General features: G+C 50.2%; 5 protein-coding genes and 1 pseudogene across 11 annotated transcripts; 5 read left to right on the top strand and 1 right to left on the bottom strand.

Moving 5' to 3' along the window:
* Nucleotides 1–31,056: 31,056 nt before the first annotated feature.
* On the top strand, nt 31,057–73,859 carry LOC311622192 (transcription and mRNA export factor ENY2-like; annotated as a pseudogene). Its single transcript, XR_014797053.1, has 2 exons — nt 31,057–31,074; nt 71,263–73,859. The product of XR_014797053.1 is annotated as a transcription and mRNA export factor ENY2-like (transcript).
* ZNF689 (zinc finger protein 689) lies at nt 31,852–35,704 on the top strand (the record flags this gene model as incomplete). Its single annotated transcript, XM_084883038.1, has 3 exons — nt 31,852–32,403; nt 32,610–32,723; nt 34,521–35,704. Exons 1-3 carry the CDS (start codon nt 32,199–32,201, stop codon nt 35,702–35,704), a joined length of 1,503 nt encoding a protein of 500 aa, XP_084739164.1. The 5' UTR covers nt 31,852–32,198.
* On the top strand, nt 49,063–52,404 carry ZNF688 (zinc finger protein 688). 3 transcript variants are annotated; one of them, XM_084883078.1, is made up of 3 exons: nt 49,063–49,620; nt 49,822–49,932; nt 50,614–52,404. In XM_084883078.1, the coding sequence occupies exons 1-3, from the start codon at nt 49,170–49,172 to the stop codon at nt 51,126–51,128; spliced, it is 1,077 nt and encodes a 358-aa protein (XP_084739204.1). In that variant the 5' UTR covers nt 49,063–49,169; the 3' UTR covers nt 51,129–52,404. The 3 variants fall into 3 exon arrangements, with proteins under 3 accessions (XP_084739204.1, XP_084739206.1, XP_084739205.1); XM_084883079.1 differs by having other exon boundaries at nt 49,070–49,563; XM_084883080.1 differs by lacking the exon at nt 49,822–49,932 and having other exon boundaries at nt 49,063–49,563.
* ZNF764 (zinc finger protein 764) lies at nt 63,884–68,346 on the top strand. 2 transcript variants are annotated; one of them, XM_084883055.1, is made up of 3 exons: nt 63,884–65,966; nt 66,118–66,231; nt 66,923–68,346. In XM_084883055.1, the coding sequence occupies exons 1-3, from the start codon at nt 65,771–65,773 to the stop codon at nt 67,837–67,839; spliced, it is 1,227 nt and encodes a 408-aa protein (XP_084739181.1). In that variant the 5' UTR covers nt 63,884–65,770; the 3' UTR covers nt 67,840–68,346. The 2 variants fall into 2 exon arrangements, with proteins under 2 accessions (XP_084739181.1, XP_084739182.1); XM_084883056.1 differs by having other exon boundaries at nt 64,043–65,966; nt 66,926–68,346.
* Nucleotides 73,860–75,654: 1,795 nt separating the features above from the next.
* Nucleotides 75,655–78,933, top strand: ZNF768 (zinc finger protein 768). Its single transcript, XM_084883037.1, has 2 exons — nt 75,655–76,632; nt 76,924–78,933. The coding sequence occupies exons 1-2, from the start codon at nt 76,548–76,550 to the stop codon at nt 78,417–78,419; spliced, it is 1,581 nt and encodes a 526-aa protein (XP_084739163.1). The 5' UTR covers nt 75,655–76,547; the 3' UTR covers nt 78,420–78,933.
* Nucleotides 78,934–85,661: 6,728 nt separating this feature from the next.
* ITGAL (integrin subunit alpha L) lies at nt 85,662–118,222 on the bottom strand. Of its 3 annotated transcripts, XR_014794852.1 has the most exons (32): nt 117,858–118,222; nt 116,724–116,826; nt 116,098–116,192; nt 115,921–115,988; nt 113,857–113,974; nt 113,610–113,740; nt 112,321–112,466; nt 108,663–108,795; nt 108,351–108,501; nt 106,189–106,262; nt 105,960–106,092; nt 103,529–103,680; nt 103,138–103,275; nt 102,514–102,711; nt 102,233–102,363; nt 100,422–100,582; nt 100,159–100,310; nt 98,350–98,439; nt 97,173–97,226; nt 97,011–97,084; nt 96,609–96,750; nt 94,385–94,498; nt 94,172–94,251; nt 93,993–94,079; nt 92,538–92,613; nt 91,690–91,803; nt 91,418–91,474; nt 91,236–91,337; nt 90,797–90,892; nt 90,041–90,151; nt 86,867–88,498; nt 85,662–86,067 (listed from the first exon to the last, which is right to left on the bottom strand). XR_014794852.1 is itself a non-coding variant. In XM_084881838.1 (31 exons), exons 1-31 carry the CDS (start codon nt 117,907–117,909, stop codon nt 88,325–88,327), a joined length of 3,507 nt encoding a protein of 1,168 aa, XP_084737964.1. In that variant the 5' UTR covers nt 117,910–118,222; the 3' UTR covers nt 86,195–88,324. The 3 variants fall into 3 exon arrangements, 2 of the variants coding, with proteins under 2 accessions (XP_084737964.1, XP_084737965.1); XM_084881838.1 differs by lacking the exon at nt 85,662–86,067 and having other exon boundaries at nt 86,195–88,498; XM_084881839.1 differs by lacking the exon at nt 85,662–86,067 and having other exon boundaries at nt 86,195–88,498; nt 91,236–91,334.
* Nucleotides 118,223–125,199: the final 6,977 nt, after the last annotated feature.

Raw genomic sequence — 125,199 nt, 5'->3', positions numbered from 1 at the left:
CTATCTCTCTCTCTTCCTCTCTGTATAAAATCAATAAAATATATATATTTTTTTTTTAAAAAAAAAAGGGAAATGAAAAGATTATTCAGGCTCAGGGAAGGTCAGCTAACATTGAGGGGAAAAAGTACTATAGTGAGGAAAAGTGGGGGCTTGATTCCATAAAGATTTGTTAAATGAATAAATAAGCAAATGAGTGAATGGATGCTGCAGGAACTAAGAAACTATATTGGCTTTTAAAATTTACTTTTTAGCCGAAACCAGTTTGGCTCAGAGGATAGAGCATCGGCCTGTGGACTGAAAGGTCCCAGGTTCGATTCCGGTCAAGGGCATGTACCTTGGTTGTGGGCACATCTCCAGTAGAAGGTGTGTAAGAGGCAGCTGATCAATGTTTCTCTCTCATCCATGTTTCTAACTATCTATTCCTCTCCCTTCCTCTCTGTAAAAAATCAATAAAATATTTTTTTAATTTACTTTTTATTAAGTAATAAAGCTACATGGTTTACATTTTAAAAACAATTTTTTATTCAGTCCTGGTCCTGTATAGGAAATCATATTAGATTAATAGCTGTCCTCTAGAGTTTCTTTGTGCATAGAAAAGCAAATATCTGTTTTCCTCGCTGGCTTGTGTATGCAAGGGAGGTATACTATACTGCATACAGGGCTCTGCTCTTCACCTACTGTATCTAGGAACTTGTTCCTTAGCAATGTATAGAGCACTTCTGCATTGTTTACAGCTGCCTGGGTTTTCCGTTGTGTGGCTCTACTACAAGTTCCTGTCATTACTCTCCTATCGATGGGGATTTAAGTTGTTTTCTATCCTTCAGAATTATAAATAACTAGGAGCCCAATGCACGAATTCGTGCACCTTAAAAGGAACTGTGGGCTGCAAGGCTGCAGTGGGCACAGGGGCAGATCTCAGCCCATTCTCTGCTCCCTCTGCCTCCTGCTGTGGCCCTGGTCCCCTCTCTCCTGGCAGTCCTGCTCCTGCTGCTGCCACTGCTGCAGCTCCCACATGCTGACAGCGTCACCCTGCTTGCACCTGCTGACAGTGTGGGGTGATTGGGGCCGGCACCATTAGGGCCAGTGCCATCCGTGGGTGCAAGTGGCAGCTGCTGCACTGATCGCCCCTCAGGAGCGCGGGGGGGGGGGGGGTTGGAGAAGTCCTCAGGGGCGATCAGAGCTGGCAGCTGCCGCTTGTACCCATGGACGGCATTGAGCAATCAGGGCAATGAGTGCGAGTAGTGGCAGCACCCACAGCAGGTGCAAGGGCCGGGCAGGACCATGGTGTGCGAGAGCAAAGAATTTTCAGTAACCACCAGAGGCTCACCCCATGACAGCGACCAGTGCCCCCACCTTAGTCTGGCACCCTGCTCACCTCCACCATCCTGCTGTAATCGATGCCCTCCATGTTCCGCTCTCTGCTGCCTGCTGCCAACACCTGCCATGGTCCCCATGCACTCTCTGGTGGTCATCACACATCATAGTGACCGGTTGTTTGGTTATTCCTGTTCTGCCATTCAGTCTATTTGCATATTAGCTTTTTATCATAAAGGATGCCTCAATGGTAACCTATATATCCATGTCACTTAGCCCATGTGTTTTATAGTGACCTAGAGGCCCAGTGAGCAAAATTCATGCATGAGCGGGTGGTGTATGTGTCCCTCAGCCCAGCCTGCACCTTCTCTAATCTGGGATCCCTCTCATAATCCAGAACTGCTGGCTCCAAACCGCTCACCTGCCTGATCACTCCCTAACCACTCCCCTGTCAGCCTGATCGATGCCTAACTGCTACCATGCCAGCCCAATTGCCCTTCCCTGCTGGCCTGGTCACCCCCAACTGCCCTCCCCTGCAGGCCTGGCCCAACTGCCCTCCCCTGCAGGCCTGGTTCCATCCTCCCCCAACTGCCTTCCCCTGCAAGCCTGGTCTCTACCAGCAGAGCCTCCCCTACTGGCCTGGTTGCCCACAGCTGCCCTTCCCTGCTGGCCATCTTATATCCACATGTGGGTGGCCATCTTTGACCACATGGGGGCAGCCATCTTGTGTGTTGAGTGATGGTCAATTTGCATATTACCCTTTTATTAGATAGGATGTTTTTGAGGAAAGACAAGGCAAAATTAAAATGATCCTTTGTGAAGATTTAGCAACTCCTGTGCAATATGGATTTGGGAGCAGGTATATATGATGGGGAGGAGTTGGTGAGGACCACAACACTGAGCTGACCACCAAGGAACTTCATGACCTCCGGAGGGAGCAGCAACAGACAGCAGCTGAGGAGCTCTCCTCAGAGGAGGGTGAGGAAAGGGAGGATATTCCTTCTTCACTAATCAAGGGAATGCTAGGGAAATGGGGAGAAATGTGGTTTTATTGAGAAATATCACCCTGACAAAGAAGTAGCAAACCTTAACTATAAACTTCTTTAATAACAATGCAGTTTTTATTTTATTTTATTTTATTTTATTTTATTTTATTTTATATATTTTATTGATTTTCTACAGAGAGGAAGAGAGAGGGATAGAGAGTTAGAAACATTATGAGAATCATTGATCAGCTGCCTCTTGCACACCCCCTACTGGGGATGTGCCCGCAACCAAGGTACATGCCCTTGACCGGAATCGAACCTGGGACCTTTCAGTCTGCAGGCTGACGCTCTATCCACTGAGCCAAACCGGTTTCGGCACAATGCAGTTTTTCACTTCAGAAAGGTGTCAAAATGCAGGCAAAAGCAAGCATCATTAGATAGGTGTTTAGTGAGATAGGCCCAGTGAGCCTGAAGCAAGTGGACCAAAAAGACAAAAGAGAAAGAACCCCAGAAGAATGTTTGTTTTGTTTGAATGTCTGACATGTTTGTTTTTTGACTTATTATTCCTTTAATTGAAAAAAAGGCTTTCAATTAGGGTTGACATTCAATATTATATTACTTTCAGGTGTACAACATAATGATTAGACATTTATATAACTTGAAAAGTGATTCCCTATGTTAACCCCTTTCACTTCCCGTGTGGTTCAGGGTTCTGGTTCAGGGGTTGATTCTGAAGGGCCGCACACAAATGAAAAGAAACTAGAAAAATATTTAATATGGGGGGCCAGGCAGGAACCCACCTCTAGTGGGAAGACTATGCCAGGCTCCAGCCTTATTATCCCTTTTATTGATACTATGGGATACACCCATTACCCTTAAGCAGGTTTGGGAGACACCCATAGCCCTTAGGCAGGTAATAAGGGGATTATCATATCAGTGAGGATTTACATGATTATTTGATGGGGAAGATGCCTCAGTTACTATTGTCTCAATTACATAGGAAGTGGTTGGCTCTGATCTTTCAGAGCTTCAAGGTTGACCAGACTTTTACATCTTTCTATTAGTGAGTCAATGGTCATTTTCTGGCATCTCCCCCATTTCTTTCAAAAAATCTTGCATCTGTAGACCCAAAATAAACATATAAGAGCAAAAAATGTTTGAGTCCCAATTTTAATGTCCAACAGTTCTGAGTCCAGTTTCAATGCCAAACAGTTCCTTATGTGTACACGTCAGCAATGATATTTCAGTTCTGGATGGTGGAGAAATGGTGGTAATGCAGGTCCAACCCTCTCTGGTTTGGTCCTGGCTCACCTGCAGTGAGGCACGGCTGCTGACTGCTAGCATGGCAAGGCATCGTCAGCGTCTTCCATCTCTGGACTGTTTCTCCTCTTGTCTTCATGGCTGGAGCATTCCTGTCAATTTCTTTCTGTTGTAGCAATCCACACAGTCTTGGAGTTTTGTGAAAATACACAAAGCTTTTTTCAGTGAATTTTCCACACCTTTTCTCGGTGTACTTTTTCCTTCCTTCGCTTTTAGGCGAAAAATACCTTCTCCTCCAGATGTCCCGCGGTCAGGCGCCAGATATGGGAACCCTTTTACGTCCCACGTGGTTCAGAGTTCGGGTTCTGGAGAAGGGCCACACACAAATGAAAAGAGACTAGAAAAATATTTAACTTGGCGAAATGGGGGGCCAGGCAAGAGCCCACCTATAGTGGGAGGATTGCCTCCTGTTTTGTTTTGTTTTTTAAATATATTTTTATTGATTTCAGAGAGAGAGAGGGAGGGAGAGAGAGAGAGAGAGAGAAGCATTAATAATGAGAGAATCATTGATCGACTGCACTGCATACCCCTTACTAGGGACTGAGCCCACAATACGGGCATGTGCCTGTCCAGGAATCCTGGTTCATAGGTCAGCACTCAACCACTGAGCCATACCAGCCGGGCTGTCTGATGTGTTTATAGAAGGGGACTCCCCTTCCAAATGATAGCATCCCTCCATCTCTCCTCTCCATATTCAGCCATCAATAGCTCTCAACATTAAAGTTCAGTTCTGGAGTTTACATACATTTTCATTTGTTTTAAAGCATTTTTTAAATTACTTTTTTTCATTTTTTATTAAGGTATTATCAATATATGTGTTCATATCTTACCATTGCTCTCCCCCACTACATTTTCATTTTTTACTGTTCATATATCATTTTGGTTAAATGTTCACACTTCATGTCCTTTTTGTTTTTAAAGTGTTTTATTTATAAAAAGTACATTAGATATGTACTGTTTATACAAAACGTTAAAATGGAATCATTTGTGTGGAATGGATTAATTCAACTTACATTATTTCTAATGGAGAAAAATGAATCAGTTTTTTAATAAATCTCTTCTTGAGCAGCCTTTCAGAATGCATTAAATTTGAAAACTAAGGTTTCACTGTATGATTATTAGAAATTGTTCATTCTTCCCCTTTGGAATGTAAGCTCCTTGAGAAAAGGATCTTTGCCTGTTTTGTTTTGTGTTTTTAGCTGACTTACCCTAAGCTACTAATACATGGGAGACTGTTGGGACTGGCAGGGAAAAGCCAGGAAAAGGAAGGACTCAGATAACAGACATTAGGTCTGATAAGCCGGTAACAGGAGTGAAGTGTAGCTAACAGTCATTTAAAATATATAGGAAAAAAACAAACAAGCTGCAGTTCAGCAACCATGTGAAAATATTACCCTGTTTCCCCGAAAATAAGACAGTGTCTTATATTAATTTTTGCTCCCAAAGATGCTCTAGATCTTATTTTCAGGGGATGTCTTATTTTTCCATGAAGAAGAATATGGTACACATTTATTGTTAAATGAAAATAAAGGTAGTTGTCAACACAAACCAGACAAACTGTGAATCCTACAGTATCAAGAATTTACTCGTTTATTCAATGACAATCATGTCATCATCTTCTGGAACATTATTATAACAATCCAATTCCTGAATTTCCTGGTGAATTTTTAAAAAAAAATATTTTATTGATTTTGTACAGAGAGGAAGGGAGAGAGATAGTTAGAAACATCGATGAGAGAGTCATGGATCAGCTGCCTCTTGCACATCCCCTACTGGGGACATGCCCACAGCCAAGGTACGTGCCCTTGACCGGAATCGAACCCGGGACCTTTCAGTTTCCAAGCCGACGCTCTATCCTTTGAGCCAAACCGGTTTCGGCTTCCTGGTGAATTTCTTTTTTTTTTTTTTTTTTTTTTTTTTTTTTTTAATAAATTTTTATTGTTCATATTATTACAAGTGTTCCTTTCCCCCCCCCCTTCCCACCCCACCCTCTGCCCTTTCCCCACTCCCCATTGTCCTCATCCATAGGTGCACAGTTTATATGTTCAGTCTCTTCCCACATTCCCCTCTCCCCTTTTCCCCAAGAATCATCAGTTCACTCCCCTTCCATACCTCTGATTCTACAATATTATATTCAACAGTTAATATTGTTCATCAGATTTGTTTTTTTAATTTCCTTGGTTTTTAGATTCACTTGTTGATAGTTACGTATTTGTTGTTCATAATTTTTATCTTTATTTACTTTCTCTTCTGAAAGAACCCCCTTCAGCAATTCATATAATTCTGGTTTGGTGGTGATGAACTCCTTTAGCTTTTTTTTATTAGTGAAGCTCTTTATCTGGCCTTCGATTCTGAGTGATAGCTTTGCTGGGTAGATTATTTTTGGCTGTAGGTTCTTGCTATTCATCACCTTGAATATTTCTTGCCATTCCTGTCTGGCCTGCATGGTTTCTGTTGAGAAATCAGCTGACAATCGTATAGGTGCTCCTTTATAGGTAACCACCTGCTTAGCTCTTGCTGCTTTTAATATTCTCTCTTTGTCCTTTGCTCTTGGAATCTTAATTATGATTTGTCTTGGTGTGGTCCTCTTTGGATTCCTCTTATTTGGAGTTCTGTGTGCTTCCTGGACTTGTAAGTCCAATTCTTTCCCCAGGTGGGGGAAGTTTTCTGTCACTATTTCTTTCAGTATGTTTTCGATATCTTGCTCTCTCTCATCTTCTGGGACCCCCATGATTCTGATGTTGGATCGTTTGAAGTTGTCCCAGAGGTTTCTTTTTTTTTTTTTTTTTTTTTTTTAATAAGTTTTTATTTTTCCTATTATTACAAATGTTCCTTCCCCCCTCCCCCACCATTGCTCTCCTCCACCAGGTTCCCACCCCACCCTCTGCCCTTTCCCCTCTCCCCATTGTCCTCATCCATAGGTGCACAGTTTATGTTCAGTCTCTTCCCACGCCCCCCTCTCCCCTTTTCCCCAAGAATCGTCAGTTCACTCCCCTTCCATACCTCTGATTCTATTATATTCAACAGTTCATCAGATTTTTTTAATTTCCTTGGTTTTTAGATTCACTTGTTGATAATTACATATTTGTTGTTCATAATTTTTATCTTTGTTTACTTTCTCTTCTGAAAGAACCCCCTTCAGCAATTCATATAATTCTGGTTTGGTGGTGATGAACTCCTTTAGCTTTTTTTTATTAGTGAAGCTCTTTATCTGGCCTTCGATTCTGAGTGATAGCTTCGCTGGGTAGCTTATTTTTGGCTGTAGGTTCTTGCTATTCATCACCTTGAATATTTCTTGCCATTCCCTTCTGGCCTGCATGGTTTCTGTTGAGAAGTCAGCTGACAATCGTATAGGTGCTCCTTTATAAGTTACTACCTTCTTTGCTCTTGCTTCTTTTAATATTCTCTCTTTATCTTTTGCTCTTGGAATTTTAATAATGATGTGTCTCGGTGTGGTCCTCTTTGGATTCCTTTTGTTTGGAGTTCTGTGCACTTCCTGGACTTGTAAGTCAAATTCTTTCACCAGGTGGGGGAAGTTTTCTGTCACTATTTCTTTCAGTATGTTTTCGATATCTTGCTCTCTCTCATCTTCTGGAACCCCCATAATTCTGATGTTGGTTCGCTTGAAGTTGTCCCAGAGGTTTCTTACATTATCTTCAATTTTCTGGATTCTCTTGCCTTCTAGCTTCTGTGGAGGAGTGTCTTCTGGCTCTTTATGTTCCAAATCTTTGACTTGATTCTTGCGATCTTCCCTTCTGTTTTTAGGACTCTGTAGAATATTTTTTATTTCAGACAATGTATTCTTTATTTCTTGTTGTTCCCTTATCATTTCTTGATGGTCTCTTTTCATATCCTCATAGGCCTTATCCATCTTTTCTAGGAAATTCTTGAAAAACCTTATAAGCGTAGATTTGAACTCTATATCCAGACGCTTTTTGTCCTCCATTTCTTTCGTTTGTGATCTATTTTGTTGTCGCATTTCGCAGTTACAGATGGGACGGGGTTTCAGGGTGGAGCCTGCAGCTTTGGCTTCCGTCAGCCCCGCCCTATGCGGGTCCTTCAGTGCTCGCTGCCGGCGCCTCTGAGAGAAAGATGCCCTCGATTTTCGCCTGCTGCCAAACAGTCTATGCTCTCCCCCAATGAGCCCGGTATTGGGGTTCAGTTCAGTTGGAAGTAGAGTTGGAGGTGGCGTTCACAGCAGTCTGGAGCCCCAGTCTCCTTCCCGTCAGGGCAATCCTGCGGCACAGCCGACCGTCCCTTCTCTGGGGGCAGTGTGCGCGCCTCCGGGACCTCCTTTCTCCGCTACCCCGGGGTTCCGACTTACAGCCCAGCTCCCTATGGCTGAGCCTGAGTCCCCGGGGTCTGGCCTAGAACTGGGGTTCAGAGCAGTCGGGGGCCCAGCACAGTCGGAGTTTTCTCTCCTTCCCGCTTGGGAACGCCCGCCAGGCACTCGGCCTCCCTCCTCTCCGGCTCCGTCCTCTCCGCGCGCGCCGCGTGTCTCCGTACCTTAGGCTTTTACAGCTCCTCCGTGCTTCCTTCTGGTTTTCTCCTTGCTTCTTGTTGTAGGATTTCCAGTCAGTCGACTTTCCTGTAGTTCTGGGTAATGTCCATTTTATATTTTAGTTGTATTTTATTAAAATTGTTGTGTGCGGCTGCGGCTAGTTGCCTACCCGAGCAGCCATCTTGGATTCTCCCCGAAGTTGTCCCAGAGGTTTCTTACATTATCTTCAATTTTCTGGATTCTCTTGCCTTCTCGCTTCTGCAGAGGAGTGTCTTCTGGCTCTTTATGTTCCAAATCTTTGACTTGATTCTTGTGATCTTCTATTCTGTTTTTAGGACTCTGTAGAATATTTTTTATTTCAGACAATGTATTCTTTATTTCTTGTTGATCCCTTAGCATTTCTTGTTGCTCCCTTTTCATATCCTCATAGGTCTCATTTATTTTATCGGCCTTTTCTAGGAGTCTCTTGAAAAACCCTATAAGTGTGGTTTTGAACTCTATATCCAGTCGCTTTTTGTCCTCCATTTCTTTCGTTTGTGATCTATTTGGTTTAGGCATTTTCGCAGGCAGCTTTTCTGATGGGGCGGAGTTTGAGGGTGGAGCCTACAGCCTTGGCTTCCGTCAGCCCCGCCCTATGCGACTCCTGAGACTCAGGGTCCTTCAGTACTTGTTGCAAGCGCCTCTGAGAGAAAGGTGCCCTCGATTTTCGCCTGCTACCAAACAGTGTAAGCTCTCCCGCAATGGGCCCGAAACTGGGGTTCAGTTCAGTTGGAAGTGGAGTTGGAGGTGGCGTTCAGAGCAGTCTGGAGCCTGTCTCCTTCCCACCAGGGCAGTCCTACGGCACAGCCGGCCGGCCCTTCTCTGCGCGCTGTGTGCGCCTCCGGGACCTCCTTTCGCTGCTTCCCCGAGTACCGCCTTACAGCCCAGCTCCCTCTGGATGAGCCTGGGTCCCCAGGGTCTGGCCTAGAACGGGGGTTCAGAGCAGTTGGGGGCCCAGCACAGTCCGAGTGTTTATCTCCTTCCCGCTAGGGAACGCCAGCCAGGCACTCGGCCTCCCTCCTCTCCGGCTCTGTCCTCTCCGCGTGCGCCGCGTGTCTCCGTACCTTGGGCTTTTACAGCTCCTCCATGCTTCCTTCTGGTTTTCTCCTTGCTTCTCGTTGTAGAATTTCCAGTCAGTTGACTTTCCTGTAGTTCTGGGTAATGTCCATTTTATATTTTAGTTGTATTTTATTGAAATTGTTGCGTGCGGCTGCGGCTAGGTGTCTACCCGAGCAGCCATCTTGGATTCTCTCCTTCCTGGTGAATTTCTTGTGACTCCATTTCTTTCAGAATCAGTGGACCAAATCTGTCATGTTTAGCCTAGAGGGGCCTTATTTTTGGGGGATGCCTTATATTTCACTCAAGAAAACCTGTAAGTAGGTCTTATTTTCAGAGGATGTCTTATTTTCAGGGAAACACAGTAGCAGCCAGTTAGATGTGTAGGTCAGGAGGAGGATTTCAGTACTGTTGATATTTTGAACCAGACAGTTCTTTGTTGTGAGGAGTTGCCTTGTGTGTTGTAGGGTGTTTATTAGAAGTATCCCCAGCCTATACCCCCATGATGTCGATAGCACACACACATCCCCACCCTGTCCCCCTTCCCTGCCTGCTCCCTTGTGTCAACCAAAGAATGTCTCTAGACATTGCCAGTTGGGAATACTGGCCTAAGGGATATAATGACAATTGAAACCAAGGGAAAGAAGTTGAATGCCTGAACTTTTGGGAAATGCACTTTAAAAAACGAGGGATGTAATAAAAAAGGCAAAAACCAAAATCAACAAAACAAAGATTCAGAAGCCATCGGAAGAAAGTAGCAGTGTATGATGAGGTTAGCAGGACGTGGAGAGAATTGTTTTAGTGGAATGTAGGGACAGAAGCCTGGTTGCAGTGTTTTTGTGTGAGCAAGGGCACAAAGATGCATTCTAGTGGGACAGGTGATGAAAAAGCAGATGCAGTCAAGTAGCCAGTGACAGAAAAGCAACGAAGCACAGATAGAACAACCAAGTCAAGGCAGTGAGAAGGTATCAAAGCAGGAGAGATTGTAGGAGAAATGAGGGAGCAATTGTATAATACATTCCACTGCATTCTCCAGTCCTAGAGTCTTGGAAAAGACAAAGTATCAATTATCCTCCCATCTTGAGAAGGAAGTTAGTTGAATGAAAGGAGCAGAGATTGATTGATTTGTTTGTTTGTTTATATTGATTTTTAGAGAGAGAGGAAGGGGGAGAGAGACTTACCTACCTGGCCAAGGCAGAGTGCAAATGAAGTGGGAGAAAACCATGAAATAGGATCTAGGACCCAACTCTTGGTTTCCCCAGACTAATTTCAAGAGTGGCTTACTGGGTTGAGATGTATAAGAATTTTCTCAGATTGTGTCATTCCTTTAGAACACAGTAGGCTACAGAAGGTTCTGGAAAGGACCTTCCTATGCATTTCTACTACTTACCCTGAGATAAAACCCCTGTTTACTCTCAAGTGGATGAACTAAAGCAAAATCCTATTCTTTTTATTTATTGACTTTTTTTTTTTTCTGAGAGAGAGAGAGAGAGGAGTGGGGGAGAGAGAGATTTGTTGATCCACTTATGTATTCACTGGTTCATTCTTGTATGTGTCCTGACCAGAGATCAAACTTACAACATTGGTGTATTGGGATGATGCTCTCCAATTGATCTACCCGCCCAGGGCCAAAACCCTTTGTTTACCTCTAGATCCTCCTCTTCTAACTCTTAAAATCATATAACTCCCTTGCTCAAGAACACCTACAATCTCCCTGCTGCCTACAGTATGAAGACCAAAATGCTAAGGGAAACATGTATCAATGCCTACCATATGCTAAGTGTATTTGTTTCTTAGGCTGCCATAACAAAGCACACAAACTGGGTCACTTAAGACAGCAGAAATGTAAATCAAGGTGTCGGCTGAGCCATGTTCCCTCTGAGACCCTCAATAGAATCCTTCCTTGCCTCTTCCTAGTTTTTGGTGGTAGCCAACAGTCCCCGGCATTCCTTGGCTACATCATTCTCTTCCTTTGTAGTTATTGGTGTTCTACTTGTGTCTGTCTGTGTGTCTGCTTTTCTTTCAAACTAAGACACTGGTCGGATTAGATTAGCGGCTGCCCTAATTGAGTGTGATATCACCTTAACTCGATTAATCTATGAAGACTTATTTCCAAATGAGGTCGCATTCAGAAAGTACTAGGGGCTAGGATTTGAACATGTATTTATGGGGATACAAGTTAACCCCTAACAGTGCCATTTAAGTATCACGACAACTTTGCACGGAAGGAACTATAATTAAACTGAGGCTCAGAAATGTTACTGATTTACTAATGCTAATTAATATCAGAGTTGGATTGTCAGATATCATGTTCATTTTGTATAGCATGACCTTCCCCAAACAGACGTTTGTGAAAATTCTTCCTCACATACTCATTAGAGCCAAACATCTAATTATTATGGTGATATATATTCGGTGCTTTCCCTTCTGATAGGACATCATTGTGTCTCCATTTGACCAGTTTGTACCATCCCAGCTCAAGTGGAATCTCCTCCTAAAGCCTCCCTCAGTCTCTTCTCCTAAATCTAGGGCATTTCCCACTGTCCTTTGTGCCCTGCAATTATGTGTTTCTTTCTTTCTTTCTTTTTTTTAATATATTTTATTGATTTTTTTATAGAGGACGGGAGAGGGATAGAGAGCTAGAAATGTCGATGAGAGAGAAACATCGACCAGCTGCCACTTGCACACCACCTACTGGGGATGTGCCCACAACCAATGTACCTGCCCTTGCCCGGAATCGAAACTGGGACCTTTCAGTCCGCAGACCGATGCTCTATCCACTGAGCCAAACCAGTTTCGGCTATGTGTGTTTCTTTCTAATGCAGATCACCTCAAAGGACTGGATACTACGTGGGGAAATTTTGTGATATGTGGAGTGTCCCAAATTTTTAGTGAGGTTACAAAGAACTTTCACACATTTTAAAAATTTTATTGAGCCCCAGCCGGTTTGGTTCAGTGGATAGGGCGTCGGCCTGCAGGTTTGATTCTGGTCAAGGGCATGTAACTTGGTTGCGGGCACATCCCCAGTAGGAGGTGTGCAGGGGGCAGCTGATTGATGTTTCTCTCTCATCAAAGTTTCTGACTCTCCAATTATGTAAAACACCACTTCAACAATGAATCCATCGTTCTTGCTTCATCAGCTTGAACTACTGCATCAAAACATTTCTAGTTCTTTTAATAAAAGCAATGTTTTCATACTACAGCTTGGGGAAAATAAGAAAACAAGGCAAGCAAGCAACATTTTGCTATAGCCAAGAAGAAAGCAGAAATTCTCTCAGAAATCTATTTTCTTCTTTTGTATAAGCAATAGTGTTCAAATTCTTTGACATACTAATTTTCATAGCTTTTAAGATAATTGTCAATTTTATCCATATTTCCATAGAATTTTATTATACTTTTTTGAAAACAATCTTTAATAAATGGTTTCATATGTAAAAAAAAAAAAAAAAAAAAAAAAAAAAGTTTCTGACTCTCTATCCATCTCCCTCTCTGTAAAAAATCAATAAAATATATTTAAATAAATAAATAAATAAAAGTTTTATTGAGATAGAGCTCACATAGGGCATAATTCACCTATCTGAAAAGTACAATTCAAAGGCTTTTTGTATATTAGCACCACTGCAATCTAATTTTAGAACATTGTCATCACATCCATAATAAATCCCACATCCATCAGCAGTTCACTCCCATGGGGCCCTTTCCCTGGCCCTACTTCTACAGATTTGTTTATTCTGGACATTCCATACAAACTTCCACACCTTTTTATTTGACTTCCCAAGGATTAGTCTTTGTAGGTGTTTTTCACAATGCTCTTGGGGGATCAGCACCCCTATTTTACAGGAGAAAATTGATTGTTATCAAGGATCTGTACCTGTCAAACTGGAGCACAGAGCCCTGCAGGCTCCCCCGAACCATCTGCCTAATTAGGCTTTTCCTCGAGGCGCCTGGTCACTTGCCCCAAGAGAATCACTTAGGGTTTGGTTGCAGGTTGCACCCACGCAGGTTCCATTCAAACCTTCTCGCCCATTGAGGCCCAATCACTGCGCCTAGCTTAGGCGATTGGCTGGAAATGTCCTGTCCACCAGTGCAATTGTGGGGACCAGCACCCAGCTCTCGAAGAGAGGGTCTGGGTGGGTGCCAGGAGAAGAGCTCTATTGTGCCTGGGTTAGTAAGGCACATGCGACATAATTCACCACTGCCCAAGGCCGACATGGGCCTTTTATCAAGTTGGAAGAGGGCCTAGCTATTACCGTTTTGTTTTGTTTAGCTGCTATCATATTTTTTTTAAATGAAAAAACAGAACCCTAAAACAATGGTATGTTTTACATGTGTTTAGCAAGTTGATACTTTTTAAAAATATATATATTTTATTGATTTTTTACAGAGAGAGAAAGGGAGAGAGATAGAGTTAGAAACATCGATCAGCTGCCTCCTGTACAACCCCCACTAGGATGTGCCCGCAACCAAGGTACATGCCCTTGATTGGAATCAAATCCAGGACTCTTTAGTCCACAGGCCAACGCTCTATCCACTGAGCCAAACCGGATTAGGCACAAGCTGATACTTTTAACACAAAAGGCATTGCAATATAATTGTGTTATTCACAAAATAATTATAAAAGTAATACATAAAGCCAAGGTGAGGTGAGGTCTGGTAATGGTCGCTGGGTCCAGACTAAGTGTTTAGGGATTGATGCCAGGCAGATTTGGATTCTGATTCTGACTCTATCCCTTCCATGTGGCATGGACTTGGCCATTTCTCTGAGCCTTGGTTTCCTTAACATAAAATGGTTCTACTAACACCTTGTTGAGTTGCGCCCTGCCCCCCTTTCCAGACTCCTACATCTCTGACTCATTGCTTCTTCCCCAGAATATGAAAGCACCTTTGTTTCTTGGATAAAACAGAAACTTGAGGTGTGTGATTCTCTGGAATTGGGGATCCCACGCAGAAGGCAGGGCCCAGAAGAGCCTGTTGAGAGCGGCAGCTTGTGTCTGCCTGAAGTCAGACTATTTTGAAAGGCCTCGAGGGCCCATCGCTTACAAGACCTCTCTCTGAAGGAACTAGCTAGTGCAATTTCAGTGTCTTTTCTAAGTCAGTTCCATTCTCTCAGCTACCAGGCTACTTCCAGGTTCGGGGAGTATAATACCACAGGTTTCTAAAAATAACCCTTGGCCATTCTTTCTCTTGTGAATGCTATGGAGAGAGAGTGTCATTTGAGGGATAGAGAAGGAAAGTAAATTTTGTTCAACACATACTGAACATCATTACTTCTACAGAGGACTTTTAATCACGTTATCTCATTTAATCTTCACAAAATCCCTAAGAGGAAGAAATTATTTTCCCCATTTAACGTAAGAAATTTAAAGCAGAGAGATTGAGTCCCTTGCTAATGAGGATCAAAGGATCAAAGTGCTTTGCAAATGGGAATTCTCAACAAAACATGAACTCTTTGGAAAGAGGCCCAAGGATGACTTAGTGTGGGGCTCAGGATACATATCCTTTGGTTAAAGTGGGAGAATGCAAGGTCGGTTGACATTCACAATCATTTCAAGGTGAAGATCAGAATGTTAATGCGCCATTCATTAAAAAGAACTTAAGCCCAATCCATTTGGCTCAGTGGATAGAGCGTCGGCCTGCGGACTGAAAGATCCCAGGTTCGATTCCAGTCAAGGGCATGTACCTTGGTTGCGGGCACATTCCCAGCAGAGGGTGTTGCAGGAGGCAGGTGATGGATATTTCTTTTTTTTATTTATTTATTTATTTATTTATTTATTTATTTCTTTTTTACATATTTTCTTGATTTTTTTTTATTGCCCCCCTCCCTCCCTCCCACACATCCCCTCCCTCCCCATAGTTTTATGTCCATTGGTTGTACTTATATGCATTTATACAAGTCCTTCGGTTGATCTATTATCTCCCCCTGATATCCCTACCCTCCCCACTGTAATTTGACAGTCTGCCTGTTGCTTTACTTTCTCTATATCTGTCTCTTGGTTCATCAGTTTATAAAGATCTTTATCATCCACCGATGTGTGAGGTCATGTGGTGTTTCTCTTTCGTTGATTGGCTTATTTCACTCAGCATGATGTTCTCCAATTCCATCCAGGTTGCTGCAAATGATGAGAATTCCTTCTTCTTTATGGCAGCATAGTATTCCATTGTGTAGATGTACCACAGTTTTTTGATCCAATCATCTGCTGACGGGCACCTAGGCTGTTTCCAAATTCTGGCTATTGTAGATTGTGCTGCTATGAACATAGGGGTGCATATATCCTTTCTGATTGGTGTTTCTAGTTTCTTGGGATATATTCCTAGAAGTGGGATTACTGGGTCAAATGGGAGTTCCATTTTCAGTTTTTTGAGGAAACTCCACACTGTTCTCCACAGTGGTTGCACCAGTCTGCATTCCCACCAGCAGTGCACGAGGGTTCCTTTTTCTCCGCAACCTCGCCAACACTTGTCGTTTGTTGATTTGTTGATGTTGGCCATTCTGACAGGTGTGAGATGGTACCGCATTGTTGTTTTGATTTGCACCTCTCGGATAATTAGTGACTTTGAGCATGTTTTCATGTGCCTTTTGGCCTTCCTTCTGTCTTCTTTTGAAAATATTCTGTTTAGGTCCATTGCCCATTTTTTAATTGGATCATTCATCTTCCTTTTATTTAGTTGTATAAGCTGTCTGTAAATGTTGGAGATTAAACCTTTATCAGTGGTAATATTTGCAAATATGATCTCCCACACCGTGGGCTTTCTTGTTGTTTTATTGATGGTTTCTTTTGCTGTAAAAAAGCTTTTTATTTTGAAGTAGTCCCATTTGTTTATTTTCTCTTTAGCTTCCATTGCCCTAGGGGCAGTATCAGTGAAGAAGTTATTTTGGCATACGTCTGAGATTTTGCTACCTGTGGATGCTTCTAGTATTTTTATGGTTTCCCGTCTGATGTTTAAGTCCTGTATCCATTTTGAGTTTATCCTTGTGAATGGTGTAAGTTGGTGATCTAGTTTCATTCTTTTGCATGTGTCTGTCCAATTTTCCCAACACCATTTATTGAAGAGACTGTCTTGACTCCATTGTATATTCGTGCCTCCTTTGTCAAATATTAATTGAGCATAGTGATTTGGGTTGATATCTGGGTTCTCAATTCTATTCCATTGATCTATTTGTCTGTTCTTGTGCCAGTACCAGGCTGTTTTGAGAACAGTGGCTTTGTAGTATAGTTTGAAGTCTGGTATTGAGATCCCTCCTACTTTACTCTTCTTTCTCAGAATTGCTGTGGCTATTCGGGGTCTTTTATTGTTCCAAATGAACTTTTGGAGAGTTCTTTCTAGGTCAGTGAAATATGTCGTTGGTATTTTAATGGGGAGTGCATTGAACCTATAGATTGCTTTAGGAAGTATGGACATTTTGATGATGTTGATTCTACCAATCCATGAACATGGTATGTTCTTCCATCTCCTTACATCTTCCTCTATCTCTTTTTTCAGTGTCGTGTAGTTTTCCGCAAATAGGTCCTTTATTTCTTTAGTTAAATTTATTCCTAGGTATCTTAATTTTTTTGGTGCGATGGTGAATGGAATTGCTTTTTTAGCCTCTGTTTCTGTAGTTTCACTGTTGGTGTATAGAAATGCCATGGATTTCTTGGCATTAATTTTATATCCTGCTACGTTGCCAAATTCATTTATTAAGTCAATTAGTTTTTTAATGGAGTCTTTTGGGTTTTTTATGTACAATATCATGTCATCTGCAAATAAGGATAACTTTACTTCTTCTTTTCCAATTTGGATGCCTTTTATTTCCTCCTCTTGTCTAATTGCAATGGCTAGTACTTCCAGAACTATGTCAAACAGGAGTGGCGAGAGTGGGCATCCCTGTCTTGTTCCTGTTCTTAGAGGGAATGGTTTTAGTTTTTGCCCATTGAGTATAATGTTGGCTGTGGGTTTATCATATATAGCTTTTATTATGTTGAGGTATGATCCTTGTACTCCCACCTTTTTAAGAGTTTTTAACAGGAAAGGGTGTTGGATTTTGTCAAATGCTTTTTCTGCGTCAATTGATATGACTATATGATTTTTATCTTTCAATTTGTTTATGTGATGTATCACGTTTATTGATTTGCGGATATTGTACCATCCTTGCATTCCTGGAATAAATCCTACTTGGTCATGGTGTATGATCTTTGTGATGTTCTTCTGGAGTCGATTTGCTAGAATTTTGTTGAGGATTTTGGCATCTATGTTCATGAGGGATATTGGCCTGTAATTCTCTTTCATTGAGTTGTCTTTATCTGGTTTTGGTATTAGGGTGATGTTGGCTTCATAGAAGGAGTTCGGAAGTGTTCCTTCCTCTTGGATTTTTTGGAATAGTCTGAGGAGGATAGGTTTTAGTTCTTCCTTGAATGTTTGGTAAAACTCTCCTGTGAAGCCATCTGGCCCTGGGCTTTTGTTTGCTGGAAGCTTTTTGATGACGGTTTCAATTTCTTCCCACGTCACTGGTCTATTGAGATTTTTAGATTCTTCCTGATTGAGTTTTGGCAGTTTGTATTTTTCTAGGAATATGTCCATTTCCTCCAGGTTGTTTAGTTTGTTGGAATAGAGTTGTTCGTAGTATTTTGTAACAATCTGTTGTATTTCGGTGGGGTCTGTTGTTATTTCACCTCTTTCATTTCTGATTTTGTTTATTTGGGTCCTCTCTCTTTGTTTCTTGGTTAGCCTGGCTAGAGGTCCATCAATCTTGTTTATCCTTTCGAAGAACCAGCTCTTGGTTTTGTTGATCTTATGTATTGTTTCTTTGGTCTCTATGTCATTTATCTGTGCTCTGATTTTTGTTATTTCCTTCCTTCTGCTTACACTGGGCTTTTCTTGTTGCTCTTTTTCTAACTCTTTGAGTTGTAGAGTTAGTTCATCTGTTACCATTTTTTCTAGTTTTTTGCAATAGGCTTGTAAGGATATGAACTTCCCTCTCAAAACTGCTTTTGCTGTGTCCCATAGATTTTGGATTGTTGTGTTTTCATTGTCATTTGTTGCCAGGATGTTTTTAATTTCTTCCTTGATTTCTCTGGTAACCCAGTCCTTGTTTAATAGCATGTTGTTTAGTCTCCATGTATTTGATTTCTTTGGATTATTTTTATTGTAATTAATTTCCAGTTTTATGCCACTATGGTCTGAGAAGATGCTTGATATGATTTCTATCTTCTTGAATTTGAAGAGACTTTGCCTATGTCCCAAAATGTGGTCTATCTTTGAGAATGTCCCATGTGCACTTGAGAAGAATGTATATTCTGTGGCTTTGGGGTGGAATGTTCTAAAGATGTCAATTAATTCCATCTGGTCTAGTGAGTCGTTTAGGATTGATATTTCTTTGCTGCTTTTTTGTTTAGATGATTTGTCGAAGGGTGACAGTGGGGTATTAAAATCTCCTACTATGATTGTATTGCTATTAATCTCTCCCTTAATGTCCTCCAGCAGTTTTTTTATGTATTTGGGTGCTCCTGTATTGGGTGCATATATATTTACCAGGGTTATTTCTTCTTGTTGGATTGTACCCTTTAGTATTATGAAGTGGCCTTCATTATCTCTTGTTATGTCCTTCACTCTGAGATCTAATTTGTCAGATATAAGTATTGCTACCCCAGCTTTTCTTTCCTTTCCATTTGCCTGGAAAACTTTTTTCCATCCCTTCACCCTCAGTCTGTGTGCATCTTTTTTTCTGAGGTGGGTTTCTTGTAGGCAACAGATGTAAGGGTCTTGTTTTCTTATCCAATCTGACACCCTATGTCTTTTGATTGGAGCATTTAATCCATTTACATTTAAGGTTATTATTGATAGGTACTCATTTGATGGCATTTTTATTCTATACCCATGTTCCTTCTTCAATTCCTATTTCTTTATTTTTACAGTAGACCCTTTAGCATTTCTTGCATTGCTGGTTTGGTGGAGATAAATTCCTTCAGTCTTTTTTTGTCTGTGAAGCTCCTGATTTCCCCTTCAATTTTGATTGATAGTCTTGCTGGGTACAGTATTCTTGGATTCAAACCCTTCCTTTGCATGACTTTGTATATTTCATCCCATTCCCTTCTGGCCTGATATGTTTCTGTTGAGAAATCAGTTGCTAGTCTGATGGGGGTTCCTTTGTAAGTAACTTTCTGTCTCTCTCTGGCTGCTTTTAAGATTCTTACTTTGTCGTTGTTGTTTGCCACTTTAATTATAATGTGCCTTGGCGTCTGTCTTCTGGGATTCATTTTGCTTGGGACTCTGCGAGCATCTTGGATTTGTGTGGGTTTTTTCTTCTCTATCTCAGGAAAGTTTTCTGTCATTATTTCTTGAAATACTTTTTCCACGTCTACCTCAGTTTCCTTTCCTTCTGGAACCCCTATTATTCGAATATTATTTTGTTTTGTAATGTCCCAAAGCTCCCGTAGGCTCTCCTCCTGCTTTTTAATCTTTTTTTCTAGAAGCTGCTCTAATTGGGTATTTTTTTCCATCTTGTCTTCTAGCTCACTGATGCGGTCTTCCGCTTCATCTAGTCTACTCTTGATGCTTTCTATTGAGTTCTTCATGGTAGCGATGTCATTTTTCATTTCTTCTTGGTTCTTCCTCAATTCCTGATGGTTCTTCCTCATTTCTTCTTGGTTATTGTCAAATTTCTCTTCCATTCTTTTTAGCCAACCAATAATCATTATTCTGAACTCTTGCTCTGGTAGGCTGCTTGCCTCTGGCTCGTTTACTTCCTTTTCTGGTGATGCCTGCTTTTCTTTCATTTGTGGGGTGTTTCTTTGTCTTCCCATGGTATCTGTTTTCAGGATGTCTGGTTATGTGGTGTTCTTTCTCTTGCGTTAATTTATAGGTGCAAAATACAACACTACCAGGTACAACACGAGAGGCACTTAACAGGAATGTATTTACAATATTAATAACCTCTAATAAAGGTAACCCCTAGCAATAGGCAAATTAGGGTATAGGAGAGAAGGAAGGAAGGAAGGTAAAAATAAAATAAAGAAAAATTAAAAAAAAAAAAGTCAAAGAAGAAATAAAGTAATGACAAAATGAAGTTAGAAAACAGGGATAAAAAGAAGAGAGAGTAAGAGAGAGAGAGAGAAAGAGAGAGAGAGAGAGAGAGAGAGAGAGAGAGAGAGAGAGAGAGGAGAAGCAAACTAAAAAAATGGGAAACAAACTATATATATGTGGAGAAAATTGCCATAGATCAACCACTGAGCCCAGCCAATGCCGGTAACAATACTTGGAGATTAATACAAACTACAATACAATATCCACTATTATTAAGTAAGGTTATGATATACAGAAGTCAAAGAAACAAACAAAAACAGAGGATTTAAAAAAAAATACAAAGCAACAATAACAACACTGGAATAAGCATAACAATTTCACTGAAAAGCACAAATATTCACAATAATCAACCTTCACTCAAACAATGAGAAAAGGATAGAAAGTAGAACCGTTTTTTTTTGTGTTTTTTTTTTTTTTTTTTTTTTTTACTAGTTAATATAGTGCAGAGAGTGATATTTATACACTTGTATCAGGGGTTGGAACTTAGGTCTATGAGTATAGTGAGAGCTTTAGCAGGGGGTATACAGAAAGAATAGAGGAAAAACTAAAGCCGGAAAGGGATAGGATAAACTGGAGACTAAAAGGTTAAAGTTTAGTAAGAGAGTGATGGGGTAAAGGTCGAATTGAGATAGGGTTGAATGATGCTATAGTAGAGATTAAAATAGAATGAAGGTTACTCCCAATGTAAAATAAAGACGAAGTAAAATGGTACTGGGGAGGAAAAGAAAAAGAAAAAAAAAATTGCAAAATAGCAGTAGTAATAGTGAAGATAGAGATTGAAAAATGTAATAATTGAAAAGGTAAAATCAAGTAAGGAAAAAAGAAAAAAAATCGTTTCTGAAGTAAAAGATGTAAAAAATGAAAATTAAATAAAAAATGTAAAAAATGAAAATAAAATAAAGAATAGTATAATTAGCATAAAATTGTCCAGTAGAGTTCAATCACTTCCTCTGTTATTGTATTTGGTATGCCTGGTTCTTGGATCAGAGAGTCTTGCAGTTCCCAGCTTTCCACTGCACCTCAGTTTTGTAAGGTAGTCCTTAATTTTAGGTAGGCTATATCTTAGTTATTTGTGTCCATTTATTTTTGATTAATTAAAAGAAAAAGAAAAAGAAAAAAGAAAAAAAAAAAAAAAAGAAAAAAAAAAAAAGGCAGTTTGTAGTTCAGCCCTTAGGTGTCAGTGTTACTGGTTTGACCTCCCAGACTTTGGTTGCTCTGGCCTTCTTTCTCTCTGGGGGCGGGCCCTCGCAGCTCTCCTGGGCTACAATATAGGCGGGGCCGCGGCCGCACTGGGGGCGGGGCCTCGCGGCGCTCCGGGGCCACTGCGCTCTGGGCCGCACTGGGGGCGGGGCCTCGCGGCGCTTGGGGCCGCTCTGGGGGCGGGGCCTCGTGGGAGCAATGGGGCTATCGCAGCCTGAACTCTCAGCCTAGCCACGCAAACTCTGACCTTTCTGTGGGTGGTTGAAGAGCTTCCTTGAATCCACGCGCTTGCTCCGATCGGGGCGCCACAGGTGCTCGATGGACTCCTCGGCTGTGGGTTTTCCAGGCCTCAGAGAAGCTGCTCCCTTCCTGGTAGGGTGGCGCCGCCTTTGCGCCGAGCCCGGAGCTCCGGGAGAAGTCGGGAGTGCTGGCCGCTTGGTCAGGAAAAATTGTCCAGCGGACACTTCCTTACCTTCCTAGAGTGATCCGCTGCCCCTTAGCTGCTAATCAACATTCCCTGAGCGACTCAGATGTTGCTTCTATCTGTTTTGGGACCGGGGTCAGAACAAGTCCATCTGTTCGGTCGCCATCTTCAAGCTCCGCCCCAGGTGATGGATATTTCTAACTCTCTATCCCCTCTCCCTTTATCTCTGTTAAAAAAAAAAAAATCAATAAAATATTTTTTTAAAAAGAGCTTCAAGCTGGGCTGCTGTGGCTCAATGGTGTAGTATCGACCTATGAACCAGGAGGTCACGGTTCAGTTCCCTGTCAGGGCACATGCTCGGGTTGTGGGCTCAATCCCCAGTGGGGAGGTTTGCAGGAGGCTGCCCATCAGTGATTCTCTCTCATCATTGATGTTTCTATCTTCTCTCCCTCTCCTTTACTCACTCTATGAAATCAATAAAAACATTTTTTATTTTTTATTTTTTATTTTTTAAAAATATATTTTATTGATTTTTACAGAGAGGAAGGGAGGAAGACAGAGAGCTAGAAACGTCGATGAGAGAGAAACATCAACCAGCTGCCTCTTGCACATCCCCTACCGGGGATGTGCCCGCCACCAACGTACATGCCCTTGACCGGAATCGAACCTGGGACCTTTCAGTCCGCAGACCGAAGCTCTACCACTGAGCCAAATCGATTTCGGCTAAAAACATTTTTTAAAAAGAGCTTCAAATATAAGTGGGCTCTTTTTTTTTTTTTTTTTTTTTAAATATTTTATTGATTTTGTACAGAGAGGAAGGGAGAGAGATAGAGAGTTAGAAACATGGATGAGAGAGAGTCATCGATCAGCTGCCTCTTGCACACCCCCCACCGGGGATATGCCCGCAACCAAGGCACATGCCCTTGACCGGAATCGAACCTGGGACCTTTCAGTCCGCAGACCGAAGCTCTACCACTGAGCCAAATCGATTTCGGCTAAAAACATTTTTTAAAAAGAGCTTCAAATATAAGTGGGCTCTTCTTTTTTTTCTTAGCTTTTTAGGTACACTCTTCTGAATACTTATGTGTTACTGATCTTGGACCTTTATAAACTTGAAATATAAAGATTGTCAGAGTAGCTTCTCTACAGGTTGAAGATATTATGGTCCTGATTTCCCCCTCTCCCCCCAGTTGATTCTAGGGAATTCCTAGAGGGTTCCTGTCATTTGCAAGGAGTAGGAGGAGAGGACTTTCACAGTGAGGAACAATGCCCCTGACCGAGGCGTTCTCTCAGACTCCACGCACTAGAGGTGCTCTTGGTGATGGGTCAGTGTTCCCAGGATGCCATCGGACTATGAGCCAGCTGTGGGGACTTGAGGGCCTCTCTTACTCAACTATCCAGGGGAGCTCTGACTCATGCCTTTGAATTTTCCCACTGCCCTCATCCTCATCCTCTAAGAACCGTGAAAAGCCTCATGAACTAAAACTGCTTACAGCCCAAGTCCTCAGATTCTCCCTCTTCTAGCAGAAAACAAGGAGAAGAGATGCAGAAGGAAGGGACCAAAAGTCAAGAAACATTGGGATATAGAGATACCAGTGCCATGGCAGGTGCCTCACCCTGAGACAAAGAAGCAAGGCCTGGCATCCACTGCAATTCCAGTTCCTTTTCTAGGTCTATTCCATTCTCTCAGCTACCAGGCCACTTCCAGGCTTGAGTCTCAGTGTTTAGATCCTGAAGTTAAGCATTACCCAGATACCTCCCATAAGTCTAGATTAGTCAGCGTGGGAGAGTGAGGGGCCCTGGCACCAGCACCAGGGATATGGAAGAGGAAGATACTTGGTTCACCAAGGGACAGGATCAGAAGAAGGTGGGGTTGAAAACCATATCCCAATCTTCAAGACTTCTCCAAGAATAAAAATTATATACTTATGGTGTTTTATCACTGCTTCAACATAGTAGAACATGCTAGGAAACATCTGTTGGAGGAGGTCATCAAGAGAACATGACTATGAGCCCAACCTGGGCAATTGGGAGGCTCCTCCCCCTCCCCTGTCCTTGAAATGTGTGTTCTGCCCACTGGTCCCAAATGGGAGCCATTTTCAAGGATGAAGACTTGAGAGAGCAACATGTTGTTGAGACCATCTGGACACATACATGACTGAAGCCTATGAAGGCCTCTATATAAGCTTTTTTTAAAAAATATATTTTATTGATTTCTTACAGAAAGGAAAGGAGAGAGATAGAGAGCTAGAAACGTCGATGAGAGAGAAACATCGACCAGCTGCCTCTTGCACACCCCCTACCGGGGATGTGCCCGCAACCAACATACATGCCCTTGGCCAGAATCGAACCTGGGACCTTTCAGTCCACAGGCTGACGCTCTACCGCTGAGCCAAACCGGTTTCAGCTATATAAGCTTTTTTTAAAATATATATTTTATTGATTTTTTCACAGAGAGGAAGAGAGAGGGATAGAGAGTTAGAAACATCGATGAGAGAGAATCATCGACCAGCTGCCTCTTGCACACCCCCTACTGGGGATGTGCTCGCAACCAAGGTACATGCCCTGACCGGAATCGAACCCGGGACTTTTCAGTCCGCAGGCCGACGCTCTATCCACTGAGCCAAACCGGTGCCGGCAATATATAAGCTTTTAAGACTCTGGTGGGAGGGGAGGAGATCTGCTTGTGGCTCCCCAAGACAAGACTTATATGTAAGTTCCCTGGTTTGTTAAACCTGCCACCTACTAGTCTAGAGTAGCTGCCTCTTTCTTTGGTCTCTCCTTGCCCTTGGTATATGGGAACCAGTTTCAGATTCCCCAGGTTTCAAACCAACAGCACCCCTCTTGTTGGCTAAGTTCCATCTCCTCAGACACTAACCCTTGAATTAACAACCATGGGCCCCACAGTTTATAGTTAACTCTTTTAAACTTCAATGACATACATGCCTGAAAGGTAGATAATATGACCTCAATTTTACAAACGAAGAAACCTACAGTGGTAAGGTGAAGAACCATGCTTCCATTATACTGGTACCAAGAGGTAGAGTGTCCCCTGACTTCAAGGCTGAGCTCACAGGTCCTGTACCTCATATCTGTAAAGGAAGATAATTATGAAATGAGGGTCTCTTCCTTGGGGGTTAGGGTTGGACACAGGGGCAAGGGTCAAGCAAATAAAAAATTTTCATTACTCCCTTATTTTGAACAGTAATTGTGCCGAGGAGAAGCTGTGTAGTATGATGGTTAGGATAATTTAAGCTTCAAAGTCAGATACATTGGATTCCATTGCCTGCTCAATGAAGCTGTTACTGCAAGAGTTTCTTTTTGGACTGAGCTTGAGCGCCCCCATTTGGAAAGTGAGACGATCAGCCTCATGGGTCTGGCTCAAGCATTAAAATTAAATTAACGGTAACGTATTTGGAGCGTTTTGCACAATTTCCAGCACATTGTGTGGGTTTTTCTTGTCACTACAGTTATTAGATGAGTGGGAGCAACAAAGAATAAGATTCTGACTGCGTACTCAGCCCTTAAAAGGAGGGAGAAAAGGGAACAGGGCGCTTCTGTGAATCGGGAAGTCCTGGTGGTGGCCAGGGACTTTTATCCAGGAGTGTTCGTGAGCTCCTCCAAGGCGGGGCGGCTCAGAAGGGGAATTCTGGTGATTAATTAGGTCAGTAGAAAGGGCACTGGGCTTGAAACCAGAGAGGCTGGGGATCAGTCAGCCAGTCTCAATTTTCTTATTCTTAAATAGGGACCACTCTGCCTACCCTCATGTGGAGCGTTGCTCAAGGTTAGAGGATTCTATTATGTAAAAATGCCATAAATGTGCTCAGCTTCCCAGAAATGCCTTCTCTAAGGACAGGAGCCAGTTCATTTGTGTCCAGAACGCGCTTTGGGGGGCCGTGTGGGTCATCGGACCGGGAGCCGAGGTAGAACCACGCCAAGGCCGACTCAGTACCCGGTAAACCCCTCCTAACGGCTCTCAGAACCCGGCCCCCTGTCAAGCGTTCCCTAGCAACAGCGTCCCAAGAGGCCAATCAGCGCAGACGTAGTTGTTTCAGCAACGAGAGTGACCAATCACGGGGCGCTGTCAGAGGCACGTCCTCTAGCCAATGGCCCCGAGCACCAAAGGAGCAGTTAAGAACTGTAACTGCCTGAGCCGAGCTTCGGAGCGGACGCTCCTTTGATAAGATCCGCGGGAGGGGACGAGTGACCGGGGCGTGAAGGCAGGTCGCCGCCCTATTCTGTGAGGGCGTTTTCCGGTTGTTCCACTCCGTGTCAGTGACCCACGACACGACGCCGTGATTCCCGGGCTCTGGCCGCAGCGGGCCCCACGCGGAGCCAGCACCGGGCCGGCTCAGACCCCGGGCCCGCGGAGCAGTGTCTCCTCGGCCCGGAAGAGACAGTGCCGGGTTGTAACGTCGAGGACCTGGGGCCTGAAAGCGGCCAGAGGGTTGCCCCCGCCCCCGCTCCCCCCGAGCCCAGAGCTTGGCCCCGAGCGGAGGAGAAAGGGCTGTGAAGCTCGGGCCTGGGCGAGTGGAGAAGCCCGAGGCGCAGAAGGCCGTGTACCGGGACGGGATGCGAGAGACCCACGGCCACCTGGGGGCGCTCGGCGAAGCCCTGAGGGGCTCGCGCGGCCCATTTTCGCTCACTCATTTATCCATTCATTCGTAACCTACTCAAACCGATTCTTGGGCGAGAGCTGCAGACGCGAAGATTACCCACAGGACGCAAAATGCCCAGAGGGGGTTAGGGAAAGGAGGAGCTAAGATGGCAGGTATCAGGCCGAGGCTGGGGAAGGCCTGTGTTTTATGTGGGAATAATTTACCATGACCATCTTTCCATGTCTACGACTACAGTGCAGTGACTTGAACAGCTTTATTGCGATGTCATTCACAAACTATTTCCTTCACCCATTGAAAGAGTACAATTCAGCCGAAACCAGTTTGGCTCAGTGGATAGAGCGTCAGCCTGCGGACTGAGAGGTCGCGGGCTCCATTCCGATTCCCGCAAGGGCATGTACCTTGGTTGCGGGCATATCCTCAGCAGGGGGTGTGCAAGAGGCAGCTGATCGATGACTCTCTCATCGATGTTTCTAACAATTTCTCTCCCTCTCTGTAAAAAATCAATAAAAATAGATTTTAAAAAAAGAGTACAATTTAATGCTTAGTATATTCAGTTATGAAAAACCATGCCACAATCCATTTTAGCACATCTCAGAAAGAAACCCCTTAGCCATCACTCCCTCATTCTCCCTTCAGCCCCTGGCAACCACTAACCTACTTTCTGTCTCCACAGATTTACCTATTTGGGACATTTCATATAAATGGAATAAAAAGATATGCACTTTTAAAAACCTGGCTGCTTTCACTTAACATAATGTTTTTGTGTGTATTTTTTAAAAATACATTTTTATTTCAGAGTGGAAGGGAGAGGGAGAGAGAAAAACATCAATGATGAAGAGAATCATTGATCTCCTCCAGCACACCCCACACTGGGGATCCAGCCCAAAACCCAGGCATATTCCCCAACCGGAATCAATCCTTACCTCCTGGTTCATAGGTCAATGCTCAACCACTAGTAGCCATGCTGGCAAGGCATCCCTCAGTCATTTTTTCAATAAAGTCACTATCTTTAGGACAGAGTAAAACTCAATGTAAGGATTACTGCAGGTTTGTCTGTTTTGTTTTGTTTTTCTGCCAAGTTATCCTCAGAATGTGTTACTGCTTTTGTTATTCCACTCTTCACTCCCTGTAGGCTTTGGAGAATTGTTTTGCTCATAGTAGATGCTTTAAAATATTAATGGGTTGGACATTTTAATGATGTTAATTCTTTCAATCCATAAACACGGTATATGCTTCCATTTGTATCTTCTTTTTTTTTTTTTTTTTAATAAATTTTTATTGTTCATATTATTACAAGTGTTCCTTTCCCCCCCCTTCCCACCCCACCCTCTGCCCTTTCCCCACTCCCCATTGTCCTCATCCATAGGTGCACAGTTTATGTTCAGTCTCTTCCCACATTCCCCTCTCCCCTTTTCCCCAAGAATCATCAGTTCACTCCCCTTCCATACCTCTGATTCTATTATATTCAACAGTTAATATTGTTCATCAGATTTTTTTTTTAATTTCCTTGGTTTTTAGATTCACTTGTTGATAGTTACGTATTTGTTGTTCATAATTTTTATCCTTATTTACTTTCTCTTCTGAAAGAACCCCCTTCAGCAATTCATATAATTCTGGTTTGGTGGTGATGAACTCCTTTAGCTTTTTTTTATTAGTGAAGCTCTTTATCTGACCTTCGATTCTGAGTGATAGCTTTGCTGGGTAGAGTATTTTTGGCTGTAGGTTCTTGCTATTCATCACCTTGAATATTTCTTGCCATTCCCGTCTGGCCTGCATGGTTTCTGTTGAGAAATCAGCTGACAATCGTATAGGTGCTCCTTTATAGGTAACCATCTGCTTAGCTCTTGCTGCTTTTAATATTCTCTCTTTGTCCTTTGCTCTTGGAATCTTAATTATGATTTGTCTTGGTGTGGTCCTCTTTGGATTCCTCTTATTTGGAGTTCTGTGTGCTTCCTGGACTTGTAAGTCCAATTCTTTCACCAGGTGGGGGAAGTTTTCTGTCACTATTTCTTTCAGTATGTTTTCGATATCTTGCTCTCTCTCATCTTCTGGGACCCCCATGATTCTGATGTTGGATCGTTTGAAGTTGTCCCAGAGGTTTCTTACATTATCTTTAATTTTCTGGATTCTCTTGCCTTCTAGCTTCTGCAGAGGAGTGTCTTCTGGCTCTTTATGTTCCAAATCTTTGACTTGATTCTTGCGATCTTCTATTCTGTTTTTAGGACTCTGTAGAATATTTTTTATTTCAGACAATGTATTCTTTATTTCTTGTTGATCCCTTAGCATTTCTTGTTGATCCCTTTTCATATCCTCATAGGTCTCATTTATTTTATCGGCCTTTTCTAGGAGTCTCTTGAAAAACCTTATAAGTGTGGTTTTGAACTCTATATCCAGTCGCTTTTTGTCCTCCATTTCTTTCCTTTGTGATCTATTTGGTTTAGGCATTTTCGCAGGCAGCTTTTCTGATGGGGCAGAGTTTCAGGGTGGCGCCTACAGCCTTGGCTTTCGTCAGCCCCGCCCTATGCGACTCCTGAGACTCAGGGTCCTTCAGTACTTGTTGCAAGCGCCTCTGAGAGAAAGGTGCCCTCGATTTTCGCCTGCTACCAGACAGTGTAAGCTCTCCCGCAATGGGCCCGAAACTGGGGTTCAGTTCAGTTGGAAGTGGAGTTGGAGGTGGCGTTCAGAGCAGTCTGGAGCCTGTCTCCTTCCCGCCAGGGCAGTCCTACGGCACAGCCGGCCGGCCCTTCTCTGCGCGCTGTGTGCGCGCCTCTGGGACCTCCTTTCGCTGCTTCCCCGAGTACCGCCTTACAGCCCAGCTCCCTCTGGATGAGCCTGGGTCCCCAGGGTCTGGCCTAGAACGGGGGTTCAGAGCAGTTGGGGGCCCAGCACAGTCAGAGTGTTTATCTCCTTCCCGCTAGGGAACGCCAGCCAGGCACTCGGCCTCCCTCCTCTCCGGCTCCGTCCTCTCCGTGCGCCGCGTGTCTCCGTACCTTGGGCTTTTACAGCTCCTCCGCGCTTCCTTCTGGTTTTCTCCTTGCTTCTCGTTGTAGAATTTCCAGTCAGTTGACTTTCCTGTAGTTCTGGGTAATGTCCATTTTATATTTTAGTTGTATTTTATTGAAATTGTTGCGTGCGGCTGCGGCTAGGTGCCTACCCGAGCAGCCATCTTGGATTCTCTTCCATTTGTATCTTCTATTTCTTTTTTCAATGTCCTATAGTTTACCAAGTACAGGTCTTTTACTTGGTTGTTTATTCATAGATATCTTTATTTTTGTTGCAATGGTAAGTGGATTTTTTACAAAATAATTATTTTAAAAATATATATTTTATTGATTTTTTACAGAGAGAAAGAGAGAGGGATAGAGAGTTAGAAACCATGAGAGACATGGATCAGCTGCCTCCTGCACATCCCCCACAGGGGATGTGCCCGCAACCAACGTACATGCCCTTGACCGGAATCAAACCCGGGACCTTTCAGTCTGCAGGCCGATGCTCTATCCACTGAGCCAAACCAGTTTCGGCAAAATATTTATTGTTGAAAGTATTACAGAAAAGATATATATACCCCTATATTCATAGCAGTATTGTTTACAATAGCTAAGATCTGGTAACAGTCTGAAATGCCCATCAGATGAGTGAATAAAAAAGCTCTGGCATAGTTACACAGCGGAATACTATGCAGCTGTAAAAAAAAGAAGGATCTCTTACTCTTTGAGATAACATGGAGGGACCTGGAGAATATTATGCTAAGTGAAGTAAGCCAGGCAGAGAAAGAAAATATTACATGATCTCACTTATATGTGGAATCTAATGAACAAAATAAACTGGCAAATCTAGAAACATGGTGGCATGGAACAGGGTGAATAACCTCAGAGGGAAGAGGGGAAGAGATCAACCAAAGAACTTATATGAATACCAGTGACTGGTGCACGGATTCTTGCACGTTGAAAGAAAACTAATTAGGTGGCCAGCGGCAGGGGGCGGGGAGGGGGGACCCCTAGACGAGATGGGCTGGACACACCCTGGAGCCAACCTCCCTTGGTCCCTTCCTGGCCAGCTGCACCTGGGGTGGTGCTGTGGCTCGAAGGGCATCTGAGGAGTGAGCGGGGTCCCTCCAGAAGGTGAGGCCCCTCGGCCTGGCCTGCAGGGGTCGGGCCATATCAGCTCTCCGACATCCCCCAAGGGGTCCTGGAGTGTGAGAGGGCACTCTGCAAAGTTGCTGTTGTACAGAGTGTGGAACACAGACGCGAGGGTGCAGTAAACCAGCTTCGGGCTGACAGTGCCCCAGCAACAATATATCCCACAGCCAAAGGTGGAATCATGTGCCCCACGAGGAATCAGGCTCCCTCCTCTCTGGTTTTGGGGTACATCATGGTAGGACCGCAGCTGCCAAATCACTGCAGCTCATCAACTCCTGCGTTGAGCGTCTGCCCCCTGGTGGTCAGTGTGCATCATAGCTGCCGGTCAGATGGACACTTAGCATAACAGCCTTTTTTTTTTCTTTCATAACAGCTTTTTAAATATATTTTATTGATTTTTTTACAGAGAGGAAGGGTAAGGGATAACGAGTTAGAAACATTGATGAGAGAGAATCATCTATCAGCTGCCTCCTGCACACACTCCCTACTGGGTATGTGCCCACAACCAAGGTACATGCCCTTGACCAGAATCAAACCTGGGACCTTCAGTCCGCAGGCCGACGCTCTGTCCACTGAACCAAACCGGTTAGGGCTCAGGTGGATTCTTGAGTTACCAAGCAAATTAAGGTTGTGGGAGGGGAGAGTGCCTAGTTCAGCAGCATGAATGAAGACCCCCATCTGCTCCCCCACTCCCCGCCCTCACCCCTGTTTAAATCTTCCCTCTATTTTGCTCGCAGTGTCTTTCCTCATTTGTGGAACTGGAATGGTAACCATCACCTCACACAGTGGTGGCAAGGAATAAATAAGACAAAATGTGTAACATGTTGGGTATGTTGCCAGCACATTCGAAACTCTTAACAGTAATTCCCTTCCCAAAGGGGCAACAAGGAAGTTCCCATTATCCAAAGAGAAGGATCCTCTTGGAAAGACACGAAAAGGAACCCAGGGGCTCCCCCGCTCACATCCGCCCCTCTCTCGGGTAGCAGCGCTCGGACTGTCGGTGGCTAATCCCAGGCCGCTCCGAGGCTTTCCCGCCTCCAAGCTCAGTCACCGGCACCCGGGCCGGTTCCTGCCCTTAGACTTCCGTTGGCTTCGTTCAAACAGGCCGCTTCCGTCAGCATCCAATCAGAACGCTCGGTCTTCGGCCGCCGTCCAATGAGCGCGTGGGATAGGAGGAAAAGGGCGTGAAGCCCAATCGCAGCGCCATTACACTTGAGGGCAGAGAGGGTAGGAAGCCGTCATGGCGCTCTGGTCAATAAAATCGATAGCTGGAAGCTGCCTGTGTTCCAGGCAAAGGCGGTGCAGTAGCAGCGCCGCCATTTTCGCCGAAGGCATCTTCCGGTGCCTGTCCCCCAAGTTCGGGCAGGAGTTTCCTGAATAACGACGAGAGGTTTCCGTTAGCCCGCAGGCGGCTGATTCCGATTTCCTCCTGGCGGCCCCGGGACGCTCCGTCCCGGCACCCCGAGGGCTCCCAAGTCCCGGGGTCCGCTAGGGGCCGAGGTCGGGGCGGGAGGTCCTGGCGCCGGCTTCGCTGGCCCAATGGCACCGCCTTCCGCTCCGCTCTCTGCTCGGGGACCCGGAGAGGCCGGGCCCGGCCGGAGAAGGGGAAGGAAGCCCAGGGCGGTGAAGTTCGCGGACGTGGCCGTGTACTTCTCCCCGGAGGAGTGGGGGAGCCTGCGGCCCGCGCAGAGGGCCCTGTACCGGGACGTGATGCGGGAGACCTACGGCCACCTGGGCGCGCTCGGTGAGCCGGACCCAATCCGCTTCCGCGGGGCCGAGGGATGGAGGAGCTTGGCTGGGGCGGGGGTGGGAGGAGGGGCGGGAGGAGGCAGAGTGTCCAGGTCCTGGACTGCGACCAGGATGTGTCGGTGGAGGAGAACGGGGTCTTGGCAGGAGCATATTTACCCAGTTATTTATGAGCTGGACCTCTAACTGGTTCTCCTTCCCCAGGGTGCGCAGGTCCTAAACCAGCCCTCATCTCCTGGTTGGAACGAAATACCGAAGATTGGGAACCAGCTGCCCTGGACCCACAGGAGTGCCCCAGGGGATTAATGGTCCAAAGAAGTGAGTGAAAAATGCCCGCGGAGGGCCCGCAGCTTGTGGTGACTCCGTCCAGAGCTGCGGTGGCTGTGACCCAGCTTGCAGTTCACAGTCTCAGGGTACCATTGATGATGGTGTTGGTTTGGTCCCCACACAGATTCACATATCAGCTTGAAGACCAACTACAGTGGAACCTCGGTTCTCGAACTTAATTCATTTCGTAAGGCTGTTCGAAAAAACCGAATCATATTTTTCCATTAGAAATAATGTAAATTGAATTAATTCATTCCAGACTCCCAAATGATTCTGTTTTAGCCTTTCTTATCTATAGTACATGTGTAATATACTGTTTATACAAATTTATAGATACTTCAAAAGCAAAAGATATGAAATTTAAATTTAATAAGAAGGAAAGGAAATGTACAGTAAAATATGAAGATTTAATAATAATAAGCAGCAACAAAAGCAAAAACAAAACAAAACACGAAAATATTCACAGCACAACATCCTGAGATGTTAACAGTGGTAAACTGATTCCTACTTTCACAGTCATGACCATACAGTTATCAGCTTGAAAGGGTTGTCAGGTTGAGAAGCAAGGTGTTCATGATAGGAAACTTCCAGAACTGAGGTTTGACTGTGTGTAGTCCTCTATTGTGTGAATACAGAAGCTACTACCCTTTGCCTCCTTCCCAGGATCCCTGCCCCTCGTTGGAAAGAGAACCTGTACCTCTCTGAATTCTGTTTTGGCTGAAGGGGTTTCATGGAGAACAGCTGCCTGGGATGCAGGGGCCTCTCTGTCCTCTGGCAGAACCCTGACCAGTGTAAGGCATACAGCACTCTCCTCAGGATCAAGCAAGGCTCTGATTAATGCCATTCAGGTAGAATGGCCCCAGATCCACCCAAAGGGGCAGATGGAACTGTCTGAGCTGGAGTTTCTGTATCAGATTCTCTAAGACCAGGGTTATCTTTCTAAGATTGTCAAATGGCCATCAGTTATACTAATCACTTGGGGGACCCTATCCCAGAACTATTTACCTTTATAGACGTCTACGAATGTGTATGTTTTAATAGTGCCAATTGATTTGATGTATGTTTAGGTTTGAGAGCCATTGGGTACAATAGAGTTATGGTCCTCACAGCAGTGGTTCTCAGACCAATATGGGCATCGCTCCTGATCATGTTACAAATCAGACTGGCTAAATAAAAAACTGGGAGTAGGGCCCTGTAGTCTGTTGCAGTAGCCCTCCAAATGATTCTGATCACAATACAATTTTTTTAAAAATATATTTTATTGATTTTATACAGAGAGGAAGGGAGAGAGATAGAGAGTTAGAAACATCGATGAAAGTCATCGATCAGCTGCCTCTTGCACACCCCCTACTGGGGATATGCCCGCAACCAAGATACATGCCCCTGACCGGAATCGAACCCGGGACCCTTCAGTCCCCAAGCCGACACTCTGTCCATTGAGCCAAACCGGTCCCGGCTGATCACAATACAATTTGAGAACTATTGAGCTAGTCCCTGCTAGCTCATACCTTGTTTCCACTTCCTACCTTATACTTACCTCTTCAAAACTGTTCATTTTTAAAATCAATTTAATCTCCAAGAAACCTTCCCCAATTTCTCCCAGCTGGGTTAGGGGCTCCTGTAACTCCCTCCATACTTTATTAGTAGTATGTCACACTCAGTTGTCTGTGTCACTAACACTCCTTGAAGACAGGGGCCAAGTTATTTGTCTTATAACCTGTAAACACTATAATAGGCAAGAGCAGTAGCCCCCTATTTGTTGAGTTAATTTCTCCCGTGTCCCTGTAGAAACCAGAACCAGAAAGAAGAACGGAGAGAAGGAAGTATTCCCACCCAAGGAGGCGCCCCGGAAGGGGAAGAGAGGACGGAAGCCCAGCAAGCCCCGACTGATTCCCAGACAGACATCCGGGGGTCCCATCTGCCCTGACTGTGGTTGTACCTTCCCTGATCACCCGGCTCTGAAAAGCCACAAGTGTGCCCAGAATCTAAAAAAGCCTTACCCTTGCCCAGACTGCGGGCGCCGCTTTTCCTATCCATCTCTGTTGGTCAGTCACCGGCGGGCGCATTCTGGCGAATGCCCCTACGTTTGTGACCAGTGCGGCAAACGTTTCTCCCAGCGGAAGAACCTCTCCCAGCACCAGGTGATCCACACAGGCGAGAAGCCCTACCACTGCCCGGACTGTGGCCGCTGCTTCCGTAGGAGCCGGTCCCTGGCCAATCACCGGACCACTCATACAGGGGAGAAACCCCACCAGTGCCCTAGCTGCTCGCGACGCTTTGCCTACCCCTCCCTGCTCGCCATCCACCAGCGCACACATACAGGAGAGAAGCCCTACACCTGTCCGGAGTGCAACCGCCGCTTCCGCCAGCGCACGGCTCTGGTCATCCACCAGCGCATCCACACCGGCGAGAAGCCCTACCCGTGTCCAGACTGTGAGCGGCGCTTCTCTTCGTCCTCTCGCCTGGTGAGCCACCGGCGAGTGCACTCTGGGGAGCGCCCCTATGCCTGTGAGCACTGTGAGGCCCGCTTCTCCCAGCGGAGCACGCTGCTCCAGCACCAGCTCTTGCACACAGGAGAGAAGCCGTACCCCTGCCCAGACTGTGGCCGTGCCTTCCGTCGAAGCGGCTCCCTAGCCATACATCGCAGCACGCACACCGAGGAGAAGCTGCACGCCTGCGATGACTGTGGCCGCCGTTTTGCCTACCCCTCGCTGCTGGCCAGTCACAGGCGCGTCCACTCAGGAGAGCGGCCCTATGCTTGTGACCTGTGCTCTAAGCGCTTTGCCCAGTGGAGCCACCTGGCCCAGCACCAGCTCCTGCACACCGGGGAGAAGCCCTTCCCCTGCCTTCAGTGTGGCCGCTGCTTTCGCCAGAGGTGGTCTCTGGCCGTGCACAAGTGTAGCCCCCAAGTCCAAAACGGTAGCCCTAGACCTGCTGTAGAGGGAACCAGTCAAAAGGGCAGTGCCCTTTAGAATGGGAAGGACTGTCTTAAGTTCATTTCATTTCATGGAGAGGCCAGAGAAGGGAAGGAGAAGCCCTAGGTCATACGGGGCAGATTCAGAATGAAAACCCAGGTCTCCTGCCACAGACCTGAACCTGAGTATATTCTACCACCCTGGCTGCCTTACTCTCTAGAACAGATGGTCCCATTAAGAGAGGTAACATCATTTGGTTCAAGTCTAACCAGCTCTCCAATCCTAAAAGAATTTGTGTGTGTGACCATCAGGGTAAAATTTCTCCCCTTACACTTTAGGGGCTGTCTGCTTTCTAATTTGCATGTAGGGTCCCCCTTGCATGCAGCCAGGAGGATCCTATTTAGAGGTGGCAGGATATTCCCCTGCTCTGCCTCTTCGTCCAGACCAGGTGGAGCCCCCTTTTACAACACTCCTGCCAAGTGGTGTTCTACTCTTGCTTTATTTTTTTTTTTTTTTTTTTTTTTTTTTTTTTTTTTTAATATATTTTATTGATTTTGTACAGAGAGGAAGGGAGAGAGATAGAGAGTTAGAAACATCGATGAGAGAGAGTCATCGATCAGCTGCCTCTTGCACACCCCCTACTGGGGATATGCCCACAACCAAGGTACATGCCCTTGACCGGAATCGAACCCGGGACCCTTCAGTCCCCAAGCCGACGCTCTATCCATTGAGCCAAACCAGTCTTGGCCTACTCTTGCTTTAAACCTCCCTTGACAGGGAGTTCACTACCTCACCAGGCAGGTCATTTCTTTGCGGGATAGCCGTGATCTTTAGAAGGTGGCTAAGTGCCGTACTCCTTCCCTGAATGCCTTGCCCAGAATATGTTTTTTTTATTTTATTTTATTGCTTTTTTATAGAGAGGAAGGGAGAAGGACAGAGAGCTAGAACATCAATGAGAAAGAAATATCTATCAGATTTCTCTTGCACGCCTTCTACTGGGGATGTGCCTGCAACCAAGGTACATGCCCTTGGCCGGAATTGAACCTGGGACCTTTCAGTCTGAAGACCGACGCTCTATCCACTGAGCCAAACTAGTCAGGGCCAGAATATGTTTAATATTTCCTCTATGTGGCAGCCTTTCAGGTTAACAGCATTTGGTCAATCATTCCTGAAAGACAGGGTTTCAGTTCCCACACGTGATCTCCAAACATGATCTTCAATGTTCCTTTTAAAGGTCTTACAAAAATAAGGCAGCACCACAGTGTATACTGTTTGTTTGTTTGTTTGTTTTGTTTTGTTTTTTTAAAAAAATATTTTATTTTATTTTATTGATATTTTACAGAGAGGAAGGGACAGAGATAGAGAGCTAGAAATGTCGATGAGAGAGAAACATCGACCAGCTGCCTCTTGCACACCCGCTACCGGGGATGTGCCCACAAGCAACGTACATGCCCTTGACGGGAATCGAACCTGGGACCTTTCAGTCCGCAGACCGACGCTCTACCGCTGAGCCAAACCGGTTTCGGCCACAGTGTATACTGTATACCTCCTTAGCCTGGACTTGTTTTAACAGCTCTAGATTGCATTGGACTTGGGAAGAGTGGCAGCCTGCACCGAGGTTTATTGGGCTGGAGACACCCCAAAACCTGAGGTTCTTTTTTAAACCGCATGCTGTGAAGCTAAGGCTCCTGCACACTGGAAAAGTGGTTCCAGTTGGATCTGGGACGTAAGTTCAGTGAGCGTTGGGTCAAGACAGATCTTAAGGAAAAGCAGGGGAGGCATATGGGCCAGCAGCAAGAAGTGAAAGCTGGACTGGCTTGTACTTGATCTGGAGGGTCCGGATTGGCTCCTTGCAGCCAGTGGTCAGAAAAGCCTACATCTCACTTCAGCACATCCTCCCATGAGTCCTCAGCCAGCATGCTTTCCATAAAATGAGGTGAGGCCCTTCAGGGAGGGTGGAAAGTTAGGTGATGGCAAACAAAGCAGAGTTTGTAGTCATCAGGTTGTGTTCATGCTGCCCCTCACTTAGCCCCAGAGGTAGCAGTGTGTCTCAGTCTTTGAGGAGCCCCAGGGCACCCACCGAGGAGGTAGGTGCTCAGTAAAGCGGTACTGAGGTGAATGAACAGGCCTATCACTTGGCTGGGTTGCTGCACCAAATTGGAATTTCCAAACCTGACTGGTCTCATTATAACAGCTAGACAGGGCATCCTGCCGCTTTAGTTCTGACCTCGGCCCCAGAGCCCGGAGCAGCTGGGGAACACAGCTTTTGTCATTGCTCCGTTCTGGTGTTCAGCAAGTTTCATTGTAACTGTCTCCTTGGATGATGAGCTACTCCAAGGTAGGGGTCGGACCAGATTGGATCTCATTAAAATGTCTGTTGAATGGATTATGTTCCTTGTGGAATTACTGTTTATAAAATACTAGAGGCCCAATGCAGGAGATTCATGCACTGGGGGGGCAGGGGGTACATCAGCCCAGGCTGCATCCTCTCGCAGTCCAGGACCCCTTGGGGTATGTCCACCTACTGGCTTAGGCCCGATGCCCCCAGGGATCAGGCCTAAACCTGCAGTCAGACATCTCTCGCAGTCCAGGGCTTTCACAGTCCAGGACCCCTCACTCCTTACCACCCAGCTACAGTGGAGGCAGGAGAGGCTCCTGCCACCACGGCTGTGCTCACCAGTCATGAGCCCAGCTTCTGGCTGAGTGGTGCTCCCCCTGTGTGAGTGCACTGACCACCAAGGGACAGCTCCTGTGCTGAGCATCTGCTCGCGCCCCCCCACCCCCCGGTGGTCAGTGCACATCATAGCGACCAGTTCCACCAGCCATTCCTACATTTGGTAGATTTACATATTAGGGTTTTATTATATAAAATATAAGTCTAATTCCTTAACCAAGTAGAAATTTTTACAGTTCTGATGGAGACGTGCCCTACCCACCCTAGCAAAGACCTATTAGATGACTGCCTGCTCCCTATCCCCCCGTTTTATTTATTTATTTGTTTGTTTGTTTGTTTATTGTATAGCCCCCTGTTTTAGAACTGGCTCCCCTATTTTTAAAAATATATATTTTATTGATTTTTTACAGAGAGGAAGGGAGAGGGATAGAGAGAAACATCAATGAGAGAGAATCATCGATCAGCTGCCTCTTGCACACCCCCTACTGGGGATGTGCCCACAACCAAGGTACATGCCCTTGACCAGAATCGAACCTGGGACCTTCAGTCCGCAGGCTGACGCTCTATCTACTGAGCCAAACCGGTTTCGGCTCTTTCCCCTATTTTTATCACTAGGCCGACCTAAATATTTCTTTACCTAGGAATTTCTGACTTTCTTTGGACCTGACTGTAACATTAAAACTTGGGAGCCATTGGTGGCCAAGTTCCAATATGTGGTCTACAGAGGGCAGAGATGAGAGACAACTTCCTGGGTTTCCTAAAGCACTTCAGTCCCAGGTCCATTTGATGACCAGCTGTATCCTTCCAGTAATTTCCCCCTTCTGCTTCAGGTAGTTCAAGTTTCTTTTACTTGCAACCAAAAGAATTAACTAATATACAGCCCCCCTATGGGTTAATCTCCCACCTGCCTTTATGCTTTTATATGAGCTATGAAGAAAAACTGGTCTCTTCTGATCTCCAGCCTCTGTTAAACCTTCAGTATCACTTAAGTCTTCCATCTATCTTGAGCCAGTGAATACCTTCTTCACCAAGAAAACACAAGGTGTTAAAAAGGAACTCCTTCGGCATTCCACTCCCCACCTGGACTCCAAATTTACCAGTGAGACCACTCTACTCACTTGTTTACATCTCACCTCAAGAAAGCCCCATGCCCTGGCCAGTGTGGCTCAGTTAGTTGAGTGTAGTCCTATGCACCAATAGGTCACTGGTTTGATTCCCAGTCAGGGCACATGCCAGGGTTGTGGGCTCAATCCCCAGTAGGGGGCATGCAGGAGGCAGCCAATTTGATGTTTCTCTGTCTCCCTCTCTAAAATAAAAAACATAAAAAAAAAAAAAAGTATCTCATATGCAATGCTCATCAATATAGCTGTGCCTGGATTTCATCAACTGCCCTCAGGGACTTTGCTCCATCTAGTCATTCTCTCCTCTTAGTTTTAAGTCCCTCTCTTTTCTGTAACACATACATCCAAGCCTACAAACATGCTAAAATTTATCTTTAAAAACAATAAAGAACTTGCCCTCTGGCCTCTGGCCCCATCTATTTTCAGCTACATTTCTTGATCACTAGTCTGCATTAACTGGATCCATTTTATTTATTCTCTAGCCTACTGCATATAGTATTACAGTCACTTTGTTGTACATTTATGATGTTCCATGTCCTGTGTGAGACACTTGATGTTCATTCCCATCTAATTTTTATAAGAACTGCGTAAAGTAGGTGTTAGGAGATGCTCCTCCATGGGTGTCTCATGCTGCTACATATCTTGCTGATTATGCCCAAAATGCCAGGTCCTACCCTCAAACTCACACCATGAGCCAATTCCAGACCTAAAGCCCCACTGAATGAGGGAGGCTGGGTCCTGTTGATGAAGGACCATGTTAACATTGGCAAAAACAAGCAGTAGGTCTTCCTAGCCTTCTCCAAATGTACTTGCAGTCATTCACCAGGGTGGCTGAGCCCTGGAGAACTGGACATTGGATCTAAATTGCATAAACCCTGCACACAAAAAAAAAAAAAGAAAAGAAAAAAAAAAAGCAATCCTGGCCAGTTTGGCTCAGTGGGTAGAACATCAGCCTGCGGACTCAGGTTCGATTCCGGTCAGGGGCATGTAGCTTGGTTGCCGGTACATACCAAGTAGGGAGTATGCAGGAGGCACCTGATTGATGTTTCTCTCCGATGTTTCTAACTCTCCCTCTTCCTTCCTCTCTGCAAAAAATCAATACAATATATGTTTTTTTAAATAAAAATAAAAAAGCTGCTTATCTTTAGGACTGGCATTTGGCTCACTGTGGAGATAAATTCTGAGCCCTCCGAATATTTTGTCCAGTTAGTGTTTTTGAATGCCGGAGGCCTTGAGCCATGCTGTACCAGTCTGACCAGATAAGTCTGTCCTAGCAATGTGATTAATGGGGAATGCCTGTTTGCTCTGGGACTGGAGTGTGAGTAGCTGAGATCAGTGGTGTAGGCACTCCCTGTCTGTGTGACTGACTCCCAATAACAATCCTGGACAGCAAGGCTCAGGTGAGCTTCTCTGGGTGGCAGAAAATTGTATATATTATCACAAATCGTTTCTGGGAGAATTAAATGCATTTCTGACCAACGCCACTGGAGAGAACACCTGGAGGTTTGGGCCTCCTTTCTCTGGACTCTGCACATGCGCCTTTTCCCTTTGCTGGTTTTAATCTGTATCCTTTTGCTGCAATCAACCAGAATCTTAAGTATAACAAAAACAAACAAAAAGACAAGGCTCAGGCCACTCTTTACCAGGCTATTTCTCAGGATTGTGTTCCCAGCAAGCAACCTTGAGGGAGAGGTAATGTGTCATCTAGTCAAAGAGTACTTACTTACCACTCACAGATTCCCGAGCTCATTGCTCCTCCCCACAATGCAGCTCACTGTGTACCTGGCATCCATATGGGCCCCTCCGTGTTGCCTCTGTGGAACTTAGGAGGCAAAAAGAACTTATGCATACATGATGCCTTGGCTGCTTGTTGAGCCTTGTATAAGATCTTTTGTCTCTCACATAGGAGGCTCTTGTCTTCTGCCGGCATCCATGAAATAGTTACAGATTAACTTGCTAACTTCTAAGTAGGGTAACCTAAACTGCACACCTGCTGGTTCGTATTGTTTGCCTATAGTAGAGGAGGAGACTGAGGCTCAGTATATAATAATTACTATATTATGATATTGTAATAAATAATTTGCCCAGGATCAGTTATCTAGTAAATGTAAGGGCTAGGATTCCAAGCCAGGTCTCACTCCAAAGCCAGCTGCTGGACAACTTACTACTCCCCTAAACTGTCCCTTAAGATGGCTGGCAAGTTAGTTAATAAATCAATACTTTAGTTTTTATCTTGATTCACTCAGTTTTCCTCTTTAACCTCTCTTGAAACTTAGCTTTCATGCCCCATAGCCTTCTCCTCTTCCTGGCGCCTCTGGGGCCTCCTTCTTGTGTGTATCTGTGGGAATTTCTTCCCAGCGTTTCTTGAGAAATGTATGTTTCCCCAAACCCCAAGAAACTGGAAAACACCCCCAAACAATTAGTGTGATACACCACCTAAACAAAATGAAGGATAAAAATCACATGATCATATAAATAGATGCAAAAAAACCTTTTTACAAAATCTAGCACTCCCTTAGGATAACTCTCAGCAAAGTGGGAACAGACCTCAACATAATAAAGGCCATAGACGACAAACCCACAGCTAACATCATACTTAATGTGAAAAAACTAGTCATTTCCCCTAAGATCAGAAACAAGACAGGAATGTCCACTTTCACCACTCGTATTCAACATAGTACTGGAAGTCCTAATCACAGCAATCAGACAAGAAGGAATAAAGGTAATCAAATTGGAAAGGAAGAAGTAAAACTTATTATTTGCAGATGACATAATTCCACCCAAACACACACACACACACACACACACACACACACACAAAAAAAAAAAAAAAAACAAAACCCCAGAACTGATAAATTCAGTAAAGTATAGGATATAAAATAAATATCCAGAAATTGGTTGCATTTTTTTAAAATGTTTTTATTTGTAGAGAGAGGGGAAGTAAGAGGGATAAAGAGAGAGAAGCAACATCAATGAGGGAGCCATGGCACCTCCATGTGGGGATGAGGGGACAAGAAGAGATAAGCCAAAGGACTTACATACTTACAGGGTAACGAAGGCCTGGGGACAGTATGTGCTGGGAGAGGGAAGTAAAGGAGGGGGAAATGGGAGATATCTGTACTATTATACTATCAACAATGAAAACTATATATTTTAAAAAAACACACATCAATGAGAGAGACACAATTAGTAGGATTCATCCAGTGTAAGCCTGGCCTTCACCAGCAAGCATGTGAACTAGCTGATATAAGACAGAGAAACCAGGTTCATCAATTTGAATTACCACATTAAATTTGTCAGCAAATCTGTGGATCCTCAGTTACTTTGGAAAAAATCCCTGACTAAGCCTCCCAATTCAGCTTTAGTCCAGGGAACATAAGAAATTAGAGGCTTTTGCTCTAGCTGGTTTGGCTCAGTGGATGGAACGCCGGCCCGGTCAAGGGCATGTACCTTGGTTGCGGGCACATCCCTGGTGGGGGTGTGCAGGAGGCAGCTGGTCAATGTTTCTCTCTCATCAGCATTTCTGGCTCTCTATCTGTCTCCCTTCCTCCCCTCCGTGAAATATCAATAAAATATATTTTTTTTAAAAGTCAATAAAAATATTTTTAAAAAATATATTTTATTGATTTTTTTTACAGAGAGGAAGGGAGAGTAATAGAGAGCCAGAAACATCGATGAAAGAGAAACATCGACCAGCTGCCTCCTGCACACCCCCCACCGGGGATGTGCCTGCAACCAAGGTACATGCCCTTGACCAGAATCAAACTTGGGACCCTTCAGACCGCAGGCCGACGCTCTATCCACTGAGCCAAACCGGTTTCGGTAATAAAAAATATTTTTAAAATATTAAAAAAATAAAAGGCTAATATGCAAATTGATAGAACAGCAGAATGACCAGTCACTATGATGCATACTGACCACCAGGAGGCAGACACTCAGTGCAGAAACCAGGCTCATGGCTGGCAAGCACAGCAATGGCAGTGCTAAGGACCGCTGGGGGAGCAGGCTTACGCTGGCAGGCAGGCAGCCTGCCTCTGGAGGAGTCCTGGACTGCAGGAGGGCACAGGCCAGGCTGAGGGACCACCCCTCCAGTGCACGAATGTTGTGCACCAGGCCTCTAGTGTCATAATAAATGTCTGTTCCCAGAAGGTGTTTCTGTGAAGGCTAGACGGCAAGCAGTCCACATGTAGACTTCATAATGATGGCCTTCAGTGGCACCTGGGGAGGCCACTTAATGTCCTTTTTGGAAGAGGATTATAAACAGGTTCTGGATTGTAAGCTCTATGAAGGCTGGGACCATCACCACCCTCAATGCCTGCGTCAGAGTAGGGGCTTACTATTTTGTCTCCTCCTTTTATCTCCAGTTTTCAGGGCTTTCCTGTGTTAACCTCCAGACAGAATCTGCTTTTACTCTGGGCTCGGTTTCAGGGCCTGCTGAGACCCTCTCTTTGAGCCTTACTCCCACGGGGTCTTATACTCAGCTATTCACACTGCCTCCAGGGCAGGTCATTTCAAGTTTTATCCTTTTCCCTGACTTGGGATGTGGGGATGGGACTGAGGAAAGAAGGGCTGAAGAATCCAAAACACAGAGATGGAGCATGGGAGTGCCCCTCAAGGAGAGGCTGCCAGCCAGCACACAGCCTGGCCTTCGTCACAGAGCTGCCTGCCCACAGCTCTGCTGGAACTCAGGTGGAGCTCCACTGAGCCGTGGCTCCAGGACACACCAACCCACAGACCACCCTACTCTGGCCTAGACTCTGGCTACAACTTCAGCCATCCCTCCCTCCAGAAGTGGTCTAGTTTGGGGAACGGTCCTTCCTCTGTGACCTGTTTCTCCCAGTACAGGGACCTGTTCTGGCTTAGTTCATCCACACAGGTGAAAAGCCCATCTACTGCCCATTGCGGGCGATGCTGCTGCCAGAGGGCTTCCCTGGCCATTCACTCTGGGGAGAAGCCCTCCCAACGCCCAGACTGCAAGAGTCACTTCGCTGACCCCTAGGTCCTGGCCATCCACCAGCACAAGCACACAAGCAAGAAGCCCTACAGCCGTCCTAAATGCAGCTTCCATTTTGCCTACAGCACATGTGTCAAACACAAGGCCCGCGGGCCAAATCCAGCCCGCCAGGCCTTGCAATGTGGCCCGCACCACGCTGTCATCACTGCACTCGCTGTCAGTTTATGACATTGTCAGTTTATGACTGTTCAGTAAACCATTCGGCCCGCAATTTAGGCTGGATTTTAGATTTTGGCCCCTTCTCTGATTGAGTTCGACACCCCTAGCCTACAGGTACCTCTCTGCTGGCTCCCACAGGTGCACACACAGGCGAGAAGCCCTACCCCTGCCCTCACTGTGGCCTCTGCTTTACCCACTCTCCTCCTCCGTCATCAGCACGTCCGCTCTAACAGCCAGCCGAGTGTGGGGAAGGCTTCAAGCGCAAGTACGGCCTGGAAGACCATCAGTGGGTCAGTCCCTCTGACAAGAGCCCAAGTGGCAGCAGCCGGTAGTGGGTCTCAGAGCCAATCCTGTTTTGGGAGGCCAGGATCCCCAGTTAATTTCTGGTACTTTCCAGATCTACTTCAAGAGGGTTAGGTGATAGAGCTCACGAGATGATGAGTTTTCTCTGGAAAGGAAGAGGCAAGGCTATGTTTGCAGGGTAAGGAGAGGAAGCGGGCAGGTAGGGGAACAAAGCTCTGTGTGAGGAAAAGAGCAGAGGGGAGGGGCCAGGGAAGGCCCTTTGGAAGAGGAGGCTGCACTCTGAATGACCGCCAGAGGACTGAACCCGTGTTCTGAGGTTCCGGCTCCCACTTCCAAGTCCCAGTTGGGGTTACTTCGCTGCAAACCCTTCACCTGGCTTTTCTTTCTGGATTGTTCTCTCCCTTAGAGCATTTCGGTCTGCATCTCCCCTGTTCCTCAGAGATGGGGTTCTTTAGATGTGAAAACCTATTAAAGGAGCTGGTACCCACTCTAGAGATGCACTGGAAAAAGGGCACACTATGGGCCTGTCCCCTCCGGGGGAAGCTTATTCAAGGATTCTGCCTTTTAGTCAGGGCAAGGGAAGTACCAGGCAGGCAGATCCATGCAGTACAAGCCGTTGCTGGCACTCCGGTCTCACAGATCTAGAGGTGGCCACAGAGAAAAAGGCTTCAGGTGGGGCACTCTCCTGCCCCAAGCTCACTCTGCACACAGTGTGCAAAAGTATTAAGCATAATGAATATAAATATAAATTTCCCCCAAAATATTTATGAATTAGTGATTGCAGTATTTTTTCTTCTTCACATATCAGCATGTTTCCTGGATTTTACATCTTCTCAATGTATTCTTGGGCCACAGCATCTGGAAATATATAATGCTAGGGACTTTAAAAAAATAATTACTTGAGCCCTAGCTGGTTTGGCTCAATGGATAGAGTGTCAGTCATCCTGTGGACTGAAGGGTCCTGGGTTCGATTCCAGTCCAGGGAGCATGTCTGGGTTGCAGGCTCAGTCTCCAGTAGAGGGCGTGCAGGAGGCAGCCAATCAATGATTCTCATCATTGATGTTTCTCTCCCTCTCCCTTCCTCTCTGAAGTCAATAAAAATATATTTAAAAAAATAAAAAAGGAATGAAGTATTGATTCATGCCACAAGATGGCTGAACCTTGAAAACACTATGTTAAGTGAAGGAAGCCAGACACAATAGGACAAATATTGTATGAGGTACCAGAACAGGCAAATTCAGTCAGAAAAATGAGAAATTACCAGGGACTTGGCGAGCGGGGAATGGAAAGTGACTGCTTAATGGGTTCTGGGTTTCCTTTGTTGGTGAAGAAACATTTTGAAAATTGATAGTAGTGACAGTTGCACAATATTGTGAATACAATTAATGCCACTGAATTGTGAACATAGAAATGGTTAAAATGGGCCCTGGATGGAGTGCCCTCCCGTACACCAAAGTGTTTGCAGGGCCCTAGCTGGTTTGGCTTAGTGAATAGAGCCACCGCCTACGGACTGAAGGGTCCGGGATTCATTCTGGTCAAGGGCACATGCCTGGGGAGGCAGCCAATCAATGATTCCCTCTCATCATTGATGTTTCTATCTCTCTCTCTCTCCCTTCCTCTCTGAAGTCAATAAAAAATATAATTTTTAAAAAAAGTTTGCAGAAAAAAAAAAGTTTGCAGGTTCAATTCCCCGTTGGGGCACCTATGGGGCAAACACAAATGTTCAGAGCAGTACTAGATAAGAGGTGGAAACCCTAATGTCTACCTCCGTCAACAGATGGGCAGTAGGATTTAGCCATACAATGGCTTATTACTCAGCCATAAAATGGAATGAACTACCGACACATGCTAAATAAAGACAGAAGCCAGAAGGAAAGGCCACACATAGTGCATAGCTCCACTGATATGGAATACCCAGGAAAAGCAGATCTATAGGGACAGGAAGCAGATTAGTGATTGCTGTGGGCTGCGGGAGGGGAGAATGGGAGTGGCTGTTCAAAGGGTAGGTAGGTGGTTTCCATGAGGGTGATGCAGTAATGACTGGTTTACATCGTAAATGTACTAAATGCCACTGAATTGTAGTTTTAAATGGCATAGTGGTTTATGTGACGTGTATTTTACCACAATAAAAATTTGTGCAGAAGGAAACAGTCAGGGGTCACGTCAATGTCCTATATCTTGTTGGGGGTGACTGATGGTTAATATGGTTGTGTACGTTTGTCAAAACTTGGCCAATTTTACACTGAAGATCTATCTGTGCATTTTACTGTGTGTACAATGAAGTTAAAATTAATAAAAAGCTTAAAGTAAAAAAGTAAAAAAAAAAAAAAAAGCTTAAAGTATGGGTCGGCAGCTAAGTAATTGCGGATTTTTTAAAGAAAATCAAAGACAATTTTTTCATGGAACTAAATAACTTTATTCTGTAATGTATTGCCCATTTTGATCAATGACCTTTTGCCATCTTTCAGGCAGCATCATAATCCCACGTTCAAAAAACTTCTGGTTTTTATTAGCAAAAAACTGAATCAGGTACGATTTGACATCATCATCATTATTGAAATTTTTACCATTCAAGGAGTTTTGTAAAGATCGAAACAAAAAGTAATCAGATGGTGCAAGGTCAGGACTATATGGTGGATGTGGCAAAACATCCCAACCAAGCTCCATTAATTTTTGCCGAGTGACCAAAGATGTGTGTGGCCTTGCATTGTCATGATGGAATACAACACCTTTTCGATTTGTCAATTCGGGCCGCTCTTCTTCAACTGCATTGTTTAATTTCGTTAGTTGTTCAATGTAGACATCAGAATTGATCGTTCGGTTGGGTGGTAAGAGTTCAAAGTAGACAATTCCTTTGTAATCCCACCAAACTGATAACAAAACCTTCTTTTGATGAATATCAGCTTTTGATGTTGTTTGAGTTGGTTCACCTGGCCTGCTCCACGATCTTTTCTGCTTGATATTGTTGTAAACAACCCATTTTTCATTGCCAGTTATCAGTCGTTTTAAAAATGGATCATTTTCATTACGTTTCTTTAGCAAATCACAGCTGCTAATGCGTTGCGTTAACTGTGATTCTTTCAGTTCGTGAGGAACCCATGTATCGAGTTTTTGAACATAGCCAAGTTGTTTTAAGTGATTTTCAATGCATGTATGTGATACATGAAGCTTCTCTGCAATCTCACGTGTTGTACTGTGACAGTCCGAATTGATTATTGCTTTGATTAGGGCGTCATCAACTTCAACTGGACGACCAGAGCGTCTTTCATCTTGGAGTGAAAAATCACCAGAACGAAATTTGGCAAACCAATTTTGACACTGCCGTTCTTTTAAGGCTTCGTCACCATAAACAGCACATAACTTTTTATGAGCTTGCAATGCGTTTTTCCCTTTGCGGAAATAAAAAAGCAAAATATGACGAAAATGTTCCTTTTGATTTTCCATTTTTCAACGAACGCCAAACAAAAACTACAAAACAGATCAAAAAACTTTTTTTACTGATTAACAGCTGAATAGCCAACTATCAAATACAAAATGTGTTTTACATTTGTACTACGTCTGCAAACCTAAAAATTCAACTGAAGCCATATATGTGTGAAACCCGCAATTACTTAGTTGCCGACCCAATAGTTGCCTTTTGGAGACGAGAGGGAAAGGGTACAGGGAACTGATTTTTTTCATTGCAAAAGCTTTTTAAAAACCATATGCATTAGTTTATTTGGAGAAAAAGAAAATATAACAATTTCTCCATTCCAATTCGAACCTCAGCAAACATTCCTTCGCTCGCAGCTCAGTCGGGGCGGAGGGAGAGCGCACGGAGTGGGGCCCCGCAGCCCCGGACCCAGCTCCTTCCTACCCGGTGGCCCCGCGTCCAGCCGGGGCGGGAGCGGCTTCCCGCGGGGCTGGCACCGGCCCCGCCGCCGGGAGAAGAGCGTCGGGCTCAGCATCCCGGACTCCACAAACGCCCGTCCCAACCGGCTCCAGAGCCGGGGCGCGGGGCGCGGGGCGCGGGGCGCGGGGCGCGGGGCGCGGGGCGCGGGGCGCGGGGCGCGGGGCGCGGGGCGCGGGGCGCGGGGCGCGGGGCGCGGGGCGCGGGGCGCCGCCTCCTGCGCGCAGGCCAATCCCCGCCCGGTCCGTCCATCTTTCTTGAAGGCAAGAAGGCTCCCCCACGACTCCCCTCCGCCCGCCTCCCCCCTAGAGCGGCCATTTTGTTTGAGGGCAAGCGGCCGGCGGCCGGGAGGCGGCGGCGCCATGTTGGCTGCGCTCCGGGGAGCGGCCGCGGCCGGAGCCAGGATGTGGCCCTGTGTGGGGACGGCGCCTTCCGGGTCACCCGGGTGCCTGTGGCCACGCGGCCGCGAAGTGAATAAACACCGAGGGGCCGGGGGGCCCCTGCCCGAGCCCCCGAGTCCCCCGCAGCCCGTCCCCGCGCCCCCGCTCCCCCCGGGCCCGGGAGAGCCCATGGCGCCGCCCCCGGCCCCGCGGACCGCGGGGGCCGCCCGGCCCGGCCGCCAGGAGCCGGGCTCCGTGAGCTTCGCGGACGTGGCCGTGTACTTCTCCCCGGAGGAGTGGCGGAGCCTGCGGCCCGCGCAGAGGGCCCTGTACCGGGACGTGATGCGGGAGACCTACGGCCACCTGGGCGCGCTCGGTGAGCCGGGTCGGAGCCCCCTTCGCCGGGGTTCCTGGAGGATAGAGGGGCTCGGAGGTCTGTGAGCCCTGACCGCGCACCGTCCCCCAACACCCGCCCCCATGCCCCCATGCCCAGGCCGCCGTGCCCCCCGCGACCGCTCCCCGCGGGGGAGCCGGAGGCTGGGCCACGTGGGGCTGGTCCTGAGGGCGCGCCCTCGCCGGGCGGGGCTGCCGTCCTCCCCGCAGCCTCTCAGCTGCCCGTGACCTTCTCTCCCAGGCTTCCCCGGCCCCAAACCAGACCTCATCTCTTGGATGGAGCGGGGCAGTGAGGCTTGGAGCCCGGCCGCCCAGGACCCCGAGGGGGCAAGCGTGGGAGGAGCCCTGCGAGGTGAGGGGCCCCCAGGTCTCCCCACCTGCACTGCTGTCACCTTCAGACCCTCCTCCCCTCCCAGCACCCCTGCGGGAACAAGGAGGCACGTGTGGGTAACAGGGAAGGAGGCAGACCAGGCACAAAGTTTTCACAACTCGAGAGTCATCGTTAGAGACCAGAGTAGGGAACTCAGGAGCCCAAATCCAACACTCAGGTTTCCAGGTCCTGGTGGTAGAAATGCCAGCCAGGCCCCCTTTTTAGGAACTAAAATCCCCTAAGAATAGGTGTGACTTCAGATCCGCCTTTCACGTTCCTCCAGCAAAGCGAAGTGGTACCTGAGGACCTGCCCTTCCCAGCACACAGCCTGGCCCCCCTCCCACCCCCGCAGAGCGGCCCCTCTGAGGCGGAGAAACCTCCCAGCCTGAGCTCACCGCGCTCCCGCTGGTGTGCCCGCCCGCAGCCCGCACAGGAGTCACCGTGACTCACTTGTGACACGCGAGGAGCCGAGGCCTGAGGGATGTGGACGTGTTCACTGTCCTTCAAACCTGCGTGTGGACCACCGCGTAGAGTTTCTCTGGCACGTCTGTCTTTAAGCGAAAGCACCTACAGCCCGAGACTGTTTTTGGATGTATTAGAGAGAGAGGGAAACTAAGCAAATGTGTTTGAAAATGTATCTTCACTCTGATTCTTGTTTCCCAGGAGGCGCCCCAGACGAAGAGGAGGAGGAGGAGGAGCCCGAAGCGGGGCCAGGAGCCCAGGGACCCCGGAGGACTCCCGGGAAGGACCGGCCCGCGGAGCTGGTGAAACTCAACCCCGACGGGGCCCTGGGCAAGGCCTCGGCCAGGGCGCCGCCGCCCCTGAAAGCGGCCTGGGACCCGCGAGCGGGGCCGCCCCCGGGGCCCGGCAGGGGCTCGGCCCGCCAGCGGCGCCACGCGTGCGCGGACTGCGGCCGCCGCTTCACCTACCCGTCGCTGCTGGTCAGCCACCAGCGCATGCACTCGGACGAGCGGCCCTTCCCCTGCCCCGAGTGCGGCATGCGCTTCAAGAGGAAGTTCGCGGTGAACGCGCACCAGTGGACCCACCGCTCCTGCTCCGGGGGCCGGCGCGGCCGGAGGCCGGGCATCCGGGCGGTGCCGCAGGCCCCGGTCCGCGATGACCGGGACCCGCCCGTGCTGTTCCGGCACTACCCCGACATCTTCGAGGAGTGCGGGTGAGTGGCTCCCGCGTGTGGGGTCGAGCCTGACCTCGGCGATAAGGACCGACTGGGCCCTGACGCCTACATCAGGGGCTTGGGAACCCAGATTCACTCCTTGGGCTTCCCTCCAGGATCCCTCAGGTTTTCACACATGTAAAAAGGAAAGTGCCTGTAAAGATTCAACTAGGCTCAACCTGACACTCCTCTCCCCAGTTTTTCTAAAAATGAGCGAGACGCTAGACTTCTCAGTGCTGTTTCAGTAGCAGGTTCAACCAAGACCTTTGCTGTCTCAAAACCACCCCCTGCTGCTTATCTGCCTGAGAGGTAAAGGCTGGGGACTGAGGCCTGGGAGAGGGCCCCGAGGGTGGGGCCAGGCCGGGCTAGCTGAGCCACCGGGAGCCAGGGAGCGGGAGTGGGTGGACAGCACCGAGCGGGTCTCTGCACAGGCACAGCTGGTAAGTCTCGCCCTCCCAGCCTCACTCCCTCATCTGTAAAATGAGGATTATTAATGTCTACCTCAAGGGAAAGGGTTACTGTGAAGACTGAAATTTAAACAGTATAGTATGTATGACATAGTAAATGTGCAATAAATGTGTTGAAAGAGTGAATTATGGACATTTTACACTCCAGAAAGGCTAAGGAGGCAGGACATGAATATCAATAGCCATGTTTTGCAGATGAGTAAACTGAGGCTCAGAGATTAAGTAATTTTTTTCAACATTTCATTGCTTTAAGACAGCAAAGCTGGAAACTGACACTACCACTTTCTCTGAGCTGCTTAATGGGTTCTGGGTTTACTTTTCAGTGAGCAGTGAGTAGAACACAGGTCCCGCTCAGGTAAGAGCTGAGATCTGGGCAGGAAGCCAGCAGGACAGCAAACAGCAACTCCAGGAAAGGTTTTTTGGCCGTGGCCAGCTAGCTCAGTTGGTTAGAGTTGTGGTTGGCAAACTCCTTAGTCAACAGAGCGAGCCGCAGTTTGCCAACCACTGGGTTAGAGCATCATTCTAATATGCCAAGGTTGTGGGTTCTATTCCCGGCCAGGCCACAAACCAGAATCAACCAGAAATACATGGATAGGTGGAACAATGGGTCGATGTTTCTCTCAATGTACCTTGTCCTTTCTCTATCAATAAATTAATTTTTTATAAAAAGGTATCTTTGTCCTTACTTCCCAGCCAGAGAGTGGCCGCCCCTTGGAGAGGTAGCTCCTCAGGACGCAGGGCCCATCCCTGCCTGTCTGGGAGAATCTCACACGAAAACGGAGCCTGCCAAAGCCCAGGACTTCCTTTTTTTTTTTTTTTAAATATATTTTATTGATTTTTTACAGAGAGGAAGGGAGAGAGAGAGAGCTAGAAACGTCGATGAGAGAGAAACATCGACCAGCTGCCTCTTGCACACCCCCTACCGGGGATGTGCCCACAACCAATGTACATGCCCCTGACCAGAACCGAACCTGGGACCTTTCAGTCCGCAGACCTTTCAGTCCACAGACCGACGCTCTACCACTGAGCCAAACCGGTTTCGGCCAAAGCCCGGGACTTTCACTCAGAAAGGTGCAGCCAGCACGCAGTGACCTGCTGGAGACAGCTAGGTGATAGGGAATCCCAGGCTGAGGAAGGCTACTCCATGTTGTCATTCACAAGCCACACCTGAGGCCTCTGGGTTTTTGTGCCAGCTCCAGGGACAGGCTGACCCAGAAAGGAGTGACCTGATTGAGGCTGTGGTGAAAGCTGTGCCAGAGGCCCCACCTAACTGTCCTGGTTGGCAATGCCCCAGGAACTGCATCTGGAGAAGGAGAGGGCTGTGCTTCCATAGAACCAGGTGGTGATCCCATAGCACCGGGTGCGATCCCATAGCACCGGGTGGCAATCCCACGATCAAATAGCACCGGGTGGCGATCCCATAGCACCGGGTGGCGATCCCATAGCACCGGTTGGCAATCCCATGATCAAATAGCACCGGGTGGCGATCCCATAGCACCGGGTGGCGATCCCATAGCACCGGGTCCCATAGCACCAGGTGGTGATCCCATAGCACCAGGTGGTGATCCCATAGCACCGGGTCCCATAGCACCGGGTGGTGATCCCATACCACTGGGTGGTGATCACATAGCACCAGGGGGTGATCCCATAGCACCGGGTGGTGATCCCATAGCACCGGGTGGTGATCCCATAGCACTGAGTGGTGATCCCATAGCACCGGGTGGTGATTCTATAGTACCAGGTGGTAATCACGCAGCACCGGGTGGTAATTACGCAGCACTGGGTGGTGATTGCCGTGTGGGGAGATTTTCAGGCAAAGCAGCAGCAAGGAACCTTGTTTCCTGGAAAGGCTATAAATGGACACAGTGTGGAAGAAAGGGAAGAGCCTGGTCTGGAGCGGACTGTCCGGGCACAGATCCTGACTCACTTGCTTTTTAGCTGTGTCGTCTCAGGCAAGTTACCTCTTCCCAAGTCACCTCTCCGTGCCTTAGTTTCTTCATCTATAAAACCTACCTCATAAAATTGCTGTAGGATTAAGTAAGATAATGTAGAAGATTACCTTGCATATTAGCATTTAATAAACACCGGTTTTTATTACTCTAATCAATACAAAATCTTGTGTGAAGAGGACCAAGAGGAGGCTGGGCAGGTCTTCTCCAGGAAGGTTTCCTGGAGGAGGAGGTGTAAGTTACCCTTGAAGGATGAGAAGGATGAGAAAGATTCCGGCCAGGATAGACGTGGGTAAGGAACAGTAGTATGACTGAAACACAAACAACTAGGTAATGGTTCTGGCCGGCGGGCTCGGTTGGAGTGTCGCACTCATACACCAAAGGTGGAAGGTTTGATTCCCAGTCGGGGCACATACCCAGGTTGCAGGTTCCATCCCCAGTCAGGGTAGATCCGGGAGACAACCATAGATATCTTCCCCCCCCACCCCACTTCCTCTCTCTAAAACCAAATTTTATAAAATGTTCACCCAAGGATAATTTTTTTCCCCATTGATTTTTTTAGAGAGTTTTTTTTTTAGAGAGAATGGAGGGGAGACAGGAGGTGTTGAGAGAGAGACACACCAACTGGTTGCCTCCTATTCACACACTGATCAGGACCAGCAGTCAAGCCTGCAACCAGATATGTGTCCCTGATTGGGAATTGAACCCAAGACCCTTTGGAATGTAGGTCAATGTTCTAACCACTGAGCAACCAGTCAGGGCTCTAAAACCAATTAAAAAGAAAAGAAGTAGCCGAAACCGGTTTGGCTCAGTGGATAGAGCGTCGGTCTGCGGACTGAAAGGTCCCGGGTTCGATTCCAGTCAAGGGCACGTACATTGGTTGCGGGCATATCCCCAGTAGGTGGTATGCAGGAGGCGGCTGGTCAATGTTTCTAGCTCTATCCCTCTCTGTAAAAAATCAATAAAATATATTTAAAAAAAAAAGAAAAGAAGAAAAGAAGTAGATGATGAATAACGGAAGATGCAGCAGTGAGGGGGATGCCAAGCTGGAAGAGCCAACAGATCCCAGCAGAGGAGCGTAAGGATTACCCGGAGGAGCCAGGGAAAGTTCTTAGCAGAGGCAGGGTTGTTTAGTAGGTTCTTTGGCCCTGTCTGGTGTGGCTTGTCATCCGTGGTTGGGCGTCATCCGTGCACCAAAGATGCTGGTTCAATTCCTGGTTAGGGCACGTGCCCAGATTATGGGCTTAATAGGGGTGTGCAGGAGGCAGCCAATTGATGTTCTGCTTGCACATTGATGTTTCTCTTTCTCCCTCTCCCTATCTCTAAAAATCAATAAAGAAAAAAAATTTTTTTAATATATTTTTTATTGATTTTTTACAGAGAGGAAAGGAGAAAGATAGCTAGAAACGTCGATGAGAGAGAAACATCGACCAGCTGCCTCTTGCACACCCCCCAACCGGGGACGTGCCCGCAACCAATGAAAATGCCCCTGACCGGAATCAAACCTGGGACCTTTCAGTCCTCAGACCAACACTCTACCACTGAGCCAAACCAGTTTCGGCAAAAAAATTTTTTTAAAGATGGCTTTGTAAATAGTGTAAAGTGTGACCTGTAGGAGGAGACCAGTTACTAAAGACCTGTTGGACATCTGCTCCCAGAGCTGATCAGGAACTGGGACCAAGCTAAAGAGCAAGAAAATCTTGCTTCCTGACCTTGGAATTGGGAAGACAGATACTCATGAGAGGTTTCTGCCATAGTATCTGCACGGCTCAGTGACTGCCAATATGAGCTGTGAACAAGCAAGTCCCAGAGGTTTCAAGCAGATAGCTGGGCAAGGGAGCCTGACTGCTGGGCAAGGGGCAGTCAGGAGTGGGAGGGTGTGAAGGCCCAGGGGTGACCGTACTGGGGAGGGGTGGGCCAAAGAGAAGGTGGAGCTGGAGAGGCGGGGGAGCAGCACCAGGCACAGTGTGTCCAGCACAGCCCTGCCGGCTGCGGTCAGCATGAAGCACAGGATGAGTGCTTTCTCATTTATCTCTTTAACAGGAATCTAGTAAGTATTTACCATGTACTAGGAACTATTTTTGTGTCAGGATATAGCGGGGAAAACTGACACAGGAATCCTCTTAGAACTTGCCTCTGAGTGGTGGGAAGGGGGAGACTAGTGATAAGCCAGTATATAAATAAGACAAGGCACTGTACTGCAAATAAGCACTACAAAGGAATTAAAACAGATGTGCTGAAGGTGCCTGTTGCAGATGGATACCCAGGCCGGATGTGGTAAGGATGAAACATTAAAAAAAAAAAAAATTACTGGATTTTTTTTAGAGACGGAGAGGGATAGAGAGAAACATCTACCCTGTTTCCCCGAAAAAGTGTCTTATATTAATTTTTTCTCCCAAAGTTGCGCTAGGTCTTATTTTCAGGGGATGTCTTATCTTTCCATGCGCTAGGTCTTATTTTCGGAGGATATCTTATTTTCAGGGAAACACGGTATGTGAGAGCTATCACATCAATCATCCGCCCCCTGCACGGCCCCCACCTCCTGCATACCCCCATTTGTGATCAGGGAATTGAATGGCAAACCTTCAGAGCAAAGGATGACGCCCAACCAACTGACCACACCGGGGAAGGAACAGGTCACAGCTCTTGTGTGCCATGATGCAAAGTTTGGACTTATTTCTAAATATATTGGGAGGTCAGTGGGTTTTTCTTGGAAGTAAAATATGCACAACAGAATTTACCATTGGAAAAAAAATTAAATGTTTTTATTGATTTTAGAGGGGAAGAGAGAAATATAGATGTGAGCCACATCAATTGGTTGCCTCCCACAAATGTCCAATCAGGGCTGAGGAATCTGTCCTGCAACCCAGGTAAGTAGCCTTGACTGGAAATCGAACCCGAAACTCTTTGGTGCACAGGCCAACGCTCTAACTACTTAGCAACAGTGGCCAGGGCCTGAATGACATTTTTTCCCCATGACATGACCCCTAAACATAAGCCTCATATTTACTTTTCAATACTTACGATATCATATCCCATCATTTAAAATGTTTCTCGCCCTAACTGGTTTGGCTCAGTGTATAGAGCGTTGGCCTACGGACTGAAAGGTCCTGGGTTCGATTCCAGTCAAGGGCATGTACCTTGGTTGCAGGCACATCCCCAGTGGGGGGTGTGCGGGAGGCGGCTGATTGATGTTTCTCATCTTCTCTCTCATTGATGTTTCTAACTCTCCCATCCCTCTCTCTTTCTCTCTGTAAAAAATCAATAAAATATATTTATAAAATAAATAAATAAAAATGTTTCTCTTTACATTTACATGATAATACGGAATTATTTGTGTGTGATCAGAAGAAGCTCTTCTGACCTCCTAGGTCCCAGCTTCTTACACTGCCCACATTACAACTGCATCTTGATCTAAAACCTCACCTCCCTTTGGTTGCTGAGATAGTGCCTTCAATCATTTTGGCAGTACAGCATTGGTTCTGGATTGGAGGCCTGGGGCAGGTCATCCCTCCGAGCCTCAGCCTCCCGATCCAGAAAGGACCTGTCTCTGAAGTGTGAGGGTCCATTGAGTTAACAAGCAAAAGCACTTACTGGTAGAGCAGAGGCTGGCATAGAGTAAGTGATCATTCAAGCTAATCGAAGATTTTTAGTCTTTGTCGTAGAAGCAGCTGCAGGTCTTGCATAGTCTGCCGTTATTCCGTTAGGAGAGCTTGGAACTAGGAAATCAGGGCACATTTAAATGAAGCATTAGAACTCATCTAATTTTCTATGCAGTCATAATTGAATAAAGGATCCAGTTCACTTTCACAAGGTCAGCAGGGGTCAGTAAATTCAAACTATTCATGTTGCTTTTCTGAAACAGGCTGCGGAGGCAGGAGGAAGTGGTGGAAAAGGCTGGCATTTAGGAGTCTGAAGACCCTGAGTCACATGGGCTGCCTGACTGGGTAACAAATGGGCCTTAGTTTCCTCTTCTGCGAAATAACTGAACGCTAAGGCAGCGAGGCTTTCGGCTCAGTGTCCTCAGTTAAAGATACAGTAAATGTTGGAAATACCAGATATAGAGAATAGAGTGACCTATACATGCATACAGACAAACACCATCTCTGGGGGATATTTAGGAAAATATTAAGAGGAATAGGGTGGGAGGAGAGAATGTTATTCTATACCTTGTAAATGAAAAAACAAAATTGAGAAATGGTTTGAAAAAAAAAAAAATTATTAAGGCCATGGAGTGGGCCTTCTGGCGGGGATTAAGAAGTGAATGCTGACCCCGTGTCCCCTTCTGCTAGACCCCTGGGGCGTTCCCGTCCCCCAGCCTCACCTTTCACCCCCTCCGCGCCCCCAAGGAAGCCGAAGTGGCCGCGGCCATCTTAACTGTGGGCAAGGGCGCCCCCAAGGCCGCTGGCCGAACGGCGAGAGGAGAAATTCGAGGGGTTAACAAACCAGGTCACCAACATCAGACCCACACTGCAGCTGTCCAACGCCTTCCTCTAAAGATAGAGACGCCGGAGAGCCGCCATCTTTTCTGAGGGCGCCTGCCTTCTCTCGTCCTGGGATCACCGAGTCGGCATAACCCGCTCTCGGCGTCCTAGAGCGGCCCCCGGCGCTGGTTCCGGCCTCTGAGGTCCCCGGAGGCCTCCAACCCAGGGCACCCTCCGCGATGGGGCCGGGCGGGCTCCGGGTGCCTGCTCCCGGCTTCCCGCCGAGGTGCCCCAAGGCCCTGATGGAAGGCAGATGAGGGGGAAGGCTGTCGGCTTCGTGTCCGTGTCCGTGTCCGTGTCCGTGTCCGTGTCCGTGTGTTCCTTTCCCGGGAGGGGTTATCCGCTGCCCGCCAAGAGGGCCCCGGGCCGCACGCGGTGCGCAGACCTAACGCCGCCGGGGCGCGCTCCTGGAGGCCGGCCATCCCTGACCTCTGAAAAGGGAAGGGCCAGGTGGATGGGAAGGAACTGACACCCCACTCCCCCGACTCCTGTCCCAGGAGGCTCCGTTTTCTATTATGCCCGCCGATCACCCTAACCTGGAATTGATAACTGAGTCTCCCCTGGCCACTCCTCCGGGGGCTCTCAGGCCTTCCTGCGAACAGGCCAGAACCGGTGCCACAACACGAAGGCCCCGGCACGCCAACCTCCAGTTCAAACCAGAGCTCGCTCTCCCTACAGCCAAGCGATCCCATTTGGCTCCAGGTAAATGGGATCTTTGGCTTTTGTACACGCCTCCAGCTAGTGAGCCTGTGCTCTTGCTGTTCTGCACTGTATACACCTCCAAACCTACATCCTTCAGTGCCCTTCTCAATGCTGTCTCCAAGAAATTCCTCTTCTGCCCCATGCAGAAAAGCTCAGAACCGCGGCTCTGTGTCTGTGTAGATCTGAGCACAGTCTGCAGAGCTCACACCTTAGTGTAAATTTATTTCGTGTAAATTTAGAGCAGGAAGTTATCCTGGCTCACCAATACCTCCAACACCTAGAATATCTTGATGCCTGAGGAATGCATAGGTAGTATTAAGAAATGTATTGTTTTTTGTTTTTGTTTTTTAGTGGTTTAGTTTCTTCCCCTGGATTTCCAGACCCCAAACCAGCCCTCCTGGAGAAAGCAGGAGAGCCGGTGGGGTGCGGATGCTCCTGGGGAGGAGGGAGGAAGTCTGAGAAAGATGGAGAGGTGAGAAGTGGGGGCAATGTTCCAGTTCCAGCTAAAAGGAAAATGTTTTATTGAGCAAGAAACATCATCTACATGTTCCTTACTAATTTTTCTTGACCTGAATTTATGACACCTACTGGAGATTGAAATATTTATTTATTTATTTTTTTTATTTTGCTAATCCTCACCTGAGGATATTTTCCATTGATTTTTAGAGAGAGTGGAATGAAGGGGGGAGAGAGACAGAGAGAAACATCAATATAAGAGAGACACATTGATTGGTTGCCTCCCAAATGTGCCCTAAGTGCCAGGGATCAAGCCTGCAACCAAGGTACATGCCCTTGACCAGAATCAAATCCGAGACCTTTCAGCCCAAGGGCCAATGCTCTATCCACTGAGCAAAACTGGCCAGGTCAAGACTGAAACCTAAACCTTCTCTTTCTCAGTTGAGACGTCCTGTGGTCCCATGATCAGGTCACAATGAATGAATCGCAGTCTCCAGCTCAGCGGCAGTGTGTGAATTCAAGTTGAGGCTGGAGGCAGCTCACCTTTCTGTCTCCAGATCCCTGGGCCCTGCAGTTGAGGGTGTCCACTCTGGTTGATCCAGAGGTGGGTGGGACTGTCCCTGACTCATGAGCCCTGCAGTTAGCCGTCACAGCTTAGGGAGAGCTTTCAGGGGCGAGGCCCCCAGCTGAAGGCTTCTGCCACTGGGAAGCTTGGTTCTGGCACCTGCATGTGAGTAGACCTCGCACAAATAACAGGGAGAGTTTTTTTGTTGTTGTTGTTTTTTTAACAAGTTTGTGATGATGCATTGGAAGCAAAGACATTCACGCAGATGACTTATCCTGTGTGCTTTACACCTTGAGTTTTGTTTTTTTTTTAAATATATATTTTATTGATCTTTTACAGAGAGGAAGGGAGAGAGAGAGTTAGAAACATCAATGAGAGAGTCATCGATCAGCTGCCTCCTGCAAGTCCCCCACTAGGGACGTGCCCACAACCAAGGTACATACCCCTGACTGGAATCGAACCCGGGACCTTTCTGTCTGCAGGCTGACCCTCTATCCACTAAACCGGTTTCAGCAACAGGGCGAGTTTTGAATCTGCTGTTTCACAGCAGCCACTCAGGAAAACAATACATTTAGAAAGGGCAAGGAGTGTGCAAGAGGCAGCTGATCATGTCCCTTCAAGCTCTCCTGATGGTGGGGAGAAGCATCCACCAGATACACCGTGTCATGCTGGAAACCAAATCAGTTTCAGCTGGGAAAGAGATGTTGACAGGAAGCCAGGAAGGCTGGTCAACAACCTCAATTGCTTTAACCTTTAGTTGAGATTATGTTAAGTTGAAGCAGCTGTTAAGCCTCAATAAAAGGGGATGGCAGGGCCAGAGCAGTCGTAGTTCTCCCACTAGAGTTGGACTACCGCCTGGCCCCCCAAATCGCCAAATTGAATTTCTTCAAGTCTCTTTTCATTTGTGTGCGGCCCTTCTCCAGAACCTGAACCCTGAATTGGAACTCTTTCTACGAGAGCCGTGAAAGAGAGTCCTATATCTGGCGCCCAACGCGGGGCGTGAAAGAGAGTCCTATATCTGGCGCTCAAAGCGGGGCTCCTGGAGGAGAAGGTATTTTTCGCCTAGAGCGAAGGAGGAAAAATACACCGAGAAAAGGTGTGGAAGATTCACCGGAAAAAGGTGAGGGAAATTCACCAGAAAAAAGGTGAGGGAAATTCACCGCACTCAAAGCCCACGGCTAGCTGCAGGGTCGCGAACTGTAAGCAGGGTGGGAACGTCTCTTTTCAGCCAGGCTAATGGGGAAGAATTCGGTTATAAATATATAGAATACAACCCTTTGTTTCCTGAAGAAGGTACATTAGATCTTGAGTGTTTAGCAAAAGGTGGTAAAAAATTTGAAGAAAAGGGGCTTAGCAGCAGGAAACAAGGCACCTCAGAAGAACTGTTTTTCCATGGGGAACGCAGTATTCAGATTATTAGAGCCTTTTAGAGAGGCTGAGGAGGAAGCTCCTCGCCTGCTTCCCTCTGCTCCTCCCAGAGAAGAGCAGGAAGAAAACTTGAAGGAATGGCCTTTATGGCCCCCTTCACCTCTATGTCCTAATCCTGGAACATTTAATTCACCACCAATAGAATCATCTATACAGAGAGCCATCAGAAAAGGACATGAAAGGATTTAATCCCTTCCACTGTGTGGAAAGCCTCACTGGGAAGGCACTTGAGCATTCTATATTGGCCTTTCTTGCCTTATTTGCAAAGAGGGACCCTCTCGTCACAATAATTGCCCACAGCTGTTGCTTGAGTTTTCAGTTCATGCTGAGGTTAAAACCTCATGGTGGCTGGTACCATGGATCCGTCTCTCACACAATGGGGTGAGCTGGATCCTCCCTGGAGAAGAAACCTGGGTTCCCTAAGATCTGTGATCAATGCCGGGGCCCCGCCAGCAGGCGAGGGGATCCCAAGGCAGGTACTGGGCATGGAGGCCATAGGGGCATAGGCTACCAAGGAGACAGAACTGAACCTCACATCACCCTGCTTGGCCCCAGAGGATGGCTGGTTAGCCAATGACGGGTAAGATTCCTCAAGGGAGGGACAACCTAAGACAGGCACAGCCGCAGAGGGCCATCAGGAGAGGACCTGGGGGCCAACAGAGGTGGGGCACAGATCCTCACCCCCCCAACGCTGCAGAGGCTTGAACACTTGCCCTTTTGAGGGATGTCTCCTGCCCCATGGCTGCTTCACGCTTCCCATACCCAGCTCAGATTGGGACCCAGGCTACAAACAGATTTGGTCCGGCTCAGATTGAGACCCAGCTACAAACAAGAGACTTGGCACGGCTCTTATTGAGACCCAGGCAACAGAGAAGTGGCTGATGGCGACTGTCCTAAATCTAGATCCAGCCTAAATCTACGAGTGCTCAGGGCTTTCTCAAGGATGCATATAATCTTTTCCATTAATATTTACAGAGTAAACTAAAAATGTTGTTAAAGTATTAAATTTGACAGTAAAATAGTCAAGTTTTCAAATTAATTTAAATTGGCTAAATGAAATGAGTTAATATTCAAGAAAATTTAATTGTAGAACAGGCTGTTCCTAAAGTATTAACCAAAATTTCTATTGGTAGTCCATTTCATGGTAAAATTGTTTAACATACAATAAACCCTAAAGCAGTCATAGTTTTTGTACAAAAAATTAAAAGTTAAAAGTTATCAAAACAGCATTATAAAAATTTTTCCAAAAGCCTCCTAATAATTAAATAGAAAAAGGGGGATAGTGGAAAATACCATGTAATAAAAAAAATTTTTTTAAAATGTCCTGTAAGTAAATTACATTTAGAAAAATTTTTCTTCTTTTGAAAACCAGTTTTCATTTGTAATGATAAGAGTAAGACAGCCATGAAAAACACACATAGTACCAAAATAAGTCAAAGAAAAATTGTTTGGGCAAAAAATTAAAAGTATCCCAAGTAAAATTTATAGAAAAGATTCCTTTATTAATTTTGGTCGAGATATGTTTGTATATTTTCAGAAAACAACTCTAAGACCATGTGGATTCCTGCAACAGAGAAGAATTGACAGGAATACTCCAGCCATAAAGACAGGAGGAAAAACAGACCAGAGATGGAAGATGCTGACGACGCCTTGCCATACTACAATAGCAGTCAGCAGATGTACGTCGCTGCAGGTTGTCCAGGACCAAACCAGAGGTCGGACCTGCATTGACACCATTCTTCCACCATCCGGATACCATTGCTGTCATGGACTCAGAACTATTGGACATTAAAATTTGGACTCAAAAAACTGACACTGAATCTGGGATTCAAAAACTGTTGGCCCAGAAAGAAATGTACTTACTACAGACTGATTTCATTTGACTCTCAGCATAGCCATTGTTGCTTATTTCATTTTTTGTTTGTTTATTTCTAGTCTGCATATGTAAAATTTTTTAGGGAAAGAAAACGGGGGAGATGCTGGAAACCAAATCAGTTTCAGCTGGGAAAGAGATGTTGACAGGAAGCCAGGAAGGCTGGTCAACAACCTCAATTGCTTTAACCTTTAGTTGAGATTATGTTAAGTTGAAGCAGCTGTTAAGCCTCAATAAAAGGGGATGGCAGGGCCAGAGCAGTCGTAGTTCTCCCACTAGAGTTGGACTACCGCCTGGCCCCCCAAATCGCCAAATTGAATTTCTTCAAGTCTCTTTTCATTTGTGTGCGGCCCTTCTCCAGAACCTGAACCCTGAATTGGAACTCTTTCTACGCGGGCCGTGAAAGAGACTCCAATAGTGTCAGGCAGAAGCCTCAGGAAAGCCTTTGGAAATGTTGGCAGCTAAACAGTGCCAGGTGTTAGACTTCAGTTCAGCAACCTCAGTACGTGAGTTCTGGCTAAGAATTAAGAGCTAAGACTCAAACTTCAAAAGAACGTTTAGCCGAGACCGGTTTGGCTCAATGGATAGAGCGTCGGCTTGGGGACTGAAGGGTCCCAGGTTCGATTCGATTCCGGTCAGGGGCATGTACCTTGGTTGCGGGCATATCCCCAGTAGGGGGTGTGCAAGAGGCAGCTGATTGATGACTCTCTCTCATCGATGTTTCTAACTCTCTCCCCTCCTCTCTGTACCAAATCAATTAAAAAAAAAACAAAAACAAAAAAACAAAAGAACGTTTAGCACAGCCAGTGTAGCTTAGTGGTCGAGCGTTGACCTATGAACTACGAGGTCCCGATTCCATCCTTGGTCAAGGGCACATGCCCGGGTTGTGGGCTCAATCCCCAGTGTGGGTCATGCAGGAGACAGCCAATCAATGATTCTCATAATTGATGCTTCTATCTCTCCCTCTCCCTCTGCCTTCCTCTCTGAAAACAATAAAAAAAAAATTTTTTTTTAAAAAGAGAACGTTTATTTAGAAAGTCAGAGGTAGAAGAAGTGAGCCATAGAAGAAATGGGCTCAGCAAATGAGCTACAGAACCAAAAGAAGGGCCCCTGGAGCTTGGGAGGCAGGGAGTGAGAGAGACTGAGACTTGCCTTGAGAGATGGGAGAGGGAGGAAAGGCTTGAGCAGGCCCTGGAAAAGAGAGCACACTGCCCTAACGGGTTTGGCTCAGTGGATAGAGTGTCAGCCTGAGGACTGAAAAGTCCCAGGTTTGAATCCAGAAAGGTCCCAGATTCGCATGTACCTTGGTTGTGGGCACATCCCCCGGGGAAGGGGGGGGGGGGGTGCAGGAGGCAGCTGATGGATGTTTCTCTCCCATTGATGTTTCTAACTCTCTATCCCTCTCCCTTTCTCTCTGCAAAAAATAAAATATATTTTTTAAAAAAGAGAGAGAGCACATTCTACAATAGGTCCCTGTCTTAAGAGCTTTTATCCTTTTATTTCGGGGTCCCAGGGGAGGATCCAATAGAACATTCATCAGCTTTCCTGATGTGCCCCTCAGAGTGGTAGTCTCCACTGGTTGGCTCCAGGGTCATTAGTCAAGACAGCTGGTCCAGAAGCCAGCAATGGCAGTCACTGATTTTGCTGCTCCGCTGGGCACAGCTGAGGCCTCGATGCCATGCCCAGGGTTAATGCTGAAGGGAGTGGTCCTGCAAGGGCTTGCAGTTTTGCCGGTTTCTCCTCCTCATGACCCTGTGCCCCCGGCCTCCGGTTCCTCCTGATGCCTGTCTGGTACCCACTACAGACGAAGGCAAGCAGAAAAAGCCAGACCTGCTGAAGACGGGGCGTGCATTTCCATGGATGTGGGAAATACTGTGATTGATTTGTCGGCCAAAGGAAAAGCATCAAGTCTTCTTAGGGCGGGTGTTTATGAAGGCGTGTGGGGGCACGAAGTAGGCGGGCAATCGCTGAAATGATGGGGAGAGTCGGTGCATTTGCTGAGAAAAAGACCCCAGGAGGGGCAGCTGGAGGAAGAAAGGGGTGCGTTCAGCTTGAGCCACGTCTGCTGTGCAGAGACAGGTGGCAGGCTGGCTGGGGAGCAGGTCTGAGCCAGAGGAACCAGTGGGGAGGCGCCTGCAGCACAGTGGGGAGGAAAGCTGCAGAAAGGGGCCTCTGACCTCTCTCCGGTCGTCCCTGCTCTCCCCGCTGCCCCCCATCTCCTGGTAACGGTCCCGGAGTGTCAGCCCAACAGGCGTCCAGCAGAGGCGGTCTCTCCTTACTGCTTCCCCTCAGCATCTGGGGACAGGTGCTGGCACCGTGAGGGCCAAAGCCGTTACCAGCGGCCCAGCCCGAAGCATGAGGCCGAGCTTCCGCAGCGGAGGGGCCGGGCCAGGGCTGGAACCCGTGCCCGCACCGCCCGCCCGGCGGGGACGGGGCGGCGGGGACCGGGCGGGTTGGCCCGGGCGCGGCGGGCGCTGCTCCGCCGCGAAGCCGCTGCGGCCATCTTGGTTGAGGGCCGGCGGCTAAGCCCCCTCCCCGCCTCCGAGACCCCGGCGAGGCGTCTTCTGGGCTAAACCACGTCGGAGCCAAGTTCCCGAGGCCGCGGGGCCGCCATTCCTTAGGAAGCCGCCTGTTCTCCGCACCTTCCCCGCCGCGGGGCCCGCAGGCCGCCGGGGCGGCGGCGGGGAGCGGGGGGCCGGCGGGCCCGGGGCCGGGGCTCCCCATGGCGCCGCCTCCGGCCTCGCTCCCCGCGCGGGACCCCGGGGCGGCGGCGCGCGCGGGGGGGAGCCTGCAGCCCGTGAGCTTCGCGGACGTGGCCGTGTACTTCTCCCCGGAGGAGTGGCGGAGCCTGCGGCCCGCGCAGAGGGCCCTGTACCGGGACGTGATGCGGGAGACCTACGGCCACCTGGGCGCGCTCGGTGAGGCCGGGCCCCGCACGGGGACGGGGTGTCCCCGCACGAGGAGGGGGAGCCCGCACGGGGAGGGGGGCCCGCGCACGGGGAGGGGGGCCCGGGCCGGGGCGGTTGGGCGGCGGCCTCCGGGCAGCGCGGTGTGCGTTCCTCTCCCCAGGGTTCCGCGGCACCAAGCCGGCGCTCATGGCCTGGGTGGAGGCGGAGGCTGAGCTGTGGGGGCCGGAGGCCGGAGACCCGGAGCTGGGAGCGGGTCTGACCGAGGGGGACGCGGGTGAGTACTGGGGACGCGCCTCGCCCACTCCCCGACCCGCTCCTCCGTCCCTCCCTGAAGCGCTTTCCCGGCGAAGGCGGAGGAACGGCGGTGTGACCGGCTCTGCTGGGAGCGGTCAGGCTCTCCACTCCCGTGTGACGCGGAGCCCCTCACATTTCGTTGGCCTGAAGCTCTGTCTTGCTCCACATCATCCCCCCTGTTTGCCTCCATCTAGCTCCTCCGCCCTGTGCTTTTCTTAGTTTACTTTCTTTCCTGTTATATTTTGGAGCAGCTTCCTTCCCTTGGCCTGTGCTGTTCGCTAGTGATTGGGCCTGCAGCTTGTTGCTCCGTGTACCCAGCGCCTCTGAGCCTGGCTCAGCCCAGGCTCACGTCTGTGCGGTGCCCGCTGCCTGGAGCATCCCTTGAGCACCTTATTCCCCAGGATCCAGTTAACACCCCTGCTGCCTGCCCCCAGTCATTTCCTGGCCCCAAGGTAGAATGTACTGTGCTGCCTCCTCCGCTTCTGATGCTTTGCTTTGTCCTCGGCAGCTGAGGAAAGGTGTGGTCCGTTTCCCTGCCTGTCCTGAGCTGAGTCCCCGAGGCAGCTGTGGGGCCCGGAGGTGGCTGTGTGGCAGGCCTCTCATCACGTGGGGTGTGGGATTCAAAGAGCAGGATAAATAAGCCAGGTCTGAGCTCTCCCCTTATCTCCCAGCAGATTCCAGAAACAAGGAAGAGAAAGGACTGCCGGAAGGCACCGGGGCCCTGGAGAAGATCCTTCCTGTGGATGCTCAGTCTCTTGGGCTGAAGGCTCTCAAACCCCCTCCTGTGGGTCTCCCTTACAGTTTGGAGCAGCTCTCCAAGGTGCCTCACCGGGGTCGCCCCCCACTCTTTGCCCACCTCCCTGTCCCACGGGCAGACCATCGTCACGGTTGCTACCTCTGTGGGAAGAGCTTTGCCTGGCACTCCACTCTGGTGGAGCACCTGTACACCCACACGGGCGAGAAGCCCTTCTCTTGCCCTGACTGTGGCAAAAGCTTTGGCCAGTCCTCCTCCCTGAGAAAGCACCTCGCCATCCACCGCGGGGAGCGGCCCCACCGCTGCCCGGACTGTGGCCGGGCCTTCACCCAGCGCTCTGCCCTCACCACCCACCTACGGGTGCACACGGGCGAGAAGCCCTACCGCTGTGCTGACTGCGGCCACTGCTTCAGCCAGAGCTCTGCCCTCTACCAGCACCAGCGGATCCACAGTGGCGAGACCCCCTTCCCTTGCCTGGACTGTGGCCGTGCTTTTGCCCATGCCTCAGACCTTCGGCGCCACGTGCGCACCCACACGGGCGAGAAGCCCTACCCGTGCCCGGACTGTGGGCGCTGCTTCCGGCAGAGCTCGGAAATGGCAGCCCACCGGCGAACCCACAGCGGGGAGCGCCCCTACCCCTGTCCTCAGTGCGGCAGGTGCTTTGGCCAGAAGTCGGCCATGGCCAAGCACCAGTGGGTCCATAGGCCTGGTGCCGGGAGACCTAAGGGCCAGGGTGCCGGTGGGTTGCCTGTGTCCCTGACCCCTGGCCCCGGGGACCTAGACCCACCTGTGAGCTTCCAGCACTACCCAGAGATATTCCAGGAGTGTGGATGATGGCCTCAAAAGTGAGAAGACAGAGGGGGAAGATCTAAACATTCATTTCCTGAGGCCCAAGCTGGAATGAGTACTGAACCTCTGGGGCTCCAGGAAGGTCATGGAATGCCTTGTAAGAGCTGGACCTGGGGAACAAGGGCCATCATTTAGACCCTCTCCAGCTTGACAGGGGGCCACCTCAGTCTCTGCTGGCCTGGACTCTGGAAGCCCCTTTGCTGAGTTCAGACTGAGGTAAGATCCCCCCCGCCCCACCGACCTAGACTGTGGGAAGAAAAGACCTTTCTCAGATGTGTTAAAAGGATTGAGATGGAAGAGAACATTGTTTTACCCGTTTGCCTTTTCACTGTATCATGGTGGTAGGCACATCCACCCTAGACCCAACCAAGAGGTCTCATTTACTGCACTGAATCTGGCCTGCAACTCTTATTTTTTGGCCTAGTCAGAATTTTATTTTTTTATTTTTATTTTTTTTAATTTAATAAATATTTATTGTTCAGATTATTATAATTGTTCCTCTTTTTTCCCCCATAGCTCCCCTCCACAAGGTTCCTACCCCACCCTCTGCTCTTAACGCCCCCCCCCACCCCGACTGTCCTCATCCATAGATGTGCACTTTTTGTTCAGTCTTCCCGCACCCCACACACCCCTTTTCCCCAAGAATTGTCAGTCCACTCCCTTTCTATACCCCTGATTCTATTATATTCACCAGTTAATATTGTTCATCAGATTTCTCCCCCCCCCCCCCTTGGTTTTTAGATTCACTTGTTCATAATTTTTAAAAATATATTTTATTGATTTTTTACAGAGAGGAAGGGAGAGGGATAGAGAGTTAGAAACATCGATAAGAGAAAAACATCCGTCATCCGTCAGCTGCCTCCTGCACAGCCCCCACTGGGGATGTGCCCACAAACCAAGGTATGTGCCCTTGACCGGAATCGTACCTGGGACCCTTGAGTCCACCGGCTAGTGCTCTATCCACTGAGCCAAACCAGCTAGGGCTGTTGTTCATAATTTTTATCTTTATCTTTTTCTTCTTCTTCCTTTTCTTAAAGAATACCTTTCAGCATTTCGTATAATTCTGGTTTGGTGGTGATGAACTCCTTTAGCTTTTTCTTATCTGTGAAGCTCTTTATCTGACCTTCAATTCTGAATGATAGCTTTGCTGGGTAGAGTAATCTTGATTGTAGTTTCTTGTTATTCATCACTTAGAATATTTCTTGCCATTCCTGTCTGGACAGCATAGTTTCTATTGAGAAATCAGCTGACAAAGTATGGGTGCTCCCATGTAGGCAACTAACTGTTTTTCTCTTGCTGCTTTTAATATTCTCTCTTTGTCTTTTGCTCTTGGCATTTTAATTATGATGTGTCTTGGTGTGGTCCTCTTTGGATTCCTTTTGTTTGGGCTTCTGTGTGCTTCCTGGACTTGTAAGTCTCTTTCTTTCACCAGGTGGGAGAAGTTTTCTGTCACTATTTCTTCAAATAGGTTTTCAATATCTTTCTCTCTCTCTTCTTCTGGGATCCACATAATTCTGATCTTGGTATGCTTGAAGTTGTCCCAGAGGTTTCTTACACTATCTTCAACTTTCTGGATTCTTTTTTCTTTTTGCTTTTCCAGTGGAGTGTTTTTTGCCTCTTTGTATTCCAAATCTTTGACTTGATTCTTGCAATCATCTAGTCTGCTTTTAGGTCCCTGTATAATATTATTTATTTCAGTCAGTGTATGCTTAATTTCTAATTGATCCTTTTTCATTTCCTTGAGGGTGTCATTAAATTTATCGGCCTTTTCTAGGAAATTCTTGAAAAACCTTAAAACTGTGGTTTTGAACTCTATAGCCAGTCTTTTGCTTTCCTCCATTTCCTTCATTTGTGGCCTACCTCTTTGTCTCTGCATTTTAGCTGCTTCCCTGAGTTGATGGAGTAGCTTTGTGTGCTAGGTGTCCTAGCAGGGCCCAGTGGCTCAGCCTCCCCAGTTACCTAAGGTGGACACTCTTGGTGCACCCCTTTGTGGGCTGTGTGTGCAGTCTTGTAGTTAAACCTTGATTGTTGTTGGTATTATGGTAGGGAGTTGACCTCCAGGCCAATTGGCTGAGGATCAGCAGTGTCTCTGCTGGGAGAGCTTCTGTGCTCAGCTTGGATGGAGCGGAGTCTCAGTGTGGAGCCAACAGCCTTGGTTTCCCGTCAGCCCCTCCCTAAGAGGCCCCTATGTCTCAGTGTCCCACAGCAATGGCTGCACGCACCTCTGAGAGAAGGCTGCTCTCGAGTTTCGCCCGCTTTTAGACAGTCCAGTTTCTTCCCGAATGAGTCTGGTACCCAAAGTCTCACCTGGAGCTGGGTTTCAGTGCAGTCGGGAGGTTTTGTTTCCCTCCCAAACGAGAAAGCTAGCCGCGAGTTTGCTGCCCACCCTCTCTGCGCACAGTGAGTAAACCAACTGTGTATTCAGCTGCCCGCCCTTTCCTCGCACACAGGTCTCCGCACCTCCACAGCTCCTCTGAGTCTCAGTGTCCTTTTCTCTTTCCTTCTAGTTGTAGAATTTCCACTCAGCCAGCTTTCCGGTTGTTCTGGACAATGTCTGCTCTGTCTTCCAGTTGCAGTTTTGAAATTGTTGTACGAGGCAGCAGAATAAGTGTTTACTTATGCTGCCATCTTGGTTTCCTGGCCTAGTCAGAATATTACAATATTACAAATTATTGGTTAAGATTCACACAGAATCCAGGTTTCTGATTTCTCTTGAGAAATCCAAAGATTTGGCAACTCTACCTAAGCTCCCACAAAACCACATCTGGCAGGAGCTGGGGCAGCCGTTCCCTTTGGATGGAGCCGGAGCCTGTGCTCCGCTTCAGCATGCTCGCCACCCTCTTCAGCTCCCGACCAGCATCAGCTGGCACTCATGGCTTGCCCATGTCTTTTCCAGGCAGGCTTGCTCCATCTGGTGTTTTCCACCCCTTTACATGACCTGTTGGGCCTTTGGAAATTGGAGTTTGCAAACCATGGCCTATAGCGGCAGTTGCCAATTCTTTTGCGGTCAGAGCCCAGCCCTGTCCAGGCAATGGAAGCAGCCAGCCATGGGCAGACCCTGTCCTGCCTCTGGTCAGGACAACCCTTCACTTGAGGAGGAATAGAGGTTATGTCCTCTGCTGGCCCGTGTGTACTTGCCTTTACTCAATCCCATGTCTGCTTACCTTAGGAAGGAAGATCTGTCAATCTGGAGAAACTTCTAAAGAAAGAGAACATTTGGGGAAAAGACACTGTTCAGGTGAAGTAATGAACTGACTTGATTCCAAGTCTGAGCCCACCTGAACCTTTCTAGGAGGATTAGCTAGTGTGCCACCTTGTCATAATGGGACATGGTGTGAGAAGGCACCTTAGTGGTAGCAGATACCTTTGTACCAGCTTTTTTAAAAAAAATTTTTTACAGAGAGGAAGGGAGAGGGAGAGAGAATTAGAAACATCGATGAGAGAGAAACATCGACCAGCTGCCTCTTGCACTCCCCCTACCGGGGATGTGCCCGCAACCAAGGTACATGCCCTTGACTGGAATCGAACCTGGGACTTTTCAGTCCGCAGACTGACGCTGTACCACTGAGCCAAACCAGTTTCGGCTGTATCAGCTTTTAATTCCCTAGAGAAGGCAGTGTATATCTCCTAACTCAGGCTGCCTGGGGAAAACCTAGCCTGAAACCCATTCTCACTCAGCTTGCCCATTAAGGTGTCATAATTACTACTTTCTCTGAGTGCTTTGAAGTTTGCAGGCTTGCTTAAGGCCCAAATGCCAGACCAAGCTCTTCTGCTTCCTGCCTTCAGGACCCAACTTATCACCATTAAAAGATAATTTTTGAGTGTCATGAAATACTTAAGCCGTGGCCTCATTCCATTCCATTCTTTTTAAAAATATATATATTTTATTGATTTTCCACAGAGAGGAAGGGAGAGAGATAGAGAGCTAGAAACGTCGATGAGAGAGAAACATCGACCAGCTGTCTCTTGCACACCCCCCACCGGGAATGTGCCCACAACCAACGTACATGCCCCTGACCGGAATCGAACCTGGGACCTTTCAGTCCGCAGACCGATGCTCTACCACTGAGCCAAACCGGTTTCGGCCTTATTCCATTCTTAACTCCTTATTGCTTGGCAGGATACTTCCATCAAGGGTAGGGCTCTCTTCTGCTACTGCAGGTGTCTGAGGCTAAAAACTCAAAACAATTGAAGCCGAAAGAGTTTCTAGGGCTTCACTGGAGAAATGCTTGTCTGTACCAGATATGAGCCCATCCAGTCCCCATTGTGAGAGGTGAGGCCATGACCACATGTCTAAAATAAGGGTATTGATTTGAGTTCCAAAGACCCTAAACTTTTTAGGAATGTTTACATGCATCTTTTTAGAAACAGGATGTGCAAAGCTGTGACCCAAAGAAGCTAAAGCCTGCATTAGGCCAATATTTTTCAAAGTAAGGCCTCCCTGCCGAAGAATCTCATCGTTTCTTTAAAACATAGCTAGCACCCTAGTTGGTTTGGCTGAGTGGACCATGGATTTAAGGGTCCCAGGTTCAATTCTGGTCAAGGGCAAGTACCTCCATCCCCGGCCCTGGTCTGGGCATGTGGGAGGCAACCAATCGATGTGTGTCTCTCACATTGAGGTTTCTCTCTGCCTCTCCCCTGCTTCCCACTCTAAAAATCAATGGAGAAGGAAATGCGTGTTCCAGCTTTCTGTGTGCTTAGGTGCTCGGGCTACTGAGGGTCTAAGTCTGGGCAGCCGAATAGTGGTTAGCAAAATGAACAAAGATGTGCAGATGAGAGCAGTGATTAAACAAAAGTTGATAGGAACTGGAGAAAGAGAACATCAAAGTTGCTGAGAGCTAAATTAATTGAATGTGGTGGAAGGATCAACTGAAGGCACACTGTGAAGGTAATTAAAGAAAAAGGACCAGAACACATTACTGTGGATGACTTGGTGGCTGAAATCACACCAACAGGCAGAGCCCTGGTACCTGACAGTGTAAAGAAGGAGCTACAAAGAATAAGAACATTCCTTGCTCAGCCTGCCAGCCTTTAAGTTTGAATTAGATTGTGTTGTTTGTGGTCTTATTTCTGAAGGTAAAACTTGCCATACATTAGGAATCGCTTTCCCAAAATAAAATCCTTTTTTGTATGATGGTAAAAAAAAAAAAAAAAAAAAAAAAAAATCAATGGAGAAATAGACTCTGGTGAAGATTAACAACAAAATGTAGCTAGCTTCCTCAGGCCCTGTGCCCAGCTATGGAATCTGAGTCTTCAGGGATGGAATTTTTGTTTTTGAATGAGGTCCAGACCTACTTTAATTAGCATTAGTGTCAGTATTACAAAGAGCTTAAAATCTCCATTTACATTTTTTTAATTTAGCCTTAAAAGTATTTCGTAAAGTACTTTATCCATAGGGAAATGAAAATAGAAGTATCTAATTTAGGACTGATTGGAGCTTAGAGTACCACACATCTACTAGATTTTTTAACTTAATAAAATTTATCATAATACGACTTAATTTATATTTTTTCTAAAAATGCTCTTTATATTTTCAATTTGGCTTTTAAAAAAAAGTTAAGTTCTTTATTGTTTAAAGTATTACTCCAGGGATGGACTTTTATGCCTGCTAAACTTGGAGAACCAGTCTCTGAACGAAATGTTATTTTCTAGCTGCTCTTAGCTTTTGTAAGAGGAGGGGTTGTCTCAGGCCTGTGTCAAACCTTAGGTCAGGGGACGACTTAGCTAGACACAAGACCATTTCCTTTGTTCTTGCCAAAGGGGTCTGTGCTGTGGCCGGTCTCTTCCTGTGTAGTTCTTCTGAATTTATTGATTTTAAAGAGAGGGAAGGAGCACGCTAGGGGATGATGATGTGGAGAAAGTGGCTGCTCACCTTGGGGGACACACAGTGGGAGAACAAAGCCAGGGGACTCCTACTCTGGATTAGCAGCCTAGTTGGGACAAGTCGGAACCGTCATCAAAGGCTTTCTTGTGCTTGGAGCCTTTCGCTGCTTTGGGTAGCAGATGGGGCTGGGGGGGGTGGGGGAGGTGGTGGTGGAGAGGGGGCGGGTCTGGCTGCCACTTGAAAGCCTATTGCACAGACAGGTCTGGTGCTAGAGGAGGCTGCCCGGAAGCCAGCCAGCCACTCTTCCTCTAGGCCACATGTGTCAAACACAAGGCCCGCGGGCCAAATCCAGCCCGCCAGGCCTTGCAATGTGGCCCGCACCGCGCTGTCATCACTGCACTCCGCTGTCAGTTTATGACATTGTCAGTTTATGACTGTTCAGTAAACCATTCGGCCCGCGATTTAGGCTGGATTTTAGATTTTGGCCCCTTCTCTGATTGAGTTCGACACCCCTACTCTAGGCACTAGTGAGACTGAACTTCCACGTGGAGGTGATGGTGCCTGGGTGGCTTGAAGCCCTGGACTAACTTCTGCTGCATGTGGGCTTTAGCCACGCTATGAAGAGTACAGGCAGTGGACCTTGTCAGGCCTGAGGCTGGAATCTCCTCACTTTGCAGAGCTGCTCTCCTGTGTAAGTTTCCTGGTGGGTAAGCAGGTCAGAAAGTCTCATGAAGGAGACTCGTCTCTCATGGTGTGAGTGCTTTGGGCATGACCAGGGCGTATCCCAGGTCCAGCACTTCCCAATCAGTGCACTTGTAGGTGCTCATCCTAACAGGTTTTGGGGCAGACAGACACTGGGATGGAGAGAGGCATGGAGCTAGAAGCTGTTGCTCTGGAGGGCAGAAAAATATGCCGCTTTATTTGTAGGAAGGTACCAGTGGTTCTGTTTGTAGGCCTCTAGTGAGATTCCAGCCTTTTACCACTTGGAATTCTCCAAATTCTGTTCTCACCTCTTTTTAGGATAATGGAAGATGCCATCTTCCTCCTCAGTTTCTTCCCTTCATTTATTTGGGAAAGGCAGGAAAACACACCATGGCTCCTGCACCACTCACAGAGAGAGAACGTGGCTTTTCAGCTACCAGGAAGGCTACCAAACTGGTTTTCAGCAGCAAGGAACAAGAATTGGATCCTGTTAAGTTGTCTTCTACGGTCATTTTTCTCCCCCTTGATTCAAAGCTGCACCTAGGGCAGGGTTTCTCAGGTTTCCTTTCTTTATGAGCCTCTCTCCAAGAAGGGACTGGAAAGTTCTTAGCCAACTTAACGGCCAGATGGTTCTCTCTGTCCACTTCCACTGCGAACTTTATCACTCTCCACCCTCACCGGGAACAAATCCCCACACGATCCTTGCCTCCGTGTGAGAAAACCCAGGAACCTGGGACTAAGGTTCCCAAGTACAGAGTTAAACTCAGGCTTCGGGGAAGGAGGGGAGGGGCAGGGTGATTCAAAAGAAAGCAGCCCCCTCGCGGAGGGCGGATCTCCCAACTGGCTCCTTCGGGGAAATGCTGGCGGAGTGTGTGGAGACCCGGGGAGGAAGGGTATCTGTCCTCACTTCTCCAGCCTCCCATTCTTCAGAAAGATAAAACATCAAGGGAAAACGGGGGCGAGTAAAGTTCTGAAAGCAGAGGCCCAGCTCCAGGGGAGACGCCAGGCAGGTCCCGCCCACTCTTCCCGCAGGCACTTCGGTCGGACGTGGGAGGTGGGCCGGCCTGCGCACCTTCCAGCCAATCAGAAAGGAGCCTCGCGTTCCCCGGGACCAATAGCGCCGAGCAGACGGTGTAGTGGGAGGAGGCGGGGCGGGGAGAGCGCGAGCTTTGCTGGCCAATCGCTGAGCGCTCTGAGCGGTAGGGGCGGTGCCTCTGGGAACCCGAGGCGGAGCTGTTCCCTTGGCAACGATCCTAGCCCAGCGGGACCGGGTGGGGAGGGTGGAAATGAAGAGCAGTGCGGGTAGGCCCGCCGGCGGGGGCAGTGGAATTCTAGCGGGAGTGTGGGGGTGTCCCGGAGTTCCCATGAGTTCAGGGAGGGGCGGGGGCCCGTCCAGGTTTCCGAGGCGCGGCCGGAGCTGACCCCGAGGCCCGAGAGCGAGGGGAGCTAGACGCCGCCCCCGCTGGCGCCGGGCAGCGTCGCTCCTTCCCCTGACCTTGGTCTCGCTTGTCACCTCGCCCTTGGCCGCAGTCACTGACGGGTGCAGAGTCCAGTGGAGGACAGACAGACCCCCGGGCGGACGGAGACCTGGGACACAGGCACACAAATTGCCCCAGGCCCTCCCGCCGGCTCCAGGACGCTTCGTCCTCGCCCACCTCAGCGGCGGGGCCATCCAGCCCAGGGTTAATGCCAACGAGTTTCCGCCTCCAGCCGCTCCTAGAGAGGCCGCGGCGCGAGCCACCGGGGGAACTGGCCGCGGACGGACACTTCCTGTGCGGGGGGAGGGGTCGCAGCCGCAGCCCGGCCTGGGGCTGGGGGCCAGACGGCGGGGTCTCGCGCGGGCAGCCGGGCCTGGGGGCAGCAGGGCTAGTCGTGAAGTGCCCCCCACCTCCGAGGACACCGCGCGTGGGGGCCTGTGAGGGCCCAAAGCCAGCGGAGACCTTGTGGGTGGAGGCGGGGCTCCGGGGAGGGCAGGGGAGGGGCCCGGCCGGCCGGCCAGAGAGGCCCAGGGTCAAGACGTCCGGCCTTGGGGGCTGGGGCTGGGCCGCCGGATCCCCTGGGCGTCGCTGAGGGGGCGGGCGGCGAGGGCCTGGGTCTCGGGGCACTCAGGCCGGGTCGTAGGATCGCTCCGCCATCGCCGCCGCCGCCGCGCTGGGAGCCAGCGGGGATGGAACGGGAGGCGTCGCCGTGGGGCCTCGAACCCCGGGATGTGCAAAGTCCTGACGAAGTGGGGCCCGAAGGGTTCCTCAAAGGTGAGGGAGGAAGCGCCCCTCCAAGGACCGTGCCTGGGACGGGGGAGGGGGCTGTAGTCCGTGGGTGGGAAGGGAAGGGGGATTTGGACCCCTGGGACTCGGAGGAGGTGGGGGCGGGGACTGGGTGTCCTGGGTGTGCCGTGGGGAAGGTGGGAATTTCAGCACCTGCACAGGGGCCAGCGACCATGTTTGAGGAGCAGGGAGACGTTTGTGCAGCTAATTAATGGTGGGACCCAGCGACCTTCCAGGCGCCACACAATCTGGGTTTTCTGTAATTCTCTGATCCTGCAGGCAACATGCGTGAGAATGAGGAAGAGGAAATTTCTCAGCAAGAAAGCACTGGGGACTATGAGGTCGAAGAGATACCTTTTGGGCTTGAACCCCAGAGCCCTGGGTTTGAGTCACAAAGCCCAGAGTTTGAACCCCAGAGCCCCAGGTTTGAGCCTGAAAGCCCAGGTTTTGAGTGTCCAAGCCCTGGGTTTGTGCCCCCAAGCCCCGAATTTGCACCCAGAACCCCTGATTCAGATTCTGAGAGCCCTGAGTTTGAACCACAAAGCCCTACTGGGTATGAGCCCCAAAGCCCTGGGTGTGAGCCCCGGAGCCCTGGGTATGAGTCCCGGAGCCCCGAGTTCAAAACCCAAAGCCCCGAATTTGAAGCTCAAACTTCCAAATTCCAGGAAGGTGCAGAGATGCTTCTCAATCCCGAGGAGAAGGATCCCTTGAGCGTCCCCCTGGGAGACCATCCCTTGGACTCCTTCACACAGGGGTTTGGGGAGCAGCCCGCAGCAGGCCTTCCCCTGGGGCCACCTTTTGAGATGCCCACAGGGGCCCTGCTGACTACACCCCAGTTTGAGATGCTCCAGAATCCTCTGGGCCTGACAGGAACCCTGCGGGGTTCGGGCCGGCGGGGTGGCCGGGCCAGGGGTGGACAGGGCCCTCGGCCTAACATCTGTGGCATCTGTGGGAAGAGCTTCGGCCGGGGCTCCACCCTGATCCAGCACCAGCGAATCCACACGGGTGAAAAGCCCTATAAATGTGAGGTCTGCAGCAAGGCCTTCTCTCAGAGCTCCGACCTCATCAAACACCAGCGCACCCACACGGGGGAGCGGCCCTACAAGTGTCCCCGCTGTGGCAAGGCCTTCGCCGACAGCTCTTACCTGCTTCGCCACCAGCGCACTCACTCTGGTCAGAAGCCCTACAAGTGCCCTCACTGCGGCAAGGCCTTCGGAGACAGCTCCTACCTCCTGCGGCACCAGCGCACGCACAGCCACGAGCGGCCCTACAGCTGCCCCGAGTGTGGCAAGTGCTACAGCCAGAACTCCTCCCTGCGCAGTCACCAGAGGGTGCACACCGGGCAAAGGCCCTTCAGCTGCGGCATCTGCGGCAAGAGCTTCTCCCAGCGCTCGGCACTTATCCCCCACGCCCGCAGCCACGCCCGCGAGAAGCCTTTTAAGTGCCCCGAGTGCGGCAAGCGTTTCGGCCAGAGCTCCGTGCTGGCCATCCACGCCCGCACCCACCTGCCCGGCCGCACCTACAGCTGCCCCGATTGCGGGAAGACCTTCAACCGCTCCTCCACGCTGATTCAGCACCAGCGCTCCCACACCGGCGAGCGGCCCTACCGGTGTGCGGTGTGCGGCAAGGGCTTCTGCCGCTCCTCCACGCTGCTGCAGCACCACCGCGTCCACAGCGGGGAGCGGCCCTACAAGTGCGATGACTGTGGAAAGGCCTTCTCGCAGAGCTCCGACCTCATCCGCCACCAGCGGACCCACGCCGCTGGCCGTCGCTGACCGGGGGCCCTGTGGGGTGGGGAAGTGGTGGGCAGAAGAGGAGGGGACGGAGTTAGAGAAACCTTTAGAATAGTGGGGAAGCTGGAGGAGTTGAGGATTCTAGGAGGAGAGGGGGCTAGGGAGGAGAAAGTTATATGCCCTGGAGATTTATGGGAAATGGGTAATGAGGGGTTGGAGGTAGGCCAAACAGGCAGCAGGAGGCTCTGGAAGAATCCAGAAAGAGGTCAACAGAGACCTGGCCTCAGCAGCAGCATGCCCCTTCGTGTCCGCCTGCTTGGCAAATTGCTAGACGGGGGAGGGAGAGGGGGGGAGGGTTACTTAGTTAGAGCGGGGTAGCTTAGTTCCGTAGCTACTGAGACCCTTGTTGAGTCAGGAAGAGGTGAGGGGAGGTGGGATGGGGAGTGAAGCCCAGAGTGGGGCCTGGGCCTCTGAGTGCAAACCCCAGTCTCCCTTGTCTTCCTCAGGCTTTGGAGCCCCTGGATTTGAGTTCAATAAAAACCTCTATGTGGTTAAAGAGCTTTGTCCTCAAAGTGTGTGCATGGGCAGTGGGAGGCACTGGGTCATAACTGAAGAGCCAGTGGAGCCACAGGGCCGCATCTGGGAAGTGCTGTTGCAGTAAGTCAGGGTTTCACTGGCTTGGAGGCCCAGGAGAAGTGACTTGCCCGTATCTGCCCCAGTCATCGTCCACGCTTTGAATGCTGCACAGACACAGAGGAGCCTGTTGTGGGTTTGAGAAAGCCTTTCCACTCTGTGGCTGTCCCTCTTCCCAAACAGGGAGGGTCTGCCCTTGGGCCAGAAAACAGACCCTGATTCTCATATCTGGGCAAGGAGCCCGTGGACCATTCCTCCCCAGCTGAGCCGCTCCCCCACCCCACTCCCCAGCCCCACACCCCACCAGCTGCAGCCTCTAGCCATGCTCTGCAGATCCTGCCTCTGACCAGGACTTCGAGTTTCAGACCCATCCACAGGGGTCTCTGTATTGGACCCAGTACGAGGGCTGGATGTCAGCGGTTAAGAGCCACCCCCCAGGCTGGCCTGATTTGCCACAGCTCGTCCTCCTTTTTGGGACCCCTGAACCTTTCCGTGGGATCACCCTGTTACCACACCATCTTTATCCTACTTTCCCTCAGAGCCTCAGCCCTCCTAACACTGGCTCCTTAGGAAAGGATGGGAAGTTGATGCCATCAGTGATTGGGGATGGGGGATGGGATGGGGGGGAGGTGAGGGAGGATTCTGGGGTGTGGCCTGTGATACCTTAGCCGAGGGGACAGGCCATGCCTTGGGGAGGCACCTGGCTGCTAGGCACATCTTGAGATGAACTGCGAAGGGCCTGACAGTGCCCTGTGGAGGTCTATTTATTTCACAGATGAGGAAAACGGAGCTCACAGAACTAAGTGGCCTGTTCAGAGTTACTCTGTGACTTAGAGGCAGATAAGACATTCGACCAGGTCCACCTGGCTCCACCTGGCCCCAGCTTGGCCTCAAGGCAGGCGGGGAGTCATTGCTCTATGGCAGGGGTCCTCAAACTTTTTAAAGTGGGGGCCAGATCACGGTCCCTCAGAGAGCTGGAGGGCCGGACTATATGAACTACTAATTCCTACTGTAACACCTCGGCTGCGCTCACTGCCCAAAAAACCTAGCGGGCCGGATCAGACTCCTCTGCGGGCCGCATGTGGCCCGCGGGCCGTAGTTTGAAGACCCCTGCTCTATGGGGTCTCCAGGGCCTCAGGATCCCGACATCATCCCCACCCCCATGCCGTCCTCAGGGCCTTAGAGCTTGTCAGGAGTGAGCCACTTCTCCAAGCACATCTCAATCTGGCCTCTCCATCCGCAAGCCCTGGAAGGGGCCTGGGAGATGGTGTGGTTCTGTAGAGTTTGGTTGTGTTTAGTGGTTTTCAAAGTTTTCATTATTTTTGGAAATAGAACCCTTAAATTAAAATCTGTCTCTTAAAGATCTTTATAAACACTATGCACATTTTTATACAGACACCCTACCATACAAAATTTCAAATATTAAAATACTCTGACTCCTATATGTAATATAGTTCACATATGTAAGTATATACATAGAACTGCATTTCACTACCTGAAATACTATATTTGGAGACATTACTTAAGTGTTTTTTTCTATTACACAATTTAATTTTCATATTTTGGAGTTGATTCTTTTTTCAGCTTCCAAATATGTTCATACCCTTTTAAGCTGGTCACGGTGCTTGTGGTGCTTAATTGATAAAGTAGCTTGTACACACAAAACATCCTATCTAATAAAAGAGTAATATGCAAATTAACCATCACTCCACAACAAAATGGCGGTGCCCGTAGCCACAAGATGGTGGTGCTCAGTCCTCTTAGCCCTGCAGGAGTCCCCAAGTCCGCCCAGTGGCAGCAGTCCAGGGTGTCTAGCAGGGAGGCACCTGCCATCCACTCAGCGATCCCCGCCCAGTGGCCACAGCCTGGGGTGTCCAGCTGAGAGGTGCCAGCGCCTTGCACGATCCCCAGGCAGCAGCAGCAGCCTGTGCTGGGATCTCAGGCCAGCAGGGCCATGCACCCCCACTGCACGATCTTCAGTCCAGTGGCAGCCTGGGCTGGGGTCTCAGGACAGCAGGGCCACATACCCCTGCCATGCCATCTTCAGGACAGCGGTGGCAGCCTGGATTAGGGCCACGCACCCCACCTAGAGATCCCCACCTTGAGATGGTTGCCTGGGCTGGGGTCTCAGCCTGGACAGGGCGTGATCCCCTTCCAGCAGTGGCAGCCTGGGGTCTAAACCATTGAGTCACACTAGCCAGGCAGATATAGAGGAATCTTAAATGTTTCTTAAAAAAAAAAAAAATTATATATATATATATATATATATATATATATATATATATATAATTGATTTTTTACAGAGAGAAAGGAAAAGGGATAGAGAGCTAGAAACATCCATGACAGAGAAACATCGATCAGCTGCCTCTTACACACTCCTATCTAATAAAGAGGGAATATGCAAAGGAGGGCATTTTGGGGTGACCAGGGTGTCAAGGGAGGGCAGTTGGGGATGATCAGGCTGGCAGGGGAGCAGTTAGGCATCAATCAGGCTGGCAGGGGAGTGGTTAGGGAGTGATCAGGCTGGCAGGCAGAAGTAGTTAGGGGCAATCAGGAAGGCAGGCAGGTGAATAGTTGGGAGCCAACAGTCCTAGATTGTGAAAGGGATGTCTGACTGCCTGTCCCATGGATCAGGCCTAAACAGGTAGTCGTACATCCCCCAAGGGGTCCCAGATTGGAGAGGGTGCAGGTTGGGCTGAGGAACACCCCTGAACTCCCCCCCACCCTGTGCACGAATTTCGTGCACCGGGCATCTAGTACTATATAATAAAGAGGTAATATGCAAATGAACTCTCACACCCTCACAAGATGGCTGCCTACAACCAGGTCAGCAGGGGAGTTAGTGAGGGACAACCAAACAACTGAACAGCAGGCTGTGTGGGGTGACCAGGCCATTAGGGGGGCAATAAGGGATGACTAGGTCAGCAGGGGGGGCGCAGTTAAGAGTGACCAGGCTGGCAGGGAGGGAGCAGTTGGGGGGCAATCAGGCAGGCAGGCAGGTAAGCAATTAGGAGCCAGCAGTCCAGGATTGTGAGAGGGATGTCTGACTGCTGACAGTCGGATATCCCCAAAGGGATCCCGGATTGGAGAGGGTGCAGGCTGGGATGAAGGAATCCCCCCACCCCACTGTGCATGAATATTGTGCACCGGCCTCTCATTAGTATATAAAAGCTGATCAAATGAGGGTGGGGCTCAGCTGCTCAGCCCCCACCCCTTTCTCTTGTGACAATTCCCGAGGTACCTCCAGATCCCAGGTTGGGCAGACCAGACCCAGGAAGAGCATGCGTCTTCCCAAGATCACGGTGGGAGAACCAGAACTCCAGCAGCAGCTGTCTTGACTTGTGGTCCAGGATGCTGCTTGTACCACACCATCCTGCACACTAAACCACTACTCTGCCCAGTTATCAGGCTGCTGGGCTGGGAACAGGGACCCACAGTTTCCAAGTGCTATTTAAGGCTCATCACAGCTCTGAGATGGAGCAAAAGTAGATGCACAGTTTTGAGTATGTGAAACACAGAGTTTATTCTTGTATTGTTATTTATTATTTTTTATTTTATTTTTTTTTAGCTGTCTTTTTTTTTTTTTTTTTAATAAGTTTTTATTTTTCATATTATTACAAATGTTCCTTCCCCCCTCCCCACCATTGCTCTCCTCCACCAGGTTCCCACCCCACCCTCTGCCCTTTCCCCTCTCCCCATTGTCCTCATCCATAGGTGCACAGTTTATGTTCAGTCTCTTCCCACGCCCCCCTCTCCCCTTTTCCCCAAGAATCGTCAGTTCACTCCCCTTCCATACCTCTGATTCTATTATATTCAACAGTTAATATTGCTCATCAGATTTTTTAAATTTCCTTGGTTTTTAGATTCACTTGTTGATAATTACGTATTTGTTGTTCATAATTTTTATCTTCGTTTACTTTCTCTTCTGAAAGAACCCCCTTCAGCAATTCATATAATTCTGGTTTGGTGGTGATGAACTCCTTTAGCTTTTTTTTATTAGTGAAGCTCTTTATCTGGCCTTCGATTCTGAGTGATAGCTTCGCTGGGTAGCTTATTTTTGGCTGTAGGTTCTTGCTATTCATCACCTTGTATATTTCTTGCCATTCCCTTCTGGCCTGCATGGTTTCTGTTGAGAAGTCAGCTGACAATCGTATAGGTGCTCCTTTATAAGTTACTACCTTCTTTGCTCTTGCTTCTTTTAATATTCTCTCTTTATCTTTTGCTCTTGGAATTTTAATAATGATGTGTCTCGGTGTGGTCCTCTTTGGATTCCTTTTGTTTGGAGTTCTGTGCACTTCCTGGACTTGTAAGTCAAATTCTTTCACCAGGTGGGGGAAGTTTTCTGTCACTATTTCTTTCAGTATGTTTTCGATATCTTGCTCTCTCTCATCTTCTGGAACCCCCATAATTCTGATGTTGGTTCGCTTGAAGTTGTCCCAGAGGTTTCTTACATTATCTTCAATTTTCTGGATTCTCTTGCCTTCTAGCTTCTGTGGAGGAGTGTCTTCTGGCTCTTTATGTTCCAAATCTTTGACTTGATTCTTGCGATCTTCCCTTCTGTTTTTAGGACTCTGTAGAATATTTTTTATTTCAGACAATGTATTCTTTATTTCTTGTTGTTCCCTTATCATTTCTTGATGGTCTCTTTTCATATCCTCATAGGCCTTATCCATCTTTTCTAGGAAATTCTTGAAAAACCTTATAAGCGTAGATTTGAACTCTATATCCAGACGCTTTTTGTCCTCCATTTCTTTCGTTTGTGATCTATTTTGTTGTCGCATTTCGCAGTTACAGATGGGACGGGATTTCAGGGTGGAGCCTGCAGCTTTGGCTTCCGTCAGCCCCGCCCTATGCGGGTCCTTCAGTGCTCGCTGCCGGCGCCTCTGAGAGAAAGGTGCCCTCGATTTTCGCCTGCTGCCAAACAGTCTATGCTCTCCCCCAATGAGCCCGGTATTGGGGTTCAGTTCAGTTGGAAGTGGAGTTGGAGGTGGCGTTCACAGCAGTCTGGAGCCCCAGTCTCCTTCCCGTCAGGGCAATCCCGCGGCACAGCCGGCCGTCCCTTCTCTGCTCGCTGTGTGCGCGCCTCCGGGACCTCCTTTCTCCGCTACCCCGGGGTTCCGACTTACAGCCCAGCTCCCTCTGGCTGAGCCTGAGTCCCCGGGGTCTGGCCCAGAACGGGGGTTCAGAGCAGTCAGGGGCCCAGCACAGTCGGAGTTTTCTCTCCTTCCCGCTTGGGAATGCCCGCCAGGCACTCGGCCTCCCTCCTCTCCGGCTCCGTCCTCTCCGCCCGCGCCGCGTGTCTCCGTACCTTAGGCTTTTACAGCTCCTCCGTGTTTCCTTCTGGTTTTCTCCTTGCTTCTTGTTGTAGGATTTCCAGTCAGTCGACTTTCCTGTAGTTCTGGGTAATGTCCATTTTATATTTTAGTTGTATTTTATTAAAATTGTTGTGTGCGGCTGCGGCTAGTTGCCTACCCGAGCAGCCATCTTGGATTCTCTCGAGAAATCCTTATTTATTATTTTGCATACAAATAACTGCAAATCTACTTCTGCCCACCCCTGTACAGTTATTTCTATTTTACAGATGAAGAAATGAGTCCCAGAGAGAATAATTGCCCCACACCACACAGCAGAGCTGGATTCAGACCCAGGGCTGACTGGGTTTGCCTCCTTTCGTATCAACACTAAGATGTCATTTTGTCACCATCTCCCTCCCGTGAGTGGAGTGTTTCCTGGAGGTGCGTGCTTCGTCATGGCAGATTCATCACTCGCATGTGCTGTGTGGCATGTAGGCTTGCATGTTACGACTCACATTTATCTCCATTTAATTTCTAACTGGATGCAACTAGATGTAACCCATGTAAAAAAAAATAAAAAAAAAAAAAAAAAAAAAAAAAAAAAGGCCCTTTGGGGATCCTCAATAATCCCTGAGTATAAAGAGGTCCTGAAACCAAAACATTTGAGGGCCACACTGAACGAAGGCTTCCTTTGTGCCAGCCCTGGTGAGGGTCATCGTTGGCAACATACCCGAGTGAGGCCCGCGACCTGCCTTCCAGAACCTCCTACTCTCGAGACAGGAGCCCACACAGTCAGTGTGATGTGCTCCAATGAGGTATGAACAACGTGCTGTGGGCTGGGTACTTCTGCCCAGGAACTGTGGGATTGAGAACAGCTGTGAAGCCGGAGGGTGTTCCTGGCTGGAAAAGGGTGGAACTGCACGTGCCAGTGAGGGGACAGCATGTGCGAAGGCACAGCGGCGGTGGGGAAGGACACAGCTCTGCGAGGACAGGTGCTGGCAAGGAAGGTGGGAGACCTGGGGGTGAGATGGCAGGTCTGGTCCTGAACTAAGCCTCCAGATTGTTTTAAAACAATTAATTTTAAAAATATTTTCTCTTTAGAGAGGAAGGGAGAGAGAGAAGCATGGATGTGGTTGGCCGCTTCCTGCACTCCCCCTTACTGGAAACTTCCAAACATGTTCCAGAGCTCGAAACCCTGGGCATGTGCCCTGACTGGGAATCGAACCAGCAACCTTTTGTTGCACTGGATGCCACCCAGCCAACTGAGCCACACCGGCCAGGGCAAGCCTCCCAGATCTGTGCTTTTTTGCTTCCAACCTGGATGCGAATATGGACTCCCCCCCCCCCCCCCCCCCCCGTCACAGAATGTCACCTCTTTACAGAGCCTTTCCTTTCCTGGCCGCCCACCTGAGCGGACCCTCTCCCTCACCCTCTCACTTGGTATCCTCACTCATTTCCTCTCAGCCCTATCACTACCTGGAAGCATATTTCCACTTTTTTCTCGATGGAGTGAAGCTTCCTGAGGCATGTTCACCCCATGTGCTCAGAGCACAGAACAGAGTGTGACACAAAGCATTCAAAGAAACATCGTGTGAGTGAGCACAGCCTGACAGGCTCCCCCTGCAGACACTGTCCTCTTAGTAGTTCTGTGATAGTCCAGAGTTAAAAGGGACCACGAGAGGGCAGCAGTGACTGGCCCCTCTGTCCGTCTAAAGGAGGAGCCTCAGGGATTTCAAAAAAGGGAGAGTCTGGTCTGCTCTCACCTTTTTTTTTTTTTTTTTTTTTTGCTCAGATATGCCTGAAGTTTATTAATGATGCCCTATACACACATTTGCTACTAAAAATTGAAAGTGTCTCAAAAAATGTGTTACAACTCAAATGAGTACAAGAATACAGTATATGCCATGGCATAATTCTTTTTTTTTAAGGTTTTATTTTATATACCTGTACATAATTATTGATTTCAGAGGCAGGGAGAGGGAGAGAGATAAACACATCAACAATGAGATAGAATCATTGATCAGCTGCTTCCAAATGCTTCCCACTTGAGCACGTGCCCTTGACTGGAATTGAACCCCAGACCCATCAATCCTCAGGCTGACACTCTTGCCACTTAGGCAAGGCAGCCAAAACCGCTTCATAATCCTTAATAATACCAGAAAGACCTGGATTTGATTGGCAATCACTACAGTCACAATCAGTTATTGGCTCATGCTTGTTCTTCTTGCGGTTTTGAATAGCCTCATTCCTTCGCCTCAGCCATATTGGAAACAGGCCTTTGAGGTCTCTTTTAAGACTCGCCATGGTTCTCACTCCACGTTTCCTCATGTAGACCAGGCCATAACTCCTTGTCAGTACATATTCTTCTGTGTCCTGTTGGGGTGAAAGGTTTCCGGAACCTTCTTCATTGGACGGCTGAGAAGAGGACCCCGTGGAGGGGCCGTTAAGCTCCGCTGGTGAAGCCATTGCTCGCCCAGACGCAGGCTGGAGTCCCTCCTAGAATCCGGATGCAGAGTTCCAGCAGGAAGCGATGCTCCAAAACCTCCAGTGGTCTGCTCTCACCTCTTAGTAAGTTGTCAGTGCTTCCCCGGCCTTCCTCACTTCCTGTGTCTCTCTCCGCTTCTCTTTTGAACTAGCCCACAATAGCAGGTGAGGCCAGTCTTAGGGTCCTCACAGAAAGAGAGATGAGAGAGAGAGAGAGAGAGAGAGAGAGAGAGAGAGAGAGAGAGAGAGAGAGAGAGAGGGAGGGAGGGAGATGGAGAGATAGAGAGATAAATAGAGATGAGAGCTGCTTGGGCCCCCTCTTAGCGAAAGGGTTGAGAAGAAAATGTTCACTTAATGAGCGGGGCTGGAACGTGGCTCCAGCACAGAAACATCACCACATCAGACAGACTTTCCCATTTATTGGCACTGGGGGCCAGGTCCCCACCCTGAGCTCAGGTCTCACAGGGGAGCCGGTGGGGTGTGACCGAGTCCTGTGGGGCTGTGGAGTAGGCGCTGTGGAAGGCTGAGCCTTAAGAGGGATGCCATGGTCCCATCCAAACTCCCTCCATTTCCCACAGGCTCCCTGCTTAACGGAGTGATATGTGTCAAGCACCTACTCCGTGCCAGCCCTGTGATATCACCAGGATTCCAGGCACAGTGCCTACCCTGGAGCTCCTGCTGGATCTGAGACGCGGATAGGAAATGAATCCTTCACAATGAACACATGGGATCCCAGCTCTGACGGACAATTGCAGGCTGGCGTCAGCATGCATGGTGTGGGAACCCAGATGAGCCAGGGCGGGCTGCCCTGGGGCACAGAACAGAGTAGGACACAAAGCATTCAAAGAGAGATCTGAAGACCGATGAGAGTCAGCCAGGAAGAGGGAAGAATGAGGGGGCAGAACAGGCTGGGTGAAGGCAGTGAGGCAGGACAAAGCTGTGTAACCGGAGCTTAGCAGGGAGGGGGGAGGGCTCTGCCGGAGGCGGGGGAAGGCAGGGGCCCTTTGGCGCGGGCCCCCTGAGGCTGTTTTGCAGGTTTGGGAGGCACAGGAAGGAATCCGGTCTCTAGCTAAAGCACAGGGTTTTCGGCAGGAGCGGTGACACAGGTCAGATCTGCTCTCTGGCGCAGAATGGAGGCCGGGCTCCGGGCAGGAGAGAGCGGGCAAGGCTCTGGGAGCCTAGGCCTCTGCGGGCCGCGGGCAGGTGGGTCGAGAGCTGGCAGTGTCACTATTTCTCCAAATTTAGATCAGCCGCTCTTCCAGGGAGGAAGCCAAGCCAGGACCAGCCGGTAACCACAGGCCTCACCTTGGCAGCTTCCTGGCCGGTCCCTTGGGGGCAGGCAGGAGTGAGCTCCATGTTCAAGACTGAAACAGGGGGCTGAGCAGGGGCAGACTGGCTAGAGCAGCGGTCGCCAACTAGTGGTCTGCGAGGTCCGAAAGGTTGGCGACTACTGGACTAGAGGACACAGTGACATGCAGGCAGAGCAGAGTGGCACCAGCACCCCAGTCCGGCGCTGGCCCTCTGTGCCAGCCTGGCTCAGTCTGTGCCGCCTCCGTCCAGGGCCGTCTCCTTGGGGAGGAGATCCACGCAGCTCGGGTCCGTGGCCTCTTCCTCAGACGCCAGCTGCCCGGGGCCTTCTCCGGGGACCCCGTTGGCGGCATCGGCGGTGGCCTCCATCTTCTCCTTCAGGTTCCGCTTGAAGAAGCCGACCTGTAGGAAGAGCGGGACTGAGTGAGCAGACGTCCATGGGGCACAGCTGGTCCAGGCAAAGCATGAAAGCACCCTTCATGTTAATTATCCGTGTGAGCCATGACACGTGGTGTCCGCTCCAGGGACGGGTGAGAGTGTCCGCCACACCTGGGTCTTTGCAAAATGCTAAAAAGCTGTACGTTTCCTGGTTCATTAAAACACACACACACACACACACACAAATTTACATATAGATTGATTTCAAAGAGAAAGGGAGAAGGAGAGAAAGAAAGAAAGAAAAACATCAATGATGAGAATCATTATTGACCGGCTCCCTCCTACATGTCCCTTATTGTATTGGAGATTGAGCCCACAACCCAGGTATGTGCCCTTGATCAGAACCAAACCCGGGACGCTTCAGTCAGCAGGCTAATGCTCTATCCACTGAGCCAAACCAGCCAGGGCCACTGGTTCATTCTTTTGACTCAGGAAAACGCCAGGTACCAATACTTTAGATGGGTGGCTTGGGGTGCATATTACAATATCTAGTAATATTAATAAGAGCCGATGCTTATACAGCGCTTAGTATGCGTCATATGGTCTCTGTTGAAAGCTCCAAACATATACATTATTTGGCTCAGCGACTCCAGGGCTGGGAATTGATTTGAAAGAATATTTGGAGCAGTGAGCGAAGGTGTGGGTAACAAGAACCTTGAAACAGGTGTAAGTTACAAACAATTTAAATGTTCTCCAGCAGAGAACGTGCTAAATACACGGTGGGGCACCCGGAGGGCAGGGAACCACTGGTTACAAAGCGAGAAGCTCAGACGGGAGGGCGTTGAGGTATAACATTGGGGATAATATGAGTTTCCAGGCGGTAACACAGTCTAATCCATTCGCGTTTCCTACACACACACACACACACACACACACACACGCTGACTTTTCCCTCTCACGCTCACACATACACACACGTTGACAACAAAACCACAACCTATGGGATAGAAACAGAAAGGTTGTTTTAATGACAGCCCTCTGGGGGTTCAGTAGAAAGAAACTTTAATTTTAGGTCCTTTCCTGGGACGTGTGCATGTTTCCAGGCCACACTGCCCTCCAGCCCCGTCCTCTCGCTAACTTCCACTCCCCCTTCAATCCCAGTCCCGGCCCGCTCCCCGGAGGCCCACGCGAGGCTGCCGAGCCACAGGCTCCAGAGCACGCAGCCCCGCAGGGGAGCCCCCGTCATGTGTCCCTGTGTCTCCCCCAAGAGACTGTGAGCCCCACAGAGGCAGGGCCTTGCTTGTGGCACGCGCCTCTGCACCCAGCGCCTGGCTCTGGATATGTGGGTGAGCGCTTCTTCCTCCCCCCGGCCCCACCCTGCCTGGGCAGGCTCGGGGAGTGAGGGGGGGAGTCTCTGGGCCTCAGTGGCCTTATCAGTAGAAGGTGGGAATAGGCTGAGACCCTTAGAGGCACTGATACTCCTGGCCTCGCCATTCTCCTCCTGGCTCTGCCATTCCCCACCCCCGCCCTTCTGCTCAGCCAGGCCCGTCCTCCAGAAGCTCCCACCTTGTAGAGCGCCAGGAAAATCAGCAGCAGCAGCAGCAGCCCGCCGGCACCGCTCAGCACGTAGAGATAGAGCATGTCCTTCTCATATACGACGTCCACCTTCAGGACGACCTGGGAGGACAGAGGGGGGAGTCAGAGAAGAAGCCCCACCCCCAGATGTCTTGTGAGTCCGGCCTCAGTCTCCAGGTCTCCGAATCTCCAGTCTGGACTGTGTCGCACCAGGCTCTGGCCCAGGCCCTCTCCCCACACACCCCCGCCGCGGCCACCAGCGTGAGCTGGCGAACACCACACAGTCCGAGGCGGCTGCCCTCCGCGCCAGGAGGCAACGCCAGCATCGCAGCTCAGCCTGCACAGCCTCCCTGAAGTGCTCTGCTCACCTCTTTAGCCGCAACTTCCCTTCTGTGCTGAGCCTTCTGCTCGTACCCTGCCCGCCCCTCTCAATCCGGCCCTGCCGTTGCTGCCTCCCGCCTTGGCCTTCGGTCCTGCTCTGCCTGGGGCCTGGGCCCCTTCGCTGAGCTGCCTCCAAATCCATCTTTACTGACGCATCTCGGCCAGGTAGCCTCGCCGTCTGCTTGCTCACCAGCGGCGGTGAGAGCCCTCGGCTTCCGCGGAGCCTTTGCCCAGGCCGGTGCTCTGGCTGTGGGAGTTCCCCCTGTGCCAGCCCACACCTCCCCTGGGCTGCCACTGCCAGCTCTGCCCCTGTCCTCGGGCCTCTCCGCTGACCTCTGCTCCGGGGCCTCTGGGAGGTGAGCATACCTGGGCCAGGGAGGCGTTGCTGCTGTAGAGGTGGAAGTGCCTGCTGCTGTTGAAGGAGACGGAGAGGGAGCTGCAGAGGCTGATCATGGAGGAGGCCTGTGGGAGGGGGAGGCATCAGGGCCGAGCACAGGCCCAAGTGCCGCTGACTCCTGCCCCACCTCCACCTAGGGCGGAGGCGGAGGAGAACGGGTCCGAGTGGTGCATGGCAGCCGGCCGGCTGCGGGTTCTGCAGCCCCGTGTGCCACCCCCACTGCTGGAAGGAGTTCCCCATAAAGAACCATGAAAACAGCCTGCAAACGTGGAGCATGTCATGGTTCTCTTTCATCTGCAACTGCATAAACATCGGGACTTTTCAAGGTAAAAACAGGAAACGCAGAAAGACATCGGTGAGAACCCCCATCCCCTCCCCCATCCCCTCCTGTCTCGCCAGCAGCGCTACCTTGATCTCCCCCACCAGCTCCACAGTCCCGGTCACTCGGACGAGGATCTCCCTCTGGAAGGCCACTGGGCAGCGGAACTGGGCTCCAGGCAGGCAAGGCTGCTGGGAACACGGAGAGCAGGGACTGAGGGCCCATCTTCCGCCTGCACGCGGCCCCCGCCCCCTTACTCGCATGTCCCTACCTCAGCCACGCTGGGTGGCCTTTCCAGGCTCTCACTGTGACAGGCGACAGGAGGCTCCTAGGGATGAGGATCTGTTAGTCCAGAGCTGGGAGGACTGGCCTTCCTCTCCGCCCCACAGGCAGGCCCTGGCATTCCGGTTCTCTCCGCCTGGCCCTTGGCACTCAGACACCACCGAGGGGGCAGGACTCATCCCTCCTCACTCCCTCCCCAGTCTGTACCTGCTCCGACCCAGCCCCTCAGCCCTGGGCGTGCTCCCCTCCGGCAGCACTCACCATCTGCACGGCCCACGTGTGTTTGACGGGCCCTTCGCTCGGAGGCCCTGGCACCCCGATCAAGGCCTCCAGGGCGGGCACGTGAGGGTCATGGACAAATGGCTGGATCTTCACCTGGTACAGAGGACAAGTGGCTGCTGAGCCCTGAAGCCAGCCACCCTCGTGCCCTCCAAGCCCAGTGCTCACTGGCTGAGGCCACTCCTCAGGCTGAGGGCACCACCCGCCCTGTCCTCAGTGACATGTGCGGGTCCCAGGTGCTTCTCTGCCTTCTCCCCGTGGCACACCTCCCACGTCCTGCGAGTCACTGCTCAGATACCATCCTGGAAGTCTGCCTCACGAACAGGGCGCTCCCCCGCCTGTGCTCCCCACGCCTGTGCTCCCACAGTGCTCCACGCCCCCAGCGGGATGGCCACGGGTCTGCTAGGGGCCGGTATGTCCATGGGGCTGTGGGTTCTGAGAGCAGGAGCTGTGATTTATTTCACCCGCTTGCCCTACTGCTTGGCACAGAGACCAGCACAGAACAGGCCTCAAGAAAAGTCATTTTCTGAATGAGCAAAAGCATGAATGACATTTAACAAGGCTAGATGCAAGAATTATTTAGCCAACGAGGCTTGGGAAAGGCTCGTTTTGGCAACTGCATTTAAGAAACATTTCCTGAGTATTTTGTACAAAAGAGCCAGCCGCCTGTGCTGTCCCGGAAGACTGCCGGGCGGGCTGAGAGAGCGCAGAAAGGGCCGGGGACAGCAGAGGCCGGGCCCCCCGCCAGACCCCGTCTAACTGCCCTGCAGCCTCGGTCCCGGGGGCTGCGCAGACGTGACCGTCAGGGCCCTCCGCGCTGCGGCTCGTACCTTGTAGACGTGTTTGACCTGGTGGGTCTTGGTCCCCTTGGGGGTGAAGATTATGTAGCGTGTGGAGCTTTCCTGGCTGTGGAGAGAGGAGCGGAGGTAGAAGGTGGAGAGGACAGCAACCCAGAGGCAACCAGGGCTGGCCACAGAAGCCTCTGAGTGGCCAGCACTGGTGGGGACCTCGCTGGCACCTCGGAATCCTTACAAGGCCCCGCTATTTCCCTTCGGAGACTAAGGCAGGTGGGAGGGGGCAGCCTCTTGCCCAGAGTCCTGCAGGGAAGGGCCAGGACCGGACCCAGGGGGCCTGTGGAGCCAGCAAGCAGGCAGATGAAGCAGAAAAGTGGAGGAGCTCAGTGACACACCAGACACTCCACTCCCAGGTCTCCCGTGCTGGCCACTGCTCATCGCCTGCGCAAGTGCGCCAGCCCTGGCTGCCTGCCACCCATCTTTCCCTTCCTCACAGCACCCTGGATCCTGCCACTCACCACACAGAACCCATCAGAGGCTTCCAGCCCCCACAAGGTCAGGTCCAAAGCCAGATCCCGGTCTGGCTGCCTGCTGGCCCTGCACAGACCAGCCGTCCCCTGAGTCCCCGCTCCTGCTCCCAGATCTGCGGGCTGCTGGCTGCTCCAGGCCTTCTCCAGGCTGCTGTCCCCGAGGAGTGTCCCCTCCTCCCTGGCCTGGTCCTCACGTTCCAGACCCCGGTTCAAACCCCGGTTTCCTGCCCCTTCCACCTCTCCTCCACCCACACCATCCTTCCCAGCTCTAATGTCATAGCGCGTCTGACAGTGTCACTGTGTCCGGCATTGGTTTCAGAAGCACCGGAGACCCTGGCTCAGGCCTGGCCCTGCGCTCAGCTCACTGAGCTCCTCCACCTTTCTGCTTCATCTCCTTTTCTGCAAATGCGAAAATCCAACCTGGGCCCCCTGGGCCTTCCTTCCACAATATCCTGAAGCCCACTGCTCCCGTGGGCGCGGAGTTCGGTCTGTGATCCGAGTGCCAGCGCTGAGCGGGCAGAGCCACCTGAGCGCTTCTCGCCCACCGCTGCCCGCAGCGCTGGCAGGAAGGCCGGGCGCCCGGCACCGCGGAGAACGAGCTCGGCTGGGTCTTAGACTCAGACTCAAGCTCAGAGCCCGGCGCCAGTGCTTCCCCGCCGTGGACTCTGAGCCTCCGTTTGCTCATTGGTGAAATGGGGGCGCAGCTGCTCCCCAGGCGCCAAAGCCCCCCGTGAGAGCATGGGCGGAGCAGTGCCGCCCCAGGTCTGTGGAGGTCACACCCCTGTGCCTTTTCATCCCCCAGAAAACGGTGATCTGACTCAGAGCTCTTAAAGGGCCTTCGCTCTTTTGTGCGTTGAAAACTGATGGCCCCGGGGTGACGGGGGACGACCCTGGACCAGGGCGGGGCTTTGAGGGACAGCGGGGAGGCAAGGTCTGGGCCCTGGGTGGGAGGGAGACTCACTCCTCCGTGAGGATGTTGATGGGGAACAGGACTGGGACGCTGGTGGTGGCTGAGTTGTCCTCCAGGAGGCCCGGCTGCTCGTTGTCACTGCGGGGCAGGGAGAGGCGGTTAAGAGCGGGCTCGGCCTGAGCTGCAGGGCACCGAGTCCGGGCGGGGTGGTGGCTGCCTGGGCTGCTCACCAGCTCACATTGGCGTCCAGCGTGACTGCGTCCCCCCAGGAGCTGTTCAGCAGCGTGTGAAACATCACCTGGATAACAACCTGGCGGGGCGGGAGGTGAGGGAGGGCCTGAGCCCCGGGGCACCACACAGCCCCCAACCCAACCTCATAACGGCATCACTGAGCTGCCGCCCACGGGGGCTCACTGCGCCGCCCGCCCGGCCTGAGCACTCACCGAGCTGCCGGCCTTAAAGATGGGGGAGCTCACGTTGCAGGAGAGGCCTCTGGTGGGAAGCCGGGGCTCCTCCTCCGGCAGCTCCTGGCAGCTCAGAGGCAGCTGGCTGTGGGGCTGGGGTGAGGAGAGAGAGGACGAGTGTTTTAGCGGCCAAGGCGAAGGGTTCCCAGAGGCCGCCGACCCTCAGCTCTGCCCCTTTTGGGCACATTCTCTGGAGTGGGGCCAAAGCACAGGGGCACAGCGAGAGTTAGTGCAGGGTATTGACAATAGGGAGAACCCCTCAGAGAGGCAGGAATGGTGCAGCCGATCGTGATGCCGTCACAGGAGAGGATATTGGGAGGGTGTCACGCTGCTCTTACAGCGACACTTCCCGCCACCATTTTTAAAGCGCCTGATGGAGGCAATGCAGCACCATTCCTCGTCATCACACCCTGCGAGGACAGGGTCGGCCGCAGGTGGGGAAGGGAACTCGATAAGGGAACAGAGGCCGGGAGGTGAGTGACTTGCTCAAGGTCTCACAGCGGAGGAAGCTGGCAGGGATCTGGCAGGGACAGGAGTACAGGCCTGTCTGACTCGGCATCTCAAGTTCTTTGTCACTCCGCTAGATGCCCCTTGGGGAAGCACTGGGTGCTGCTGTGTAAGAACGGGCCAGTGTCCACGGACAGGTGAGGGGGAGAGTGTGCTCTGTCCCTGCCACCGGAGAGCACCTGGCCTTCAGGTGAGTGAACGTTACACGTGCTGTCACACGGACCTCAACAAGTCATTGTGAGTGAAGTCATACAGGCACAAAAGGACAAGTGTATGATCCCTCTCGTAAGCAATATCCAGAATAGGCAAATTCAGAGGTAGAAAGTAGAGTCACAGGGGCAGAAGAGGGGAACAGGAAGTTATTGCTTAAGGGTACAGAACTTCTGAAATGATGAAAGAGTTCTGCAAATAGATCTCGGTGATGGTTGCACAACATCATGAACGTACCCAAGACCACTGAACTGTATGGTTAAAACGGTAACGTTTATATCACACATATTTTACCACACTAAAAACATTAAAAAAAATATGGGGGGAAATGCCATTGTAGTAAAAACAAATATAGAATAAATAAGTTGATAAATTGTCCTAACTGTTTTTGGCTCAGTGGATAGAGTATTGGCTTGCAGACTGAAGAGTCCTGGGTTCGACTCCAATCAAGGGCATATGCCTGGGTTGAGGGCTTAATTTCCAGTAGGGGGTTAGCAGAAGGCAGCTGCTCAATAATTCTCTCTTATCATTGATGTTTCTATCTCTCCCTCTCCCTTCTTCTCTGAAATCAATAAAAATATATAATCCTATATAATAAAAGCCTAATATGCTAAGTTCTAACTGTTAGTTCTACCATTCGACCAGTCTGTATGATGTGCACTGACCACCAGGGGGCAGATGCTCCAACCAGTAGGTTAGCTTGCTGTTGGGGTCTGGCCAATTGGGACTATGCAAGATGGACTGGATATGCCCTGGAGCCCTTCCACGGTCCTTTCCTGCCCGACTGTGCACCAACGGAGTCCTTCGGCCTGGCCTGCATCTTCTCGAAATCAGGGACTTCTTGGGGGATGTTGGAGTCCAGTTTTGGCCTGGTCCCCGCAGGCCAGGCTGAGGGACCCCAGGAATCTGTGCACTGGGCCTCTTGTGTGTATGTGTGTGTGTATATATATATATATATATATATATATATATATGGTATATATATATATACACACACACACACATATATGAGATGCAATTTGTATGTATAAACAGAAGGACAAATACCAAAATAGTCAAAGTGGTAATTGCTGAGCTGTAGAAGTCTGGGTTTTTATAATTCCCGAGTTTCTGTGGGGATCACGTATTACTTTTGTAATCATAATTTTAAAAATGCAAGTTGTATTTAAGACAACCCAGGCCTCAAAACCCATTGGTCACCTGTAGGAGGGCGGGAGGTCTCCCTGACCCTGTGCGCATGTTCTTGCTCAGGGGGTCCCAGAGCCTCTGCCACGGGACCCTCTCACACCCTGAGGGTGTCCTCACCCCCATTTGGTGGTTGTGGAATCTGAGACTCAGAGAGGGGAACCTTGTATCTCAGGCCACACAACTGAGGGTGGCCATCGGGCTGTGACCCCAATTATGGCCCGAAGACCTGTGCTTGCTGCCCGTGCCCGGCTGCTGGGTGCCCAGAGGGGCAGGGGATCCGGGGCTCGGCCTCTCTCACCTTGAGCACCTCCACTTTCCTGAAGGACAGTCCCCAGGGGAAAGCCAGGCGGAGCTGGACCCAGTAGGCGTCTTCGCCCGAGTTACTCAGAGTCAGCTCCACGGCGAGGCTGGCCGAGGGGGTCAGCCGCAGGGCCTTGGATCTGGGGGAAGACCGGGGAAAGTCATGGGGGTTAAGGTGAAGGAAGCGGGATCGGAGGCGGGGCTTGCGGCATTGCCGGAGTCCAGAAAAAATAAACTCCAGAAACAGCTCCTGCCTGCAGGCCTGACGCTTTGCAACCGCGTTCAACCCTGACAGGAGAGCCGCGGGGACTGGCATTCTCAGGGAAGGAAACAGGCCCAGTTACCACCTCCAGTGAGGGGGATTGGCCGTCCGGGGGGAGCAGGGGGCAGCCTTACGGACCTCTCGGGGGAGAAGGACAGCCGCAGGTTGGCCTCGCATTTCTTGTCCTCGCCACAGTTCTTCTCGAAAGGGATCTGGAAGGCAAGAAAGGACTGGGAGGCTCAGGCCCCAGATCCGCGAGGGCCTGGCGCCGGCTCTCCGTCAGCCACTCTCCTCTCTCACCTCCTTGGTCTCTGAGTGGGGCGCGGGTCTCAGGATGGGCCGGATGTCCTTGCCCTGGAACATGGGGGGGGGAGGGGGGCAGGAGCGGTTAGCTGAGGCATCAGAGTTTGTGGAGGGGCAGGGAGTAGCTCAGTGCTCGGCTCAGCTGGGCCAGCTGTGGTCGCCCCTCCCAGGGCAGGGCCCACCCCCGGAATCAGCCCGAGGCCATCTGAGCAGTCCTCTTCTGGTGTAGCTCCTTGGGGGGCTGCGGACCAGGGTGCCCATCCCCTCTCTGGACAGGAGGCCAGGCCTGACCACACAGCCCCACAGCTCCTCCCGGCCATCTCCTTCCCTGGCAGGAATGTCCTCTGGGCTCATCGGCTCGTGACTGCTTCTGTGCTCCCTCTGGGACCCCCAACGCCCCCTGCAACCGCTCTCTAGATCAAGGTCAGTCTTTGCAATATTTCCAGAGCTCCCGCTCTGGGCCAGGCCCCATGCCGGGCACTGGGCATGCACCAAGAACCCAATGGGCACACTCTGCCCTCCCAGTCTGTGGGAGAAACGACCTGGCATCCTCAGGGTTACGGTGGGCAGGGGAATCTTTAGATCACGTGGGGGGTGGGGGGTGGCCTTCCTGAAGGAACGGCCTCTCCAGTGAAGTCTAAAGGATGAGCAGGAGGGGCCCAGGGAAGGACATGGCGCATGTCTGGATTTGGGGCTCAATCCTCAGTGCGGGGCATGCAGGAGGTAGCCGATCAATGATTCTCTCTGATATTTCTATCTCTCTCTCCCCCTCCCTTCCTCTCTGAAATCAATAAAAAAAAATATTTTTAAATAAATAAAGTAGAGCCTCCGTTTTAAAAATCTGGTTACATGACCGTATGTGTTTCTCGGCCTGTTGTAATCAGGTGTGACCATGTGACTATGTTCTGACCAATGGGATGTGTGCCCTGAAGAGTCCATCCATCATTTCTTGCCCTGGAGAGGCCTGAGAGCCTCCACCCAGATTCCTCTTCTTCCCAATCTTGCTTTTCCAAATTTCCCTTAAATACAAACTCCCATAAATTCCTCTCCTGCTTAAGAAAGCCATATTAGGTTCCTATTGCTTTAAACCAAGACTCCTCTATAACAGTGTTGCTAAATTGAATTTCTACTCTCCTCTATTTGCTAGCAATTCCCCCAGCTGATGTCTCCTTACCGTCATCTGGTCTCTCGGAGTCCCTTCTTCCTCCCAGAGAGAGAAGTTCAGGGAGACATTGATGGGCGAGATGAGGTCCTGAATGCATACCTGAGGGAGATAAGAATACATCTTATGGCAAGAGTTTAACCTTTGATTCCACAACCAACTGCATCCCTTGTCCGAGTTTTATAACTGATGGAATGCTGGGAACTAGTTGTCTTCATACGAGTAGCGGGAATACATTTACCCCACATCGGGGCTGCTTCTCAGCCCGGGTGTCATCCCTCAGCCCCAGTTCCACGCAGACATCGCTAAGCCACCACAGCACTTTGTTCCATGGAGTCCTGACAGAAGCACCGAATCTTTGTCTAACTGCTCTAGGCAACCTTTATTAAAGTTTGCACCAAAAAAAGATATCCTAGAACTAGAGGCCCGGCCCCTCACAGTCAGGAAGCCCTCAGGGGATGTCTGACTGGTATCGGGCCTAAGCCGTCAGTGGGACATCTTAGCACTGCCACAGAGGCGGGCCACTGTACCCGTCAGCCATCAGCCCGGCTTGTGGCTGAGCCACTGACCACCAGGTTGGCCAGCCGGGGAGGAACGTGGGAGGGCTCCAGGATATGTCTGGCTCATCTTGCTCAGTCCAGATCAGCCAGACCCCAGCAGCAAGCTAACCTACAGATCTGAGTGTCTGCCCCCTGGTGGTCAGTGCACGTCATAGCAAGCAGTTGAGTGGCCTTAGCATATCATTAGCATATTACACTTTGATTGGTTGAATGGCCAACTGGACACTTAGCATGTTGGGCTTTTATTATATAGGATAGCCTAGTTCCTTGAGAACAGGGGCGAGTCTTAGTCTTTTTGTTGTTACCAGTGCCTGACACTGACATTTGAAGTTACTCACGTCGTATTCGCCTAGTTTCTACCAACCCTCCACATTCAAGAGGAGGAAGACCAGGTCTAAGAAGGTGACACAATTTTTCCAAGGACTAGAACTAGGAAGTGAACCCAAATATTTCCAACTCCCAAGTCTAAACTTTATTTTTTTTCCTAGCATATCACAGAGCCTCTTCCCTGGCAAATTTATGCGTAGAAATTTCCAAGTTTAGTAATCGGGGGGCGGGGGCTGTGAGGAGGCAGAGGGGCACTAGCTGAGCTGTGAATGAAATAAAGTTGAGTTGATAATTGTTGAAACTGGGTGATAGGTACTTATGGGATCCATTCAACTATTTTTTTTGTACTTTTGTATGCCTGAACATTCCCATAATAAACAATATAAAGCCAACTGCAAGATTTTATACACCAATCCTATACCAAGTCTCTTATGAAATAGTCAAGAGACCAGAATAATTTAAAGTAAAACCTATTTTACACAAGACCGTGATGAGCAAACTGATTTGGGGTGTTTTAGCAATTGTTTAAGTCAATATTAAAAGACCTTTTTTCGAGATGGAGATGGATAGTAACTGCCCATGTGTACCGGCAAACAGTGACACTCTCCCTGGGTATTCTGTGGTCCTGACAAGTAATTCTGAAAGCTGGGCAGCAGCATTAGTACATGGCATAGGAAAAGGGTTGGAAAGAATGGAAAGCACTTTATAATCATAGACCTGTGGAAAATGCCCACGTGTCTAGATTAGGGGCTGGAAGGAAACGGGCCACAGGTGTTATTTCCACTGTCGCACAGAAGAGGAAGTGGTGGTACAGAGAGACCAAAGTGACTCCTGACTCAGCGGTGGCCCAGAGCTAAGCCTCGCACCCAGAGCTGCCTCTCTCGCTCAGCTCACCCCCCTTCACTTCCCGGAGCGGCCTCGCTGGCTCCCTTACCGGAAAGTGGAACCAGAGGGCAATGCAGGACTCGACGCTGGTCACAGCTACGTTCCCATGGAGCTCACGCCTCCCTCCCGGGAACAGGCCCCGGCTCCACACCCGATGGCCGTCCAGCTGCAGAGTGTAGGTGAGGTTGGTGACCAGCGGTCCTGGGCGGGGAGAAGGCAGGAGTTGAGTGGCGGTGGGTCCTGGGGCCATAAGCCCGGACTTGGGGGGGTGGGGGGGGGCAGAAGCCCTGGGAGCAGGAGGCCAGCACTGACCTTGGAACTGGGGCGTGAGGAGCTTGCCCTGGAAGCAGGCGGTGATGTTAACGCCGTCCTTCCTCTTGCCGCTGCTGGAGTGGGAGCACTCGACTTCGTGCACGGGGATCTCGGCGGGGGAGAAGGACATCCAGGTGACCACGTCCACCACGGGCCGGGAGCTGCGGGCAGAAACAGCCGCTCACGCCCCTGGCCTCCGCGGCAACCCCGTCAGGACCCCAGCCCGTCTACGGCGCCCGGGGGCCCTCTCGAGGGCAGACCGCACGCCAGCCTCTCCTTCCAACGGCGATGCTAACTCGTCAGGCGCCTGGCTCAGGCTGCACTCTGCTGGCCCATTTTCCACGCAGAGGAGTGAGCTTTTACTTTTACTTTTTATTTATTTATTTAAAATATATTTTATTGAATTTTTATAGAGAGGAATAGAGAGTTAGAAACATCGATGAGAGAGAATCATTGATCAGCTGCCTCTTGCACACCCCCCACTGGAGATGTGCCCGCAACCAAGGTACATGTCCTTGACCGGAATCGAACCTGGAACCTTTCAGTCCACAGGCCGATGCTCTATCCACTGAGCCAATCCGGTTTCGGCAATTTTTATTTTTAAAATATATTTTATTGAGTTTTTACAGAGAGGAAGGGAGAGGGATAGTGAGTTAGAAACATCGATGAGAGAGAAACACCGATCAGCTGCCTCCTGCACACCCCCCACTGGGGATCTGTCCACAACCCAGGTACATGGCCTTGACCAGAATCAAACCCGGGACCCTTCAGTCCGCAGGCTGATGCTCTATCCATTGAGCCAAACCGGCCAGGGCAAGAGTGAGCTTTTAAAGAGAGAAATCAGCCCTGGCCGGTTTATCTCAGTGGATAGAGCATTGGCCTGTGGACTGAAGGGTTCTGGGTTCGATCCCAGTCAAGAGCGCATCCCAGGTTGTAGGCTTGATCCCCAGTAGGGCGCATTCAGGAAGCAGCCGATCAATGATTCTCGCACATCTTTGATGTTTCTATTTCTCTCTCTCTCTCCCTCTCTGAAATCAGTAAAAATATATGTATTTTTAAAATGAAGAGAGAAATCATATTGAGCTACTCCTATGCTTATAACCCTTCACTGATGCTACTTTTCTCCCAAAAAATTCAAACGTCTTACTAGCCACGCCACTCTGCCCTCCTCCGTCTCCTCTCCTGCACACGCCCGTTGGCTGAGCATGTCCCAGCCACACCGGACATGTGCCGGCCTCACAGCCTGGGCACCGCCTGGCTTCCCACCCCAGACCCCTGCAGGCCTGGCTCCTCCTCATCCTTCAAGTCCACGCTCAGACCTCATGTCTGGCCCCTCCGCCTATCACAGGCCTCCCTGCCAGGTTCTCCCTCAGCGCCCGTCCTTTCCCTCGGCACTTCCAATCGCCATCTCACTGCTGTTTAATCTCTACTCTCTGTACCCACGTCAGCATCTAAGACAGAGGAGGCGCTTAGTAAATAGCTATTCGCTATCTGACGTCACAAGACATCTCCCATAACTCTGAGAGGTGGGCAAGGCGGGGGGCTTGGTTATCATTTCACAGAGAGGGAACGGAGTCCCGAGAAGCTGCCTTCTCAGGCTGTGGCTTCTCCGGGCTTTCCTGTCAGACAGGCCTGTTCAAATCCTCGTCTGCTGCGGATCACAGCCGCTTTCCCGGGAGGCATGCCGCCTGCTCGGAGAGAACCAGCTCCGGGTCGGAGACCACGTGAGCTCGCGCCCGGAAGCAGCTTGCGCACGCCCGTCGGAGGGACGAGAGCTCCATGGACGTTCGGTGGCACTGGGATCCTCTCACCTCAGCACGATCACCTGCCCCTCGGCGCCCACAGCCACGTCTGCCAGGCCGTCCCCTCCAAGGTCCTTCACCCCGTGGATGGAGCGTCCGAACCACCGAATTCCGGGGAGCACCTGGGCCCCTTCTATGCGCTGAGACGGAGAGAGACATTCACGCTGAGCCAGGAGGAGGACTGGCCGCAGCGGGGAGGAAGGGGGCACGTGGGGTCAAGGGGGTGGGGTGGGGTCTGGGTTAGAGGCTGCGGCCGTGGGAACGAGTTCCCAGGCAGGCGGGCTCCTCACCTGGCTTGGCCGGGGGCTCAGCCCGCCAGGCTGCCCGTTGAAGAGGTACACAGCCCCCCGCTCCTCCAGAGGGGCGCCCACTGCCACGTCCACCAGCCCGTCGCCGTTGATGTCCGCCAGCGCCGCGATGGCTGCTCCGAAGCGCCCCAGGGCGTAGCCGGGGTCCCCCTGCAGCTCCGAGGCCGCTTCGAACCCCCGCTGGGAGGAGAGCGGGACAGGCCCGCCGTCACTCAGCAAGCCCAGCAGGGAGGCTTCCACTGCGATGGACACTGAGGAGTGCCGGCCCTGGTCCCTGCAGAACGGCAGCGATGCCCCGACTGACCGGGTTCGAGTCCCGGCTCCCCCCTCGCCGGCTCTGGAAGGTCCCGGCCTTGCTGAGCTGCAGACTTCGCATTCGGAAGACACAGCTCATGGCACCTCGCGAGGTGATTGTGGCGTCAAAGAAGGGCTCACAGAGACGGGGAGGCGCTGGGCCTGCCCCCCAGGCTGCCACCCCTGAGCATCGGCTGCCACCTGCCGTCTGCTGTCCTGAGGGCTGACTCACACACAATCCCACAGAGAAAGACTCAAAACAACCGCCTGGGAACCTGCTTATCCCGCCCTCAGCCCCAGGCCGGCCCCCACCTGCTTCCTCTCGTAGACGAACACGCGGCCACCCCTCTGCGCCCCGTAGAACAGGGGGGCTCCGACCAGCAGCAGCTCTGCCTCCCCGTCCCGGTCCACGTCAATGCCACACAGCTCGCCGCCGAAATAAGAGCCGACCTGCAGGAGAGGGATGTGAGGAGCCTGAGAGCAGGAGACGCCGCCCCTGGGACAGTCCGTCCGATCCGCTCAGGCTGGTGAGCCGGGCAGGTGGGGTTCCTCAGGTCCGAGGAGGTGACGGCTGGCCTCGGGGGGCTTGCTGGGAGTGGTGTGAAAGCTGGCATAGGCCGGCCACCAGCAGGTGGGCAATGCCCAGAGGCCCAAGGAGGTCCGGCCACAGCAGCCCCGGCCCCGCCCTGTGGGCCATGCTCACCTGGGCCCCGTCTAGTCTCTGGATCTGGCTCCATTGACTTTTGTCCCCCGACTGTTGGAAGAGCAGCACCTGCCCCACGTGCTGGTATCGGGGGGCTCCAGCGGCCAGCAGGGCGGTGGGCCCTCGGGAGGGCAGCCAGGTCACTGTGTAGCCTAAGGGGGAGAGCGGACGTGGAGTCAGCGGTGCAAGGCCTGCTGGGAGTGGGGAGCACGGGGCGGGGGTGGGGAGGCCCTGGAGACCGTCAGTACAGAGATGCGCTGGACCGTCCAGGCGGCCGTGAGGACAGGAGCCGTGCTGGGCGCATGCAGCCCCTCCCCCGGCCGCACTGCGGGTCCCGGGCGGCGCCGGCCAAGCAGAGCAGCCACAGCGCAGACACGGCCCTTCCCGCGGCTGTTCCCCTGGGGCGAGGAGGCCACGTTTTAATACATCAGACATTCAAGTGGGATAGATGGGCAAGAGGGATGCAGAGTTTGCACAGATATTGAGGACATTTCCTGCTTAAAGACAAGCTTCCTGCTCCCTCTGTGCATCACGCCTCGCCGGCCAGGTGCGGGCCTCCGCCAGCTCTGAGGAAATGTCTGAGGTGTGCAGGAGGCACCGGGAGTCACGGGAACGCTCCCATTCAGAGCGCAGCGCCCTGACCCAGTTTTCTCCTCTGCTCAGAGCAGCGGAGTGAGCGGAGAGCAGGTGTCTGGGCCCCTAGGGCACACGAGAAGAGGGTGAAGAGGCTCAGCCACTCGTGTCTGCTGCCGAAGCACAAGGTAAGAGCTTGCCCTTTGAAATCAGAGTGACACAGTTTTAATCCTGCTGTTATTACCTCAAGCCACCGAGCTTCAGTTTTCTCATCTTAAAAATAGGGGATTGCCCTGGCTGGGTGGCTCAGTGGTTGGAGCTTCGTTCCATGCTTCAACCAAAAAGGATGAGGGTTCCATCCCCAGTCAGAGGGCGCATATGGGAGGCAATCGACAGATGTTTCTCTCTCACATCAATGCTTCTCTCTCTCCCATCTCTCTCTTTAAAAATCAATAAAAACATATCCTCGGATTAAGATTTTTTTAAAAAGCAGGGATAGTATCAACCGTTCAGGGTGGTTTTTGAGAAGTAAATAAGGCCATTGCTATAAAATGCTTAGCACTAGGCAGGTGACATCAGAACTAAGATCTGAAGGATAGCAGCCTAACAGGCACTCAAGATTATATTTATTCAAAACGTACTCATATATGTGTACGTGTGTGTGTGTGTGTGTGTGTGTGTGTGTACCCGCACACGCAGTGGGGTGGAGATCAATGTCTGGCGTTATTTCTCCCTCCTTTCTGAGCAGCACTGCCGCCGTTTTCCGGATGTTAAAGGACAGAAATCCCGGGAGGCAGAGGGTGGTACCGGCCGGCCTCCGGGTGTGTGACCCGGTGAGTACCTGACCTCTCCAGGCTCTTCGGCCGTAAACCAGAGGCAATAAAACACCTCCTCACAGGCTGTCGGGAAGGTGAAATGAGACCAAACACGTCGTTACACAGCACACACTCAGAGCAGCGCCTGCTCAGTAAGAACATCAGAGAAAGAAGAGACAAACCGCCGAGGGCAGCTCCCTTAAAGAGTGGATGCCGGACGAAGACTTTAATCAGATCTTCCTGTTTGCCCCTGGGGCAGGCTGACACCACAGACGTGATGGGAAGAGCTCTAAGGCGAGGCCCCTGCAGTCGGAGATGCCACCGCCCGAGAGGGGCAGGCGGGCGGCAGGGGCACCCGGGCATGTGAGTGACCCCTCGCTGCCTCGGGCCTGACCTCGGAGGAGCTCTGGGGACCGCACCGGAGCTCCCGGACACTCAGCGGAGGAAGCGGGCGGGGCTGGTCCTCCCATACCACGTGGGGTGAGCACTGTCCCGGGCTTCGTGTACGGGCAGGACTGTGACCACAGGGGCCACCGCCGTGGAGAGAGCTCGGCTCTCGCTCCCAGTGCAGGAGCGGCCGGCCGTCCTCAGGGAGGAGGCCCGGCGGGAGGAGCGGAGGCGGGGGAGTGACAGGCGGAGGCGCAGGGCCGGTGTGGGGTGGCAGGCGGGTGGCAGGGCTCTCTGGGCCGGGGGCGGCCCCGGCGTGCGTGGGTCGGGGAGACCGGCGGTGGAGGAAGTTAGGGGCAGAAGCAGCTGCCGCCTCTGGGGCCGGGGCTGGCATAGAGGGTGTTGTCTATCCTTAGGGGTGAGCCGGCGGGGAGGGGCAGTCTCTCTGGGTGAGAAAGCTTCGCGATCCAAGGCCTCACAAACACGGGAAATAGAAGCATGACTAACACCCAGCGGGGGCTCTCGGGGGGAAGCTAAGAACACCATCACCACCTTGAACTCAGCGTGTTCACGCCGCTGGCTTCACCGCTTCTCTCACTTTCCTGAAGGTCAGTCTGAGCGGCGCTCTGGCCCCTGAACCAAGGCCCGGCACTCACCCAGGTACCCCGCTCTCGCCTCCAGGATCGAGGGGTCGTTCCCAACAAAGGTGTCGCCCTGCAGGTCTGCCTCCAGGTCCAGGAAGCCCCCAGCCCAGTCATTGGCGCCGACTGCCCCCACCACACCGTGGTCCTGGCCGGGGAGGAGCGGAGCAGGGTCAGATCAGGGCGGCTGCTGCCACGACCTCCCTCCCGGGGCCCGTGGCCCGAGGCTCCGGCCTCCACTCACCCCGCGGAGGGCAGCGCTGATCCCGCTGGAGGACAGCTCCAGGTTGAAGGACGTCAGGTCCAGTTTGTTTGTGCCTGAGGGGTGGTGACCAGGAGCAGTGAGCGCGGTGAGACTCAGGGCGGGGCGGGGAGAGAAGGCAGCATCGCCAGGCGGAGAGAGCATGGACTTGGCAATGAGACACAGTGGGAAGGGGCTTCCACGCCCTGAGCCCAGAGGGGTGTCCGGCTACTGCCCTCAGCCTGTCTAAGACTCAGCATTCGGCTTCTGTGCTTACTGGGACTTCCCCACCTCAACAGATGACACCCGCCTCCTCGGGAATCATGCCAAAAACACAGGAGTCAACCTTGACTCTGCCCTGTCCCGCTGTTCCATCGCCAATATGTCACTAACTCACATTGGGTCACCAGCAAACTACACCTGACTACTGGCCAGAAGAAGTGACATCTAAACTGAGACCTGCCCGGCCAGCGCGGCTCGGTGGTTGAGCGTTGACCTATGAACCAGGAGGTCATGGTTCAATTGGCGGTGAGGGCACATGTTGGGTTGCGGGCTTGATCCCCAGTGTGGGGCGTGCAGGAGGCAGCCAATCAATGATTCTCTCATCATTGGTGTTTCTATCTCTCTCTCTTCCTTTCTCTCTGAAATAAATTTTAAAAATATTTTTTAAAAATAAGTAAACTAAAACCTGAAAGATGAGTAAGTGCAGGTCAGAAGAGAGGAAAAGGGCTACAGATAATAAGAGCTACAATTGAATGCTGAGCAATCTGCTAAGCAGTTGTTAGGGGTTGAGTTGTTGTCCCTAAAAAAAGTATGTTGAGCCCTAGCTGGTTTGGCTCAGTGGATAGAGCATCAGCCTGTGGGCTAAAGGGTCCCGGGTTTGATTCCAGTCAAGGGCACATGCCTGGGTTTCGGGCTCAATCCCCAGTTGGGGGTGTGCAGGAGGCAGCCGATCAATGATTCTCTCTCATCATTGATGTTTCTCTCTCTCTCTCTCTCTCCCTTTCCCTTCCTCTCTGAAATCAATATAAAAATATATTTTTTTAAAGGAATGTTGAAGTCCTAATCTTAGTCCTTCAGAATGTGACCTTACTTGGAAATATGGTCTTTAAGAGGTAATTAAGTTAGGATTAGGTCATGAGGGTGGGCCCCAATCTAATATGGCTGACATCCCTGTAAAATGGGAAAGTCAGACCCAGAGACAGACATGCCCAGAGGGAAGGTAACGTGGAGACACAGGGGAGAAGACAGCCGTGTCAGAAAGAGCCTGGCCCTGCGGACCCCGCGGCCTCTCCCTCCTGGCCTCTGGCCCTGTGAGACAGCACATGTCTGCCGCTGTGCCCCCGGCTGTGTGGCACTTGGTCAGAGCACACCCAGGCAACTAGCACAGCAGTCAAGCCTGTGAGACCGTGTCATCATCCCCACTTAGCAGAGAACAGGAGCCTCAGAGAGGGAGAGTGACCTGGCTGAGGTCACACAGCACAGGCAGAGCGGATTCCCTGGCTCTACTGGAAACACCACATTGCTGCTCGAACTCTCACATTCCCCCTTCCTGGACACTGAACGAGGTCTTCCAGCAAGACTGTGGGGCTGGGCCGGATGTCACCAAAGTGCTGAACTGAACACCAGAGCTCTGCCCCCCCAAAGGGCCCTTCCCTGTGGGAACCATGCCCCTTCCAGCAGACTAGGCCTCCGGGGGAACCCTCCCACGGCCAGGTCTCCACCTGGTGATGCCAATCAAAGTCTTCTCTTTTCTGGACCGAGGAAGTGGGCCTATGGGCTACTTTCAATTGGCCACAGCCCGCTTACCCATCGTAAGCCATTTGAGGCCTAGGATAAGGGAAATGAAGAAGTGAGGGCAGGGGAAGGCGTTATGGTCGTCCCACAGGGCTCAGCTGACTCCTGTGAGACAGAGTTCAGCCCTGGGCCTCAGCCTGGGCCAAGCTAAACTCGAAGAGGAAGAGGGAGTTTCAGAGGGAATAGAAGCAGCTCCTCAGCCACTCTCTGCTAAATTCCCGCCCGAGGCCTTTCTTCAGGAAGCTCCCGGCACCGCGTCCGCCACTGAGCAAGTGCTCCTCACTGCTCTCCGGCGCCTCTCCCCTCACGTCCCAGGTGAGCTTCTGTACAGAATGTCCTCAACCATCTGTCCAGGGTCTGCCACTCACCCTCAATGTCATAGATCTTCTTCTGCAGATCAGTGAACAGATCTTGAAGCTTCTCAAATGTGTCCAGAATCTTTACAAACTCTTTCACGGGTTTTGAAGCAAATTTGTTTAGTGTCTCCTGACTTTTCTTGTTCTGAAATTGCTTTCCAATCTGTGAGGGAGAGAAGTACTGACATCCCCAGAATCGCAGGCCGATTTTCCACTATTTTCACAAGACCACGGCTCCAAGGAGAAGGGAAGTGGGGGTCAGAAATAGGAGAGGGAAGACGAGATGGAGGAAGAAGGCAGAGGCTTGGCACCTGGGGCCCATACCCCGATGATGTAGCGGGTGATGTCATCGGCCACGCTGATGTCGCCGATGTCACTGGCTTCCCCGTCAGTGATGATGATGAGCACTTTGCTGGCATCTGGCCGCGCCCCAAGCTCCGTCCGGAAGACCTCGGTCCTGTGTTCAAGAAGGGGGGATGTGAGAGACGCCCCCCAAATCATATGAATCTCATTAACTCACTGCCCCGCTGATTATGCTAAAGCTCTTCTCAGATATCCCCCCCCCCGCCGCAGTGATTCCCAGCCTGCCAAGCTCTCTCCCGAGCCTCCTGCCCCGTCCTTGCTGCCACCCTCTCCTCAGCCAGCACCTTCAGCTGGACCGGGCATCAGTGGGAAGGGGGAGGCTTGGTGAGGGGAGACTCTGGGCACCCAACCCTCCATTTCAACCCCATGGCAACTATCTTCCAATCAGATATGTTGGTGATTTAGGTGAGATTTCAGTGGGGCCGGGGGTTCCATGGCGGAAGAAAACGGGAAAGTCACGAGCCCGGAGCAAGCCCAGAGCATGCTCTGGCACTGAGACGGCACATGTCTGACATCCCCAGAATCGTGCAGCACCGTCCCCGCCGCCCGGCGCCCGGCGGCCTGTACTGGGCCGCAGCCAGTCTCCGGGGAAGTGAAGAAACTGATTTCTGTGTCATTCCCCAAGCACACGGGCAGGAGCTCCTCAAGGAAAGGGCCGTGTCAATGTGCTGCTGACCTGCGGCTGCTGACGGAGCAGCGGCTCCGTGCGTGTGGGATAACGGGACGGGAGGCCTGCATCTGGCCAGGCCGGCTCCAGGCCCGCCTTCTGCAGCCGCCTCCTGAGGCAAGACGGGCTGCCCACAGACTCTGCTGGGACAACAGCTGTATCTGAACCGTCTGACCCTTCTCCCCTCGCCCCTCAGCCAACCGGCGACGGACAATTAGTCCAAGAGCAGCCCGGCCACAGGCCCTGACGACGACATGACCTGCTTTAGGGGCAGAGCTGGCAGCCACATGGAGAGGCCGCAGTGAAGGACACACCGGGGAGGAGGCTGACAGTTACTTGGAAGCTGCCGAAGACGGAGGAGCGCTGGCGGGCAGGCCCCAAACACCACTGTCAGGACCTCTGCTCTACGTTGGATGTAACCTCCGTCCACACAGACATGGCCCAGCACAGGTCCTGCTCAGGCATCTGTGTCCCATCTAGATTTTCCAACGGCCTCTGCACTGGCTTCCCTGCTTCCATCTCTGCCCCCTGCACAGTCTGATATCAACCCTGCAGCCAGAGGGAGCCTTTTCCAAACGATCACTCCTCTGCTCCAAACCTCCCGGACACCTGTCACTCAGAAAAGCCAAGTCCCCGCGAGGCCTCCGGCTCCTCCAGACACTGTGGTCCCTCTGTCCTCCCCGCCCCACTGCTCCCCCCCGACCCACTTCTCTGGTGACTGGCTTTTCTCAACGCCCCACGCACCTCATTGCCGGCCCTGCTGTCCCCTCCGCCCGGGGACCCCAGGTCCCCACAGGGCTCGCTTCCTCAACTCCAACAAGTCTTGGCTCCAATGTAGCCTCCCCTGATCTTCCTATTGAGTATTGCTTTGTGGTTTGTTTGTTTTTTATGTTGTTGTTGTTTTTTGTTTTTTTACTACTTTTTTATTGATTTTTTGCAGAGAGGAAGGGAGAGGGATAGAGAGCTAGAAATATCGATGAGAGAGAAACATTGACCAGCTGCCTCCTGCACACCTCCTACTGGGGATGTGCCCGCAATCAAGGTACATGCCCTTGACCGGAATCAAACCTGAGACCCTTCTGGCCGCAGACCAATGCTCTATCCACTGAGCCAAACCGGTTTCGGCGAGTATTGCTTTGTTTTTAACCAAACATGTCTTCCATTGTATGAACTCATTTATGTCGTCATCCTGCTTCTCACATTTCTCTCCTCTGCTCGGAAGTTAAGGTCCAAGAGGGCAGAGGTTTTTCTTCGTTCCATTCCCTGTAGGAGTCCCAGCCCCCAGAACACGGCAAATCACCACCTGCGGCCAAAGCCAGCCCTCAGCTCATTTCCATACGGTCCAGGAGGCAAAAATGGGTTCGCATATCTTTGTTTTCATAGGATTACAAAACAAACAAAGAATAATATGTAACAGATGCTGTATGTGGCCAGAAAAACCTAAAATATTTACTATTTGGTCCTTTACAGAAAACAAAACAAAAAACATACACACACACACACACACACACACACACAAAAACCCACACAGAAAACTTGCCATCTCTTAATCGGGAACACTGCCTGGCACACAGCCAGAATGCCAAGAAGTGTTTATGAAATCCACTCCCATGACTGCTCCTTTTTGCTCCCACAGTCGACACCTGTCAGGGTATCTTCCCATCCTGTGGTGACCCCTTTCTCTAAGAATTACCCCCAGAATCTGAGTCGGTGTCATATGACTCTGCACCATAAAGTAGGCCACGGCCATGGCTGGCCCTAACGCAGACTCAGCCAGTCCCGGGCTCGCCTGGAGGCTGGCGTTCAGGCTGAGGGACGGAAGCTGCCATGCCTTCAGGGGCTGTCGCCTGGCTGTGCGCCCACAAAGCTGCCTCCGAGAGAAAAGAACGGAGTGGATAATGGCAGGTCCAGCACGCCCCAGGAGAAAGGAGCCAAAAACACGCGTGCAGAGCCCTGGGAGGTATCACACGCATGTTTAACGCGTGCAAATTCAACTCTATGTCCCTGGCAACAAAGACATGCAGAGGCGAGAAGTGTACCAGCATAGGAGGCCCCTCCAGCGGCTTCACTCAGCTTGAGTGCGTGCCCAGGGGAACGCGGGACAGGAGACACAATTCTCACATTCCTCAAGTTGCTGTTCCAGGGCCAGACTAACGCATGTTTAAAACGTACCATGTGGCCCTTCGACACGATCCAGCTACTTCACTTAGGTCTCAATTTAAACACAGCAATCTGATCCAACTGGGGGGAAATTTTTTCTGTAGTAAATTTAGGAAATCGAGATTTACTCGTTTCCAGTATGGGACTTGAACATATTGAATTTTATGAACAGTTCGAGGATGATGGTATTTGAGATTTTTGTTCATGGCTGACTTCAAAGCTGATTCCCATCGGAGAGGGGACTCTGCTATGGCTGTAGGGCTTCACAATCGCTTTCTGAGGCCTGGCTCCAGTTCCTCGAGAGGCCTGGCCATCCCTGTCTCCGAGGCTCATGAGTATCCCTGCAGCCTCCCTTGGGATTTAGTCAGTATAAATCAATTTCTGGCCGAAACCGGTTTGGCTCAATGGATAGAGCGTCGGCTTGGGGACTGAAAGGTCCCGGGTTCGATTCCGGTCAAGGGCATTTACCTTGGTTGCGGGCATATCCCCAGTAGGGGGTGTGCAAGAGGCAACTGACCGATGACTCTCTCTCATCGATGTTTCTAACTCTCTATCCCTCTCCCTTCCTCTCTGTACAAAATCAATAAAATATATTTTTTTAAAAATAAATCAATCAATTTCTGCTACTTACAACCCAGAGCCGCCACTAAAACTGCTCCGCTTGATTCTTACAATAACCTGCCCTTGCTGAACCCATCTGTTGAGTTCTATACCCCAACTTAAAGAAGCTAGTGTGCACAGAGTGACTGATGGGGGGGGGGGGGGGCCTCTCTCCTGCAAAAGGGAACTCACGCGACATAGTTTATGGCGCCGAAGGTGTTGGTCAACTGTTTCATGTGAACTACTTTGTCCAGAAGGACGTCAGGGTTCTTCAGCTTCACATAATCCGAGAAATTGAATTCTGCTTTGTAGTTTGTGGAAAACTGAACAGCAGCAAACTATAGAAGAAGAAAGAAATGAAAGGTTATATAAGCCTTCTCACTTGTCTGCTCTAATCTTTTTCTTTTATGCTTTCATTGATCTCAGAGAGAGGAAGGGACAGGAAAAGAGAAATAGAAACATCAATGATGAGAGGGAATCAATTGGCCACCTCCTGCACATCCCCTACTGGGAATGGAGCCTGCAACCCAGGCATGTGCCCTGACCGGGAATCGAACCGTGACCTCCTTGTTCATGGTTTGACATTCAAAGACTGAGCCGCGCCGGCCGGGCAGGCTCCAATCTCTACTTCTTATCCAGGACTTAGACCACCCAACTCCACTGCCCTGACTCAACTCATTCTTTTGCAAATAAACAAACACAAAATAAAATAAAATCAATCCCTGACTCTTTATGTAGTGCTGTCTGTGGCGCTCCTGTTCTCTGGGCCTGCCTACCTCACCAACAGAACTGGTTCCCGCTAGCTCTGCTTCTGAGTAGCTCTGCTAAACAGGGTACAGTTAGCTGAGCCAAAGACAGCCACTCGGCTGAGGCGAGGCCAATGTGTTCTCTGAGCATTTGGAATGTGCAGTGGGAGGGGCTGGTTGAGAGAAAGAACCAACCTCCTGAGACTTTAACTTGTGAACTTAAGAACTTTGCACGGGCCCATGTGATCCAAAGAAGCTGAGGGAGCCATTCCACACACACACACACACACACACAGAAAGCGAAAAGGGAGGCAAAAGTAAAAAAGAAACAGAAATGAGAACTAGGGGAAATTCTAGAAGCTTTCTATTCCTTGTTCTTATCCCTTCCAGAGGTCCCATTATTCCTAGCCATGCCCTTAGGGTAGGGGTGTCGAACTCAATCAGAGAAGGGGTCAAAATCTAAAATCCAGCCTAAATCGCGGGCCGAATGGTTTACTGAACAGTCATAAACTGACAATGTCATAAACTGACAGCGGAGTGCAGTGATGACAGCGCGGTGCGGGCCACATTGCAAGGCCTGGCGGACTGGATTTGGCCCGCGGGCCTTGTGTTTGACACACGTGCCTTAGGGTCTGGAAACTCCTAACACTCCCTGGACATGCTAAGATTTCCTGGTATGCCTTACGCTGGCGTGGGGAGGCCCCTCTAAGCAGGAACCCTCACTCACACACTTACCTGGTAGGACGAGTTGCTGAGTTTCTTCATCACGTCCTTCATGAAGGCCAGGATCTTCTGAAATTCGTCTGCTGCCAGGCTGGCTGAGCCGTCAAACAGGAACACCAGGTCCACGTTGCCCTTGAGACATTCTGCAGAAGCCAGAAACGAAGAGACGGTCACGCGTCTCCGACATGGGCCGGCCCAGGCTGCTCCCGAGCACCGCCAGCCCCTCGCAGGCTGTCTGCCCGCGGCCCCCGTTCCTCACCCTGGTAGCCCGGGCGCCCGCGCAGCACCCGGCCCTGCAGGTCCTGGCGGAAGAGGTAACACTGGCCGCTTAGATAGATGTTCTGGTCACAGGTCCGAGACAGCCCAGGGTCACAGGCCTGAAGGAGGCACAGGTGAGAGGGGTTCAGCCGCCTCTTGCGGTGTCCTTTGATATCACCAGCCAAAACTAAGGTGACCAGACGTCCTGATTTTTAACAATTTGTCCCCCTTTAAAACGCCACGGGACAAATTGTTAAAAATCAGACTGTCCCGCCAAAAGCAGGACGTCTGGTCACCTTAGAAAACCCTTCAGAGTCAACACCCTGTTCCCAACTGGTGACCTGCCAAGGTAATTCACCTCCAGGTTTCTTACTCCAGTATCTCCATCCCCACTGCCACCGCCCTGTGCCAACCAACGCTCACTGCCCACTCTAGGTCCCGGAGGACAGAGTCTGAAGCTGTGTTTTGGCATTCTCATCGTTGACAGGTGGGCACTAGCCTACCTGTCCAGTCCCATCGCCTCCATTCCATCACACATTCTGTGTTCAAGCCAACATGACTCACTTTCCCCAGAACACACACAGCGTTCCTTTCATTTATCACTGCCCCTAGAGGCCCGGCGCACAAAATTCGTGCGAGGGGCCCAGCCCTCGCAGCCGCAGCCCCGGCTTCGTCCTGAAGGTCGTCCAGAAGAACATCCGGAAAGTTGTCGGGCTGTCCGGTCTAGTCAGCACCTTACGCTTTTATCATTATGGATTCCTGCCAGACCGCGATTTTTTGAAAGTCTGGGCTCATGTCATGGTCATCTTTAGATCTCACTCCGCTTCCCCCATCATCACCTTGGCATGTAACAGTAGCTAAGTAAACAAGTTCCGATTAAATACGGGATCAATATTTCAGTCCGTCTGCTATTTCTCTCGTAGCTGTTGGATGCTGCTGAAATGAACTGTAGAGAGCAATGGACTTGGAATCAATGGGAATCTGATTCAAATCCCGGCTTGGTCTCTTTGAAACCATGTGGCCTGGCCAAGCCTCTCCCTTCCTTCCTGTTTCCTCAGGTGTAAAAAGGTGAGGAGGGTTAAAAGAGAGAAAGAAGTGTTTTTCAAACTTCAGGCGTTCGTGTAACACTTTGCAATTTCTGCCATATGGTATGTCATTCATACCATCATTTCCTTAATATTTAAAGTAAATTTACTTAAAAAAAATACTTTAGCCGATACCAGTTTGGCTCAGTGGATAGAGCCTCGGCCTGCGGACTGAAAGGTCCCGGGTTCGGTTCCGGTCAAGGGCATGTACCTTGGTTGCAGGCACATCCCCAATAGGCAGCTGATCAATGTTTCTCTCTCATCAATGTTTCTAACTTTCTACCCCTTTCTCTTCCTCTCTGTAAAAAATCAATAAAATATATTTTTAAAAAAATACTTTAGCCTCATACTAACCAATGCAATCTAAGAAATCATGAATTTGAAATGCTTGCTGTAAATATTTCTACTAGTCCGTTAAATAAATAAATATGTAACTATTCAAATATTAAGTTTGTGTACCACCAAAAATCATCTTGTATATCAATTGTTATAGATACTTAATATTTGGGAAAAACTTAAGTTAAGTAAGGTCTTGAAAATAGCTGGCTCATAGTTTATTCTCAATAAACACTGACTCCAAATCGCTCTGATGCCTTTGATCTTCTATAGGATCTTTTTTTTTTTTTTTAAATCCTCACCCTAAAGGATAGAGTGACTTTATTGATTTCTGAGAGAGAGAGAGAGAGAGAGAGAGAGAGAGAGAGAGCGAAAGAGAGAGAGAGAGAGAAATGTTGTGAGAAACATTGACTGCCCCTCGTACATGCTCTGAGTGGGGATTGAAACTACAATGTGGAAATGCTTGCTGACTGGAAATCAAACCCAAGACTCTGGTGCACAGGACCACACTCCAACCAACTGAGCCACACCAGCCAGGGCCTTCTATATGACCTTTAATCCGTTTTATTTTCTTTCTTCTTTTCAATCAGTTTCCTAGCATTGAGCTTCACAGGCTCTGATATCACAGGACACAAAATTCTTACCAAAAGGTTTCCATTCGTGGGGTCTGTCGCCAGGGTCATCCCCAAGTACTGAGAGGTGTCGTTGGAACCTGTGGGCACCATAAGATCGGTCTGGAGGGGTTTAGGCGATCCAGGAGTGGAGGGGGCCAGCCTCCACTTCCCCAGGCACCTCCTCCCCGCTCCTCACCCGTCACTCACCGCTCACGCCCAGCGGCAGGCAGTGCCCGGTGTCCGGCTGGCACCGGTAGAGGCCTCCCGGGCTGCTCCCCTCGCCCGGAGCGCCCACGACCACCCTGACGAGAAAGCTGGCTGTGAGACGGGGTTCCCAGGCCTTACCTCCCACTCCTACCTGATAAGGGGTACCCTGTCCCCCGCCAGGTACCCCAAAGCAATGCAGCCTTCTCCTCAGGGCCCACCTATGTCCTCCTCACGGAATCCCAGAGAAGCCACCCACCAGGCCAGAGTTCTAGAAAGTAAGAGCTGTTTCCATCTACAGTCGAGAAAGACTAAGGACCTGAGTGGGCCAGCACGTCATAGGTTCATTCAACCGTCACCCACCCGGAGACCTGCGGCCTGGCCCCCTGTGCTGGGCTGGCGGGGCGTGTGTCCGGGGAGACCCGGGACCGGCAGCGCTGCCCGGGGGAGGGGGGGGGGACTGGGATGTGGCCCTCCCCGTGTCTCTGCTGTGGCCCTTTAGTCGTGCAGGGCCGATCCTACATCCCGGGCCCTGCTCCTGCTCCCGAGAAACCCCACACGGGCTCCTGGGCCCCGGCTGACAGGGTGCCTGGTCCCGGCTCCGCGGGCAGGGCCGGGCATCCGCTCACCCGTTTCCGACCTGCAGGACGTGGTACCCAAAGTGCCGGCCGGCGTCAGGGAAGGACAAGTTCTGCACCTGCCGCACGTCCAGGTTGTAGCCGGAGGCCAAGGCTGAGGGGACAAAGGGGGCCGTCAGCCATTCCGGCCGGGGACCCCCACTCACCCCACCCGCGCCCACGTGCCCCGGGGATGGGCAGACCCCCAAGGGCCGGCTGCCACGGACCAGGCCGAGCGGGGGCTGGAGGCCTCGGCAGGGAGACGGGGGCGGCTCCCTGCTGCCCGGAGTGCGGGCAGCCCCGGGCCTGGGAAGGACACAACTTCCCGTTGGCCTCTCGGCAAAGAAGGAAGGATGAGAAGGCAGAGGCCGTGGGAGAGGAGCCGCCGGAAGGGGCCCCTGAGGCGCTGGGGATGCCCCAGTTGGGTGCAGCTTCCACACACTCGTTTCTCCCGGCGCCAGAGAGCTCGGTGGTTTTCCTCAGCTTCCTCCCACACTCCGCTCAGGGTTTCAAGATCCCCACGAAGCTGCTTCCTCCCTGCTCCCTCCTCCTCCTCCTCCCTCCATCCCTTCTTCCCTCCTTCTTTTCCCTCCTCCCTCCTCCCTCTTTCCTCTTCCCTCCTCCCCTCTCCTCTTCCCTCCTCTTTTGCTCCCACACTCCCCCCCCGCCAGCCAGGGACCAGCCTCCTCCTCAGCCTCAGATCTCAGAGTCCCAGCCTCAGGGCCCGGGCTGCCAGTCCCAGGCTCACCTTCCAGGCCCAGGCTGACCGCACAGCATCCCAGGTGCCAGAGCCAGGCCCCTGGCCCCGCATTGTTCAGAGGAAGAGCCTGAGGCCCAGGAAGGGGCAGGACCTCTGAGAGGGCGCAGAGAGGAGTGCCCGGTGGACCAGACCCAGCACAGCTCTGTGCACATTACCACCTTGAGAGAGGAGGGCCCGCGCCTCATCTCTCACTGTGGCCGTCCCTGTCCGCCTTCCCGTCTCGTCTCCACACCTGGCCTGTGCTTTGGACTCTTTCTTCGCGCCCCCTCTCCTCTCCATTCCTGCCCCACATCACCTGCTCCCGAGCTCTGGTTCTGTAAAGCCCTGCGGTTCCCCGGCCGCAGCCACATGTCCCTCCCGCCCCTCCTCCCTGCCCGCTCGCTTACCCAGGAGAAGGGGCCCGGACAGCAGCAGCCTCGCCGCGCTGCAGGCGTTCATGTTTGAAGCCGGCGGGTCTCGGGGGACCCTGGGGACGGCTGGCAGCCTGGACGGGCGAGAGAAGGAAATGATAAAGCCCTGGTGTCTCTTAGTGGAACTTTCTCACAGAGGCACCAGCTGATACCACTGGGTGGTGGTGAAGGAGGGGGTGAAGGGTTGTGAAACCGCCAAGTGTCAGAGAGGAAGTGTAAGCAGGTTAGAGATTTCCTGTGCTGCTTGTGCTTTCACATCATCCAGGCGCAGACAGCACCCAGGGCGACGCATCTTCATGGTCCACCACACAGGCACCAGAGAGGCTGCAAAGCTCAGCAGAGGGCGGGCCAACAAGGTCCATAAACCGGTGCAGCCGCACCAGGGGGCCTTCTCTCGCCATTGAAAGATGCCATCAAACCCTGTGAAGTAAAAAAGAGCAAGTTACAGAGCAGTATATGTAGAAACTCATTTTTATTCTAAAAAGAAAAAAAAAAATCAAAAATAATGCCCACAGAATGAGAGAAAATATCTGCACATTATATATCTGATATGAGACTTCAATCAAGAATATATAAAGAACTTTTGCAAGTCAACAATGAAAAGACAAGCCATTATTTTAAGTGGGCAAAGGGTTGGGACAGACATTTGTCCAAAGATGATATACACGTGGCCACCAAGCACGTGGAAAGATGCTCAACATCGTTAGTCCTAGAAAAATTGAAATCAAAACCAAAAGAAGATGCCACTTCACACTCGTTAGGATGGCTAGAATAAGAAAGAAAGAAGTGCGGGTGAGAAGGTGGAGAAATGGGGACCCTGTACTTCACCAGTGGGGGTGTAAAATGGCGGAAAACAGCTCGGCAGTTTCTCAAAAGAGGGAAATGGCAAACAGAGAGTTGCCATATGACCTAGTGATTCCAAAAAGAATTGAAAACATACATGAATTTTCATAGCAGCATTATTCATTTTAGGTCCGTCAGATGATGCGTGGATAAACAGAATGTGGTTTGTAGCCTTACAATGGAATATTATTTGGCTGTAAAAAGGAATGAAGTGCTGGTGCATGCTATAACATGGATGGACTTTGTAAACATTATAATAAGTTAAAGAACTCAGGCACTAAAGGTCACTTGCCGCCGGGTTCTATTTAAGTGAAATGCCCAGCATTGGCAAATCTAGAGAGACAGGAAGTAGATTAGTGGCTGAGAGGATTCGGGGAGTAGGGAATGAGGAGTGGCTGTGGTGGGTAGAGGTTTTTTTTGGGGTGATGAAATGTTCTGGAATTAGATGGTGGTGATGGTTGCACAATTTTATGAATGTATTAAAAACCACTGGATTATACATTTTCAAAATGGCAATTTTATGATACGTAAATTACACCTCAAAAAATGAAGAATAGAAGTTGAAATTATGTGTGTAAGTGTGTGAGCATAAAGCAAATCCAAAAGGACACACAACTAAACTGTGCCATGCCGTGCCAGCAGAGCCAAGGGTTCGGTGAGCCTGAGGGGGGGCGGCGAAGGATGAAGAAAAGACAGACAAAGAGAATAAGCTGGGCTAGGTGGATTTTCTGTGTCTGGATGAGGCCACAGAGAAAGAGCCAGACAGCAAGCTGAGCCTTTATTTTATAGTCAGAGGTAAACAAGGTAGTGGTCACCATAGTTACCATGTTTTTGTGAGTTTCACTTGTTTTGGCAGCACTTGTGCACCTCCCTAGCCCATTAGCTACCCAGGAAGGATCTAGGGTGCGGCCATAAGGTCAAGCTTAAATCTGCGAAGAGGGCTGTGCCCTCTAAGCTGGGACTTGCCTGTGGCTCTGCCACAGGTCAATCTGAGGCTCAACTTTAGAGCCGCTCCCTACCCAAACCCCAAACAGAATAAGGTTTTTACTTTCTGTATTGCCTGAAAAACATCTTTTACAAGGAGGATGTATAATGGGAAGTTCTGAAAGAGTGAAGATATTAAAAACATAACGGAGTAGAAGCACTGTGTTTGTTTATGGGAAAGTGGGAAGGACACCGAGACTTCCCTGTGTGGGAGCAGGGCCTGCTCCCCTGCAAGGCCCCTGCCCATGCCCCGCCTGGGGCAGGCGTGTGCACCCAGCTTATTCACCAGCTCCTGCCCGGCAGCCACCAGGTGGCAAGCTGGCTCCTGGGAATTAGGTCATGTCAGATGGTCTTTTTCAAATTCAGTTAAAATCAGATAATTCAGACTGGCTTCTTTGATGTTCTGTATGGCAGTTCCAATTTACATCGAACCAAATTCTTTTGTTTTGTTCTGAAATTACAAAACTATGCATTTTAAAACTCAAAAGGGTAAAGACTCTTAACATCCACCTCCTGCTTCTAAATCTCAAACGAAACCATAGTTAACAGTTTGGAGCCCTACAATCTTCATGACAAGATATTGTTAGTTCTAGTTTAAACAAACAGGTCTGACCTGTTTGGAAAAACTGTCATTATCTCAGCAGAGAACATCGACCGAGAATTAACCATCCAATCAGCTCTCTCCGGTGAGAAGGTTTCCTGTAGGCCTTCAACATTTGGATGCGCCCTGGCCCCTGTGGCTTCTCAGTCAGGGCACGTGCCTGGACTGTGGGCTCGGTTCCCCAGTAGGGGGCGTGCAGGAGGCAGCCGGTGGATGTTTCTCCTCCCTCTCCCTTCTTCTCTCAAAATCAATAAAAATACTTATTTTAAAAACAATTTTGGGTGTTTGAATCAGGGTTTAAGTTTATAGAAACTTTAAGTGTGTCAGTAGCAACCCCGGGGATAAAAGGCAATCAGGAAATATTCTGTCTCCACGGCTTGGATTACAAGTCCCTGTGTGTGTTCCAGCAGGCAAGTGTACTCGTTTACATATTTATCATGTTATGTTTAAGAGAGAAAAAATTATTTCCCCCCCTTCTGGTTGAGTACGACAAAGCTGAGAAAGCTTCAAAGTACAAGCAAGCCCCAAGGATTCTGGGAAGTAGCCAGAGGCTCAATGCCCAGAGAGCAGGTAATTTCCCTGAAGAGGTGGCCCTCAGAGGTCTCAGGCTGGGGCCACGTGGGGATGCTCTGAGGCAGGATGTGCTCCCACCGCGCGCGCACACACACACACACACACACACACACACACACACACCTGGCTGACTCATATCTCGACTGTCAGTTCTCTGAGAGTCCAAGTGCCCTGAACTGCTTCTCGGTTCTATTCTTTTTGTATGAATCTCCATGAGTTCTCAGCAGAACCTTTACTGCAACTCCAGTTCTTCCTTTCCTCATTGGCTCCCCTAAAGGTTCCATCCCCCACGAACCACCAAGTTAACTTTGAGAAGGTTGAGCACGTCTCTCTTAGGCTTTAAAACCTCTCACGATGCCCCTTCACACACACAAAATCCAGTCCACGCTGGCATGGCTTTCATGATCTCTCATGCCCTGGGCTCTAACTTAGCAAATCTCTCTCCAGGGTTCAGATAGACCAAGTCCTGGAGAGGAGGGCATGACGCTCCCAGTGTTGGCAGCCCCTTCGAGGAAAGCAATTTCAGCAACATGTCATCTTGGCTACATCAGATGAACAGTCGGAACTGACCCTGCTGGTGAGGTGATGGCAGATGCCCAGGGCAAAGGCAGCCATGGATAGATGGAACCCAACAGATACCAGCTCTCTTTAGATGGCTTGGTTACTTATGAACTGGAGGTCTAGAGGATGAAATTCGTGCACTGGTAGGGTCCCTAGTGACCGCTGGGGGGGACCTCTCTCCCTTCCCCCTGCCCCACACCCCAGCTAACCCCGCCCCCTGATCGAACTCCTGGAGGAACGCCTGGTGGAGGGGACAATTTGCATACTACACTTTTATTATATAGGATTGTTTTATACAGGATCATGAAAATGACTCAAGCATATAATCTCACAGGCCAATCACAAATGAGATCCTAGACTGGGAAGTCCTGGGGTACACAGAACCTGTGCCTCTAAGACAGAGCCAGTGGTCTGGATGCCTCCAGTCCTCTGTGTCCTTTGTCAAGTAAAATTATTTTAATAATGTCTTCTTTCTCTATATATGGACAAGGAAACAATGAGAGAGCATTTTCTCTTGCTCCACTTAAGAGAGTAAACAGGCCCTAGCGGGTCTGGTTCAGTGGATAAAGCATCAGCCTGCGGACTCAAGGGTCCCCAGTTCCATTCCGGTCAAGGGAGCGTACCTCGGTGGCAGGGTCCTCCCTGGACCAGGCTTGGTCGGGGCTCAGGACTCGTGCAGGAGGCAACCAGTCAATGTATTTCTCTCACATCACTGTTTCTCTGTGTCCCTTTCTCTTCCACTCTTCCTAAAAATCAGTGGTCTTGGAAAAAGATCCTTGGGTGAGGATTAACAACAACAATAAAATAGAATACTGGTAAAGGGAACTTTGTGTCCAGCCATTTCTCATCTTTTTAAAAATAGATATTTTTATTGATTTTTTTACAGAGAGGAAGGAAGAAGAACAGAGAGTCAGAAACATTGATGAGAGAGAGAAACACCAATCAGCTGCTTCCTGCACACCTCCTACTGGGGATGTCCCCACAACCAAGGTACCACTAAGGTACATGCCCTTGCCCGGAATCGAACATGGGACCTTTCAGTCCACAGGCCAATGCTCTATCCACTGAGCCAAACTGATTAGGACCATTTCTCATCTTCATCACTGCTCATTCCCTGGTCCAAGATGGCATCATTTTGTGCTTTCTGGATTTTGCATTGCTCCTCTAACTGGTCCACCTGCTTCCAACCTTCTCTCTTCAGATTCACAAAGATTTGCTGGTGCAAATGCTGCTGATTGCCATCAGCTGTGGTCTCCTGACCCACGGTCCCCGCCCACCACTTCCTCCCAGCACAGTGACAGGAGGTCAGGACGGTTCTGGCAGAAATGTCTGAATCACCACAGTGCTCTCTCCCGTCCTTCCCACCTGCCAGGAGGCTCCAAGGAGAACTTCCCCAGAGAAGGAGGCTGGGCTCAGAGGAAAGGAGGTCACTGAAGCCCAGAGGAACCCACAGTGGGTGGGGCTTGGCGGTCACCCTATTCCAAGACCCTTCTGATCTCACTAGAAGCCCAGTGCACGAAATTCGTTCACTGGGGGGGAGAGGGGAAAGGTGTACCTTAGCCCAGCCTGCACCCTCTCCAGGCTAGTTCCCCTTGGGAGATGTCCCACTGCTGTTTTAGGCCTGTGGGATCGGGCCTAAACTGGCATTGGGACATTCCTCTCACAATCTGGGACTGCTGGCTTCTAACCACTTGCCCACCTGCCAGCCTGATCACACCCTAACCACTCCCCTGCCAGCCCCATCAACGCCTAACTGCTCCCCTGCTGGCCAGATTGCCCCAACTGCCCTCCCCTGCTGGCCTGATCGCCCACAACTATCCTCCCCTGCCAGCCATCTTGTGGTAGCCACCTTTGACCACATGGAGGCAGCCATCTTGTGTGATGGCATGAGGGTCAATTTGCATATTATCTCTTTATTATATAGGATGGCCAAGTGGGCAGAGCATTCTAAAGTTCTGGAAACTCTGCCTGGATTTTCTGAGGGTGGGCTGAGCTGAATGCAACACAGGTAGGGATTTGCTCAGTATGTCACGCCTTGGGTATTGACATGTAGTCCAGTCCATGGGGCCAGTTGTCATGGGGTGACCTCACTCCAGGGGCTCCATTCCAGCCTGTAGGCACATGGTTGGTTTTTGTGGCCAAAAGAACACACAGTTCAGGGCCAGAGACCTGAGAAGCAGTTCCTGGCAGCACTGTGTTGTTATGTTGTACAAATGAGTTTCTTCACCTCCCCGGACCTTCCTTCCTTCCTCTGTACACAGCTCAGACTCCTCCAGGACTCACCAACCTGAGAGGTGAAGGGCCCGTATTAATCTTAAGACCCCCATTTGTTGCCTCATCACTCCCACTGCTGCTGCAAGGTCTCCAGCTTCCCGCAGATCCCTGTGCCATTTCAGGAAGTCTCCAGCTGTATTTGCTTGTGCTCCTCCCTGGTGCATGGACTGCTCCAGCTCACACCTTGGCTCTTGTTTTATAGCCGAGACCTTAGCTATAGCAGTTCTTGACTGTTGGTCTCAAACCCTCGAAAATGCCAAAGCTGCGGGGAGGGGGGTGGTGGAGGTGAGGAGAATCTCTCTGTGTTGAGTTGCATCATGGGACAGGTGTCCCCCCAGGCGCTACTTCCTGGGCTCCAGTGTGGACAGGCTAGCGGGCAGCTCCTTCAGCCATTCTCATCTCTCTCTATTCGACCCTGGTTCTGTTCAGGGGGCTGGGTCAGGCATACTCTTGAAAAATAGCCACCATGTACATGAAGGATCATTACTTCTCTATGACAACCAAGACTTTGTTTCCGGGTCAAGTTCGTTCTATTATGAGTCTCTCCCCGCCCTCAGGAGATTCCTCTACTCCCTCTTGAAAGTCTTCTGTGGAGTCACCTCCTTAGTTCTCCAGACACGCCCGGTCATTCTCGAACTTCTGAAGTGGCCTACACCCGAATGTGGCCTGCTACATATGTGATGGGGATGTCAGTATACCCAGTGTGTGTGTTGTTTTTGCCTTTTTTTAAAAATATATTTTATTGATTTTTTTTTTTACAGAGAGGAAGGGAGAGGGATAGAATTAGAAACATTGATGAGAAAGAAATATTGATCAGCTGCCTCCTGCACACTCCCTATTGGTCAGAATCTTCCCGCAATCAAGGTACATGCCCTTGACCAGAACTGAACCTGCGACCCTTGAGTCCACAGGCCGACGCTCTATTCACTGAGCCAAATTGGTTAGGGCTTTGTCTTTTTTGTTGTTGTTGTTAATCCTCATCCAACGATATTTTTTCGTGGATTTTTAGAGTGGAAGGGACTGGGAGAGACACAGAGAGAGAAACATCAGGGTGAGAGAAACACATTGATTGCTTGCCTCCTGCATGCGCCCCCACTGAGGCCAGGGATTGAACCTGCAACCGAGGTTCGTGTCCTTGACAGGAATTGAACTTGGAACCCTTCATCTTCAGGCCACACTCTATCCTCAGAGTCAAACCAGCTAGAGCTACTCAGTGTATTTTATTTGCTACATCAAGGAAGAAGAACTGCCTTCCGTCATTCTACCTCAGTGGGTAAAAGAAAAGCATTTCCCGTCTTCTCAATAGGTAGCTTAAGTTCCTCCAGGAAACGAATTGAACTTGGAGCCTGCGTTATTGTCGGATGCGTTTGCACTGCATGCTGAGGTGAAGTGTTTGCAGGAAGCAGCAGCTGCTGCTAATATCTAAATGATAACAAGGCCTCCTCCCTGGTTTCACCATCAACCAGACTATTCTCACTCCTG

This window comes from Pipistrellus hanaki (assembly GCF_964339955.1).
Source record: "Pipistrellus hanaki genome assembly, chromosome: 4".
In the NCBI taxonomy this organism is placed as follows: Eukaryota; Metazoa; Chordata; class Mammalia; order Chiroptera; family Vespertilionidae; genus Pipistrellus; species Pipistrellus hanaki.
Note: the sequence above shows the minus strand (reverse complement) of the source record. Positions and strands in the feature narration are given on the sequence as shown.

Coding starts and splice junctions, on each gene's coding strand:
- ZNF688 (XM_084883078.1), top strand. CDS start 49,170: ATGTTGGCTGCGCTCCGGGGAGCGGCCGCGGCCGGAGCCAGGATGTGG. Junction 49,621..49,821: donor GAGGATAGAGGGGCTCGGAG/GTCTGTGAGCCC, acceptor CTTCTCTCCCAG/GCTTCCCCGGCCCCAAACCA. Junction 49,933..50,613: donor CGTGGGAGGAGCCCTGCGAG/GTGAGGGGCCCC, acceptor CTTGTTTCCCAG/GAGGCGCCCCAGACGAAGAG.
- ZNF764 (XM_084883055.1), top strand. CDS start 65,771: ATGGCGCCGCCTCCGGCCTCGCTCCCCGCGCGGGACCCCGGGGCGGCG. Junction 65,967..66,117: donor CGGCCACCTGGGCGCGCTCG/GTGAGGCCGGGC, acceptor TCCTCTCCCCAG/GGTTCCGCGGCACCAAGCCG. Junction 66,232..66,922: donor TCTGACCGAGGGGGACGCGG/GTGAGTACTGGG, acceptor CTTATCTCCCAG/CAGATTCCAGAAACAAGGAA.
- ZNF768 (XM_084883037.1), top strand. CDS start 76,548: ATGGAACGGGAGGCGTCGCCGTGGGGCCTCGAACCCCGGGATGTGCAA. Junction 76,633..76,923: donor GCCCGAAGGGTTCCTCAAAG/GTGAGGGAGGAA, acceptor CTGATCCTGCAG/GCAACATGCGTGAGAATGAG.
- ITGAL (XM_084881838.1), bottom strand. CDS start 117,909: ATGAACGCCTGCAGCGCGGCGAGGCTGCTGCTGTCCGGGCCCCTTCTC. Junction 103,276..103,528: donor AGAGACTAGACGGGGCCCAG/GTGAGCATGGCC, acceptor CCTCTCCTGCAG/GTCGGCTCTTATTTCGGCGG. Junction 94,252..94,384: donor TCTTTAAGGCCGGCAGCTCG/GTGAGTGCTCAG, acceptor CCGCCCCGCCAG/GTTGTTATCCAGGTGATGTT.